Raw genomic sequence first — 129,202 nt, forward strand, 5'->3', positions numbered from 1 at the left:
ATAATGGGGGTCCTGGCCAATTCTGCATGTCAGATTTGAGCTGTCGAGTAATTAGTCTGTATAAGTGTATTAGCATTAGGTTCAGGAGCAAGTGCCAGAAAATTCAAAATAAAGGTAGCTTAAACAAGAGAGATGTTTATTTCTCTCTTGCTTAGAAGTCTGGGAAGGTGTTTGAGGACAGGGACTGTGCCACTCAGTGACAGGGATCCAGGTTCCTTCTACCTTGTTGCTCTGCTCTGCATGACCTTCACCAAGTGGTCCAAGATGGTGGCATCCACATTCTGGGCAGCCATATGGAGAAAGGGACACAGAGACAGAGGGTAATATATACCATCTATCCCTAAAGCTGCCACGAGATGTTTCCCCTTACATCTCAATGACCAAAACTTAGTCACATGACCACACCTAGCTGCAAGGGAAGCTGAAAAATGCAACTTTCATTCTGAGCACCCATATGCCCAGCCAAACATTAGAGCTCCATCACCATGCAGAAATAGCAATGAGAGTCAACCCTATCACGCACGACTGTGTGCCAAGCACTTTCCTAAGTCCTTGACACGTATCAGCTCATTTCATCCTCACAACAGATCTGTGAGGAAGGTACTACTCTTGCCCCCATTTTACAAATGCGGAAACTGAGATACAGATGTAAAACAAGTCACTAAGTGGACAAGCTGGAACATGACCCCATGTGGTGTGACTCCAGAGTCTGGGCGCTGTTCACATGGTTAACAGTTACGAAGGAAGGGAGAATAGATACTGGGGGACATGTACAGTCTCTGCCCGTATAGCAGGGTGGAAGACAAAGAAGAAAGTGCTCCAGGCAAAAGGAATAGACAAGGCAAACCCCACCCCTGTCTGCTTCCAGGAGCAAGGTCCTTTATAGCAGTGCCTCTCAAACTTAAATGTGCCAACAAATCTCTTGGCGATCATGCTAAATGCACACCTGATTCAATAGGACTGGGACCTAGAATTTGCCCCGTGATGCCGAAGCATCTGGCTTGTGGACTACCACCAGATAGACTTTGGGCCACAGTTTGAGGAGGGAGGACATGTGGTCAAAAGCCCACCACTGCATGACTCCCTTCCTGCACAGGGCCAACAAATAGTGGTTTGGGCCTGGTGGTAGGCCACACAAGGCCCTTACACCCTTCTTGCTATCCCAGACTTCCAGTTCAGGCTGATTTCCTCTGTCTCTCCAAAGTACCAGGCCACTTGTTGAATGAATGAATGAATGCATGCATGCATGAATGAATGAATGAAAGAAAAGGTATTGCTGGAGGTCAGAAGGAGGGAGAGGCAACTGGTCAGGCCATGGTGTATCTATCTCCAGGGGAAGATTTTGGTTCATTGGCCCCACCCCGCCAGACCCAGTGCTGGCTCTGTGCATTCTGAATCCTCCCAGAGGAACAGGTACCATGATTTACCTCTACTTATAGATGAGGAAACTGCCCTCTGGCCCTGCTTTTAGAACATGAGCCTCCACCTGCCTCCCCTGGGATTTTTCAAGCCCTGTGAGGGAAACCTTGGAGGTGGGGCCAGCGACAGAACCCCAGGGGAAGTTCAGAATTAGCTTCCTTTATGCCAATCTTGTGTTACCTCATCTACCATCTCCTCTAATCCACCCATCCTGGTGGGAGATACCGATTACCTGTGAATTTTGCAGGATGAAGCTGAGGCTCAAAGAGGTCTGTGCGGGGCCAAGTCATAGAGCAGGTTGCAATCTGCCTGAGACAACCAGCATGCTCTGTAGGGACCTGGCTTACAGCCAGGTCTCAATGAAAACCATTCAAATGAACCATTAAGTGGAAGATGGAAGCAGAGGCAGCTATCTGGTCCATCGCAATCACTCTGGGTGATTGAGCCCTTACGGGGTGCCAGGCACTGCACTAAGCCAGTCTCCCAACTTTCTCATCCGACCCCCAGGAAAAAGCCCTTTAATGTCATCAGCCTCTTTGTGCAGACGTGGAAAGCAGTGGGGGCTCAGAGGTGCCAAGTGTCTTTCCCAGAGAGGCACAGCAGGGAAATGGTGAGTCCACTTCATAAGTCTAGGACTGCCTGACCTCCTCCCTTCTCAGAGCTAGACGCTGTGCACGACTCAAATCTGGATCATTCATTCATTTAATCCTCACAACTCGAGGAATCTGTTTTACAAAAGCAAAAGAGCTCTGAGAGGCTGAGGTTTGCCCAAGGCCACAGAGAGAAAGTGGAGGAAAACGCAGAGGGGCGCTTCGAAAGAACGAACGCGTCTCTGGGAGCTCCCTGCCCTCCCCCGTCCAGCCTCGACCCCAAAGGCCCGCCCCCCCCATCCCGGCCCGCGGGCCCCTTTAACCGGGCGGCGGAAGAGGAGGCCGGGGGCGGGCGGGCAGCGCCCAATGGGCTGCGCGGAGCGTCACTTCCCGGCGGCGGGAGGCGAGCGGCGGGTGTCGGGGGCGGTGGGCGGCCGGCGGGGGCGGGGCGGCCGGAGGAGGCGTTGGCAGCGGGCTGGGACCCACGCGGCGCCGCAGCCCACCTGGCCTGCAGCGCTCCCACCCCCGGCGGCGGCGGCGGCGGCACGATGCCCTTTGACTTCAGGAGGTGAGTGTGGCGACCGCGGACACAGGGGGTGCCCGGGCCCGCCGCGGACTCCTCTTGCCCGGCACGCAAAAGCGGCCCCGCAGCCCTGTGCATGCCTCCTGCAGGCCCACGGGGACCTGGGGCGGGGCCCCTGCTGCACACAAAGCCGGAACCTCGGAGGGCCCCCTCGTGCAGCGGGAGGCAAAGCCACCCACCTCCTGGCCGCCCGACCCCTTCCCTCCACCGAGCCCCCTCCCCAGCCTGCCCCAACACCACGCAAACCCGCATCTCCTGCGGGGCCCCCCGCTCCCCACCCAGTCTGGGAAACAGGTAACTCACTTTCCCAGCTGGGAGCAAACGAGCCATCCCTCCTCCCCCCTGCCATCTCTGGAGCCTCATTTCGTGGACCCCACCCCTGCTGACAGGTGCATCCGACCTCCAGTGAGCCCCCAGGGATCCGCAGGGGTCTGCAGCCCCATGACTGCCTGGCAGCAGCTGGAGGGTTTTAGGTTTCCATAGGCTGAGACTGCCCCAGCCTAGGCAGAACAGGAGGCCTCTGCCAGTCCCGGTCCTGTTTTCTGGGTATGGGGGCACCATGGGAAGGGGAGGAGGCCAGGAGCCATGGACAGGGCTCCCCAGAGGGCCCAGCCTGGTCTGGCCGTGGCTGTCTGCAGTCACTACAATGGGTCCTTTGTGGGGTCCAGCTGCCTCATGGTCCACGTTGTGCTGCGCTAGGCCTTCAGAAAGCCTGCCTGAGAAGGGGTCTCCGCCAGACTTCTTTGCGGTATGGAGCCTCGGGGGATGCCCTGCCTGAGACAGCCACACTGTGGGGGTCTGGCCAGGAAAATAGCAGGGCTTCAGTGTGGGGAAGGGCTGGATTAGAATCCTGGCTCTGCTCCCTCCACTGAGCAGCTCGGTATCTTCTAGAAATTAGGGGCTAAGGCTCTAGGTTCAGACCTGCCCTCAGCTGTGTGACAGGATGACCTGGGCAAGTATCTGAACCCTCTCAGTATCTCTAAAAATCACTACCTGCAGGTTGGAGCTGAAATAAGGTCCTCACCTGTGAGGATTGGATGCAGGAGAAGCATTGTAGGGTTTAGAGCTCAGAAGTAGGACATCAGTAGATGAGGAGCTTCTCCATGAGGCCATTTCTTCATCCACAAATTGGGTTCTGATGCTTCCCTCACAGGAGGGAACTCTTCCTCCTCACCTGCCCCTTCCCTCTGCATAGGTGAGAGTGAAGTCAGGGTAAAGTTACAGCCTTCCCAAGAAGAAAAGCCTGGCAGTGACCCCCACGCACTGGCTGATGGGGCACTCCAGCCTTTCCTGGGCACCAATGCCATCTGCAAACATCTGCCAGCTTCCTGCCCCTTCCATGAAGCCCAGAGGCCGACACCAGGGTCTTAGACACATGCTTGCAGATCCAGGGCAGTTCCAAAGGAGGAAAGCTCCTTGGATGGAATCAGGGGCAGTCCTTACACTGACAGTTAACCTTGGGCCTCGAGAGCTGTGGTTGGCACGTGGGTTCCTGGTTCCACAAAGCCTCCCCTTACCCAGGCTGATACTAAAGATTCCTGAACGCCCCACCCCCATGCCCTTGTGATTTAGTAGGTTCCAGTGATTTTGACTTTATTGGGGAAAACCGCCACTTTGGGTCACTTAATCCTTTCACTCTGCAACCAACCGCTTTGGAGGAAGATGAGGCTCCAGGCTGAGGGTCTTGCCCTGGACCTCACGGGACCTAGACTGGGGGGTGGGCCAGGGTCTAGGTCATGCACAGCTTCTGACCTGGTGCCCCTTGAGTTGGAGGTTTGGAGTGCCCTGGTGCTATGGGGGCCCCAGCCTAATGAGGTATTGTTTTAATAAATTTTCTTGAGGGCTTGGGCTTACCACAGAACAGTGAGACTAGATTTCACCACTTGGCATTTGCGCTTTGGAGGATGAGCCATTTGTGCCTAGTAACCCACACTTTTTAAGATCTGTTAACTCCAGGACTCAGTTTCTAAGGAAGGTTCCCCCATCCCACACACCTTCTTCCTCTTCGGTGTTCATTCATCAAATGTTTACCGTGCTCAGCCCTCTGCCACGTGGCCCACAGTACCGAGCTGGGGCTGTGTAGCCCTGCCCTCTCAGCACTGAAGAGAAGGGAGGAGGACATGTACCCCTGTACAGGAACTGCGAGCTGCAGACTTGAAGTCTGTTCCCTTGTCACCTGCGGGAGGGAGTTTTTATCTTCATTTTAAATCAAAGGAACGGGAGGCTGCTAAGTAGAAGTTATTTGCCCAGGGTCATATACTGGTGAGCTGGTGGAGCTGGGATTTGAACTGGGGGCTGTTAGCTCCAAAGCTCTAGCTCTGGGAGAAAAGGGAGTGCTTCGAGAGTCCCAGCCCTGTCAGATCTCTTAAGAACTGTGGGGGAAGGGAGAGGGGCATACTGTGATTGGACCCCCTCTCCCAGTTGGAGGCCTGGAAGAAAACCAGGCTTCCTGCCTGTTTTGCTTGCCTTACAACGAGCCAGAATCAGGAGGAGGTGTGTGTGTGTTGGGGTAGGGGGGGGCGGTGGATAGCAATCTCTTGCCCTTTCTTATCAATACTCCTTTTTTTTCTTAGTGCCTACGGGACCTTGTGCAGCTTACCTTCTGTGTGTTCTCCTGTCTGTGAAATGGGCATGAGAACAGTACCCATTGTTGAGAGGATTAAACAAGTCAATGTGTGTAAAGCATTTAGACACAGTAAGCACCCAATAAATTTTGGCCACTATTTTCATTATTTGTGTTATTTCATGTAAGCACCTGTATTTCCTAACACTATGTAATTCACTTAATTATTATGCTTATTCTCTTTCTCCCTCCCATTAAATTGTGAGCTCCCTAGGGCAAAGATTTTTATCTGTTTTATTCTCTGCTGTAACTCCAGTGCTTAGAACAGCACCTGGGCCAAACTCGCTCTTGGAAATGCCTCTCACGGTCTGTTACGGAAGTCAAAGGCATGGTGTGATTTGATAATGCCAACTCTTCTTTACTGGGCAGATTTTCAGCTATTGGTGGAGAATTTTCCCCCTTCCTTCCTTGAATTTGCTCTCTCAGTTGTTTTGGGGGGTTGGAGGAGGCGGGATCCTGGGACTGCAAAGATTACTTGTGTTTGCTTTTCTCCTGTTGAATTGTTTCATTAATCGCTGGCAAGTTGCTGTTGTGGAACTGGCCTTGGGACCCAGATCCGTGGGTGTTGGCTCTGACCATACCCAGTTCCGGCTGGCAGGGGTCGGCAGCATCTACCTCCCACTCAGCCTGGGGTAGGGGTGGGGGACAGTTCCTGCAGCCCAGGCCCAGAGGAGCCTGAGCACAGCTTTCAGAGGGGCAGAGATGGCCCGCTTTCCCGCAGTGGAGGCCCCCGAGTTGAACCCCTAAGTCCTGGGTTTGCTGCTGCCTTGTCACTGACCAGCCAAGCCATGGGACAGTTAGTTTACGTTCTCGGGGCCTCGGGTTCTTCATTTTAAAGACAAGTGGTAACCTTCACTGCCTCACCTGGTAGGGTAGATGTAGGGGCAAGAGAGGTGTCCCTGCCGGGTAGGGCCAGCTCTGTAATTTGTGGGGCCCAGTGCAAAATGAAAATGCAGAACCCCTTGTTGGAAAAATATTGCGGATTCCAGGACCATGATAGCAGAGCATTAAAATAAACATAGACCCCCGGAGCGGGGGATCCTGACTGTAGATCAGATGCCCATGATGTCAGCCCTGCAGCAGTGCCTTGGTTCAACCTCCATTGCTTCTCACCCTGGCCTTCCTCCAGGAGACCCCAGACCTTCTTGAGAGAACCCTGAATGAGCTTTCCAAAGTTGACCTGGTTTTTTCGTTTTGTTTTGTTTTGTTTTCATTGTAAAGCTTTCCACAGTTAACCTGATTTTCTCATGTCCTGGTTTCAACCTTCAAGCAGGGTCCATTGCTCTGAGGATCAAGTATGAATTCCTCAGCTCCTCATGTGGCTTTGTCTGAGGGGGGCCCTGCAGACCCAGAGCCCCCCTCACTCCCTGTGCCCAGCTAAGCCCCAGCCCCCACAGGGGGCTCTGAGCACATAGTTAACACTCAGCAGTTAGCTAACATGAGTGTCTGTATTTCTACCCTGCCTTATTCCAGAAAGAGCTTGGGGAAGCTGACAGAAACACATACTTTACAATAATTTTTTTTAAAAAGGTTTATTTGTTTATTTGTGAGAGAGGTAGAGAGAGCGAGAGTGTATGGGGGGAGGGGCAGAGGGAGAAGGAGAGAGAGACTTTTTTTTTTTTTTTTGCAGAGCACTGTTTATTTAACCATAACTCAAGTCTTCAGTAGGAAAAGCAGCTACGTCAAAATAGCCTTTTCCCCCGGCTATATTAGAGGGCCAGTGTGTATTATGACTGCAATCCGAATTTCCAAAATTTAAATAACTTCCACTTCATCCATATCCTCCCTTCCTCCCTCTCTCTCCCCTTTCTCCCTCTTTCTAGCAGACACTTTCCAATAAGGAGAGAGAAACTTAAGCAGACTCCACTCTGAGCACAGAGCCTGATGTGGGGCTCGATCCCACAACCCTGAGATCACAATCTGAGCTAAAACCAAGAGTCGGACACTTAACTGACTGAGCCACCCAGGCACCCCTACTTTACAACAATTTTTAAAAAACATAAATGGGCTTAAAAATGAGGGCAAAAGGGAGATGAAGATTAGACCAGAGGAAAAATGATGTGAGGATGAAGCCAGTATTTTGTGTTTATTGAGCCCTTCCTGGTGCCTGACAGTGTTGTAAGGGTCTTACGTACATCAACTCATGTAATCCCACAGTATCCCTACAACACAGTGTTGTTGTCCCACTTTACAGATAAGCCAGTTGAGGTGCAGGAGCAATGTGGGTCAGCAGAAGGTGCTGGGCTTGAAATGCTGCCGCTGGCTCCAGAGCCCCACTTGTCAGCTGTAGGCTCATCTCTAAAGCTTTTCCCCTTCCATTCAGCAAGTTCAGAGAGAATGGGAATCTCCTCTGATTGGATTCATTGCCTTTCTCATCTCTAATTCTTTCCCTATAGCCGTCATTAAGAAGCTCAAAGTCATCAGCTTTTTTTTCTTTTTTTTAACCAGCCTCATTTGGCCTGACACCTGATTCAGAAATTGTCTTTAAAGACGCCCACTAACAGTCTCACACTAACTTAGAGCATCTCACTCTGGAGGATCCAGGGTTTTCCTACATTGGCCACTGGGGCTTTAAAGCCTAGAACATATGTTTACCTGCTCATCTGGACATGGAATGAGATGGAAATCTCTCCTCTCAAGGCAGTTTGGATTCCTGACTGTGATACCTCATATCTTGAGACAGGGCTTTAGCCAGCTGTGGCCTTGTCAAGTGCCGTTTCCTATCTGGCCATCTTTTCATGTTTTATTTTGGACTTGCTGCTACGAGGGTGTGAGGAGGGCATTTGGGGGGAGGCTCACCCACCACCTCTACGTCGGTGTCCTCAACACTAGCTGAGCGTTAGAATCACTGGAGGAGCTTAAAAGTCTCCCAACTCAGGCTACACGCCAGACCTAATAATCAGGCTCTCAGGGTGGAGGGCCAGGTATCAGTGTTTTTTTTAAAGGCCCTCACATGACTCCAGTGCATGACAGAGACTGAGAAGGTTGCTCAAAATCGGGAGAACCAATAGGAAGCAGGGCTGAGAGCTCTAGGGCAGCCAGGTGGTGAGTAGGTACTTGGAGGGAAGGCTGGGACTGGAGTCTGGTCCCACCTGTCACTCCTGTGTGACCTTCAGCAAGCCACTTCCCTACTCTGGGACTGTTCCTCACCGGTCAAGAGGTCGATAAGTGGTCTTACTTTCCACTGATGTCCTTGCTCTTCACAGTGTGGTCCCAGACCAGCAGCTTCAGCATCACTGGGAGCCCTTGGGAAATGCAGAATCTCAGTGCCCACCTGGGATCTGAATCTGTGGTTTAATAAGCTCTCCACGTGATTTGGATGTGGGGGAAGGTTGCCAAAGCCCTGCTCTGTATGGCTGACTTGACACAGCATCTCTCATTCTGTGCTGCATACGGCGTCCCCCCCTTTGAGATTCACAACATGTGTGTCCCTTTCTAAAGGCACTGAGAAGTACTGCATGAGAGGAAGCCGAGTCACTTGGTTCAGCCCAGCTTTTGCCAAACTGATTGTCGAAGCCACCCTGTTGTTCACAAGACGCCCAGTACCATTTCTCAGAATATAGTGTGGGAAACAGCCCTAACTGATCCTTAAAGGAGTAGTAATTAGCCTAATTGTCTGTTGTCAACTTTAACATTCAGGTCTGTTAACTTAATTGCATTGGTTATATATGCAGGAAAAGTTTGGGACAGGAAAAAAAAAAAGCCCTCTAACACTAGATGTATTTGTTTTTATAAGTCTTGGCCCTTGGGAGAGGCAGGAGAAACTCGTGGTTCCCTGTCCTGCCGAGCGAGAGCTAGGGGATACGGAGGTGCTTTACAAATCTCCTCACCCTGAGTGGGCATTATTGTTCCTGTTTTACATCCAGGGAAATCGACCTCAGAGATGATGGATCGCACAGCTCGTGCATCAAGGGGCCCTGGGGACTGGTATACACCTGCCAGTGTAATCCTCCCCCTGGAGCCCCTTCCTCCTGTAACCCACTGGGCAGCACAGCTGGACAGGAAGCGAGATCCCTTTGAAATGGGTTAAATGTTCTGTTTCTCCAAAAGGTAGAAACCCTATTGGAGATGAGAAGCCTGGCTGTTTCAAAACCAAAGTACAGTCACAGGTACCTGAAACTTTGAGTCCTGGTGCTGTGGCAGGAACCCCTCCACGGCGTTCGCTTTTCTTTCTTGCATTCCAGTCCGGGGCTGGAATCTCTTTGGAGGAGGAAAGGAGGCAATCCTCATCTTACTAGGAATGCCTGACGGTTCCTCAGCCTGACGGTTCCTCAATAGGCCCCATTTGGCAAGTGCTAGCTGGGTGGACAGCGCTGTGTTGGGCATGTCATTGGATTTAAAAGCCACCCTGACCCCACACAGTAGACAATTATTAGTAATTTATTTTCTTTAGTTTCTTTTTTAAATTAATCATACAAAAATTGACTTTTGGTGTACTCCTCTGTGAAATTCAAGACATTCTCTCGTAGAACCACCCCCACCCCCGTGTAGATACAGAACAGTTCTATCACCATAAGAAACTCTCATGCTCTCACTGTGTGGGTCACACTACTAATTCAGTTTTTTAAAAATTGTGGTAAGAACGCTTAACATGAGATCGCCCCTCTCAACAAATTTTTAAGCACGCAGTAGTGTTAACTATCAGTTGTACGGCAGATCTCTAGACATTACTCATCTTGTATGACTGGAACTTTCTACGCCTCGAAGAGCTCTCCCCAGCACCCACCATTCTACTCTCTATTTCTACAAGCTTAATTGTGTCAGATACCTCACGTAAGTGGGTATCGTACAGTATCTGTCCTTCTCTGACTGGCCTGTTACCCTTAGCATAACACCCTTAAGGTTCATCCATCTTGTTGCATGTGGCAGGATTTTCTTTTCTAAGGCTGAGTAATACTCCACGGTACGTCTACACCGCATTTTCTCGCTCCATTCATCTGTCCATGGACTTTTAGGTTGTCTCCACATCTTGGCTATCGTGATTAATGCTGTACTGAGCATGGGGGTGCAGTTATCTCTTCAAGATCCTTTCAGTTCTTTTGGGTAAATACCCAGTTGCAGGATTATTGGGTCATAGGGTGTTCCTATTTTTAACTTTCTGCAAACTGGTTGCACCAGTTTGCGTTCCCACCAGCAGTGCACGAGCGTTCCTCTTTCTCCATATCCTCGCCAACACTTTTGTTTGACAGCGGCCATCCTACCACGTGTGAGGTGCTATCTCATTGTGGTTTTGATGTGCATTTGCCTGATGACCAGTGACGCTGAACAGCTTTTCGTGGATGTGTTGGCTATTTGTATGTCTTCTTGGGATAAACGTCTATATATAGCTCTGTGGTGAGAGAGTAAGCAGTCGGTCACGTGCTGTGAAGCCCCCAGGGCCCAGGCAGGTGCCTTGGTGGGTGATTGGGTGCGGGCTGTGGCCCCTGGGAGAGCGACACTCCATCGGGAAGGGGCAGCTCCAGTGCGGCTCTGTGATTTGTTGCTCCTCAGATTTCCCAATTTCTCAGGAAATGATGAAAATCTTCTAAATTGTGTGAAAATGGTTAGGAATCATTTCCAATTTTGTTTTTGTTGAACATGATACTGGGCCAAACCAGTGCCTTCCTGGGGCTGACAGTGGCCCGTGGCTGACAGCAGGCAGCCTGTGTGTCACACGTACCAGCGTGACCACGTGCTAGCTGGGTGGACAGCCCCAGGACTGTTAGAGGTGGTCTGCGGGGCTTGGAGCCCAAGGCAGAGAAGTGAGGGATCTGTGGGCTTAGGCAGAGGCAGCCTTGGGGCATGGGGCTTCCCTCCTCTGGCTGGTGCTGGGACGGCCCGGCCAGCTCTGCCACTGGACCCAGCCTTCCTCTTCAGCAGTCCCAGGGCTGGCCAGAGCTCAACTTGAGTGACACTCCCTTGCTCCAGACCGTTTAATACCAACAACCTCCAAGGTGTATCTTGCAGCTGACCTTCAGGGCTGTGTTGGGATAATAGCAGTGCCCACGATAGGCCCCATTTGGCAAGTGCCTGGCTAAAAGCCTTCCTTGGATTCCCTCGGTTGATCTGCATATTGGGTAAGAGCTATTTATTATTCCTGTTTGTCTGGTGAGGATGCTGGGCAGAAAGAAGGGAGAGGACTTGGCCAAGGTTGCACAAACTTCGGGTAACACAGCTGAGACTTGAGGGCTCACCTGTGATGCCAGAGCTGACTTTCTTAACCATACTCACGTGCCCTAGAGGCAAGTGTTATCGCCTTGGACATGACTGATGTTACCTGCCATCCCTTTTTTTTTTTAATTCAATTAGTCAACATACGGTGTATTATTAGTTTCAGAGGTAGAGTTCAGTGAGTCATCAGTCTTATCTAACACTCAGTGCTCATTACATCACGTGCCCTCCCCAATGTCCATCATCCAGTTACTCCATCCCCTCACCCCTCTCCCCTCCAGCAACCCTCAATTTGTTTCCTATGATTAAGAGTCTCTTATGGTTTGTCTCCCTCTCTGATTTTGTCTTGTTTTATTTCTCCCTCCTTTTCCCTACGCTCCTCTGTTTTGTTTCTTAAATTCCACATATGAGTGAGATCATATGATAATTGTCTTTCTCTGATTGACTTATTTTGCTTAGCATAATACCCTCTGATTCCATCCACGTCGTTGCAAATGGCAAGGTTGCATTTTTTTGATGGCTAAGTAGTATTCCATTGTATATATATACCACATCTTCTTTATCCATTCATCTGTCGAAGGACATCTGGGTTCTTTCCACAGTTTGGCTACTGTGGACATTGCTGCTATAAACATTGGGGTGCATGTGCCCCTTTGGATCAGTACATTTATATCCTTGGGGTAAATACCCAGTAGTACAATTGCTGGGTCATAGGGTAGCTCTATTTTCGACTTTTTGAGGAACCTCCATACTGTTTTCCAGAGTGGCTGCACCAGCTTGTATTCCCACCAACAGTGTAGGAGGGTTCCCCTTTCTCCGCATCCTCACCAACATCTGTCGTTTCCTGACTTGTTAATTTTAGCCATTCTGACTGGCGTGAGGTGGTATCTCATTGTGGTTTTGATTTGTATCTCCCTGATGCCGAGTGATGCTGAGCATTTTTTCATGTGTCTGTTGGCCATTTGGATGTCTTCTTTGGAGAAATGCCCATTCATGTCTGCTGCCCATTTCTTGACTGGATTATTTGGTTTTTTTGGGTGTTGAGTTTGGTAAGTTTTTTTATAGATTTTGGATACTACTAGCCCTTTATCTGATATGTCATTTGCAAATATCTTCTCCCATATTTTTGGTTGTCTTTTGGTTTTGTTGACTGTCTCCTTTCCTGTGCAAAAGCTTTGTCTTGATGAAATCCCAATAGTTCATTTTTGCCCTTGCTTCCCTTGCCTTTGGAGACATGTCTAGCCAGAAGTTGCTGTGGCCGATGTTACCTGCCCCCTGTTAGTTGTGTTTACAGTTTGTTTCTCTGGAAGCCTTGGAGGGATTCTGGGTCACTGTAGAGGGGGCCAGGCCTGGGTGGTCATTTCCTGTCGCCATGCACATCTGTGGGCAGGGAGCCACGCAGAGGGGTGCAGCCCTTCTAGTGGGGAGCAGGTGGGGCTGGTCTCTGGAGCCCCCGTCAGCAGGCAGGAGTGGGCTGCAGTGGTGGGGCCAACTGTTCATTGAACATATTTGTTGGGGCCCTACTGTGTGCCGGGCTCAGTTCTAGAAGCTGGGGGATATATAGCACTGGGCCAAACAGAAATCCCCCCCTCCCCAGCCTCCAAACTCATGAGACTTGTTTGTGTTCTGGCATTTGCTTCTCTTTCCCTCTCTCACTCTTTTTAATTAAATACACTTTTTATTTTGGAATAATTTAGATTTACAGAAAAGTTGTAAAGATAGTACAGTTACCCCCATCTGGCTTTCTCCAGGGTTCACACCAAGCATTACCACATCTGTCACAGCTAAAAAATTGATATTGGTACATTATTGTTAACTAAAATCCAAACTTTATTTGGATTTCACCTGTTTTCCACTCATGCGCTTTTACTGCTCCAGGGTTCGATCCAAGATCCTACACTGCAAACAGTGGTCATGTCTCCCCAATCCCCTGTGGGTTGGGGACAATTCCTCAGTCCTTCTTGTTTTTCATGACCTTGGCAGCCTTGAGGAGCACTGTCCAGGTGTCCTCAAGGATGGCCTCCAGTCTGGATTTGTCTGATGTTTTCTTAAGATTAGACTGGGGTGTGGGTGGAGTGCCTTTCTCAGTGCATCCTGTCAGGGGTACCACATGATGTCCCTAGCGGCGTTCACCTTCAGCTGGCTCCGGCAGCATGGCCAGGCTGCCCCCATATTACCCCTCTTTATCAGCTGTCTTTCTCCCCACCTTCCTCACTGTGCAGTTGTTGTCCTGTAGGGAAGGGCACTGCAGTGGGAACCACCTAGCTCAGTGGAGGGTGTAGGAGGTATCATCACAGCTTGGAGTAGTCTGACACTGCCATCCACTCTCTTTCCATTATACCCCGGGCTCTTTGAAAGAAGAGCTGAGAAGGAGGCTTGTAGGAGAGTGAGGCCTGTAAGAGAAACCTTGAAAGGACTGGGAGTATTTCATCCAGTGCAGAGAGGTGTTTTAAAGGTTTGTCCCACAGTCCTTTAGGCCCCCTACAGTAGACAGGGTGGTGGGCCTATCCTGAGCCAATTCCCATGGATCCAGGAGGTGGCTGTTGACTTGGATCAGATAGCATCTCCCTATTTGTCGCCACGAGCTGAAATCTTACCCAGCATTCTCAGCCAGCCTTAAGCACCCGCTTCTCCATGAAGCCTTTCCTGTTCTTCCTGAGTGGCGATGCTCTCCCTGACTGTGCTAGCCCCTCCTCTCTCCATCCGTCTCTGTGCTCCGTCCCTCCCTTTCTCCTTTCCTGTCTGGCCGCAAGGACTCCAGGCTGTGGCTGTGTCACCCGTGTGCTCCCTCCTGCAGGACCCAGCCCAGGGCCTGGCACATAGAGCATGGCAGTCCCCGGGTGATGTGCTCAGCAGAGGCGCATGGCATTGTGGCGGGGGAAGGGCTTTGTCCATCTCCAGCAGCCCTGGCTTCAAGTTTCAGCTGCATTGCTTCCCACACGTTTGACTTTGGCCAAGATGCTTCACACCCCTGAGCCTCATTTGCCTCCTTGCAAGCCGAGCCTGTAGTGCCTGGCTCCCAGGATTGTCATGAGGGCTAATTGAGCTTGTCTCCGTAAAGCCCTTCAGGCTGCCTGGCATCTGTTCGGTACTCAGTAATTATTTCTTACAGAAAACAAGGAAATCCAGACTGTCACAGAATTCCAGGTTGGCAGGAAATTGGACTAGAGATGCCTCCTTTATATCAGCCTAAGTCAGCGAATTTCCATAGCACACCTGAAAGTCACAGTGATGCCATGCAACAGAAGTTCATTTCTCACTCATGTAATAAGTCCCAGGGTGGCTGGGGGTGCTCTGCCCCTTACAAATACCCAGAGACCCAGGTTCCTTCCATCTTGTGGCTCTGTCCTCCCTGAGGGTGTGTTGGGTCCTCTCCCAGGCCTGGCAGTGGGGAGAGAGGGGAGGATGTGGAGGGCTCGGTGGAAGGTGTGGATTCGGCGCCATCACTTCTGTCCTGACCTGGGGACCTGCTCCCACCCAGCTGCGGGAGCGGCCAGGAGGCCCAGGCAGGCCTAGTGCCAGGAGGAGAACAGGAGGGGCTTAGATGTGCCTGTTGCTGGCAGAGGTGGTAACCGCGCTCAGTACTTTTCAGCCTTCCACCATTCTGGCACCAGCTCCGTAAGCTGGGGGCATATTCCTAAACAACATGTATTATTAGTCATTTTTCTTTAAAGTATTCAGCTTTTTTAACCATATTTTTATTTATGAAAGGTCGCTTTATAACATCTTTGAAAATGGCGAAGCGGGGCGCCTGGGTGGCTCAGTTGGTTAAGCGACTGCCTTCGGCTCAGGTCATGATCCTGGAGTCCCGGGATCGAGTCCCGCATCGGGCTCCCTGCTCGGCAGGGAGTCTGCTTCTCCCTCTGACCCTCCTCCCTCTCATGCTCTCTGTATCTCATTCTCTCTGTCTCTAATAAATAAATAAAATCTTTAAAAAAAAAAAAAAGAAAATGGCGAAGCGGTATCACCTGCCAGAAATAGATACCAGTAATTGCAGGGTTGTTCCGTTCTAGCTAGCTGGGGCCTGCCAAAGTTGTTGAGTCTGTTAAAAAAAAGGTGGGGGGGATGGATATTGGCCAGTGCCAGAAAGATGAGAGGTCGAGGAGGGAGCAGCACTGCCTGAGACTTCTTTGATGTTCTCAGAATGTTCAAATGAGAATTCAGCGGGGATTAACCACCCTGTGCAACCTAAAGCCACTTAAGCACCAGGTCCGCATATTACCTGAAATCAGCCTGGGTCACACCGGTGGCCCGGGTGCCACACTTCGGGAAATGCTGGCTTCGGGGACAGCTTGCACACGATATGTACAAATCCAAAACTGGGTGCGGGGAGGGGTGGATGAGATTCACTGCTTTACCTCGTAGCACTTAGCACTTTACAGTTTGCACCTTGATCTGTGAGGGAGGAATTAAGAGTGTGACTTGGCCAAGGGAAACTGAGGTCCAGGGCAGGACATGACCCTCTCCAACCCCCCAACCCTCCCCGCCCCCACTCGGAGGGCCATACCGCAGACTTGAGTGCCCCTTCCTTCCACTGTCCCTGACTGCTGTCTTTGGCTGGGGAAGGCTTCCTCCTGTAGGTGTGACTACACGGGGCCCGGGCCTGTGTATTCATGCTGCTCTCCCATCTCTCTGTCCCTGGCACCCATCACCTGCCTGGTGCATGTGGCTGTGTTTGCAGAGGAAAGCCAGCCTCCCAGGCCTGCTTCGAGGAGGCAGAAAATCAGAAGGCGGTCCTGGGCCTGTTTGGGAACTTGTCAGCCACTCACTGGCCCAGTGGGTGACATAAATGTGTCTGGTGACAGCATTAGTTGGTACTGGTACCTGGGGGACCGTTTAGCTGCACGCTGTTCAAGGGAGGGCTCCCCCTGTGCCCTGTCGTGCCTTTTTTTTTTAATTTATTATGTTAGTCACCATAAAATATATCATTAGTTTTTGGTATGGTGATCCACGATTCATTGTTTTCGTATAACACCCAGTGCTCCATGCAGTACGTGCCCTCCTTAGTACCCATCACTGGGCTAACCAATCCCCCCCCCCCCTCTAGAACCCTGTTTGTTTCTCAGAATCCATAGTCTCTCATGGTTCATCTCCCCCTCCAATTCCCCCCCACTTCATTTTTCCCTTCCTTCTCCTAATGTCCTCCATGCTATTCCTTATGTTCCACAAATCAGTGAAACCATATGATAATTGACTTTCTCTGCTTGACTTATTTCACTTAGCATAATCTCCTCCAGTCCCATCCATGTTGATGTAAAAGTTGGGTCTTCATCCTTTCTGATGGCTGAGTAATATTCCATTGTAAATATGGACCACATCTTCTTTATCCATTCATGCGTTTTTGACATTGTTTTATCCTTTGGACTGGGGCCGAGTCCTCCAGTGATCTGTTCACGGAGTCAAGGTGTCAGCTTCCTCTCCTAATTCCCCTACCCCCACCATGTCCCACCTCCTCAGGCAGCACCAAGCCCCGCCCACTGCAAACAGGCAGTGTGCCCCGGGAGTCCCAGGCAGCTGGCCAAAAGGTATTGTTATTCCCATAGTGGAGGTGAGGAGGTGGAGGCCCAGGGAAGTGGGGTTCGTTCATTCATTCATTCATTCATTCACCATTCATTTAAAGATTTATTGGGGAGGGGGCGCCTGGGTGGCTCAGTCGGGTAAGTGACTGCCTTCGGCTCAGGTCATGGTCCCAGGGTCCTGGGATGGAGCCCCGCATCGGGCTCCCTGCTCAGCCGGAAGCCTGCTTCTCCCTCTGCCGCTCCCCCTGCTTGTGCTCTCTCTCTGTGTCAAATAAATAAATAAAAATTCTTAAAAAAAAACAAACAAAAAAAAAAAGATTTACTGGGGAGGATTCCAGGGAAAACAAGACTGACTTTGTCTTTACCTTCATGATGCTTCCAGGCTAGTGGGGGATAAATATGGGCTGACAATGGGGAGCAAACCATGGCGTAAAAGGTTATTTTTCATTGTAATACGGACTGAGAAGGCAGGAAAAGCGGATGGGGTGGTAAAGAGTTTGTGGCAGAGGAAATAACTGGATCAGCACGGCCATCTGGTACTCTTCCTCCAGAAAGATCCTCCCAGACTGCCTCTGCAGTCTGATTTGGGTCTCCCCTCACCCTTTCCCTGGCTGAATGAACCTTTTCATCAGACCTGGGCACGGCCTTCAGATCACTCAGCACAGCTGCGGTGTGGCTTTTGCCATTTAACATTCTGTGTGATGGAGTCTAAGCTCTTGAGAGCAGGGACCAAATCTCTTTGCCCATCACTGGGTCCTGGTGCTGAAGCCAGTGTCAGCACGCAGCAGGTGCTCAGAAAATACTTATCCAATGAAGGAAGGCGAGAGACAGAGAGGAAGAGGCCAGTCCAGCTGCAGTCAGATCCCCAGCCTGGGGATGTGGGACCCATGCTCTCCTCACCTCACACCTTCCACGAAGCAGCTCAGAACCCCAAACAAGGGGAGACCCCCTCCCCCCAGCACCTGGCAGAGAGCTCCAACTCTACCGAGATTAGGTGCTTTGTTGCCATATCTCTGTGTTTGGAAATGTTTCTAGTTTTCTCCCAAGGGTGTAAGTACATCTGAAAGGATTTATTTCTCGAGCAGTGAGAATGGAAAATGTTTCCTACTGACTTTGTCCTGAGGACTTGGGAAATCAGACATTACTCAGGCCCTGCCCAAAGTGGGAATGGGCGGCTGGCTGCCTGTCCAAATGGGACGCCACCAGGTACCCGCCCCCCCCTCCTCACTAACTTCACTTGCTTGAAATGGCACAATAGCCCCCAGAATCTGAGGTCGGGAAGTTGGGAAGGAGAGGACACCTGACATTCCACACTCACCCCAGCCTAAGGGTTAGGCCTAATTGTTCCCATTTTGAACAAATAGGCTCAGAGCGGTTGAGGGCTGGTCCCAAACTCATACAACTAGCAAAGTAACAGAGCCAGCCCCTAAACTCACGACTTTCTGACCTCCAGAAAGTGATGCCTTCTGTTAGATACCTGACCTTGGAAGCTCAGCTTGCCCATTTTTCAGTTTCAGTTGAGCAATTTTGTTCAATCTGGAATGGGCAGGTTTCTCTAATCACCTGGGCCCTGTGTCCCACCACATTCACCCACCGCCCCACGGCTCTGTCTGGTCCAGGATGGGCCTAGGATTCTACATTTTCAGAGTGTCCTCAGTGATTCTTAGGGTCAGGTAGGCTGGGAAAAGCCTGAGGTCTGAAGTCTTTACCGTTATGATTCAAATGTAATCCTACAGCTGAGCACAAATCTGAGTTAACTTAATTAACAATGATCATGAAAGTGTTCTGTGGGACTTAAGAGTTTAGAAAGCCCTTAGGAGATGAAGTGTGGTCTGGGGATGATTGTTTTCTCTGTAGATGAGGACACTGAGGTTCAGAGGGTTCGTGCAGCTGGCAAGGGACCTCAGGAGCACGGCTTTCCTGAACTCAAACGCCATCCTTGTTTAGTTTGTTGAGGGAGGCATTTTGCATCTTGCTTGGTGAGTGCTAGTTAGGTGCTCAGATCCTTCCCAATGACAGAGCTGTGGGTTTTGACCCCTCTGGGTCCCTGGTACAGAGAACTAGACCTGAAGCTGTTCTCTGCAGTCAGATATTTCTGGAAGGAGGGAAGTGAGAAGTTGCAGGTGCTAGACAGTTGGGGGGTGGGGGTGATAGTGGAAGTAAATGTTTATTGAGCGTCTCCTGGGCATTGGGCCCAGTGCTACATGCTGCAAATATGTCATCTTACTCACTTCTCACAACGAACCCATGCGGTGGGGGCTTTTACTTCCCCATTTTGCAGGTGGAGGCAATTGAGGTAGAGCGATGTGCCCCAGTGTTGGTGCGTGTTAAGGTTCTGGGCTTATTAGAACCCATAATTATGGGAGCTGGGAGGGTCTCAAGATGGATTGAGCCAGCCACTAGTTTTTGGAGCTGGGAAGGGGGGGACCCGAGGTTCTGAGAGCTGAGGGGTTCCACCCAAGTTCACCCCGCAAGCCAGGTGGTACGGGGCCGGTTTCGCTCTCAGACCTGCCTGACTTTCCCCAACTCCACTTTGGTTGCTCAAGCTATAAAACTGGGTCACACTCAAAGCCAAGTGGTTTGTCAGAGCTGAGCTAACCCTGAGTCAAAGGAGCTATGAGAGGGTTCACCCACGCATCTCCACCGCGCCCTGGGTCAGGCCCCTGGCAGTTGGTTGGGGCCATACTGGCCGCCGCCTGCCCTGCGCTCACTGGAGCATGACGAGTCAGCCACCCAGGACCCAGGCGTCTTCTAGAGCTGCTGTTGCGTGCTGCACCTGGGACAGCTGGGCTTTGGGTCCTGGCGCATCCACCCGTGCTGCGTCCTTGGCCAGCTCACCTCACCTCTCTGCATCGGTTTTTCTGGTCTACAAATGGGGACATGAATCCTGACACACACACACCCCGCCCCCCGGCCCGCCACCACCACCAACCCTAGGGTTGCTGAGTCGAGTTAAGGAGAGAACCTCGCACAGCTCCTGGAGCAGAGGAGGTCCCAGTTCTGCGTCATGGCCCCTCTACTTTCCTTCCCCTATTTATGAAACTTCCTGACAGGCTTGATCTGCTAATGCAGAGACTAAACCGGTAGCACTGGGGGTTGAATTCTGCTCCCATCACAGATATTATTTCATCCTCACATTCTTTTAAGCAAATTGAATTAAATGCCAGCACTTTCAAGTTAGATTTCACATAAAAATCGATTACCATTGCCTCCTGAAAAATGGGGCTCTCTGGGCTCCCTGGCCAGGTGGCAGACGTAGCTATCACTAAGGAGTGGCCACATGCTCCCCCACTCCCTGTTGCCTGGTCCCCAGCTGTCTCCCCTTCATTTATGAGACCTGCATCCTAGTTCTTAATAGGCCAGCTTCTGGGCACAGGCAGGTCTGAGAGGAAACAGGCCACAGGCTGAGCTGGGCTGGGCAGAGCCCTGGGACCATAAGCGGGTGGGGAGGTGCATGGGCCAGGCAGGGAAGTAGGTGAGTTGGGTTAGGGGCCTCAGGCATCCTGCGAACCTCTCTGAAATGTGAAGACACTCTTGTAAAGAAGCCAAGTTTGTTTGACCTAATGGAGGTTAGGAGTCCAGATTCCTGTCAAAGACTGCCTGGGCCCAAGTGTTCCACTTGCCAGCTCTGTGACTTTGGGCAAGTTACTAAACCTCTCTGTGCCTCACTTTCCTCATTTGCAAAATGAGAATAGTGGGTTGTTCATATGTGTGCCCTGACACATGGTAAGCATTCTACATGTCAGTGGCTAATAATCCCATCCCCAAATAGGAGATTTGTCTAACATCTTCTTTAAGAGATGGTCTGGAAATGTTCTTGGAGAGATCAGCCTGTGTCTGGAAATCCCAAACAGAGACTAGTATAATTGAGTCTATTCCTGCTAAAAGAAAATTGCCAAAGAATCAGGTGTATTGTCATCATTGCTGGAGGGGGGGCAGTTTTGCATGTCTCATGACTCCATTTTGAACAGAATGCTTAAAGATTCTATTAAGGACACTCCATGGGGAAGGAGTAGAGTGGAGAAGAGTGAGGCCCAGAGGTAGCTTTTAATTTTTCAAAACGCTGGTGCATTCTGCCCAGGTACCCTGTGTCCACCTTAGTGGACACCAAGGACCCAGGCAGGGAGGTCTCCCTTGGAAGGAGCCAGTGGCCTTTGGGATACAGCAGAGACCAGGGTTAAGAGCTTGGTCTCTGAGTCTCCCACCAGGCTGCCAGTGCCTTGCTCTGCCTTGGTCACTGCTGGGTCCCCTAGGCCTAGGACAGTACTGGGCACACTAAAAAAATGTGTCGAATAGTAAGTGAGCAGAGTTCGAATCCCAGCTGTGTTTGAATGACAGCTCTGCTGCTTGCAGGCTCTCTGATTTCTCAGCGCCTTACCCACATCATCCGTGGAGATAGGGGCGGGACCTTCTTCCTGGGGACAGGAGCACTTCAATGACATAATGATGGGAAGTTGTCCAGCATGGCACCCAGCCATTGGAAGGGCCCAGTACATATGGCTGGGATTATTTTTGAGTTTGCATAGGTATTTGAACCTTGATACAGGCTACCACATCGGCCTCTGGCCCTGTGGGTGGCAGCGTTGGAACTGCCATTTTGGAATCTTTACATGAGCATATTGGCAGCCCAGAGAAGAGAGGGTATGCGGGTTTGGCCGACGGAGAGGAGCTCTGGGGAGAGCCACCCCTGTTTGTCAGGAAAGCGCCTGTGTGTACTTATATGTGTGTGTGAGTGTAGCATGTGTGTGAGTGTGTACATGTGTGAAAATGTGTTCACGTCTTTGCCGAAGGCCCGGGGTAGTCATCATTGCCCCAGCTGGTGTCACAGTGTAGGGCTCCCAAGTGTGGGGACGTGGGATGTGGACTTGGTGTCTGCCCTCTCACCAGGCTTAACTGGTTTGCCATGAGCTCTTGTTGAGGGAAAGATATTGCACAGGAGCTATGATATGTAGGAATGTCTAGCAAGTGAGCTGGACCCACAGAGGTCAGTGACTTGTGAGTGACTCCTGGGTCTGCTGCTTCCTCAGGGGAACCTCCTGCCAGGGACCTCTCCGCTGGCTTTAGAACACATTCGAAGCATTTCCCTCACTTGGTCCCCCATAGCAGCCCTGTAGGGAAGGAGTTGCCCATTTCACAGATGGGCATATTGAGGCCCAGGGGGTTACAGTCTGCCCGGCTGGCTAAGGGCAATTTGCTGGTTCAAATGCAGATTCCCATGGCCCCACCTGGAGTTTGTGATGTGGGGCATCAGGGCCCTGGCCTCTGTATTTTAAACACCGTCTCTGGGGGCACTGTAATGATCAGGAGAGTGGAACCCCAAGCAGGAACTTCAGGCTCTGGCCCTGTTGTTTGCTCAGTCTGGCCAATCATGGCACCTTTCTGGGATTGATTCAATTTCCTCAGCTGTGAGGTGGGGAGAGCAATAGTGAACTTCTAGTAATGTGAAAATTCTAGAAGCAGCGTGTAGCACTCTTAGGGTCCAGTGAATACACATTTGTTGTTATTATTCCATATGAGATTTGTTATAAAAGCAGTTTAAGAAACAAAAGGGGCGCCTGGGTGGCTCAGCCGGTTGAGCGTCTGACTCTTGGTTTTGGCTCCGGTCCTGATCTCATGGGGTCATGAGATCCAGCCCCATGTTGGGCTCTGCGCTCAGCAAGAGTCTGCTTGGATACTGTCTCTCTCAAATAAATAAATAAATCTTAAAAAAAGAAAAGAAAAGAAGGAAGAAAAGAAAGAAACAAAAATGCTATCTGTGTGTATAATGCATCAAGTATTACAGGTCACCCTACTCCCCGACGCTGTCCGCTGAGTGGTGTTCTCTGAACACCACTGGGCTGGGCCGGGATGGGGTTGCTGGTTTCCAGGAGGGCAGTGGGGACAGGAGAGGAAGCACACTCACCTGCCTCTTGTACCTGATCTGGATCCAGGGAACATGTCCCTGGATAGGCCCCCACACCCCTTGGCTGGCAGCTTGGCTGGGCCAACTGTTCCGCCCAGCACTTGCGGTGAGATGGTCTCTGTCCCTGCTAGCACCTTGTTTGCTCCTTTGTTCACTCATTCATGAACTGTTGTTATCTGTTGAGCACCTGCTGTGTGCCACCCTCTGTGCTGGAGCTGGGGTTTGAAGCTAAACGCCACCGACGTGGTACCTGCTCTCATGGAGCTTCTGTTCCGATGGGGAAGATGGACAATTAAATGAGCAAGAGTTTTCTTTTTTTTTTTTTTTAAAGATTTTATTTATTTATTTGAGAGTGAGAGAATGAGAGAGAGTACATGAGAGGGGGGAGGGTCAGAGGGAGAAGCAGACTCCCTGCCGAGCAGGGAGCCCGATGCGGGACTCGATCCCGGGACTCCAGGATCATGACCTGAGCCGAAGGCAGTCGCCCAACCAACTGAGCCACCCAGGCGCCCGAGCAAGAGTTTTCTGAGCGAGAACATCCAGGGAACTCTGGGGATTCTGATCGAACTTTCTGCAGGGCTGGAGGAGGGCCTCCCCACGGTGTCACCCCCGAGACCTTAGTGATGAGCGGAGCCAGGTGGATGCCAGGACGAGGGGTCCAGTCCTGCGCAGAGGCAGGGTCAGGAGTGAAGTGTCAGCACACAGCGAACCGGAGGATGCATCTGGGGCATGATGAGCGTGCCCTTGACCCTCAGCGCAGTGAGGATGGGTTTGAGCAGGGGAGCCAAGTTCGATTCGTGGTGTGGCAGCCTGCAGGGCTCTGCTGTAGAGGTGGGGTATGGTGCGGCCCGGCAGGGCCAGGCAAGCCTCTGCTGGCTCTTGTGGTGTTTAGTCTCTCTGCCAAGAAGCTGCTTTGATTCATATTTTCCACATGGACTTGATGTTTGGAAAATGTTGACCTTCAACTAATCAAATGTCACTTATTAAATTGTAAGTCACATCCTATTCAATTAAAAAAAAAGGACAATGGACCTGTGACTTAGTTCGTGGCCTGTTGGCAGGAGGCAACTTGACGGTACTTGAGGCCAGAGAAAAGGCAGGTGCCTTATCAGTGACCTCCCCCCGCCACCATGTCCCTGGGGGTGGGCCGTGTGTCGTTTCTGTGAGAGGCTGGCTGGACTGATGGTGAAGCTGGGTTAGCAGCCAGACTGGAGAGGCTCAGACAAGACTGGAGTGCTAGCCCAGGCGGGCAGAACTTAGCGCTGCTCGTAAGAAGCGGAGTCCTGTTGGGAAGGTGGGGTCTGTTCACACACAGGCTGGAGAGGAGTGGAGGCCACGTAGATGATAATGCTTGACCAGAAAAGAAGCAGATGGCAGAACATGCACAAGTGGGGAGTGAATTTGGGGGCTTCCTGGAGGAGGGACACTTGAAAGATGAGCCAGGGTCGATCAGTGAAGGGCAAGGGATGGCATTCTAGCCGAGGGGCTCTGCAGCCTGATAACAGATTGGGAGGCAGGGAGAGTGGTGTCAGAAAGAGTGGGGGTAACAACAGTTTGTGGACCTGGCCCAGGGTCTGCACATTTTTGCATCAGGCAGTGGGGAGCCATAGCAGGTTCTTGAGGAAGGGCAGTGTTTAGGACAAAAAAAGGGATCAAGTGAATGTAAGAACTCCCTAGGGCATGGATGAAGGGGAACTGAAAGCCTATTGGCATGGGTTCATATATTTCCCAGGGATGTCGAGTGAGTGTTCTCTCTGATGGGATGACTGCTCATTATTCACACTCTCATGGAGGCCAACCTGAGACTGAATTCATGCATATGAAATGCCTAAAGCACACTGCAGGCATACAGGCAGCATTGGAATTGTGGCCAAGGGTTGGGGCCCCTGAAAACCCCACCGCAGCGAATTCACAGTCGGGGAGTTGAAAAGCTTTTTGGAAAATAGCATTGGGGCCCCAAGGCCACTCGTAGATATTAAGAACATGTTGACGTATTTGAAGTTCATTAAAATAATATAGAGAAGAGAATACTCTAGATGTTTTAGACATTTTAAAGTAGGAGTAACAGGAACTTCTTTCAGCTTCATGTCTTCATCTGCAAAATGGGCCCAATGCTAGTGCCAGCAGCTTCACGGGGCCATTCTGAGGATCGCAGGGGCTGATGCAGGTGAGACGTTTGGCATTGGACTTGGCTAGAGTAGGTTCTCTGTTGATAAGCCTGGAACAATCCAATTCATTCTCGCTTACCACGCTGACTTACTACAAGTGTAAGCATTTCTGTTCCAGCAGTTTCAGGGAGATGCTAATAAATTTGTTTCACTTTTTTGCAGAGATGCCCTGCGTAAGAGACTTTTCCCGCTTACATCTAGAACTCACTGCCTTGTGTGAACAGTCACTTCCCTGGCCCCACCCCCTCTCAGCTGTGGGACCTCAGGCGGGTCCTTCATCCCCCTGGGACTCAGTTTCCTCATCTGTAACAATGGACTAATAATAGCACCCCACCTCAGTATTGCGTGAGGCAGAATGAGATCACGGACGTGAATTATCAGCAAGTGCTCCTCCATGGCCCCCAGGTCAATGACCCCCTCCTCCTGGGGTCCTGTGTACCCCCAGCAACCAAGGCAACCCTGCCCTCTTACACATGACTCGGCTTCCTCCCCATGTTCTTGTCTTCCACCTTCCACTAGAGTTCCTAGAGTAGGAATAATCAAATCTAGGTCTCCCCATCTGCTTCCGGCTTTACTTCCCTTTTCACTTTTCATCCCCCAAGGCTGTTTGTTTGACCATTCATTTATTCATTCATTCTCTCGTTTATTTGCACATATTCATGCTGGTCATTGCACTCAGCACTAGAGGTCCAGTGGTGAACAAGAGGGATGTAGCCCCTGCCATCATGGAGTCTTTGGTTTCAACAGTGAAGTCAAACACCCAATTAAATTTGTAGTTCTCAGCTGATATGAGGGCTGCGTAGGAGAACACAGAGGGCTCTAGGACCTGAGTCTTCTAGGGATCAAGGAAACCTCACTGCAGTGACTGAGCGGCTCTTTGAAAGATGCCTAGGGTTGAAAGGGATGTAGGACCAGGTGAAAGGCGCAGCCTGGGCACAGGCTGGAGGCAGAGAGGATGCTGTGGCAGGTGGAAGTAGGGCCGAGGAGAGCTGGGCTGGAGGTATCAGCTGAGGCAGGCCATGAGGGCCTCGTAGGGCATGGTTAGGAATCTATCCTTTATCCTAAGACACCTTCGACCTATGAAGGAGTTTAAGATCTTCGTGAAAAGCTCACCCTGGACTGAAGGGGAGGAGCGGAGCCGGTTAAGGTCCTTCTGCAGCGTTCAGGTCAGGGGGGTGGTGCTCTGTACCATCACACAGCCCAGGGCCTTCTTGAATCTCCCATTGGAGGAGCCACTCAGCTGGGGTCCTCAAGGCCAGAATCCTTGTGTTGATATGCAGGAAAGTTAGAGACACCAGGGTTGTGTGTCCCAGAAGCTTGGGGGAGGACGGAGGAGCCTTTGATGAATCGCCGGCTACCATGTGTCCACGAGGATTATAAGGTTGGCCGCTCCCGTGAACCCAGGAAAAGGCTTTTTATTTAGAGCCTTTTGGCGTACCCAGCAGGTCCAAGTTCATAATCTCAGTTAACCTTCCCAGCGCTCCGCGGACAGGGGTGAGAGTGCCCTGTTGTCCAAAGAAAGAAAACAGGGTTAAGCATTTGTGAGGGACCTGCCCCACATCCCGAGGCTCCTACCTGTGTTTTGAGCCAAAGTCCGAGCTCCCCTGCCCTGTAGGTAACAGCAGGGCGGGCCCCCTGTGATCCTGAAGCTCTGTGGATGGGTCACGTCCAGTCGGAAGCTCTGTAGGTAGCCCACGAGGCCTGTGGTTGGAGGAACATGCTATGAGGGCATGACTTCTGAGGTTCACGTTGCCTTCTTCATACACTACCTGGTCCAGGCTCCCCTTCAGACACCCAGGATCCCTCTGGCCCAGGTGCACAGCAGGTGGCCTTCCTGGGGAGGGCTCTGCCCCGCTGCATCCCCCCCCCCGTGTCCCCTCCCCCAGTCCATCCTTTCAGACCTTGGGTGGAGGCAAGGCTGTTCCCTGTAAATACCAGTCCCCTTACATGTGCATTTTTCCTCTATGATTTTTCCTGTTTTGATGAAACACTGCTCTTGGCTGTTCAGGTTCCCAAGAGGGGACTGAGGCCCCTGCCCGGCCAGCCGGTCATTCAGGAACTTTGCTCCCAGGCCCAGCCCCACACCCAGCCCACATTCCGCTGGGGCCATAACCTTCGTGCTCTGTGTGAATGGGGCCCGTTCCTCCCCCACCCCCAATTCCCATGGTTCCCACGGATGCCTCCTTATCGCTTTTTCCAGCTGACTGAAAAAGGCTGCATTCTGGCCCCAAATTACCACCCCCACCCTATGCCCTTTCTGTTTTCTGTTTTCTCCTAGACTGAAGGGTGTGAGAGTTTACTACAGTTCAAGGTCCCGCCTGCCCCTGAGCCCACAGCAGGACCTGACTTACAGGCTGCCTGTCGGGGAAGGCCAGGGGAGGTGCCGGTTGACGACGCTAGCCCAGTAATTCACTGGGCAGATGCACCGAGTGCCTACCCTGTGCCAGGCATTGCTGTAAGCGCTGGGCATAAAAGGGGTGAACGTTAAGTATCGTGGTGCCAACAGCACCATCCGCCCGCCTGTAGGAGAGGCGTAGCTGCGGTCACTGGCCCCACTTTGCGGGCTAGAACTGAGGCTCAGGGAGCTGGTCTGGGCTGCTCAGAGCTTTGGGTCACTTCTCTGCCACCTCTGTGGGAGCCGCTTAGAAAACTTCCCTTCTTCGGGGTTCCGAGAGCCCTGTGCAGCCCCCACACCTCCTTCAGCTGAGTGGGGGCTCGTGTCCGGCCCTTGCTGTCTGCCCCAGTCAGGTGACCTGTGCGGGGGGCAGCCTGCCCATCTGCCCAGGGTGGCCTTGCCGAGGCCACAGCACAGCCAGTAGGTGGTGGCTCCAGGATTGGGAAGCCAGGTTTCTCTACTCCAAATTCCAAAGTCTGTTCTTTGGGGTTCTTGATTATATGTTGGCCGGGTTATCTCTGTTGCTTTTTACCCGCCCCCCCTCGTGCCTACAGGCCTTGTCTTAATCACACGACTCTGCCAGAGGCACTTCTGTTGAAAGTATTTGTCCTGAATAATTATAAGCTTTTAATCTTACCTTTGATGTATATTTACCCATCCGATACTCATACATGTTTGTTCGTTATTTATTCATTCTTTCAACAAACAGTGTTTATTCAGTGCCAGGCCCCAAGCCAGGGAGGGGAGGGACAGGTGAGCCCGTGAGCTCCCGAGTATATAAGGCTCAATCCTCCCATGGTGGGTGGGGTGGGGGGAGTGGGGGCAGAGGAGGGCAGGGGTGGGGGGGTGTGATCAGGGTGATAAGCAACGCCAGAGCAGCATTCTCAGGGCACCCACGCCACTCGGCCTTCTTGAGCCGATGAACTCATTCCATCCTCACAGCCGCCCCTGCGCGGCCCTCAGGAGCTCACTTGCCCAGGGTCATCCGGCCAGTGGCAGAGCCAGAATTTGAACCCCGGCACTCTGGCTCCCAAGTCTGTGCCCTTCACTACAGCACCATACGGTGTGACCGTGAGCTTGCTAGATGAAAAAGTGGAAGGAGCGCATGCAGATCTCAGTACTGGGAAGGGGGGCTCTGAGGTGTGTGTGGCGGAATCGAGGCCTGCAGGCGCCTCGGGGGGAGCAGGCCTTGGGCTGGTGCCGAGCATGGGTCCCAGCCTCCAGTCTTTCCGGAGCAGGAGACGCAGAGTGATCTCGTGTGAGGGAGAAGTCCAGGGCGTTAGCCACACCTGTGTTTCTTTGTGAGCACAAAAACATATTCCAAAGCCAGACCCTGAGTCCCACGGTGTTTGGAGCTCGGCCCAACGGCCTGGGCCGGTGCTGTGTGGAGGAGGAAGGGGCCTGGCTGGGGCGGACGTGGACTAGGCCAGCCTCGGCCGGAGCCTGGCTCTGTTGTCGACCGCCGGGGTCACTCTGGGTGAAACCTGGTCCGCCCTCCTGGGCACTCGGTACTGTGCTTCAGATCCACCGTGGAGAAGAGTCCAGAGTCCTCTCCCCAGCCTGCAGGGCCCTGTGTGATCCATCCCCCACCCCCACCCCTGATGACCTCGTCCTAGGCCACCTTCCCCTCCCTGGGCTTCAAGCCCTGGTGGCCACTGCGGCTCCTTAACCAAGCTGCCTTCACCCTCCGCCTCAGAGCCTTCGGTCCTTCCCTCCCCTCAGGTCTCTGCTTGGAGGGACCTGCCCTGACCACTCGGCTGAAAGTGTCCCCCGTCACATTCTATTGGATCATTGTGGATGCTGCTTCGTTGTTCTTGGCACACTTCAAAACAATCACATCCCCTTTTTGCTGATCAAAAAATGTGTCTGTCCTCTCCGTGGAAATGTAAGTTCCTCAGTGCACAGGCCTTGCCTATGGTGTTCACCCCCACGTCCCCAGCACCAGTAGTGGAGGCTGGCACTGGGAACCCTAAATAGGTGTTGGCTAAATGGATCAGCCTCGGCCCACTGATCTGTAAAATGGGAAGCATCCTACTGACGTACTAAAGTTGGTGTAAAGATGAGAGTATATTTAGTGCCTGGCACATAATAGTTTCTTAGGATTGAGACACAGAGCAAGTGTGAGGCCCAGGTGTGAATTACCAGCCTAGTTTAAACTCTGTACACAGCAGAGCTGTTTTGGCACTGCTGGGCTAGCCTGGTGCTCAGCAGCTCTTAAAATCAAGGTGATGGGGAAGGCAGGATGAGGTGAGGGAAGGAAAGAAGAAAAGAGAAAAAAATAGGAAAGGTGTTAGGGTGCAGTGGACTGTTTATCAGCAGATAAGTAGGAAGAGATGGTTTATCTCAAGGCCAGCTTGGCCACTAGAAAGTTTGTAAATTTCTGCCGAGGACTTGTATTTTTAAAACCAAAAAAAAAAAAAAAAAAAGGCACAGGTATTCCAATTAATGAATGTAGAAGAAATGACAGAATTTGAAAATCACCATTAAAACACCATGGTAATATGGGGTGCCTGGGTGGGTAAGCGTCTGATTCTTGATTTCGGCTCAGGTCACGATCTCATAGTTGTGGGATCAAACCTCTCGTTGGGCTCCACACTGAGGGTAGAGTCTGCTGAAGATTCTCTCTCTCCCTTTCCCTCTGCTTGTGTGCTCTCTCTCAAAATACATTAAAAAAAAAAAAGAAAGAAAGGAACACCATGGCAATAATTGGTACAGTTAAAATCTGCGTGCTAAAATTAGTGGGTAAAAGCTTTAGCAGAAATAAAATATTTAGATAGGCTCAGCGTATTTCCCCCACATATTTAGTCATCACAGAGGGGAACACAGTTCCTTACAGCAGGGACCCCTGGCAGATCCCGCCTTAGCCAAGTGCTCAAGCCCAACATTGCTGGCCATAAGACATGGACATCACGCGCCCTGACGCCGAACATTGGCAAGGGGCTGCATCGTGGTGGGATTCTTCCCAGAAATGCACAGCCTGGCTGAAGGCACCGGAGAACATCAGACAAACCTCATTTGAGAGAGGTTCTACAAAATCCCTGACACACTCTTCAGAAGTGTCACAGTTGTGACTGATGAGGGAGGACCTGCAGCTGCCACATAGTGGAGCAGGCCGCGAGGACACAGCAGCCAGGTGGGGCCCTGGACTGGATCTGAGGCCGGAAAAACGGGTGAAATCCTGATGGTTTGCGATGTACTCGAGCGTCTTGTTCCAAAGTTCATTTCCTGTTTTGAGAATTTTTCTGTGGTGGTCTAGGGTTCTGGAAGGTGTTCCCATTGGGGGAAGCTGGGTGAAGGGTGTAGAGGGAACTTTCTGTACTATTTGTGCCAGTCCTCCGTGAGATTGAAATGATCTGGAAATGAAAAGCTTAGAAGGATGGCATGAGCTGAAGGGGAAGGGTGAAGTGCAGGAGAGGAAAATGTAAGCGGAGGCTTCACTGTGGCGTCAGGACCACGCAAGCGAGGGTGTGTTTGCGGAAAGGCCTGTTGATGGTGACGGGAGTTTGAAAGCACGCCTGACAATGGTAAAATCCTGGTTCCATGTTTCCATGAAGAATTCTCCACGGTTGGTTGGCCGGTGGCCTTGGCAATGCCCTTCCTAAAACGGGTCCATTTCTCCCCTCTTGAGCTCTGTCACCTCTTAGCAGGGAGCATGTCCTTTGATGACACTCACTGCTGTCAGGATGTGCAGAGCTGAGGTGGGACTCCCTGGCCTCAGGTTCAGGGAGTCCTTAGCAGCGTTTGCCAAACCGCAACCACTCCTGGGCCACTTTTACGCTCTGCCATATCTACCTTTGCCTTTACTCTTATAAACTTTATAAACTTTTTTTTAAAATGGACCTACTGTAAAAAACTTGAATAGAGAGTTTTTTGAAAAATATGTTACCTCATCCCTGTGAAATGGAAAACCAATGTCACCCACTGTGAATCCAAGGTATCCATAAAATCAAAGCAGGGTCAAGAAAGTTCTTCATCACGGCCCTTGCTGATAGAAGGTTCCAAGGCCTGCTCTTCTCTTTATCAAAAAGTGAGATTATTAGGTGTTAAAAGACCTACTTAAATGAGACTTCTAAACTTGTTCAAGAGGGGCACCTGGGTGGCTCAGTCGGTTAAGTGTCTGCCTTCGGCTCAGATCGTGATCCCAGGGTCCTGGGATCGAGCCCCACATGGGGCTCCCTGCTCAGCTGGAAGCCTGCTTCTCCCTCTGCCTGCCGTTCCCCCTGCTTGTGCTCTCTCTCTTTCTCTCAAATAAATAAATAAATAAAATCTTTAAAAAATAAAAAAAATAAACTCATCCAAGAGACTTGAGAGAGAAGTGGAACAGGAGTAACTCCCTCTCCAGGGGATTCCTGCTGTTTGTCACAACCCCAGTCTGGGTTCCACCTAGAACCGTCTTATTCAGGACCGCTGTGAAGCTGCCCCAGAGCCACCTGGCTCCTTCCCGAGGGGCACAGCTGGCCACATTGTCAGGCCTTCTGGGGTCTGGCCCACCCCCTTCTTCAAGCCCAGGCGCTCAGGCCTGACTGTGTACGTCATAGGCCCGAAGCTGCTTCCTCTAGGCAGCTGTACCCGATCTCCCCTCAACTTCGGGGCACTTGGAACCTTAAAAAAAGAAACGTGGCTTCCTGGAGGTAGTGGAATTATTCTCCTAGTGCACTATTGTTCCTGCACAGTTCTAAGAACTGGGCTTTGTTGCCCCGAGCTGGTACCTGCCTTGTCACGGGGCTGTGTAGCGTTCAGTGGAACAGGGCTTTTAAATGCTTTTGGTATTCACCCTCTGTAAGAACTGCATTGTGTATTTTAGCCCAGTGTATAATGTATAGGAACTCAATAGAACAACGCTTCCTTTTATTATAGGCAATGCAAACAGGTAGTTTCTATTCTGTTGTAATCTAATTTTTTTAATGCTGGCTGCAATTCACTAAATTGATTTTTCAACACACAAATCAGCCGTAACATACAGGTGGTAAAACATTGCTCTGGATGGTTAAAGCATGAACCATACTAATGGGTCCCATTATGGGGGAGGGGTCACCTGATATGTGTGAGGCACAGTGGTGAACACTGTCGTCTTTAATCTTGACCACATTTTGCGCCTTAGGTCACCAGATCTCAAGAGAGGGCATCACCTAGCCCAGGGCACACCGCAAGTAAGGGCAGAGCCAGGATTCGCCTCTCGGTCAGCCTGACTTTTGTGCATGTCCCTGGGACATGGAACCCTTCCCCTGTGTATCTGCCATTACACCTCGCTCGAGATTGTTCCCAGAGGAGATGTCAATAGATACACAATGAGGGAATCACATGTCAAGCTGACAGAGAAAGAAATTCAAAAACAGCCTCTTGATTATCCTGAGCCAGTGCAAAAGGTTTCCAAACCTGGCCAATGGTTAGATTTTTTTTTTTTTAAGATTTTATTTATTTATTTGAGACAGAGAGAATGAGTAGAGAGATCGTGAGGGTCAGAGGGAGAAGCAGACTCCCTGCTGAGCAGGGAGCCCGATGCGGGACTCGATCCCGGGACTCCAGGATCATGACCTGAGCCGAAGGCAGTTGCTTAACCAACTGAGCCACCCAGGCGCCCCTGGTTAGATATTTTTTCTTTTAAAATTTTTAATTAATTTTTAAGTTGAGGTATAGCATAGCTCACTGTAAAATGCTCTCATCTTGAGCATATGGTTTGATGGCTCATTGCATACACACAGCCACAGGACTACCCCCAGACCAGGACCCAGAACCTTCCCAGTACCTCAGAAGGCTCCCTTGTGCCCCTTCCGAGTCAGTACTCCCCCCACCAAGAGGGGGCCCTTCTTCTGACTTCCCTTATCACTGGTTAGTTTTGCCTCTTCCTCATGGCATGTAAATGGAATTATATGTGACGTGTGGGGGTCTACTTTCATTCAGTGTGACGTCCGTAGGACTTACCCACTTGGCATGTATCTTCAATTCATTCTTTTCTGTTTTGTAGTGTCTGATTACTTTTTGGTACTTTTAAGCTTCTTAAAAATTCTTCATAGAATATTTTAGACATATAGCATAGAGATTAATCCACCCCCCCCCCACTGTAAGAAACAAACTTAGGCCGCCATATTCCTTTTCTCTTCAGATTTCCATCTTTGATGCATCCCGACAGCCATCCCAGTATAACTGCTCTCCTGAGTATGCTATTGATCCTTCCTGTGTGTGTGTTAGATTTTTATTGCCTGTGTGTGAATTCTTAATGGATCCTTAATTTGTGTGTGTTTGTGCTTTTTTTTTTTTTTTTTTTTCATTACTGAGCCCAGACTAAACTTATTCTTCTAGTGTTCCAGGTCTTTCTGGAATTGGGAACCTCAGCTCTGTGCTACTGAGGTCCAGAGAGTTGGAGCGGAGTCCAGAAGGAAAGGCCAGTTGGGGAGAAGCAGGAAGAGAGCAAAGGGGTTGGAAGTCTGGGGTGTGGGAGGTGGGTGTGCAGGGAAGACACTTCCACCTGTGTGAAGCAGCTCTCACCTGGGGGTCCCTGAGGCCCCTGTGTCTGTCTCATCTTGGACCTATGGGGAGCTTGCGTGCCCCTCTTTCGGACCTGATTTTCTGGGCCCACTGGTGCCACCCCTGCCAAGGCAGTTCTCAGAGGGACTTGTTGGGGAGAACAAGGTTCTCCTTTGAGGAGAAGAAAATGCTTGTGGTGCTCTGTATCTCACACCCTCCAGCCAGTGACGGGTAGGGTGGTGAGCACTCATTCATGGGGCCAGGCACCATGCCAAGTAAGCACTTCCCACGTTCTAACACATGGACTCTCTCAGAGCAACCCAGTGAGATGGGCACTGTTTGACAGACTGGGAAACTGAGGCACCTGGCATTGAAGTAACTTCCCCAAGGCTACAGCTAGCAAGTGGCAGAGCTGGGACTCCCAGCCAGAAAGGCCCTCTCCAGACCCACCATGACCTATATACTCGCCAGCCTCAATTCCTCAGAAGGCAGAAAGCGTGCAAGCCATTCCTTCTGGCCGCTCACCTTCTCTGACTACACATTTGTTATGGAGGTTTTCTTGACTTTAGCTCCAGGCAGGCAGGGACTACCTTTGTTTGGCACATGTTGTATCTCAGGGACCTAGCCCAGCATCCAGAACAGAATCAATGCTAGTGATACCCGTGGGACAGATGCTGAATGAGTGAGTGGGCCACAGTGCCGATGCAGAGGGGTGGAAAACCATCCACAGGGAGGCCTTTGAGTGGAGTCTCTGCCAACTCCAGGCTTGACGCCCAGCTGTGGGGAATCTGAAAGTCAAAAGTTGGAGTCCCAGCTCCAAGGCTCCCTCGCAATGCCACCTTGGACCGCCTTAACCTTCCTCATCTGGAAAGTGGGGATCCTGACAGTGCTACCCCTCCTGGGGTCACTGGCACTGAATGGCAGGGTGTGACACACCACCGTCCATTCTGGGTACAGGTGGGAGAGGGGGCCTCCCAGGTTGGCGGGTCCTGTTTGGGTGAAAGGCCAAGATGGTTTCGTGGGAGAACACCCGAGTTCCTATTCAGGCCCAGCAGTTCCGTGGAACTCGGTGGGCACATTTGAGCTGTGTGATTGGTGGTGTCCTGTAACTTTTCCCCGTGTCCCTAGTTCCACAACCGCAAGCTGCCCTTGGTCCCTGCCTCTGTGTTGCAGCCCTCTGCTGTCATCTGACGCTCAGGAGACGGCTAGCCAGGCTTTAGTCGGCTGCAGAGGAGCTCCTGGGCCGCTCTGGGCTGACATCCCCTGGGGACTGGCTAGGAAGGACAGCACTCGTTTTTGCTCACACTCATTTGGCTTTGTAGACACCCTTCCTGGCCCTGGTACTAACCAGCAAGTTTTCAACCCCATCCTCAAATGCGCCCACTGTTTACCTTGCCTGCATGGTGTGCTCAGCAGGGCCGTTCATTGGAAACGCTGAGGACCTCTCCGTCATAGCTGGGAGCTAAGCTTTTGTGGGTGCCTCTTTGGTCCCAAGGGCTCTTTCTGCATTCCACTTACTGCTCTCCTCGCCCTAGGAGGGGGTTGTAATCCCCACCCCAGCCCCACTTTACAGATGAGTAAACTGAGGCACAGAGAGGTCTAGCCAGTTGCCTGAGCACAGTCAGGATTTGAACTCCAGCCCAGGTTGTCTTTGTGAGCCCAAAGCCCAGGCTGTCTCCACTTCGTTCCGTGCTGCTCTGCAGAGAAGGCAGGAGTAAGCCCATGAATGCTAGTGACAGCCACAGTGCCCGTGATGGTGACAGTTGCAGCTAACGTCTGTCACGTGCTTGCTCCGTGCTGTGAACTGTAATCAGCGCCCAGCATGCGCTTCCACATGCAATCCTCACTCCATGAGGTTATCGGCATTTCTATCCCCAGTTTACAAATGACAAACACTGGGAGTTCAGAGAAAAGTTTGTCCAAAGGCATGCAGCTAGTGCATGAGACAGTTGTGCCCCTCGCCCTGCCGATCCACACCTCGGGGTTTGAAAAACCAGGTACACTTTGACATCCAGACACTGAGATTTGCTCGGTGCTGGAAAGAGCTGAACTACTAAGCCACGAGAAGCCACAGAGGAACCTTAAATGCATATTACTAAGTGAAAGAAGCCAATCTGAAAAGGCTGCCTACTGTATAACTCCAACCATAGAACATTCTGGAAAAGGTAAACACATTCTGGAGAGAGTAAAGAGATCATTGCCAAGGGGGGAGGAAAGAATAGGCAGAAAACAGGATTTTCAGGGCAGTGAAACTAGTCGGTATGAAACTGTAATGATGTCATTATCCACGTAAACTATAAAAATGTCATTATACATGTGTCCAATCCCATGTTCTGTACAACACCACCACACCAGGAGTGACCCCTGATGTAGGCTAGACTGTGGACTCTGGGCAATAATGATGTGTCACTGCAGGTTCATCCAGCGTAACAAGTGTCCTGCTCTGGGGGTGGGGGGAGATGCTGGTTCTGGGGGAGCCTGCGTGTGTGGGGAGCAGGGGTTGTATGGGAAATCTCTACCTTCCACTCAGCTTTGCTGTGAAGTCTAAAACTGCTGTAAATAACAGTCTATTTTTAAAAAGCAGACAGGTACACAAGGTACTCGTTATTGCTTGGGCTGCCACCAGCCTGCCCCTTGACCTGTGTTCTTCCCACATGCCCCATCAGGGATGTAAAGGGAAAGTGTGTGGCTGTGCAGGAGGTGGGGGCTGCCCTGGCTAGATTATCTGCGGGCTAGTCTTTTCCAGGTGTTCGTCCAGGCCTGCTGTCAGGTGGGTTTGACATTGAATCCAGGAGCATGCATGGCATGGAGAGCCAGAGGGAGGGAATGGTGCAATTGGGTAACCAAGGGAGGCCAGAGGGATGTCAGGCATGCTGGTGGACTCTGCCAGGGGATGGACTGATGCTCCCATCTGGGGAGAAGGAAGGAGAAGGTAAGGGGAGGTGATAACCACATTCTTTGGTCCCATTCCCTGGGACAGCATGTGCTCAGAGGAGGCTGGCCTGGCGCTTGCCAGGCATTGCAAAATTCAGGCTTAGTTGAATCAATGGCCTTTGGAAAAGTACATTTTGCTCAGGAGCCAAGTAAAACTGAAGACTCTGCCACCAGCACACTGAAGTCAAGAGCCCTGACTCACACTGAGTGGGAGGGAGCTGAAGGCAGGCTGTGGCCCTCCAGTGGGCCCAGGCTCCCTCTGGTGCCAGGCCCCTCGGCCAGCTCAAGACCCTTGACCAGAACAGTGTGCGTGCCATGCACAGCATCCTCACGTGGTTCTGTCAGGGCTCAGACCCCCTTCGTGGTTTAGAAATTTTCCGTCCCTAGGAAACCATGGGCAAAATGAATCACTGTAAAAATCTAATTTTCTTATTGATTTGCTTTGTCAGTTTAAAGATGACTTGTCTCTAAGATGAGTCTTTGGTAGATAACCATTCCAAAAGCCTAAAGATTTTGGGGGCATCTGGGTGTGGTGGGAATAGCTCTGCTGGGACGCACACATAGTTCCCACATGGGACCTCAGTTTTTCTGCCTTTAAAATGGATCTGGACTAAATTAGCCTTGCCAAATACCCAGGAAGCTTGTCACTAGTGTCCCCATTGCCTTGGCAGACACTGCTAATCCTTCTCAGCCTTCATAGCTGGGCAGCCTGGAATTGATCCCAGAGACGAACCTTCTTGGCCAAACGGGGACTCCGTGATCTCAGTTCCCTTCTAGCGCTAGAACATTTAGATCTCTTTGCCCTCTCCCATCTTCATAGTTGTACTGCCTATTCTGATTTAAAAAACTCAATATTTAAGCCCAAGCTCACAAATTTGATTGTCCCCAGGCCAAATCTGAGCCACAGAACTATTATTGTTTTATTTAAAAAACAAAACAAAACCAAAAAAACTCATTGCCATCATTTTTAAATTAGTGATTTCACGTAGGACCCAAGATTTCTGTTTTTTGGGTTGTTTTTTTTTTTCCTGATTTTTGGCCACTCCAGGGCTCCTTGTTTCAGCCAAGGGCCAAGCTGGGGGCTTTCTGCTCCCTTCATTTTTTAAATTTTATTTAATTTTTTATAGTTTCAAGTTGTTATTTAAATTCCAGTTAGTTAACATACAGTGTAATATTAGTTTCCGGTGTCTGCTCCCTTAAGCTGGGCTTTGGCCCCTTCAATTTGCCACAGGCCCCAAGCCTGCCGACTTCTCTCATTTTTAGTATCTACCTGGCCTCAGTAGGCATTTTTCTTTTTTTTTTTTTAAGATTTTATTTATTTATTTGACAGAGAGAGACACAGCAAGAGAGGGAACACAAGCAGGGGGAGTGGGAGAGGGAGAAGCAGGCTTTCCATGGAACAGGGAGCCCGATGCGGGGCTCTATCCCTGGACCCTGGGATCATGACCTGAGCCGAAGGCAGACGCTTACCAACTGAACCACCCAGGCGCCCCAGTAGGCATTTTTCTACTTGGGAGTGTACTACCTACAGAGATGCATGATGCCTGGTTGTCTCTCATTTGGTGATGTGAGCAGTAGGTGATCCGTGCCTGGGCCCACTAAGTCATTTGGGAAACTTGATGTTTCCTAGAATCTTTTTCAGAGGGAAAGGGTATTTTCTATCTATGAATAGTCACTCCCTAGTGGTTTTATATTTTTATTTTCCCATGTGGGCTTTCCTTAAAGCAAAGGCTTAGATAAGCTGTGGACTGTTGAGGAAAGCAGGGATGAGGCAGATGTTGACAGTATGGGGTGGGGAGGAGGTCTCCTTCCCCTCCTTCCCTCTGTCACTCACCCCTGCCTCCTGTAGGCCTCCCTTATGAAGTCTCATTGCTGGTGGGTGGTTAGGAAGCCCATGGCTTTCAAAGGGTATTCACCTGCACATCTCAGGTGAGCTCTTTGCCTGCGAAAGACCCAGTCTTCTGTGGCCCAGTGGGCCTCTTGTTACTTAAAGATGATGCATGCTCCCTACTGAAGAGTGCAGTGCCAGGTGCTAGGGAACCCAAGATGCGTAAGGCCAGTTCCTGCCCTGGGCGAGTTCACAACTTCTAGGGGAAAACACAAATAGTATTAATGAGATGGAGTGGGTTGCGCCGTTCATTCATGATTACAGTTCACACATGTGTAGTAACAACACATCATGGGCCTTATGATGACAGAGTGAAGCTCAGGGACTGTGGGCAGCCCAGAAGGTGGTGCCTCAGCCAGCCTGGGGATAATTAGAGATGGATTCTCAAAGAAAGGGATGTGTGAGCTGAGTTTTAAAGAATTACTGGGTTGGGACGCCTGGGTGGCTCAACTGTTAAGCTTCTGCCTTCGGCTCAGGTCATGATCTCAGGGTCCTGGGAACGAGTCCCGCATCGGGCTCCCTGCTCGGCGGGAAGCCTACTTCTCCCTCTCCCGCTCCCCCCTGCTTGTGTTCCTTCTCTCGCTGTGTCTCTCTCCGTCAAATAAAATCTTTAAAAAAAAAAAAAAGAAAGAAAGAAAGAATTACTGGGTCCTCTGACGTCTCCTCCCACTCCAGCTATGTCAGCCTCCTTACTGTTCCAGGAGCCTGCCAAATATGCTTCCTGCCTCAGGGCCTTTGCACTTGCTCTCAGTTCAGCCTGGATTGTTCTTCCCTGGATATCCACGTGGCTGCTATCTGACTTCATTCAGATCTCCATTTGCATGTCACTTTGTTAGATGGGGCTTCTCTGATAGCCATCCCCCCCACCCCATCTAAAACAGCACTTATATTATACTTTGTCTCCTAGCTTGGTTTATTTTTCTTCATAATATCGGCATTGACATATTAGTTCATTTATTATTTGTCTCTTCTACTAGGATGTAAGCTAGGCAAAGGCAGGGAGTTTTGTGTCTGACCACTGTTGTATTCCTAGCACCTGGAAGTGTTTGGTATACAATAGGTACTCAATCATGACAGAAAGAATGAGCTGGTGGAGGAGGAGAGAGAAGAGGTGATGCAAACAGAGGGCACAGTGCATGTAAATGAACGGAGCTGGGACAGAATGGGCCTCTCTGGAACAAAGAGTGTTGGTGGGGCCATGAGGTGGGTGGGAGGGAGGAAGGGAGGGCAGGTAATGTACAGATAGGGACAGTGCTCCTAAAGACCCTACCTGTCTTTATTTTTTAATTTATAACTTGTTTATTATGAAACAACTGAAAAGTACGGAGATGTGCCCAAATGAAAATGGTCAGCAAGGAGGGCACTTTGACCCCTTTCCTTATGTATTTTTCCATGGGATTGTCTGAAAAATTTCATCTTTTAATTTGTGAGCCAGGCCTCGCTTTCTAAAGCACACCGCTGCTTCCCAGCCTGGCACAGTACCTTCGTGTGGGTGCACGTCCCAGCTTCACCACATGCCAGTTGAGTGACTTTGGGCTTCTGGAGCGAGGAACCTTAGCAGGAGCTGTTGCTCTCCCTAAGACACACCCTTCTGCCCTTTTTCTCAGCCTCATTTCTGCTTGTCTTTTTAGGCTCAGGGTCTCAGCCCGAGAGTCACTGACTCTACACAGTCTTTTCTGAGCCTTAGTTTCCTTTTCTGTAAAAAAAGGGCTGAATCTCGTTTTGGTATCTTGGAGAGTCTTGGGGATTCAGTGAGCTGTCACGAGCACAGAGGCTGGCTTACTTAATATTAATTCTCTCTTTCCCCTTTCCATGACATCAGATCCACCTCCAGGTTTTTCTTTATTCTGCTTTCTTTGACCTGCCAACCTCTTAAAATCTTGATCCTATCTAAGGGCTTTTATCCCCAGGCCTCGCCAGAACTCAGCCCTCACTTCTTAAGGTAGCTGAGAATGTTGTCCAAAAGGTAAGTCTCATAGTGCAGAGTAAAACTGAATTATGGGCAGGTGCAGATGGAGGTCAAGTGACATTTGGGCTCTCCCCGAAGAGGGCACCTTCCACAGATATCTTTCTCCCAAATATTCTGCTCCAAAACTTAAAACCACTGGCCCTGGTGGTTTCTTCCTTTTAAATCTCTGTTGAAGGCCGTGCCCTGGCTGGGAGCCGCAGGGATGAGAACCCAGTCCCCGGAATAGCTCATGCCGCTCAGCATTTAAATGCCATCTGTATTTTTATCCGATGATGGGTCATTTCTGAAAAACCCCCACTCATGTTCTGCCCCTCTAAGAATACATTTCCATTTATAGCTTCCACTCTCGGGATGATGTTGTGTCCTGGTGTGGGGCTGGCGGCTGCGTCCTGTTTCCAGTGATTTGGAAACACTTTGGGGCCCTTGCTGTCCCCTGGCCTGTGTTCCTGGTGGCCTTGACAGTGGGAAGCCTGACTCCCAGCCAAGCCCCAGCTGCCTGACGTCCTGAGGCTCCGACACCAGGCCTTTCCTCTTTCTGTGAGAGCATGAGCGCATCGAGCTCTTGCAGCGTGGCGGCGGGGGGGGGGGGGGTTGCCAACAGGGGTGAGGGGGCCCCTATTCGGCGGTGCTCTGCCAGGGCCTCAGGGTGACACCACACCACAGTTCCAAAGCTCCACGGGACCCTTCCTCCTTTACTCGCTTACCAAGTGCCCATAGCCCACTGTGGGTGCCAGACTCCGTGCAGGCACAGGAGGGCAATGCTGAGCATGGACAGCCAAGGGCCTCAGGGCCTAGTGCAGAGTTTTGGGGAGACCAAAGAGGGTCAGGGTGAGGGTCAGCCTCTGGGTCAGGCTGACCAGGGTTCCAGCCTAACTCTGCCTCTTGCTGGTTGTGTGAACGTAGGCAAGTGGCTCAGCCTCTCTGAGCCTCGGTTTACACATTTGTTGATGGCATCTCATGGGTGGTAGGGAGGATTCAGTGGGATAGGGTAGGTCAAGTGTACTAAGTGGGGCTTGGCCCAAAGGGTAGGAGCCCAGGAAATGCCAGTCCCTTTTCCCATCCCTCTGTTGACCTGTGGTAACTCAGGTGGGTACATGCTGAAAGTCTTAGGAAACAAATTTGAAGTTGGAAATCAACACACAGCTGATACCTTAGCAATTCTAGCATGCACCAGCATCTCCTGAAGTGCACTTTTTTCTCAAATGCCTGCCCTCCCCACCCCTATGCTGGTTTAGTTCATTCCACAGTGGGGCCCTGGAAGTGGCAAATTTAATCAGCTACCTGGCAGATTCTGAGACAGTAGTGCAAGGACCACACTTGGAGAAAAGCTGCCTCCTTCATCTAATCCACAAGTATTTCTGTGGACCTACTGTGTGCCCGGCACTTTTCTAGGCTCTAGGGATATAGTGGAACTCAAAGGCAGACACAGTTCCTGCTCTCCTGTAACTTACATGCTAATGGCAGAATCAGGCAATCAACAAATGCACATAACACAACATAAAATCGGGCAGTGATCTGAAGTGCTACGAAGAAAAAACCCGTAGAGCAAGGAGATGGAGAGGGGTGTTTTAGTTAGTGGCCAGGACAGGCCTCTCCAAGGAGACATCTGAATATAGACTAACGTGAAGTGAGGCAGCAAGCATGTAGACATCTGAGGGAAGAACATTCCAGATACAGAGAACGGCAAGGGCAAAGGGCCTGAGATAGGAGCAAGCTTGCTTGATTTCTCAAGGAACAGATCGTGTTAGGATTTAGAGCTATTAGACTAGTTCCCCTCCCCCCCACCCCCACTGCTGTGTGTGAGCTTTGTTCTCCCCCGACTGGCTCAGGTCCAGGTAGCAGGTAAAGTGTATTGTCCGGCCCAGCGAGGCCTCTCCCGTTTTTCTGATAGACCATCTAAAACACTCTTGGAGAATATCTTAGTCATCTTCCTGATCAGCCGGTTTTACTGTGTTGCTCAGCAGCGTGCCCCCACAGCCAACACAGCATAGCGCACCTCACCACTGCTCAGGCATCTGGAAACCCCAAGAGAACAAAGACGGTGACTTGAAAAGAGTCGGGGGGCCCTGTCCCTTAACACAGAATACTGCTGCCCTTTCTGTTTTACTGTAACTATCTGAAGCTGCATGAGTTTGGATTCCATGATCCCTGAGGTTCCTTCTGGGATCCTAAGAAAAGGTTTTGTTTGAGAAGCTGTTGAGATTTGTTCTGGACATATCAAGTGTGAGGGGCAGGCGGGATGCGCCTGGGCATGAGGAAGCTCCTTGGGCATTACCATGTGAGCTCTGCGAGGACAGGGACCACATCTGTCTTGTTGGCTTTCTCCTGTCTCTCTGGAACTTGGCACAGTAAATTAAGGCATGGATGAATTGGCTGTGGGAGCTGCAAGAGAAGCGCCCTAAACACTGTCCCCTGGGCACACACCTGGATGTCAGGGATAGCAGGAGGAAAAGGAGCAGACAGAGAGGGTACCAGAGAGTGAGAATACCGTGGAACATTAGACAGGCAAGAGAAATCCAGGAAGGAACGGACGGTTAGCAGGTTCAGTGCAGAGGCATACCAAGGAGAGCCAATGGCATCTGGCCCTTAGTAACTCTTGGGTGATCTTAGCTAGAGCAGGAAGAGAGACTGGAGGGGAGGCTGCTGTCAGAGGCCAGACTGCTGTGGGATAAAGATTAAATGGAAGGTGAAATGTGAAGTTATTCTAGGCCAGGTATTAAGAAGCGTGCTGTGTACTTCCAATCGCATTGCATTGAAAGGTACCGAATAACTGGTTGTCTTCTCTTTAAGATACTAAGGTTGATTATTGGGTTCAGGTGGCTGTAGCCTGGTCCATCTATTATTAAGTTTCTGATCATTGCTAAGATCCAGTGTTTTATCAAAGGATACAGAGGGATGATTTTTCAAATTCTATTAGTCTCCCCACATTATTCTGTGGAATTCTATAAAATAGAACTTTGCCTTCATCAACTATTTGGTTACTTAAAAATGTATTTGTATGCAAAAAAAATGTCAGAATAAGTGCTTTCCCTTTATTTTCTGGTTTTGAGAATAATGAGTTGGTGGCCTAGTATCTCCAAAGGTGTCCAAAGAGGGTTTTTTTGTTTTCTGAAGTGTCGTTATGAACTCGTAGATTGCTTAAGGTGTTTGATGTGTTTTAGCTACGGCCATCATTAAAAATTTTTAACAGCTTTACTTAGGTATAATTGACATACAATAAACTTCCCATAAATAAAGGGTGCAGTTTGAGAAATTTAACATGTATACATCCATGAAACCATCGTCGCAATCACCATAGTGAACGTCTCCATCACCCCTTAAAGTTTCCGCATGTCCCTCTCTTCCTTTCTCTCTGGGCAACTAACAACCTGCGGTCACTCTAGACTAGTTTGTACTTGTCTAAAATTTTATATCTTCAAAAAGAAGCAGTAGAAGGTGTAACCAAAAGCTAACACAAATGGTTACTTTTATTTTTAGGAGATGCGTAAAAAATATTAAATATTTAGGGATAAATTTGACAAAAGAAGTTCAAGACCCATGTACTGAAAACCATAAAACACTGTTGAGAATTTTATGTAGATGGAATCATACCACATGTACCCTCGTTTGTCTTTCATTCAGCATAATTATTTTAAGAATCATCCGTGTTGTTGCTCACGTCACTACTTCATTGCTTTTTATTGCTGAGTAATAGTCCATTGTATGGATATGCCGTAATTTGTCTATCCATGTGTCCATTGATGGGCGACTGTGGCTATTACAAATTATATCTGTGGCTATTACCTCACAAATTTGAAGATGTAAGCAAGGGTGTAATTATTTTTATCACTACCCTCCCCACAAAACATAGGCATAAAATTTAACAGAAGTCAGTGTTCCACAGTTTGCTTTTTTTCTGTTACTGTATAGAAACCTTCCTCATTCCCCTTTATAGCTGTATCTTCCTCCTCTTTATGGATGGTCTATAGTATATTAACTGGTCCCCTTGGATGGACATTTAGATGGTACCCAGTTTGCTATTACAACTGGTGCTGTGATGAATAGCCTGCACATATGTCATTTTGTATTTTCATCTGGAATTTGCTGAATGCCATTAATGGGCGAAGCCCTGCACAATACACAGGAGATCGAGGAACAGATCTGACACGTCTCAGTCCAGTAGGAATGGAGGATTCTACAGCCATCTTGGGGCCGTGCCGGGAATGTATATGTCCGCAGAGCCTGGGGAGGTTGGGGAGGCTGCCTCAGAAGCTCTTCTTCCTCTTTGGCCAGACTTGGTGGCTTCTGTGGGAAGGAGGAGAGGGGAAAGACCAGGACTTTGTGGTCAGAGAAGGTATTCTGGGATGGGAAAGGTCACAGTGGAGGCAGTTGGAGCTGGGGGAACACCCTGTTGATGGAGACCTCCACACAGGCACCAAGATTTAGAGAGAGAACCCTGGGGGATGGGCTGGAGAGAGAAGACTATGCATGTGGTAATGCTGTGTGCACAGAGGGTCACCACCCAGACCTCCACTCCTCCAGCTCCTGGCCTGTGTCCCTGTTTCACGTAGGCATGTGGGACAGTGGTTAGAGCATGTGCCCTGAAGCTAGACTGCAGGCGTTTGAATCCTGCGCCTGCGTCCTGGGCAAGTGAAATAGGAGGAAGGATGATATCTACTGCACAGATTGTAAAAAGGATGTGCGCTAATGAATGCCAAGTCTGAGTCCACGGCTGGGTGCACGGTCGTCACTCATGGTGCGGGGCAGCCGTGATGTAGGTGTCATAGTCATTATTCACCCTCTGAGCTCCTCTCTCTGGGCTAGAGAGGGAGACAGACTTTTTTTCCTTTCTTTTGACAGAGGGAAGATTGGTGTAGGCTCACATTAGCGGTTTGAATGTCAAGGACAGGATTCGGGGGGCTGTGAGAGTGATTCCAGGGCTCGGTAGAACGGGTGCTTGGTTCTTTCCAGAACCAGAGAAGAACTGGTTCTTTCTGTGCCCATGCTTGTTTCCGATGTGTTCATTTACCTCTGTGCCCTCTGGCATGCACACGCATGTGCACGCACATGCGCGCACACACACACATACACACACCCCCCGGTAGTTCTCAGTAAGGTGGAAGAAATGACAAGTGAGCAAACAGGCACGCTTTTCACCTAACTCCCTGGTACTTGGCACCGAAGGCTCTGACAGGCTGGTGGGCAGGGGTGACCAGGCCAAAGCACCAACGAAAAGCCTTGCTGGCTATTTTTGGGACGAATGACCCACCACTTCCAATGACTTGCTCCTAAATGGCGTCTAATTTCATTAAGCCTTGGAAACAGTGACATCACGAGTGCCTGCCTGGTAGCCGCCCACATATGGCGAGCCACAGAGTGATCTGAGATTCATCTGCAGGAGCAGGGGAGAAGTGAGGTCCCGAGCAGCAAAAGTTAAAATAGCAAAGCTGAGGCATTCTGCTATGAAAAGAAATTACAGAAGAAATCCATTAGTCAGAGATTTCCAGCGGCAATTTCCTTGCTTGGGAGCAAAAGAAGACTTATGCGTGTTTATTTTGGGTGCGGTCATGTAGCCATTCCTCACTCAGTAGGCTAGATATGGCATGTAAAGTGAATTTCTGTTAAGTAAATCCTATAGTCTCCTCGACTTCTAGTACTAATGTCGATATATGTTTTATCTTAAGGTAAAATGAGTTAGAGGCATAGATTCAGCATGTTTGATTAAAATAGTGACGCTGGTACCTATTGGACTATGATAGTAAGCCACAAGTCCAGGTAGACATTTTTCTCTGTGGGTTCCTTTGCCCAGGTGTCTCCAAGTGAGCTCTTCCTTCTCAGGCACAGAGCAAAAGGGAGAGGGAAAAGCTGCTTAATCCAGATTCCTGGTCTCCGTGGGGGCAATTGAGGCCGTGGCCATGACTTCACCCAGCGGGAGCAGAGGCAACTGGCTGCCTTTCAGACAGAACACAGACTCAGTGGGAAAATGAGCTTCCCACATGTGAAGTTTTGCTCTGCATACAACACAGTTTCTCAACTTAAGATCTCCGGACATTTGGGGCCAGTAATCCTTTGTTGTGGGGGACTGTCCCATGCATTGTAGGATTGTCGGATGTATTAGCATTCCTGGCCTCAACCTGCTAGGTACTAGGAACACCTCCTACTCCCCAGTGTGACAACCAAATGTCTTGGGGCAGCGGGGGGGGGGGGGGGGGGAGGCGCAAAATTGCCCCTGGTTGAGAACCACTAGCATATGGCTTTTCAAGAGCATAAGAGATAACAAGGATTTAATAAGCTTTTTATTGGCTTGTTTCTGTTTTAAATATTTTGAGTTTAATGATACCTTGAACTGGGTAAGTCACTCCTCTTCTTGGGGCTTTCATTTTCTCATCTGTAAAATGAATGGGTTGGATATAGTGATCTCAGAGTACCTTCTAGACCTGACAGTAGGCAGTGCTGAAGGCAGGAGGCCCCTGTGGGGTCTCTGTGTTTGCATCCTGTCCTAGCATGTGACAAACCTCTTGCCCTCCCAGCTCCAGTCACTGGCTCCCGTTCTCCTGGCGCTTGGCATCCAGATCAGTCAGTCTTCCTTAAGTCCAGCTGATGGTTCTCTTACTTTGAGTCAAGCCCACTTTGCCGCCCCCTTTCAAAGTGAAAATTTCTCAATATCCAGTACAAGGAACCCCCGAAGCCCCAGCTTCCCCACTATCCATTTCGTCTTAATCTTGTTAAGACCAGCCAGTGGGTCTTATCTTTGTACAGATGCATTCATTGAGGTAATTCCCCAAGGGCCTGGGTTGGGCAGGGCTGGGCAGCAAGAGGGCCCAGGTCCTGTCTTTCGGAAAATTACAGTCTAGGGGGAGGGCAGGAAAAGAGTGTTTTTTGTTTGACAACAATAAAGAATCCATCTTTTCGCTTTCTCTGTTAGAGGCTAAGCAATTCCAGTTCTTTAACCTTTTTTCCTAAGATGTATTTTCCACTGAAATGGTCTTGGTTTGTCCCCACATTGTTGGGAAAAGTAGCAAGAACATGAATTAGGCCTGGATTCAGATTCCTAGCTGTGGCACTTCACAGGTGTGTGAGCTTAGCTAAACCGCCAGCCTCTCTGAGCCTCATCTATAAAATGGGCTAAAAATCCCTAACTTGAAGGTTGGCCAAGAGAATTGAGTGAGAACATGCCAGTCAAAGGCATAGCATGAGCTGAGCACACATGAGATATACAGTAAAAATCCCTTTCCCCCTCCTCCACTCTTTACCCTTTCCTCCATATTCTCTTGACACTGGGTGGCCACAGCTAATCACATCACCACATGACCACAATGAGGGACTGACTAATGTAAGTCAGAGAGGACGGCTCACTTCCCAGTCTGTCACATGCTGGGTTCTCACCAGCCTTCCTGTGGCCCGTTTTCTTAGTGACATTCACTGCTGACTCACTTGGCTTGTGGTCAGCTCTGTACCCAGGGTCTTTTTCAGCTCTCCCTTTACCCCACCACCACTCCCCAGTTGAGATTTGTGGTGTGGGAATGGGGTAGTTATTAGAGAACATTATGTTTAGGTGGCCCTTCTCAAGGAGTCAAAAGCATTACTAGACCGGCAACTTCATGAAGGTAGGACCCATGTCTACCTTGACTACTTCCATTTTCCTACGCCTAGAATATGGCCAGCAAGTGCTTAGTATGTATCTGTTGAATAAAGTAATGTATTTTGAGCTGGTCCATGTCTTCCAGGAGTTTCCCACTGCTCTAGGGCAGCATCTGTGGAAAAGTAAGCAAAACCTTGAGACTTTAACTTACCAATGGGTGAGCTCTATCCTGATTCCCACAAGTATACAGGGCAGTGGAAGGACCATGGCCTATGACTCAGATTTGGGTTTGATTCCCAGCTGTACTGGTCACGGGCTTGGTGACCTTGAACAAGTGGCTTATAGCTTAGCCTTAGTCTTCTCCTTGGAAAAGTGGGATATCCGTGTCTGCCAGGGTTATCATAAGAATTAAATGTGAATATGTGTATGTAAAAGTACCCAGCACAAGCTGGGTAGTGATCTTGGTTTCACATCAGTGATTCTCTCCAAAGCACCTCTTTCCTTTGATCACCATTGCCTCCAATAGTTTGGCCCAAGTCTACCCTCCTCTCTTAGACCATTGTTCACTCAGCCTTCCCCCTACTCTTCCCACCCCCAACAAAGACATACTCTTGACACCCAGCAAACATTTGTTAAGCCAGCCCCTCAAAATCAGATGCCTACAGGGATCCAGTATGTGTGAAGAAAGCAGCTGTGTGGGATTTTTATGTGAAATCTCCCCCTTAAATTGTTTTTCTTAAATTCCATTAAATTAAACACATTTTTTTAACTTTTTATTTTGCCATAATTTCCGGCTTACAAAAAAATTTGCAAAACTAATGCAAAGACTTCCCCTATGCCCTTTATCCACGCTTCCCCAAAAGTTACCTACCATCTTACATAACCAAAATACCACTATCAAAACCAGGAAAACAACACTATACAGAGGTATTAATTGATACATGGATCCTATTCAGATCCCAGCCATTGTCCCACTGATGTCCTTTTTCTCATCCAGGATATCCTGCATGATTTAGTTGTCATGTCTCTTTAGTCTCCTCCAATCTCTGAAAGTTCTTTAGCCTTTACTTGCCCCCATGACATTGATACTTTTGACAAGTACCGGCCACTCATGAGCCCTCAGTTTGGATTTGTGTGTTGCTTTCTCATGATTCATTTGAGGTTTTACATTCTGAGCAAGATCCCCCACAGGACTTTATGGTGTGCCTTCCCCAGTATGTCAGATCAGGAGGCACATGATATGTCTCCTTATTGGTGACACTCATTTTGGTCACTTGGTTAAGATGATGTCAAGTTTCTCAACTGTAAAGTTACTCTTTTTCCCTTTGTAATTAAAAAGGATTTTGTGGGGAGGTACTTTGAAGAAATATCCTGCTCCTCATCATACTTTTGATTTATTCATTTATATAGATTTGTGGTTTCCTATTTTATTCAATGGGTTATAATCTATTCCTATGATTATTGATTTTAATGTTCACATTGTCCTTTCTTTGGCCAGTGTCCCCATCATTCTTTGAACACTTTCTTGCTTTCTGACATAAGAAGGTGCTCCAAGTTCATCTTGTTTTTTCCCTGCCTAGTCCTGGAACCAGCCTTTTCTCCGAGTAAAGAATGATATTTAGAAGCCAACATTTGTATTGTGTGGTGACTAACATAACATAATAAAATTAAAAAAAAAAAAAGCCAACATTTGAGTATCAGATGCCCTCTTTGCTATCTGGCTGTCACAGTTCCTGGACCCTCTCATGGAATGAGCTAGGAAATGTATGTGAATATGACGTGTATTTCTGTATTCGTATCTGTTGAAAATCATGAATTCACAGTGAAACCTCCATGTCCACTCTAGCACCACAGTTTATTCTATGTTTCTCTCCATGTATACCTCCCTTCCCCAACAGTGAGGCACCTGGCCCCCATTATCCTCACTGTATTTACATATTCATTTAGTGTGTCCCCCCCACCCTCACCCGTGTATCACTCTCCCATCTCTCCCCTCTTCACCCTCATTAGGTTCTAACCTCTGCCCCCAGCTACCCCCACCTCCCCACCCTGAGCAGCCTCTGACTTCCCATGAAACTCCCAGTCTTGGAATGATGGTTTATAGCTTTTACACTATGAGGCCCAGTTTTGGCCTGTGGGCCCTGGCTGGTGACCTGATATTAACTGGACAGGGAAGCTGGATTGTAAGCCCCTCCCGCCTCTGGTGCCCGGCCCTCCCACCTGTCCTAGCACTGCGTGCCCGTCAACTCCGTGCTCCAGCACGCCAAGCTCAGTCCTCTTTCTTGGCCTCTGCTCTTGCTGTTCTCTCTACCTGAACTACTTTATGGCTCCACCCACCCTTCCTCCAAGCCTCCTGCTCTGTTCAGACATCACCTGCTGCCAGAAGCTTCATGGATTACCCCAGGTGCACTTCCTGGGTTCCTCCGGCACCGTCAGCAAACCCCGTGAGGGAGCACCACGGCATCCTCTTCCCGTTGCCTTGTCTGTCTCTGTTGCTAAACTATAGGCACGTGGGGCCAAGGGCCGATTTTTATACGTGTGTTCCTAGTGCCTAAAAGAGGACTTAGCACATATTAGGTGTTCATGAATGTTAGTCAGATGAATATTAATAATAGTAACTGCAAATATTCTTATAGTACTTCCTGGGAGCCAGGCATGGTCCTAAGTGCTTTATATGCATGAAGCCACTTGGTCCTAACGGCTATGCTGTGAGATAGTATTGTTGCCCCCATTTTACAGCCAGAGGAACTGAGGCAGAACGGTTATGTCAGTGACATGCCCAGGGTCGTACAGTGTGGAGTTATGTTTGAGCCCAGGTGGGCTAATTCCACAGTTCATACATGTTCTTACCTCTCATATGCCTCTCACAGCGAAAGGGGTCAGCGTTTCAGAATAGGGGAGATGAGTAGGTCTGGATAATTGAGTCATGTGGACCCCTCCCTCTTGACCACACTCCCAGCCCGTTACTAGTGCCCCTCAGGGGCCCAAGAACAGATGACTGGTAGCTGAGCAGGCAGGAGGGAAAGTGTTGCCTTTTAACTTGGCAGCCCCAGGAATATCTTCTCCCCTGAGGTGTTAGGAAACCCAGCACGTTTCACGTGCAATTAGAGTGAGTGCACGGTAGGCAAATACCAGATCTTTCGCAAGATTCCAAGTCATCGCAGTGAGGTTAGTGGGGTGCTGACAGCTTTTCCCCATCACCGAAGGGGAACCACGTGCCAACTGGTCACCCCTGAGAGCTGGAGCGGCTGGCGGCTTCACTATGCCAAGTCCTGCTGGAGAGCCGGGGAGCACGGTGTGGACTTAGCACTCTGGTGATAGAGCTCCGCTTGGTGAGAAGTGTCTGCTCAGGTTCAAGTGACAGGAAGGAAGCCAAGTGTGCGAGGAGCCTCCTCTGTGAATGCTGTGTAAATCCGCCACAGGCACTCATTTCCATACTCCTCTCAGTGACCTGGCAGGGCCTGGTATTAGTAGCCACGAACAAGGAAACTGAGGCTCAGAGCGGTGAAGCCATTTGCCTAAAGTCACACAGCAAGGAAGACCAGCCCAAGATTTGAACCCAGGGTGGTCTGCTCCCAAGGCCTGCACTCTTAATTAAATAGCTGGCCAGAATGACACCATGTCTGTCTGCCTCCCAAGCCCCCAAATCTTCTGCCACCCCCATGACCCTCGTTTGCTCTGGTGGGGCCCATAGGAGAGAAAGGCATCTGCTCCGTGTGTAGGGAGGAAACCCCTGTCTGACGGAGCCAGAGCCTTGGCAAGCGAACGCCGAGCCTGTGGGCCTCAGGCAGGATTTTACGTTAACTTCATGCCTTGGAGTTGAGAATCCCCACAGGCAGGCTGCAGGAGCTGGGGCAGGGGGGAGTGGAAACAGGAGGGGCAAGGGGAGGCAGGAAAGGGAAGAGGGGGAGGAGAGGTGACTCCGGGCAAGAATGCAGTGCCGTCATGGAACTCAGGAAAGACTGCGTTTCCCTATTTCCTCATTGTTAGCAAAGCCCAAGACGTGGGTTCCGTTTGTTCCACAAGTGCTTACTGAGTGTCTGCTACGCCCCAGGCCCATGCTAGGGTCTGGGGACATGGCAGAGGACAAAACCTGACAAGGTCCCTGCCCTTGTGGTGGTTCCATTGGGATGGGGGGGGGGGCGGAGACCAACCCAGAAACGTAACCAAACGAAGGTCATTTCAGGTAGTTTAAGTGTTGTGAGAAAGTACTAGCAGTACTAGCCTGAGGGCAGGGTCCCCTCAGAGGGGGGTCCGGCAGGCCTCCTGGAGGAGGTGGCCTGAAAGAGTGGGAGAAGCTGGTTCTGGGAAGAACCGTGGCTCGCGCACCAGGTGGCATCCTGGCTGACACCATCTCCCCTGCTGCCTGAGACCTGCACCCTTGTACCCACCTCACCCCTGTCCCCTTTGCTCTCTGCAGGTTTGACATCTACAGGAAGGTGCCCAAGGACCTCACGCAGCCGACATACACCGGGGCCATTAGTGAGTAGTGTCCTTCTTGCCGTTGCCCCCCGCCCCTCCCCCCATGCCATACCTGGGCCTGCTCTGCCCGAGCAGAGCTGCTGAACCAGAGAGGAAAGAAGGAGAGGAGAAAGGATGGGCATCTTGCCAGCCCTTCATATAGTTCCTCATCTGTCCACACCATGACCCTGCAAGGTATAGGCATCGTCTGTTTCTGGAAGGATACACCTGGAATCATCAATAGTAATTGCCCCTGGGAGGGGAGACGGGGGCTCAGGGGTTGGGGGAGACTTACTTTTGCCCTCATACCTTTTAGACTACTGGAATTTTTGACATAAGCATGTTTTTAATCATTAAATAATAATAGTAATTGCACCAGATTTTGGTTTCTTTTTTTTTTTTTTAAGATTTTATTTATTTATTTGAGAGAGAGAGAATGAGAGAGAGCACATGAGAGGGGGGGAGGGTCAGAGGGAGAAGCAGACTCCCTGCTGAGCAGGGAGCCCGATGTGGGACTCGATCCAGGGACTCCAGGATCATGACCTGAGCCGAAGGCAGTCGCTTAACCAACTGAGCCACCCAGGCACCCCAGATTTTGGTTTCTAAATGCCAGTCTTCAGTAAAAAGACCTAAGGCTCCTTGAAGAAATAGCTGTTTCCAGGGCTGGGGCAGGAAGAGCACAGAGTAAGTGTGGATCAAGCTTGGGCCAAAAAGCAAAGAAGCTCCAGAGGAAAGAGAAGGCTGGAGGTGCATCAGCAGGAAACAGGAGCACCATGAAGGGGGCCAAAGACCAACACTGGGGCGATCTGAGTAACAGATCACGGCACAATTGCCTCATGTGCTGAAGAATTACCAAAAAGGAACATGAGTCTGTACGGATGTAAATAAATGGGAGAGAAGGGGTGACACTTCCTTACAGAAGAATTCCAAATAATGTATCTGAATAAGTCCCCCTCCAGGAGGTCAAGCTTCATTCTCCTCTCCTGGAGAATGGGCTGGACTCAGCAAAACACTTGCAAAGAGCAGAGAACGGAAAGGAGAGAGTAACTTCCCTGTGGAGCTACCCAGAGACAGCACCTCAACCAAGTGATAAAGGTTGATGTCAACCAGTGAGAAGTCTTGTGGACGTCACACACCCCCAATGGGATGGAATGGGAAGGGCACCTCCCCTCCAAGGGATCGTCCCAAAAAGGACAGACCTGTCCAATCATGGGAAAACGTCAGCCAGTCCCAGGTTGGGGGACATTCTAGAGACATCTGCCAGTACTCTTCAAAAGTGACAAGGTCTTGAAAACCAAAGGAAGAATGAGGAACTGTCAGTGGATTCAAGACTAAGGACACAGGATGACTAAATGCAAAGTGGGATCCCAGGTCATGTCGAGGAACAGCAAATGAGCATTAGTGGGGAAACTGGTGAAATCTGAGTGAAGTCTGTAGCTTAGTTAATGGTATTGTACAGTGTTAATTTCTTCATTTTGACAACCGTACCATGGTTATATAAGATGTTAACATAAGGAGAAGCTGGATGAAGGGCATATGAGAACTCTCTGTACTATCTGTGCATCTAGTATTACTCAACAATGAGAAGTTTATTTAAAACAAACTAAAAGCACCATGCAAGCAGGAATACTTCATAACCTCATATTCTAGATGAGAAAATGGGTCCAGAGAGGTGAAGTGACTTGTCTGCAGTTTCGTACGCCTCCTGCACCCCCCGCCTGACCCCCTGCTGGCCTCTCCAGTGCTTGGTGTGGGGGAGGGATCCTCCCCGTGGACTGTCCCCTGAGCAGGGCTCTGGGGCTGGGCAGTCAGGTTGGAACCCACTGCTGCCTCCCAGGGTGGGCCATTGTCAGGTAGGGGGATGACCTTGGGGATGACCCCAACTGGGCCTGCCCGGCCCTCCCTCATTGAGGTTGTGGGTGCCTTCCACAGCCCTGGATCCCCACATTGCTGGGGAGGGGAACAGAGCAGCCAGGTAACAGGATGCATGTCCTACAGGCTTCAGGTCTTGCAGAGCTGGGTTCATTCTCCCATCTAGTGGTTGGTGACCTTGGGCAAGTCACTTCACCTCTCTCTGATTCTCAGTTTTCTGATCCGGGGAATAAATGAGTTGCCACCTGTCAAGTGTGGGATATGCGCAAAGTCCTCAGTGCTTGGACTACCCTCCTCTTGTCACTGATCTCCTGGAGCCCCCAGCCTGTGAAGGTCCGTGACAGCAGATGCTGTGATGCTTGGTGCCTGTGTCCCCCACGAAGAGGATATTCAAGGCACGTCAGAGGCAAGGGGCGTGTTCATCTATCTGTCCTACTAGTTTATGAGCCTGGTCACAAAAATTTAAGTGAGGTGTCCTGTCCCCTCCCTGCCACCAGCCATCAGTTCAGACCTCTGCTTCATGGTCTCTGTGGTCTCACCCTTACCAAGTATATGTGACAGTCAGGTCTGTATCCTCCTGGAAGTTTTAAAAAATAGATGCACGCTTGAATATACCGATATTATTGTCATAAGCAGAGAAGGGAGCATACTGTGCACACCACTCTTCCCTGCCTTTTTTCCAACTGATATATCCTGGATACCTTTCATACCGGCACATAAACGGCCCACTACATTCCACCCTCCCGCTGTGTCTGGCAACCCACAGTTGCCATCATCTGGGCAACCCACGGTTTATGTAACCAGTCTCCTGGGGTGGACATTCTTGATTCCGATTTACTGCTATTGCAAACATCCTTGTCCATATATTTTTATATCCTTGTATGGTTATTTCTGTAAGGTAGCTTTCCTAGAAGAGGAGTTACTGGGTCAAAGGACATGTGTATTGTAAAATTTAGAAGGTACTGCCAGATGGCCCTCCAGGGATGTGGTCTGATTTGCAGTCCCAGCCACCGCATGCAAGACAGCAAATTCCTTTACACAAGAGGAAAAAGGCGTGAGGCATGGGAAGCCAGCCCTTAGCTACCATTTAGTGAACAAATATTTATTAACTAGGTCCTGGGGCCAGGTCCCGTGCCAAGTCCCAGGATCGTGTTGATGAATGGGCTTCGGTCTTTGTCCTTGAGGAACGCACGGCTTAGCAGGGCAGCAGACACAAAACCATCCTGTCTCATTACATTGCGATTGTGCTCTTAATAACTGAAGGAAACAGCAAGGGCGCTGGACAATCACAGATCACAGTTTGAATTCTGCCTCCTTCACTTAAGAGGCCGTTTGGCCTTGGACAAATTCCTTGACTTCCCAGAGTCTTGGATGTTTGGTCCTGGGTCCCGTGTCCCTTTTGTGGACTGCACCGGGTTTCCCACTCGCACGTGTTCTCTAGGGGTCACAGTCCTACGGTCCCCTGCCTGAGTCTGTTTCAGAAGTCTAGTATCGGAGAGCCTTAGCTTCTTGCCCAAACATGGATGGAAAACCCTCATCAAGCCTTCAGTATCAGAAAGGCCTTTCTGGTTGAAATACCGCCTACCTGCCTTTTATGTTATTCATTCATTCATTCATTCATTCATTCATTCAACAAATATTCATTTTGTACCTTCTCTGAGCCAGACACTGTGCTAGACCCTGGGGCCACTGTGGTACTGAGACATTGTCTCTGTCCTCCTAGTATGGGGTACTTGTAGGGTGAGCAGTCACAGAGTGTCTGTGATCAGGGCTATTGGACAGTGGGTTTCAGCTGAGCAGACTCAGTGCTTACTGTGTCCACCTGCTGGGTTGACCAGGCTTCATCCAGGCCTTGGACAGAGCACACAGATTTCAGAAAGGAGCCTTCCAATCCCTGTCCCTCCATCCTCTGATCTGGACTGAGTTAGAGGTTTGGGGCGCTTTTGCAGGCTTGGGGGAAGGAAGGCAGTTAGAAGACCTGGCTTGGTCTAGGTCAACATTGACCTTCAGAAATACCTCCCTATTTTGGGCCTTCCATTACAGCATCCAGTGGGTTGCTGGGGCTTGAGCGTGGTTTGGGAGGGGTGAAAATGGTTCTGAAATGCCAGTGCTATGTGATCCTAGAAGATTCCAGGTGAAGGATGTTTTGCCTGGTGGGGGGATTCTTTCCTATGTATCCTAGCTGCAGTTTGCGGGTGAGAAAGAGAAGGACATGAGCTGGGAAGTTAGGACGGGTGGCTGCAGGAGTGCAGCGCGTTGGTCCAGCCGCTGGAGAAGACAGCTGAAATTCGTTTCTATGCCACAAAAGCAAGCAAGCAAACACGGCCCCTCCGTATAAACTCATGCGGCATGTATTTAGGCATAGGTTGCCAAGTGAGCAAAGCATGGTTGAAAAGGTTGTATATGTTATGCTGTTGTTTTCTTGGAGGAAAAAAGGATGTATACGTCTATGCTTAATGCCTGTGGAAGGATGCAAGACCATAATGCTGATACCTCTGGGCAGGGGGCTGCAGATCAGGAGTGAGAAAGAGACTCAACACCCTCTGCCTTTTTAAGCAGCTTGATTATTTTTCTTACCATGTGTATGTGTCACCTCTTATGAAAAGGAAAAAAAAACAAAGTAAAACCCTTTAATACTTACTGCCCCATATAGCTTTTTCAGTGTTTGGAGAATTGGAGAGTCATTCTAGGATCCTGTAGGTTGGTCTGGTTTTAGAGATGTGGTTGGAACTCTGGGGATGTCCCTGTCTTGCTCTTCACTTGGGAGTCCTAGATTTTGGAGTTTCTTTTCTCAGGGCATTGCCTCTAGAATTCACAGGTTCCAGGCCTGTCCCCCCACCTGCCTTCCAGTGTGTTCCCGGACCTGGTCTCTTCCTCTCTGAGCCACCATTTCTACATACTTCACAGGGGCGTGTGCCCCCGTCAGGCGAGAGTGTGAGATGTCAGGGTGACTGTTCATGCTCCCACGGCAGGGCACGTAGTAGGCGCCCAGCAAACTCTTACCCTCTTCCTTCTTCACTCGGAATTCATCTTTGTCCATTTTAAGGTAGGTGGGTGGATGGATGGATGGATGGATGATGACTGGTTTTAGCATTTATCACAGTGCTCAGCCAGTCCAGGAGCAGGCCATCAAGAAGGTAGCAGAATCAGCAAGTGGGACCAGGAACTTTTTTTTCTTTGCAGGAAACTACGGGTCACCCCATTTGTCAGTCACCTTTCCCAAACCCTCCAGGGTCTCCCTGATGAAAAGTCCTAATAATGAGTGAATGCTCGAGCCTTTATTACCTGCCAGGCACTGTTTCAAGCCCAGTCTCTATGTGGTGGAAATTCTCAGAGCAGCCCCACAGGGCATGTTGCCATTGAACAGATGAGGAAATGGAGGCAGGGAGAGGTAAGTAACTTACTCAGAGACCTACAGCAGGTGAGCCGTGGGCCATACTTTGTAAGCCCTTGCCCACGGCACGCCTCTGTGATAAGCCAGACTAGGCGTGCTCAGCCCTCATTCTGTACTCTTGGGGGTGCCTCCTTGTCGGTTACTCCCTCCTGTGTGCCCAGCTCCGGGCCAGGCACTGGAGCTGTGGGGTCTCTGCCTACAGGGATATCAGCTTAGTGAGAGAAAGCAGCCACAAATAGCCAATAAAATGTGGAAAGTACGAGAATAGATTCTGGGAACACAGAGGAAAGAGGGACCAGCTCCACCTCTTGGGGTGAGGGGAGCTTCCCACCAGAAGAGATATTTGAGCTGGGCCTTGGCCCGGGAGGACGGGAAGGAGCTCACCGGGCAGAAAGGAGGATGAAGGGGAGGGAGAGGGGAAAGAGGAGGGAGGACGAGGAGGGGCTGGAACTGTAGGAACAAAGGAACAGCAGTGAGACACATCTACAGAATGGCACGTGGCTCAGTGTGGCTGGATGTTAGATGTTGGGAGAGTGTAAGGAGATGGGGCTGGAGCTGAGGGCCAGATCCTGGGACGCTGGTTATGTCTTGCCCCCAGTTGTGGCTCCAGGGGTCACAGATTTCATCCTTGTCGGGAGCTCAGCAGACGAGATAAATACGAGTGATGTGGGCCAACTCTGGAGCTTTGTTCCATTCTCCCTGCATTTCAGACTTGTGTAAAGAAGTCCTCCCATAAAGAATTGTCTCTTCTCTTGAGGCACAAGTGCTCAGTTATCCCCATTTTCTGAACTCTGGTGAGGACAGGGGCACAGTGTTGATGGTGCAGCTGGGGGTGGCAATAAACAGTGACAGACAGTTGGCCTCAGCTTGCGAATCAGGGAGACAAGAGGGAGTGGTGGGGCCTATGGCAAACTGGCCAGCTCAGACCCCACGTGGGAACAAGGGCTTGAGTGTGGGGGAGCAGCCAGAAATCTGGACTTTTATGTGAGATCATATTGTTCAGTGTCATCTCCGGATTTTAAAATCCATACCACTTTTGCTGAACAGTATACATTTGTGGGCCACCAATTTGCAACCTCTGTTGTTGACTGACCTCTGCATTAATATGCTCGTGTGGAAGGAAGCCAGGCTGGCCGCCCTGAAGACCTGCCTACCTATGGGGGTCAGTCCCCACAGGAGGGTCAGCTCAGTACCAAAGACAGTCTAGCTTTCTGGGAACAGGGCTGCTTCGACTAAGAAGGGGCTTTGGAGTGTCAGTGGGGCCTCTCTCCCCCTCCCCCTAAGCAGCTTTCCTCAGAGGGCAGGGGGAAGGGAAGGGAGGGGAGGGGTGGGGAAGGACCAGCCCCCCTCAGCTGGCGTCCTCTACCCTTAATGGTGTGTCTCTGTGTTGTTCCTTCCAGTCTCTATCTGCTGCTGCCTCTTCATCCTCTTCCTCTTCCTCTCGGAGCTCACCGGATTCATAACGACGGAAGTGTAAGTTCCATGCCCCCTCAGGGGGCATTCTAGAGCTTTCTGTGACCCCAGATGAGAGGAGGGAGGGGCTTTAAAAAGGAGAGAGACCTCTGAACCTTCCAACTCTCTCATATCCAAGCCCGTGGCGTCCATCACTCCTCTATTTCTTAAAAGGGTTTTGAAGTTAGAGCGAAAGCAAACACTGTTTTGTTGAAGCCAAAGAGAACATTCGGGTTCTGTTCTGCGGGGGGGGGGCTCCTGGGTACTCAGATGAACAGAAATCATGGGCCCGTCTCTGCTGTCCCTTTTGTTTGGCCAGTGGGCTTTTTTCCCTCTGAATCATCGCAGGGTCATTTGATGTGAAAGCTGGGGGAGTTCAGAGAAACGGGTGCAGCTTCCTAGCCGAGGGGGGCGGGGCTGCTGACATCAGAACCCAGCCCCCACAACTAAGCCCCCTTCCCTGCTCAGAGGCCCACACTCCGTGAGGAATCAACGTGGGCTTCCTGGCAGTGCTTGACGCATTGTGAATCGATACCCGATTTCTAGAATCATCCTTTGCCCAGATAACCTAGTAAGTGCTCTGGGGTATGTGTAACAAAAATGCCATTGGGATTATTCAGTCTCGGCCTCATCGGCTGCCCTGAGGTGGCATTAGACCCCAGAGCTTCCTGCCTTGGCCACTGGCTCAAGGCTTCCAAGCCTCTTCATTCCTGTGTTTACAACTCAGAAAGTCATCATGGGGCTGGGCCCTGGCCACCCACTCCCTTCTCCAACACGGGAATTTTCTTTCTCGCTCATGGAATTTCTTGGTTTCCTTTGCCTCCCTCTCAGCCACAATACAATAGGAAACAAAAAACATAGTTGCTTAGCCCAAGACAGGCCTCGTAGCCGCGGAAGTGTTACCACCTTTAATCCTCAGACAGCCCTGGGATGTACTTACCTCCTTACAGAGGAGGAGAACTGAGGCTCAGAGAGGTGGAGGGACTTGCCCATGCTCATACACTGAGGAGGGGGCTCCCGAGGTCCGCCAGTCTCCTGAACCCACAGGTGTGTCGGTCTTATCTGTTCCCCACCACCACCCGCCAGCCAAATCATGTCATTCCTGCCCTCCGCTGGTTTGGGACAGTTTGCCTTCCCTGTCCCTCCGATCCTATTCTTAACCCTGATGGCACCAAAGCCCAGGGGGTCTCATGGAGTGGTGGAAAGAGCTCTGGACAAGGCATCGGGAGACCCAGGGCCAGGCTTCTGCTTGATTACCACTTTGCTATGTGACCCTGGGCAGGTTGCCAAACCTCTCTGGCTCTCAGTACTGCTGGCCAAACAAAGGAGGGTACACCAGAGTCAAAGCTTCCAGGTCTGGGGAGGTTTGTCTGCTTCCCAAGATATGTGACCCCCTGACCATGCAGGGGTCAGAGAAGGTTCTTTGTCCCACTCAGTTCCTAATGGGGGGTGGCTCTGTGCATATTTGGGCCACTGGTGTCTCAGGGGTCACCCCATCATGAGTCGGAGTTGGAAACAGGGACAGCAGCAAGATATTAAGACCTACTGTGTGCCGTACACCTGCTGGTCTTTCCAGGCTGCACCCCATTCCCTGGTGGGGGAGGCGGCTGCTGTACAACCCCCTCATGTTCTGAGCAAGGTGAGTGGGGTACATGTGTGACAGCAAGGAACGAGCCCCAACTGTATCCCAGGCACCAAGGAGGCTTTATATATTCCAAACAGGGCCGCTAGGAAGTGCAAAGGCCCTGAGGCAGGCATTACCTGGTGTACGTGCAGAGCAGATAAAGAGCTGGTGTGGCTTTGGAGCAAAGTGAGCAAGTGGGGAAGATAGAATATGGAGTAGGTAGGACCAGGTTGGACCAGGTCATGCACACTGTTGTGTATTAATGGGACTCATTCTTGGTCCTGAGCTCCCAGAAGTCAGAAACCTCAAAGTCTGCCTCATTCATTGCTGTGTGGTTCCATGCTCGGAGGAGCTGAAAATGCCAACAGTGGACACAAACCATGAACAAGTGAACAGAACTAGACTATATCAATTAGTGAAAAAGGCTCTGAAGAAAAGAGAAAAAAACACAGGGCAGGAGACAGAGAAGGTATGTGATATTTGGTGAGGTTTAAATAAGATTATTTACCAGAAAGGTACTTAATGTAGCACCTGATATACTTTAATATCCATGGATCCATAGCTCTTCACGCATTTATTCATTTCCTATTTATTTCCCATCTAATGCTAAAAAGGTAAGGCCACCCAGCACGTGCCATTTAATGAACATTCCATGAATGTTAATTTTCTCGTCCCCTCCCCTGAGCTGAGAACAGCCTCCTTCACCTCCTGCTGACGTTGTGAGGGCAGCTTATTTAGCTGTTTGTCAGCTCAGCCCATGGTGAGGTAGGGTGCTGAGCCAGTGGGCCCCAGACAGGTAAGTTGTGACGTCAGAGCTTGCGACTGGAGCAGGTGGGGCGCTACCAGCTGTGTTAGGGGCCACTCGGGCAAGCCTGCCAGCTTGTTCTGTTTAGCCAGGACAGGGCACGCTCGTGCCCAAGAGCAGTGTGTTCCTGCTGCTCTGCCTTCTGCCCTGCTCCAGGATGTCCCTTTCCTGACTCCCGGGGCATCCTGGACACTCTGGTCCCAGCACCTCCCTGGAGAGGAAGAAAGATGAGGGATGAGTAGAGTAATCACACTGTAGGGCTGTTCGCGGTGTGTTTACCTTTTGTCCTCTGCTAGGCTCTTCATTTGCAATGTGAGTGGCTGGAGGGAGGGAGGGAGGGAGGCAGGAATGAGAAGAGAGACCTGTGTGTCTGGAGCCCAGGGGCCAGAAGCCCCATCTGTCATGATGCAGGGACCCTAATGCCCCCTCTCCCCCCGCTGCCACGTGACCATGGTGTAGGAGTGCCCAAAAGGAGTCTGTAGGGGTGAGGACTGAGGACTCCACAGAAAAATCCAAAGGAAAAAGGATTGTTCTGGTCTTCCTGCTATCAGAAGCTTCTCTGATCCCTGGGAAGGCCTGCCACTTTGGGAAGAAATGAAGGTCACAATTATTCTTTAATGGATGGCTGGCCCTCCCTGGCAGTTTTGTGACCACAGTGGGTCAGCCCCCCCGCCCCATCAGATGGTATCCCAAGGAAATGAGGTCACTGCTGGTAGGATCAACATTGCTCCAACCCGGACCTGTGGTTATCAGTGACATAAGACACTATTCTGGCCCAGCCCGGTGGGGAAAGGAGGCCTGTTTGTTTGTGTGGTTGGATTCTAACCTGGGCTTTAGACAGGCCATTAATTACCCTTGGGAAAGTGGCCCCATAAGGTGCTCTGCAGCTTCAGGTTTCCAGGGGAGCAGCAACCCCCCCTCCTGCCCCCGCCTCCAGACAACATGGCTGCAAAACATTCCAGCCTTTGACTGCCCAGGCTTGGCTGCTCTTAATTATTAACCCAATGAGGATTTATAATAAGAAAACGTAGTAACTGGAACTCTCCACTGATAATTTATAGTATAATACATTTGTTATACTTTCTAGTTACAATTTATAATGGGCAACCGCGTGCCCGCCAGCCACCTAGGTTAGCACTTTACAGTGATCATCTCATTTAATCAGCACAGAATCCCTTGAGGGAGGTTCTCCTGTTAGCCTTAGCCCCACTGTACAGCTGGGGAAACTGAGGCACCGGGAGGCTCAGGCCACAATGGGGTTAGTAAGTGGTGGAGCCAGAGTCAAACCCAGGTCCATCTGACACCAGAGCCCAGCCTCAGCACCCCTGCCCTGTCATACCACCTTTTTCTGCCCAGAGCATTTTGGGTCCCCAGGTGCATGGGAGCTGCTGCCTTTTGGTCAGAATGTTGGACTGGAAGACTTGGATACACCCTTCCAGGGTGAGGTGGCCGAGCAGGCAGTCAGAACTCCAGGAAGCCATTGCCCACCTAGTGGGAACTTGGAGGTTACCTTGAACTGTGTACTTACATGCTCCATAGCAGGCCCCTAGTGGGGAGGCCAGGAGCTTAACCAGGAGGAAGACCTGGCTGTCTCCCTCAGAGCCCGAGTTACCCACTCTGAGGCCTGCGTTGGGAGCTAGAGCCAGGTCGAGAGACCCAGGATTGTCGTGTGAAGGAGCACTGGTGGGCCTGAAGGCTTCCAAGCTTGGAGTGATTGGACCAGATTCATGCTGCAGCACAATCACCTCTTGTGAAGGTGAACTGGGGGCAGGGTGACCCTGGAGGGCAAGGCCCTGGTGAAGAGACTGGGCGATGGCAGTGGAGAAGGGGGTGGGGGCAGGACTCGGTGGATTTTTGGCCCCCCCACCTGGTAGGGAATAGGTGGGAATACTTATTTATACTTGGAATGGTCAGGATTTAAAAGAAGGTCCTAGAGGGCTTGCTTACATAACGTACATCCCTCCCCTTCCAGCCTCTGTGGGCCTCACTGTTGTGTAAGTTTCCATTAAATCAAATTATTAAGCACAGAGGTCAGCGACTTTGGGCAGGAATTTGAACTATTCAAGTGCTCTTCTAAAAGCAAATAAAATTGTTTTCCATAGATGTCATCGGACTCACGCCTCAGCCTAGAATTTCAGGGCCCTTGGTTACATTCCACCTTCGCTCCCCCCCACCCATACACCTCCCCAGTCCCTCTCATTCTCTCCCTACATGGCCACCGCTCACTGACCCCCACGCAAGCCAGCCAAATCCCTGACGCTGTGTGGTGTCCCCCAACTGGAATGCGCCCCCCTCTCCTCCACCAGCACACGTTGCTTACATCCCCCATTCATTCTGTAGAGGTTGTGATCTCGTGCTCTGTTCTCCTGGCTCGGGGAGCCCTGGTCCCACTCGGTTGGGGAGTCAGATGTGGCAGCCCGACAGGGTGAGGCAGATGGAGGTGACCAAGGGAGGCTTGTGGGGCACAGATGGAAGGGCCCCTTTACACCTCCATGCCCTGTGGGTACTTGAGCCTTGGGTGGGGATGGGGTGGGCTTCTGAAGGTTATCAGAAAGATGATGACACTGCATCACAGGTCTGCTTGGGGACACTTGCCTCTCAGTTTTTCATTGATTCCTTGCCCCATCCAGTTTAATGCAGTGGAAGGAACATGGCTGTGGGCTCCCATGACTTTTATCTATCATCCTCTAAGCCCAGTTTCATCCTTGTGTGAAGAGAACAGTAAGCCTACTAAACATTGTCTTGCTGTAGGTATTAAGTGAGATACCACATGTGAAAGCTCCCAGCGTAGTGCGTGGCACCAGCTGGGTGCTCAGAACGGGAATATTTTCTTTGATTAATTATAAGCAAAGCCATCTTTCACACAGGCTTAGTATGTACCAGGGGCTGTAAAGCACCTTACGTCCATTAACACATTAATCCTTGTGATGAGAAAAGCAACTTTTGAGGAGAACAAACTTTGTTTTTCTGGGTTGCTGCCTAGGCATTTTACAGTATGATAACCCTACTCTCACTCAGAGTCTGGACACTAAGATAAGGACTTTTGAGTTGAGGATGCCCGCCATGAGTGCCCGCTTTTATTTTCCCGGGGCACCTTTTCAAATAACTACTTAGAGTTAAGGCGGGAGGAGAGTTGGTGACCTCTGCCCCAACCATCATATAAGTAATAAGTGCTCGCTACCCTGCTCTCTATCTCCTGCTCGCTCCTGCCCTCCCCCTGGCCCATGGCATACACACCCCCATTCCTGGGATCTGTAAGTAATAAATCTTGGGACTCTTTCTTCCTTTGTGTGGGTGTATTGAAACTGTGCCTTCAGTCAAAATGACCCTGTGGGTTTCACTTCCCCAAAGTGGGAGCTCAGATGCTGGCAAGACTGTGTGGGTGGCTTGTGCCCCCTTGTTCAGCAGGTCATAATTGGCATGTTCTCGATTTAATACACTAGCTGTGGGCCCCTCAGCACAGTCCTTACCACAGTGCTGTGAGGTGGATACCTGTTATTACCAACTCTGAAAACCCTGATATTGTGAGAACAATAAAAGTAGGGGACACTTTCTTATCGAGCACTTACAGTTAACTAAGATTATGCCTGTCCATGATTGTCCCTGTTTTACATCTGGGAAAACTGAGCTTGGTAGAGGCAAAGCCCCTTGCGTAAGGTCAATCAGCTAGAAGGTGGCAGAGCCAGGACTTGAACCCTGCGAGTCTGGACTTCACCAAGAAAGGCCTGCGCAAGGCCCTCAGAGAAGTGAGTAACATACACCCCCCTGTCCTGGGGCAACCTGCAGCTTTATTGCTCACAGCCCTGGGAAGCAGCCCGAATCCTGACCCCTTTCTTGTTCTTTCTCCTTCTTTCTTCCTCTTTGCCCTTCCCTCCCTCCTGGTTTTCTTCCCTTCTTTTTGAGAGGTGTATGTAACTTAGAGACAGCAAAGTGCACAGATCTTAAAGGTGAGACTTGATGACTGCTTGCCTGTGCTTACACCCATGTCACCATCAGCCCATCAAGACAACACCTATCCACCACCTGGAAGCTTCCCTTGTGCCCCCTCTCAGTCAGCATCTCCCACCACCACCACACTATTGTGACTTTTATTACCATAGATTAATTTTGCCTGTCTTCAGACTTCATAGAAAGCTTTCCCAGTTTTACAGTTAAGGAAACCGAGGCTCAGAGGGGTGAAGCAACTTGTCCCAGTTTCCCCAGCTTCTTAGAGGCAGAGCCCGGAGGTGAGCCCATATCTGTCTGCCTCTGCCCCATGGGTCTTCTCATCACCCTTGTTAGTGACAGGAGGAATCAGGCCCATGGGTCCCGAGACAGCAGTAGATCGACAAAAAACTTTTATTGCCCCTCCAGGTAGGTTGATTTCTGGCTGTCCGTTCACCTTTTAAAATCAGTTCAGCCCCAGGGGTGCCTGGGTGGCTCAGTTGGCTAAGCATCCAGCTGTTGATTTCGGCTCAGGTCATGATCTCAGGGTCCTCAGTGGAGTCTGCTTGAGATTCTCTCTCTCCCTCTGCCCCTCCCCCCTTAAATAAATAAATAAATCTTAAAAAACAAAAAATCCTTTCAGCCCAGCCATTAAAGTTAGCTAGCCTTGGCAGGCATCTGCAGGTGGGCTGTGGGCCGGCTTGCAGCGCCGGCCTGGGGTAGCAGGAAGCCAACAGGATTGGAACATCTGCCTTGCATTCACAAGGTGGCAGTCGGGGCCTCGTTGGGTAGGCGGCACAGGTGGTGGAACTGCATTTATCTGGCCGCCCAGAGCCCTTTAGGAAGGCACCTGGGAGCAGTGTGTTCTAGCCTTACGTAACCAGACCGGCCGAGCTCTGCAGGCTTTCTGTCTCTCCTGAGCACCTCAGCCCCTTTGTTCTACGTGGCACTAGGTAGCCTGGGCTCTGTGAGCTGAGAGAGGCCCCCTGGGGGCTTGAGGGTGAGCTCACCTTGGTGCCATACCTGGGATTCACCTCTTTTCTGCACTGAGGTCACCTCCAGAGGATTGCCAGGGGATGACATCATCCCACAATCCCTCAGTGATGTGCTGAGGCCCCGCCTCCCAGGTGGGAAAGGTGAGTAGCTTCAAGGAAGAGTCTCCCTTGTTTGGGAAGGGAAGGCAGGGTCTCCTCTCCATGAGGGTCTGTTAATCATCCAGGGATCTCATCCCTCAACAACCCTTTGGAGTTGCTAATCAAGGCTGGCTGGCATAGAAATGGGGCTCTGAAGGCTGAGGAGGAGAATTTGGCTGTGGAGATACTCATCTTCCGGCATACCTCCTGTGGTCCTGCTTGCTCCTCTCCCACTGGCTCATTTGTTCTTTTTGTTCCCTGATAGGGGCCAATGCTATGAGCCTGCCAAGCACAGGCTCCTATCTTCCCACCCCACAGCCTGTGTGTGACCTCAAGAGAGCCAGCCTGCCCCTCCCTCCCTTTTACGCCCTTGACCCTAGATGTTGAGAGCGAGAGCTGGGGAGATGGCATGAGCCCTGGAAAGCCTGGGTCTCAGGCAGAGAGCAGACAAGCCCCAGGTGACTTTTTGAGCCCACTGTTTCTTAATTGAGCATCAGCTACATCACGTTAGGGGCTAGGAGCATAAAGACAGGGTCTGAGTAAAAATGCCCTTGCTGTGGCCACTCTTTCCCAAAGATGAGGCTATTTACAGGGCTTCCTGGGAGTTGAATTGCTTAGAGCTGCAAGCCTTTATTCTATAGCCTGTGGATAGGACCCTGGTTAATGCTTACAATAGCCACAGCCCAGCCACTTCAAGCTGCCCCCATAGCTGTTCCCTAGGCCAAGCCTCTAGATTCCGTTCCTTCTCCCCACGGGGAGTGCTCTGGGATTTAGGAGTGGGCTTCAGACGCGGCCATCCAGTGTCTACTCAGCAGCTCCTCGGGGATATCTCCAAGACACTTCGAGCTCAGCACAGCCACGTGGAACTCGGCACCTTTCCCTCCCCACTGCTCTTCTTCCAGGGGCTCCCAGTCCAACAGAGGGTTCCAGAAGGAACGTGGCAGTCTGCCTGCATGCCTCCGTCGCCCCACCCCCACGCCCCATCCCGCAGCGAGTCCTGCCCGCTCTAACATGCCATATCTTCCGTCCCTCCCTCCTGTCCAACCCCCCCCACACACCCGTCCAGGCCGTCATCTGTCCCCTGCACCACTGCCTCAGCCTCCCGTGTGGTCTCCCCAGAGACAGTGGCCCCTGTAGTCTGTTAAAGTGTAAGCCTGACCGTGCCACTGCGCTCAGGAGGTGAAGGCCTTCCCGGGGCCTCCGAGCCCGCCTGACACAGCCCCTCTCCATTCTCCAGCTACAACACGAACCCACTTCCCTCTGCTCTACACTGCGACCACGGTGACCTTCGCTCAGTTCCCCAAATCCGCCACTTCCAGGCCTCTGCGCACACTGTCCCGGGGATTCCCCTCCCTCTTTGCTGGGACAGCCTCCTCATCCCTGAAGCCTCAACTCCCATCTCCTCAGAGAAGTCCCTCTGGCCCACCCTCCCCAGAGGTCGGTGGCCCTGTTCATCCCTCCCGTGGCACCCCACAGCTTTCGGACAGTGTGACAATCATAGCTGGTGGAAGGTATCTCTTTAGGGGGTGAGCAGTGTCTGTAAGGTTGAGGAAGGCAGAGATCACGTCTGACTGGTTACCCACTGTCTTTAAAGCCTGACAGGTAGTGGGCACTCCAGAAGTATTTGTTGAATAAATTCATGTTGCTCACAGATCCCAGTGTGGTGCCCTTGTCCTGGAGAGCAAGGTGGCATGGCTGTCCCTGGAGCACCCTGCCCCCACACTGGGCCTCTATTCACAAAGATGCCCACGTCCCTATCCCTGAGACCTGTGAGTGTGTCACCTTACGTGGCCAAAGGAATTTTATAAATGGGATTCCATTGAGCATCTTGAACTAGGGAGATGACCCTGGGTTTTCCGATGGGCAAAGTGAACTGACAAAGTTGCTCTAAGAGGGAGTTAGGAGGTCAGAGAGGAGTGAAGATGCCATGTGGCTCTACTGTGTTTAAAGGTGGAGGAGGTGCTGTGAGCCTAGGCAGCCTCTAGAAGCTGAGAAAGGCAAGACAATGGATTCTGCCCTGGAGCCTCCAGAAGGAGCACAGCCCTGCAGACCCGTGTTACGCCCCTGTTCCAGGAGTGCAAGATAACAAATGTGTGTTGTTTTAAGCCACCAGCTTTGTGACAATTTGGGGCAGCCACAGAACACTAATAGATCAGTCTAGTCATGTCTCCAGCCTGGTGCTCGCCCCAGGGCTTTATGAGCGCTGGACACTGAGGATGACCACCCAGGGAATCCCCCTTTCCCGGTTGAGTGGGAGGGGGCTCAAGAGAGTAGGTAGTAAAAAAAAAAAAAAAAAAAAGAGAGTAGGGAATAAGGCACCATGTGCCTGGTGCTGCCAGGCCCTGATGCCTAGTAAGACTCCCATTTCTCAAGTGTTCAGACACCCCATTAATAGTGAGTGGTATTATCCCATTTAACAGGCAGTTCACAGAGGTGAAGTTACCTGCCGAGTTCACATAGAAAGTGGCAGAGCCAGGATTGGAACTTGAATGTGTCTGACTCTGAAAGTATCCCTCTTCTTCTAAGTGGTAAAGCCAGCATTTGGAGAGGGCCCTCCAGATGGGAGCCCTGATCCCCTATGCCTGAGCAGGCACGCGCTTCCCAAGATGGGAGTTCTAGTTATTTGAGCAGTGGTCACCAAGGGAAATGGCCCCTGGCTGGCCCCTGCAGCTAGGATGGTGCCCCATCTCAACAAAGGCTTCTGTACTTGTCTCCCTTAGCGTGAATGAGCTCTACGTTGATGACCCGGACAAGGACAGTGGGGGCAAAATTGACGTCAGCCTGAACATCAGTTTACCCAATTTGCACTGTGAACGTGAGTATTCCCGACAGCCCTCTGCTCCAGTAAGACCCCTCCGTTAGGCAGAGCTGGGTGTGCAGAAATGACGAGATGACCAGGACAAGTCAGCAAACCGGGCAAGCTGCAAATAGCAGGTAGCATAAGATTCTCCTTACTCTTTTTTGGGGGGGAGAATGTAATCAACTGTGCATGCATTTGCAGAGTTTCTGGATTACAAAACCCATGAGATTGCTAACAGGGATTCCCTCTGGAGAGTAGCCACATTGGTGTGTTGGGGGCTGTCTCTCAGGTCAGGTTCCCAAGAAGCAGAGCCTACGATTTTCTGCAAGTGAGTTATTGAGAGAGGGCTCTCAGAGGAACTGGAAGGGTGTGGGGGATGTGAAAGGACAAGCAGAGATGTATGTTCAGGGGAGGTCTAATCACATCCTGATTTCATGGAGCTCTGTGGCATATGCCAGAGTTTGTCCTACCCAGTAACAGGGGGTCCGGGCTATTATTACTCATATCCCTGGCTGAAGGCTGCAGGGTGATGTGCGGGGGAGGGGCAGGAAAGGGGGTCACATAACCCCTCAAGCATCTCGAGGCAAGGAGACCTCCCACCAGCCAAGAGCAGTCACCTGGAGAAGGATGCAGCTCTGAGCTGTTAGCAGCTATCGGGAAACTTAGTTTTTTATTCCATACTCTTGTTTGTGTCATTTGTTTTAACTGAGAGAACGAATTACTAGTATAAAACAAAACTCATTGGAAGTCTGGCTCTTTTGCCCACTAAGACTGTGTGACCCTGGCAAAGGTATGACCTCTCTGAGCCTGTTTCCTCATCTGTAAAAATGGGTTTAGTGCTGTCTATTGCCTGAAGTTTCTGGGAGGGCCTGATGAACTGGTTACTAAACTTATCAAGTGGACTGTGTGTCCCCTCCTGGACTGCGGTTTTAGTGTCCCTTTGCCCCAGCCTGGCATGTAACCCGATGCGGACCCTTCTCCTGCCACCCACTCCCTTCCTCCTGAAGGACAGAACATCGAGTGTGTCTGCGGACAGAGATAGGGAGCGATTCAGTTCTGTTATTGCTTCTGGTGAGAATTACATCACAATTTTGAATCCACAGTGGGCCCTGAGCCAGGGAACCTGTTGAAATAGGTCAGTTTTATTTTTATTTTTTCTCTTTCTCTTAGAAAAATAATTCATCTGGCAGCTATTCATTCAGGAGTTGGTTGTGTCTCTGGAACAAGGAAATTCTTAGGCCAGAGGACTGGGATGATCGGGACGGGGGAGGGAAGGGATGTGGTTCCAGGCTCGGTCCCAGTGATGGGCCGTGGCGGGGCAACCTCAAGCTTCAGGCTGCATCAGCGCACTGTGCCCCATACCTGCAGGGCCATAATCTGAACCCAGGCGGCTCCCGCTTGAGCCCCGCACCCTGGCTTCCCTTTAAAGGAACTTCACATTTTTTTTTTTAAAGATTTTTATTTATTTATTTGACAGAGAGATAGAGAGAGAGAACAAGTAGGCAGAGAGGCAGGCAGAGGGAGAGGGAGAAGCAGGCTCCCCGCCGAGCAGGGAGCCCGATGCGGGGCTCAATCCCAGGACCCTGGGATCATGACCTGAGCCGAAGGCAGCTGCTTAACCAACTGAGCCACCCAGGCGCCCCAACTTCACATTTTTATTAGAGAAAAAAATGCACGCTCATCATTGTACCTTTGGAAAATCCGGAGCAACAGAGAGAAGAAATCCATAATTCCACCCAGTGTCCTTTGACATTTGACACCATTCCATCCCGTTGGCCTTCCTTTCTGTGTGTTTCTAAACACAGCTGAGATCACGCTGTATGTGCAATTTCATAGCATGCTTTAAAAAGTAACATTTTATTGTGAACTAATACAGGAATATATTTTTTACTTCAAAAAAAATCATATTCAAAATACAAAAGAAAATGTATAAAGAAAAAAGTAAAGGAAATACATGTTCCCTGGGGTGCCATCCACCCCAGAGGAAACTTCTACTAATAGTTGGGACTCCTTCCCTACCCCTCTGTGTGTGTCTGTCTGTCTGTCTCTGTCTGTGAACACATACCATGTTTAGGTGGGGATTTTTTTTTTTTTTTTTTTTTTTGGCTTTTTCCTTTTTACATAATTGGGACTCAACTACCTGGGACCTTTCTGGGGTTTCTTGTTTTTTTTCTACTAATATCTTGGAGCTGTTCTTATATTACTCATAATATTAGTAAGATGATAACCACAACTGCCATTTATTCTACTCCTACTGCAATCTAGGCTCTGTCCTGAATTCTTTGGCTGTGTTAGTGCGTTAAGATGAGAGATGCTCTAGCAGAGTGACCAAAGGGTATGTCCTCTGGATTAAAACTCTGTGGGTTCCAATCCAAGCTCCATTGTTTCTTAGCTATGAGATCTCAGGCAAGTTACTTAACCTCTCTGTGCCTTTGTGTCCCCCCATATAGAATGGGTCTGATAATATCTTCCCCACAGGGATGCTCAGATGGTACATTCTTACATTAAAAGCACTTAGAAGGGTGCCTAGCACATAGTAAGTCCTGTTTTAATTTTTTTAATCCTCGAAAGCTTCAGATAGAGGAGGAAACTGAGGCACAGGAAGGTTAAGTAACTTGCTCAAGGTCCCACAGCTGGGAAGGGGCAGAGCCAGGAACCACAGAAGGTGGCAGGCCCAGAGCCCAAGCTCTTAGTCACTGGCCTGCTGTGAGCCGCCTCGCCTCGCATGTAGATTTTGCTCTCTCCGTGTACCTGCTGCACAGCATTCCAGAGGGGGCTGTTCCATTGACCAGTCCCTGTTGACAGGCAGCTGGGCTGCCTCCAGTGGTCACAGTTTCAAATAAAGTTGCCCAGAGCAGCCTTGCACACACGTCTGGACATGTGTGCGTCTGGAGAACAGGCTCCTAAGGGTGGAGCTGCTGAGTCAAACAGGGATCTGTTTGCATTTCTTTTAAATCAAACATTACGGCATCAGCATTTCCCACATACTACAGACCCATGAGCATCATTTTTAATGACTACATCACATTTCCTCCTATGGATGGGGCCTCACTTGCTTCCCCATCTCCACCGAGGAATACAATTGTTCCCATTTTTCCCTTTTGGGGTTGGCTCACATAAAATTGCTTCCAGCTATTCTTTCTCAGTGTTACAACCTCCTTTCCAGGGCTTCTTTCAGGGAATCTTATGCGTTTTCATAGTTTACAAACCCATGCCCCTTAGACCTTCTCAGGGAATGCATTCATTTGGTGTGGGCCTGCCCATTTTACAGATTGGGAAGCTGAGTCACAGGTGGAGAGTCACATTGGAGGCAAAGACCAGGATTCCCGGGCCCCAGGTTTCCCATTCGGTGCACTAAGGAACCCAGAAAAGTGCCCGAGTTCCAGGAGGGCAGGGTCTGCCAGAATAGGCATTGGGTAAAAGAAGGTGTGAATGAATGAATGAATGATGAGTAAAGCGAATGAATGACTGCCTGGACCTGTTCACCCAACAAATCCAGAGACTGAGACACATTAAATGCCACCATTCTTTAGGCACTTGCCATGTACTATGCGTCAGACCCCGTTCTAAGCACTTTCTACACACATTCATTATTTAATCTGCATAATTCTCCAAAGAGGGTCTAATTATTATCACCCCCATTTTCCAGAAAAAGAAACAGGCATCAAGGGGTTATGTGCCTTGGCCAGGGTTGAAGAGCTGGTAAAAGGCAGGGCCAGGATTTAGACAACCTTTGAACCCCAACCCTCTGCTTCTCCCTGTAGCCTGGCTAAATTTAGCAGGTGCAGTCATCACCTCTGCAGCCCCACTAGCTGCTACCTCCCCCAGCTCTTTCCCCTCTTCCTTTGCAGCCCCAGGCAGTGGCAGGGACGGGACCTTGTGGGCTTGCTCCCTTTTAGTCCAGCCATCACCTTCTCCTCCTCCTCTATTGGCTCTGGGCCCCAGACAGTGAGCTCCTAGATGGCCTGGGGCCCACCTGTCCATGGAGTGGATGAGGGGGCAGGGGTCCAGGGAGGAGAGGGCTGGCCCCACCCCCACTGCTCTGGGCATTTGTGACTCTCTCCTCTCCTTGCCCCCTGCAGTGGTCGGGCTTGACATACAGGATGAGATGGGCAGGCATGAGGTGGGGCACATCGACAACTCAATGAAGATCCCACTGAACAACGGGGCCGGCTGCCGCTTTGAGGGGCAGTTCAGCATCAACAAGGTATGGAGACCTGCATGGGCCCTTTGACCCGCTCCCTGTCCCTTTGGTCCCCTTCCTCCGAGAAACCGATGGTAGAGCTGTGCACTCCTTTGGCCTCCCCCACCCACCCACCTTCACACCCCCCACCCCCCCTACCCCCCCGCAGCCAGAGCCTAATAAGCATCAGGATGCCTGGTGTTTCCTGCTGAGAATCTGGGTGGGGGTTCCAGGTTCCCCGAGGCATGGAGCCCCTGCTGGCTGGTTCAGGAAGGGGCTACTCTTCTTCCCAAGAGGAAAGGCAGTGGGTGGTGAGAAGACCATGGAATATACAGCCCTGAGTGTGTGTCCCAGCTCTACTTCTCTTGGCCAAGCAGCACTCTCCAAGTCACTGCGCCCATCTTAGCCATCTTTAGAGGGAGGGTGTGATGATGGTAAGAATAGAATGATACCACCTGGTTCACAAAGTTTGTATGAGGATGAAATGAGCTATTACACATTCATCCAAAAAACGTTTATGAGACACTTTCTGTGTTCTAGGGCGGGCTCTCGGCTCTGGGGCCGCCCAGAATAGGTGGAATGGACTGGAATCGGTGGAATAAGGGGGCAGAGTTCCCGTGCTCATGGAGCTTCTGTGCTGGTTGGGGGGAGACAGACAGTATAAAAACTAAGAAACATTGCAGCGGGTGGGTCGTAGGCGCTGTGATGAGGAAGAAAGCGGGAGAGCGGGGTGGTTTGAAAGTACCTGGTAGGCTCCAAAGGACCACTCAGGCATTACTGCTGTTTTGTTGCTAGAACCAGGAACTTGAGATCCTGAGCCAAGGATGTGAGCAAGTGCATTTGGGAGCGCCGGGGAATCCCGGCGGGAACCGGCAGAGGTTGCCCCACACGCGCCGCACCCTTTTCAGCTCTTCTTACGAATTTTCACAGGGGAGCCTCTCAAGAACCCCGTGAGGTGGCACCATGTTACAGATGAGGAAACTGAGACCCAGAGAGGTTGAGTGTCTTGCCCAAGATCACACAGCTATCTCCCGTGTTCCATAGCTCCCCTTCCCAGTCCCACCAGACTGGGCCATTGGCCACTCCTGGCTTCTGCTTGCCCCCTTGTAGCCTCTGTCAAAACAGCCTGCCTCTGGTCCCTGGCATCTGAATCAGGCATTGTGAACTCACTGGCCTCACCCAGCCCAAAGACAAGTTACGTTTGTCCCCTCCAGCTTTCAAACATGTCAGAGCCAATATCTAAAGATTGGGAATCCAGGGCGCCTGGGTGGCTCAGTTGGTTAAGCGACTGCCTTCGGCTCAGGTCATGATCCTGGAGTCCCGGGATCGAGTCCCGCATCGGGCTCCCTGCTCGGCGGGGGGTCTGCTTCTCCCTCTGACCCTCCCCCCTCTCATGCTCTCTCTATCTCATTCTCTCTCTCAAATAAATAAATAAAATCTTTAAAAAAAAAAAAAAAAAAAGATTGGGAATCCAGATTTCTGGCTCTTCAAAGTCAGAGGTTCTAGCCACCCTGGGCCCACATCCCATTGGCGACTGCCATCTGGATCCAAGGGTCTGCCTGTTTAGACAGGGCATGTGCCCTCCTTCCCACAGTTCCTGCTGGGTGTCTGCAAGGTGTGACACTGGTGTGACTGGGCCTGTCTCTGCCCATTGTAGTCTTAGAGCCTCTCCTCTTCACATGGCCACCGTGTGTGTTCTTTCTGGCAGAGTGGCCTTCTTCCATGAGAGCTCAGGGCTCCCTGAAGTGTGAAAGTAGAGAATGTTCCTTGTGCCACATTTTTGGGGTTAAACTAAGTCACAGGGTCAGTGCTGTGCTCCATGATTCAGGTTTTATGGTGGTGATGGGAAACCATGTGAGAGTTGTAAGCGGGGAAGCAATGCAATCGGATTTATGGTTTAGAACTATACTATCCAATATGGTAGCCATTAGCAGTGTGGGCTATTTAAATTTAAATTCCTTAAAATTAAGTAAAATGAAAAATTCAGGCTTTCAGTCTCACTAGTCACATTTCAAGGACTTTATTAATAGTGGCTATCATATTAGTGCTCTATACCATTTTTTTTTAAAGATTTTATTTATTTATTTGAGACAGAGAGAATGAGATACAGAGAGCATGAGAGGGAAGAGGGTCAGAGGGAGAAGCAGACTCCCTGCCGAGCAGGGAGCCCGATGCGGGACTCGATCCCGGGACTCCAGGATCATGACCTGAGCCGAAGGCAGTCGCTTAACCAACTGAGCCACCCAGGCGCCCAACTCTATACCATTTTTATCATCAGAGAAAGTTCTGTTGGACAGCAAAACTTCAGAAAGCTCACCGTGACAGCTGCGGGGGGAGCACAGTGGAGGGGGCCAAGAGCAGAGGTCATGGTCCATGGTTGTGCAGCGGAGTTGGATAGAAGTGGTACGATTAGGGATGTGGAGTCAACAAGACTTACTGATCAGTTGGATGCGGGTGGTGAGGGCAAGAGTGGAATCAAAGCAACCTCTTAGTTTTTGTCTGAACAACCAGGGGGTCCCATTTTCTAGATAGGGAGGCTTGGGTAAGCATGGATTCTATGGGCGATGGGGCTGGGAAGCAGTCCTTCAATTCTGGATGTGTTTCATTTGGGATTGGAGGTGTGTTTCTGGGGTTCAGGAGAGTGTTCTGAGCTGGAATGTGAATGCGGGAGTCCTCAGTGAATAGATGATGTTGGCAAAGGGTCCATGGCACCAAAATGTAAGAACCCAAGGTCTTTTTTTTTTCCTTTAAGATTTTATTTATTTATTTTGAGAGAGAGAGGCAGAGCAAGAGAGCACGAGCAGGGGGAGCTGCAGAGGGAGAGGGAGCTGAGCAGAGAGCTCCCACATGGAGCTTGATCCCAGGACCCTGAGATCATGCATAACCTGAGGTGAAGGCAGACGCTTAATGACCGAGCCACCCAGGTGTCCCAGAAACCCAGCGTCTTGATGCAAATGTGGTTTGAGGACTGATTTCTGGTACACTCCAGCTTTGAGGAGTAGGGAGATGAGGGGGTGATGAAAGGTGGGAGAAGGGGCAGCCAGGCAGGTAGGAGGGAACCCGGCCTCGGTGGGCCCTACAATCTAGAAGAGAATATCAATCAAGGAGGAAGGCTGGTGCTGCATGGGCGGGGTGGACTGCTGACCCGGGAGCTGCAGGGAAAGCGAATGACTTTCGCTGTGCAGGGCTGCCGCACAAGCAGGGCCTTGGGAAGCACAGAGGGCCTGGGGTCCGGGCTGCCGTGGAGGGGGGGCCTTGGAGAGGAGAGGGTGGGGTCTGGGCTTGCAGGGAGCTGGGTGAATTGGCGGTGGGCCCAGGCTCTTGCTCTGCCCGCACCTATGCCCCTGGAGAACTGCTGCTCGTCCACAGACCTCCTTGACGTGGGTCCCTCCGGAGTCCCTCCTTCCCCTTCCTCTGACTGCCTCCTCCGTTATGCCCCGTGTGCTACCGTCCACTTCACTGCTTGACTTCTTTTGACCATTGTCCCCCGCCCCTTGCTGATGAACTCACGCATCTTGCTATTGAGTGTCGCTGTGTGCGGGGCTCCACACTTGGCACAGGGACGCAGTGCTGAAAGAAACAGCTATGGTCCCTGACCTTGGCAGCACTGTGGTCGACTGTGGGGTGATAGCCAACCCACAGCTAAACACTCAAGCAAATGTGTAATCTCGATGAAGCAGCCGTGAAGAGAATGAAGAGGGTGTTATGGTGGGGAATAAGGGAGGAACCCCACTGAGATAGGGGCATAAGGGAAGGCCTGTCCGAGGGGTGACAGTTGAAGATGAGGAGACACGCACAGCTCCCAATTGTGGGGATCTCCCCTCGGGGGTATGATCAGCTGGCTTAAACAAATATTTATGCCCCAGACAATGAGCAAAGAAGGGCCCCTGTTGGCTCCCAGCGTGGGGTGGACACAAGAGAAGCAGGACCACCACCCAGGAGATAGCCCAGCACCACACCCTCCTCCCCTTGGCCAACATGCCCAAGGCGGCAGTCAGCTCCCCTCAGATAGGCTGTGGTCGAGAACCCTGGCTACAGTGCTCACTGAGCGAAAGACTCTGGGCATTTGAGCCTCTCTGAGCCACAGTGTCCTCATCTGTAAAATGGGGATATTAGTACTGCCCTCTCAGGTTGTAAGACATGAGCAAATTAAGATACAAAGCACTTAACGCCGTGGGAACGGGGACACGCGTCGGTGCCCCTTCCCTGGCCTGCCTCATCTCCCATCAGTGGCAGCATCCATGATTTCACCAGCTGGCACCCACTGTCACCTGGGTACAAGTGTACTCATAAAATGTGCATGGATGTTGTTCAAGAAACGGGTCTTCTCTGGTCGGGGAGGGCCGGGGATTCTAGGAGAGTGTCACGCCAGCCACCTATTGGGTTCCTCCTGGCCCTCTCCCAGATTAACCTATTTAGTCCTCGTAACAGCTCTGAGGAGACGGAGGCGTAAGAAATGAAGTAGGATTTGAACCCAGGCAGCCTGGCACCAGGCCCTTGTACCGCCCCTCCCCATCCCCTGTCCCCTCGTTCCTTCTCCTTGCCAGCATCTTGATCACGTGAGCTATGACCACTTGTGTCCGTTCACTCCAGGTCACAGCTCAGGCCACCCTCCACCCTTGTCCCCTTGCAGGGAGTGGAGACCCCCACTCTCCCTTGTTCCGGGTGCATGCCTCCTAGGAGCTCTCAGACAGAGGGTGCTCGCTCGACAAGAAAGCCAGCAGCCACAGTGTGCCCTGATGATGGGCGAGGTTAGCCCCTGGCCCCCACCCCCTTCTGTCCCAGCATCAGGCTTACACTTGCCCCATGGCCTCCTTATCTGTCCATCAGGAAGTCAGCCAGCAGTCAGACGTCCAAGGGCGCATGTTCCAAGCTGCACTGGCAACCCCGAGCAGCCCAGACTGCTCGCTGAATCACCCAGCCCCCAGGAGGAGGGCAGGATGGGCCCAGGTTTGGGGCCTGGCTCCATCTATATGTTTCTAAAATCTATCAGAGACACTGACGTAGGTGCCTAAGTCACAGGCTCTAAAAGCGTCATCTTTTCTTTCTGCAGCCCAGCATGTGCTGGTATGAGTCAGCCACCTGTGATGGATTCCTTGTGTCGGGGTGGGGGGTCACTGAGTCACAGCCTCGCGGGGAGACAGCGGGTGGCAGATGCGCGGGAGCCAGCCTCCTTGACTCACTTAACTCTGGGAGCGTGAGGCCCAGGCTCCAAACCCTATTCTGAACTCTGCCCACCGGCGGCCCCATGTCACTGCATGGAAAAACTCCAAAGCACCCATGCCTGACGCTATTGGTTTCTTACTTCTGGAGGTGATAGACACGGGGCCTGTAGTCCTCACTTTATCGTGTGAATTTTTTTTTTTTAAGATTTTATTTGTCAGAGAGAGAGAGAACTCACAAGCAGGGTGAGTGGGAGAGGGAGAAGCAGGCTTCCCGCTGAGCAAGGAGCCCGATGTGGGACTCAATCCCAGGACCTTGGGATCGTGACCTGAGCCGAAGGCAGATGCTTAACTGGCTGAGCCACCCCAGCGTCCCTCTGAATTTTTTATAATACAAGGGTGTATAGTTAATTATTTATATAAGTAAAAATGAAGTTAAGAAATCGTTTTGAGATACAAGTGGGCTTTTCCCCATGCCCTGCCTGTGTACATGCTGTTCTGAATTCTGGGAGAGTCCTTCTGTTCTTGGGTCCTTGTTCTGATGATGAACATGTTCATCCTAGGAACCCAACCCAATAACAGCTACCATCGGCTTTGCCCTCCTCACCTCCTTTAATCCTCCTAATAACCCTTTGTGGTTATCATCTCCATTTTGCCGGTGGGGAAATTGAGGCACAGAGAGGTTACTGACCTTGCCCAAGGCACCCCACCTGGAGGGCGGGGCCCGACTGGAGTGTAGAACTCAGCTGCTCCTCTACCATGTGGCTCCTGAAGCCCACATCCCAGACTCCATTCTAGCCTGACCTGTGAGCTGAGGCCGGGCCATGCCTGTCAGCCTGGTACCTTACACATCAGTCCACAAAGCTCAGGCCCTCGTGAAGACGGGAAGATTCCTAGAAGCCCACAACTTTGTGTTTGAAATAGGCATGCTTACAAAATAAGCAGACTTTGATGAACTGCTGCTAAGCCAGAAGCTATAAGCCATATTCCTTCCTTTGATGTAGCTTACCAAACCTTCATTGAACTGGAATAAAATAAACTCTGTTTTTCAGCATGGCATGTGGGGCCTTTACTGAACAGCCCCATCTCTCTCTAATGCCTCTTTGTTTCCGGATGCTACCACCCCCTGGAGGCCGTTCTTTTATTCTGGGTTCAGTAGTACCAAATTCTTCTAATTCCTTACACATGCCCACCAACTGGACTGGGCAGTTTCTGACCTCCATACTTGTTCATGCTGTTCCATCTGCCTACATGCCTTTCCCCCCTGTTCCCTAGTAATGCAGACTCATTAGCACAAGAGAGTCCTTTCTGCTGAGAAGCCCCCTCTGAACCCTCCCAACTGAATTGGGGGCTCTCCCCATGGCCCCCACAGTCTATATATCCCTCTGGTCCAGTGTGGGTCATGCAGTCTCATTTTCTGTTCCAGGCTCTTGTCTGGGCCATCTTCCCAAACCTAGCACGTCCCAAGGGATGGCTACATGTGGCCATCAATCCAGGGCTGCTGAGGTACATGGTGAGAGGGAGGATCATGTCCCGCTTCAGTGTGCCGAGTCTAGAGTCCCAGCAGCCATGAGTTCAAATCACAGCTCTTGACATGTTCCTTAGCAAATGTCTTCACTACTCTGAGCCTCAGTTTTCTTTTCTGTAAAATGGGAATTACCAGATGTCAAAGTCAAAATCGTTATTTTAAGAATTAGTGCCATTCATCCTTTGTTCATTCATCCAGTACCTATTTTGCGGGCATCTGCCAGGGTCTGGGGAGTGCAGATCAAATCGGACACAACTCCCCACCAGCGTGGAGCCAACGTTCTCTGGTGAGGAAGCAGAATAGAACAAGATAAAGATCAGGTGGCCTGTGCTGGTTTGGGGAAGGGGGGTTGGGAGGCTCCCTGAGCAGAGGCCTGAGGGAGACCAGGGAGAGCCACGTCAAAGAGGGTTCCAGGAAGGGGTCGCAGGCACACAGGACCACACTGACACCGTTCCCGGTGTCACAGGGAGGCTGGCATGGCCAGGGGGAGTACACAGAGGAGGATGTGAGCAGAGGAATGACATAATCAGATTTAGGTTCTAAAGGACCTCCCTGGCTGCTGTTGGGGAAAGGCCTGGGTGTGCCAAGGCAGAAGCTGGGAGCCCAGTGGGGAGGCTGCCCCCACTGTCCAGTCCAGGGGAGCAGTGGGGGCTTGAGAAGGTCAGGTGCTAGGCATCATGAGGGTGGAGCGGAAGGCCTTTCCTGGTGGGCAGGAGGTCAGGTGTGAGGGAAAGACGGGGCCAAGATGATACCAAGGGTTTGGCCTGAGTAGCTTGGTAGAGGAGGGGCCTTTTGTTGCCACAGAGATGCCTCAGCAGAATCCAGGGAGACCCAGGGAGGAAAGGAGGCCACCATAGCCCTGCCTTCAAGGATCCCCTAGTCTGGGGTGGTGGGGCAAATGTGGGTGAGTAGTAGTGTTGATTTGGATTTTGAGGAGGTTCAGTTGGTCCGTGGGCCTAAAGGTTCAACCCACCATGGGGCCAGCAGCCGGGAAGTAGCTGGTGGGTAGCTGCCATTTCGAGCCCTGGCCTGGGCCAGGTGCCCAGCTGTGTTCTCTCACCCCATAATCCCAGCAGCCCCCTCGGGTAGCTTCTGTTCCTGCCCCCGTTCTACAGACAAGTGGCCTGAGGCTCAGAGAAGGGCAGTAGCTCCTCCAAAGTCCCATGGCTCGGACCACGCTGGGATCCCGATCCAGATCTGTCTGACTCCAGGGTGAAGACCTGCCCCCCACCTCTGGGGCAACCAGCTAGACTCCTGAAACTCGCATCTCTCCCCCAGGTCCCTGGCAACTTCCACGTGTCTACACACAGTGCCACGGCCCAGCCACAGAACCCGGACATGACCCATGTCATCCACAAGCTCTCCTTTGGGGACACACTACAGGTGAGCAGGGTACACACAGGTCGCGTGGCTGGGGGTGGGTGCACCAGGACTGTGTCACCTGGAGCCTTCTGTCCTCTCTGGGCACAAAGATAACATCTAGAGGGCTCACCCCCTCTGAGTCTCTGTCCAACAGCGCCTCTGTATTATTCCTTCGGAGCATGGGCCTGCAGTTTTGATAGTACCATGCCCTTGGACCCTTGGGTTGAGACCTGGAGGCTGGGGAAAGGGACGCTCTTTTCATGAGCCAGTACTAAGTGCTAGCACTTTCTCCATGCCAGTGAGGCCTTATGACGTATGAGGGGGCACCACGCCTTAGAGCTGTGGAGCTGGGCCCAGAGAAGCCACTTGTCTGGGGGTCCCCCAGCAGATCTGTCTGATGGCGGAGTCCAGCCTGGGTGCCTCTACAGCTCCTTCTGCCTTCCAGCCCAGTGCCCACGCCCACCAAGTAGGGGTGCCATGGTGAAGGAAGCCTCCTGACAGTCCTCGGTGAGGATGGAGAGAGCCACCTCCAGCAGGCCCAGCCCAGCAGCTTCCTACCCATGGCAGCCATGTATGGGAACCCAACACAAACCACCTGCTCTCCACCAGCTGCAGGCAGGGGAGCTTGGATGTTCTCTTTTCTCCACTACTCCCCGTAGTCCTGAAGGTAGATTCTGGAACTGAGGCCCAGAGTAGGGAGGTAACTGGTCCTGCCACAGTGCTGGGATCAGAACCCTGGGTCCGGCCACCAAGCCTTGCTCGATGAGAATCCTGGTTCCTGCTTAAGGATATTGGAGGGTGGGGTCCCCCCAGGGATGGTGGTGTGCACCTGGGGCTCACACAGGCCCACAAGCACAGCACACACACCATTACGCCATTTATGTGCATAGCCATCTGCTCAGACTCACGCACACACTCATGAGACACACGCTCAGACGTACACCCTGACACACGCGTGCTCGTACGTATACCGTAAGATCCATCCCTAAACACACACACCAAATGTACACACACCCAGACTCTTGCACAGACCCGGTGCGCACACACCACCCAGGGACGCGCACAGACTCACCCACGTTGAAACAGCTCACATACACACTCCTGCCCGCACTGCCCCACTCACATGGGCCTGCCAAGCACCATTCTTTATAAGCATGACCTTCTTTCACTCTCTTAGCAGCCCAAGAGGTGGGTACTTTATTGTCTCCATTTTACGGGTGAGGAAGTTGAGGCACGGGGAGGGTACAGTCCATTGCAGAGTCCGAGTTTGCATCAAGAGTCTGGCTTCGGGCCGCACCTCGGGCACCACCTCCCCCGTGAGCCCTCCGGAGGGCACACTGCGCCTCAGGCGCATGCACACTCTCACACCTCGTCTCTCCACTCCACATCGCCTCTGCTGCTCTCCCTGTGGGCACCTTGGGCCCAGCCTGAGGGGCCAGTCATCACCTGTCCAGTCCCTTGGGAGGCCACAGAGCTCTTCCTCTTGGAGACAGGGCTTGGGAACAGAGAAGGCCTGGCCACCCCGTGGGTGCCGTGAGCCAGACTCCCTGCCTACACACTCAGTGAAGCACAGCCTGCCCTGCGACTGTGGGCTCCCTTCACACAGGGTTCACCACCCACGGGGCCCCAGCTCTGCACTCAGGGTCGTTGTGTGTTGGCTCCCCAGCCTGCCTTTCCAGATCCAAGTCCTGGCTCCACCACGTACTAGTTGTGTGACCTTGAACAAATGATTTAGTCCTGCTGAGCCTCAGTTATCTCGTCTGTAAAATGGGGACAGTAAATAGTACCTGCCTCAGAGGCTTGTAGTGAAGATAAAATGAATTCCTGCACATAAAGCCCTTAGATCAGTGCCGGGCAGAGGGTAAGCAGTCAAGGAAATGAGCTCTTACCGCTGTTGTTGCTCTCTGTAACCTAACTCTGCACCAGGCCCTGCAAGACAAAGCAGCCATGCTCACGCAGCCATGGAGAAGACAGAATGTGGGGTGGTCCCCACCCCCAGTGGGACGGGAGCTGACAAATCACAGGCAGGTGGTGGGCAGCAGGCCCTCCGTTATACTAAGCGCGGGGCAGTGCCCGAGCTGCCTTTAGACCCACCAGCTCGGCAAATCCTCACTGCGGCCCTGGGAAAAAAGTCACTGTGAACTCCGGTGTGCCCAGGGGAAGACTGTCCAGGGTCACTCGGCTCTGCACAGCCAGAATTCAAACCCAGTCTTTGTACCAGGCCACACTCCTTCCACTTGGGAACTCTGGACGCCGGAAGCCTGCTCTTTCTTACCTAGAGAACAATGTTACAGGTGACCCCGTGTTTAATCCTTACAAAGACTCCCTTAAGGGTGCTGGATGGCATTTGTTGTTCCTGATGAGGAAACTGGGTCAGAGGGATTCAGTAACTTGCCCAAGGTCACACAGCTTATAAGAAACCAGGTATGTCTGGCCCCAGGTTTCCATTACTGTGCCTCATACAGTCATGGATTCATCAGACCTTGAAATTTCTGCTCCGTGCCAGGCCCTGGGGTTACATGATGGGTAAATGATACAGGACTCTTGCTCTCAGGAGAAGAGATCAAATAAATAAGCATGATCATATAGGACAAGGAGGGTTAAGGACAAGAGAGGCATGGGATTCTGGGCAGTGATATGGGAGCAGGGGCAGGGTTCCTCCTAGCCTGGGAAGTCAGAGAGGGCTTCCCAGAGGAGGGTGACCTCGCAGGTGACATATAAGCCAGCCCCTGAAAGGTGAGAAGGATTTGGCCAACCTCACAGGGAAGTCTCATGGGCAAGGGGCATCTCACACATCTTCAACTCTATGATACATGCAGATGGTCATTTTCATATAAAAGGCCCTCAAGGTTCCTCTTAGAAAAAATGGGTCAGCAGATGTCCACATGACCAGAATGGTGTTCTATAGCAAGGCCTGGGAAGTGAGTGCTCCTCAGAGTTGGAGAGGGTGCAGAAGAGTCCCTGAAGGGGAGCAGGGAGCTGAGTTTTACGGGGGGCGAGGGATTCGGGCAGGTGGGGCAGGTGGGGCTGACTGGGGCTGGTTGCTGTGTTGGAGCACCCACCTGCCGTGTGGAAGATGGGCCGTGAGGCCAGACCGGAGGTGAGGGAAGGGCTGCGGCCAGGGCCAGGGGAGATAGGGCAGCAGGGGGAAAGGAAGGGGACAGACAGGGGGAGGAGAGGGGACAGTCTTGTGTTGCTATGTGCCGCTGGCTGAACAGGACAGAAACAGCCTTCTGCCTGGTCATGATTATGGGCAAAATAGGATTTTCTTTAAATGAAAAAAAGAACTTAGCTGAGGTTCCATCTACCCATCCGTTATCCATCATCCATGTACCAATATTTATTGAGCTCCTGCTATGAACATTATGTGCCTTGTGCACATTGCTGAGGACGAGCATGGTCCCTGCCCATGTGGAACGTACAATCTAGAGGGGAAAACAAAAGTTAATCACATGATCATACAAATGAATGTGAGATAAAACCATGACACACTGACTATGGGAGGGAACATTCTAGCTCTCCTCTCCATAACCACCATCCTCTTGGGTTCAGATTGTCCTTCCCTAAGGCAGCAGTGGACAAATTTCCCTTTTCTTTGGGCTTGTTAAGAGTGTGCAGCTCTGTTAAGTGCTCAATAAACATCAGCCACCTGAGACAGGGATCAAGGACCAGGTCACCCAGCTGCTTCCCACTGTTCCTGAAGTGGCCCTCTCTGCAGGAGCCTGTCCCCACCTACCTCACCCCCTCCCCCTGGGGACACACGGGCTTCTGTTTATTCCTTGGTCTCCGGGGTCATGCTTCACAAATGCTGCTTGCCTGATTAACTTTCCACTTTCCTATAGATCTTAGTGTGTCTCTTCTTCCAGGAAGCCCTCCAGGGTGACTAGCTTGGCAATTCCTGTTAACCATACCCATGGTGGCATGCCCCATGTACCAGGCATGCCTTGCCCTGCTTTAGATTTTCCTGTAGCTGACATGGTTTCCCCTCATCCTCAGAGAAGAGGGAGGATGTGGCCCTCGGCCCCACTCTACATCAGGCCCTTTCAGGGGCCAGTTGCCGTGAGGAGAGGGCTCTTCACAGCTGCTGTATGTTCTCTGCAGCAGATACAGAAGGAGGCCAGCAGCCCTGGAGCCTCAGAAGGCTGTAGGGGATCTAAGGAGGCGTGTGCTGGAACCCAGATCCACCTTTACTTGTATTTCCAAAGTGTCTTAATGGAAAGAGCTCAGGCTTGAGGTCAGATACCTGAATTTGGAGCTTGGCTCAGCCATTCATCAGCTGTGTGACACTGGACAAGCTTCAGCACTTCTCCAAGCCTTGGTTCGCTCTTCTGTAAAATGGGCTCAACAGTACATCATTAGGGGCACTAAATGAGATGACTAGGAGTACGGCAGGATAGAGTGGTATATTACAGGGGCCCAAGATGGGAAGCAGGCTAGCGCCTACCACATGCCAGGCCTGGGCTATGTCGGTCTCTTGCTCCCTACAGCTTCTCTGTGGGATAGACCACGCTGGGTAAGGTCCCTACACCAGGTTGCACCTGGCCATCTCCTCGCGCGGCCAGGCCCAGGCCCAGAGGAAGTGGCATCCTGGGGTCAGTCCCCTTGCTGTGCTTCTCCACAGGTCCAGAATGTCCACGGAGCTTTCAACGCTCTCGGGGGAGCAGACAGACTCACCTCCAACCGTATGTATCCCATATCTCAACTGGGAACAGGGAAAGGGGGAGAAGAAGGGAACGCGTATCAAGCACTCACTGTAAGCCCAGCTGTGAATGCTCCTTTCCCACAGCGGGCCTCTGAGGAAGGTGGAATTAGCCCTATCTGACAGACAAGGGGAGGTAAGTGGCTTGTCCCCACCCTCCCCAGGGAAAGGATCTGACAGCCCCAGGCACATCATAAGAGCTCAGTGAGTACCAGCCATTATCATCATTATTGTTATCATTACTGCCGCCGAATTGTTCTTAGTTGAGATAATCACCTAAGATCCTGCAGGGAGCCATGGCGGAGCCCGAATTCGTCCTAGTTCCAGTGGCAGGCACCGTGAGAACAGGGCTGAGGGTGGCCCAGTCAGGTCTGACCACCTGGGGCGCCCACCCAACCCCACACTCTCCTCGGGCTGGAGCCCTTCCCACCCATGAACGCCCCCTCCCTGAGCCCTCCACCCGCTCAGCTCTCTGGCACCTCAGTCCCAACTAAGGAGGGCTCCGTGTCTTTACACACTGACACACCTATGCACGCCTGTCTGTGGCCTGATCTAAAGAATTTTTGCACACCTACACACGCACGTGTGCACACATACGGGGCCTTGGATGCATGCACAGAATAGGTTCAGGAGACTTGTCTGCTTAAATGGATCCACCCCCTGGATCTTGCGGCACAGGTGACCTTAACTTTCCTTATTTCCTCACCTGAGCTCACCTTTTTTATCCACAAGGGTTTTCTCACTGTTTCTTAAAATACATTCTGCTCTCGAGGCGCCTGGGTGGCTCGGTCGTTAAGCGTCTGCCTTCGGCTCAGGTCATGATCCCAGGGTCCTGGGATCAAACCCCGCATCAGGCTCCTGCTCAACGGGAAGCCTGCTTCTCCCTCTCCCACTCCCCCTGCTTGTGTTCCCTCTCTCACTGTCTCTCTCTGTCAAATAAATAAAATCTTTAAAAAAAAAAAATACATTCTGCTCTCTGATGGTCAGAAATTCAAGCAAAAGAAAACATCTCTCCATGAGCGATCCCCCACCCTCAACAAATCACACTTTTCATTTCTCCATGTCCCTGTGAACCCTCAGCCATCAGCAGAAGTCATCGTCTCAAAGCCAGTGGATGACACTTGACCTTCTGGTTTTTGTCCTTGGCATTTTTACGTGACCACGGTTTGTGGACAGTGTTTCCAGTGGTGACGGAGGCGCGCCTGCCCATCTCGCACTCTGACATGCTTTATTAAGGCCTTGTCGTCTCGTGGAAAATGTCTGTTCCTAGTCTTTTACCATCACGGCAATGCTTGCGATATTTATGGTATTTGCTTTCCCTTGTCCCGTTGCTTTCCCTTGGGTGCGGGCCCGTTCGCGCCACCTCCAGCAGCGTAGGAACACGCGGCGGGGCCTCCTTGTCTTCATGCGGATGTCTGATTCTGACAGAGGGAGATGATCCTTCCCATGTTGATGTTGGCGTCATTGTTGGTATAGTTCTGTGGAAGGGCCCACGTTGCCCCAAGGCGGTGGTCCACACCCGCTCGCGGTTGGCTCGGATACTGACACAGAACTGAGCTCGGAAGGACCCAGACAGTGTCAACCAGTAGAGCATCTGGGCAGAAAACCCTGCCTGCTCTAGGGCTCATGAGGAGAGCCATCTCAGGCTGGCTTCCGTGGAAAGAAAATGCATTAGATCAGACAACAAGCAGCCAAGGGTAGGGCTGGCTTTCATTCCCTCAGCCCTCCAGCTTGGCCTCCCTGCTGGGCCTTTTTGCCTTTGCTGCCCCTCTGCTCCCAGACCTTCCCAGTGAGGGCTGCTGCTTGTCATGTAGGTCTCAGTGCAAATGCCACCACCTCCAAGAGGCCCTCCCTGACCACCTTATCTAAAGGAACTCTCACTTCTAGTAACCGATTTTTCTTCCAGCACAGACCACTTTCTTTGCAGATACTGAGGAGTAACTGTGGATGTTTTAGCCGTGGTGATGATGACATTGTGGTTGTTGTGTTTTGATTTTTTTTAAGAGTCTTTATCTTTTATAGAAACATAACTAAAATATTTTTGGATGAATTGATGTGATGTCTGGGATTTGCTTCCAGATAAAACAGAGTAGGGTGAACGATGGGGTAGGGAGGAAGCAAAATCGACCATGTGTTGTTAATTGCTGAAACTGGGGAATGGGAGACCGGCGTGGGGAGGGGGGTTCATTATGGGAGTCCCCATTTTTTTTATGTGTTTGAATTTTTCCATAACAAGATGTTAGGAGGGAGGGAGGCTGCGAGCATAAAGTGTATGTAGGCCTGCCTGGATCAGGTCGGAGCCAGCAGCCCCTAGGAGGGATCCACTGACAAGGAGTCCACGTGGGTGGAATTAGGCACAATGTCTCTAGTGGGCATTTGGCAAATTGTATCAAAGGCCTTAAAAATGGTCATTGCCTTTGAGTCATCGTTTCTACTCATAGAAGAGTAAGCTAAGGAAATAATTAAGAGAGTGTGCAAAGATTTAGGAAAATAATGTCCATTAGGTCATTGTTTATAACAGTGAAAATGAGGAACAGTGTCAGTGTCTAGCCACGGGGGGTGGGTTGAGTGCATTTATGTGGCTGTGCTGTGGGATACGTGCAGATGGGTCAGAACTTCGCTGGCATTCGGGCAGCAGACATCTACTGAGCACCTACTATGTGCCAGGCACTGTGCTAGGGGATACTGCAGCAAATAAAACAAACAGAGTGGAACTTACTACTTTCTGTGTCTTGGACCTAAAATGGTGCCTGTGGTGTTTAGTTCTTAGAAAAGGGTACAGTATGATGCCATTTTAAGAAAACATAAATATATGTATAAATATAAGTCTAGCAGTTTACACACAAGAATGTGAATCCATGGTTTTCTGTGGGTGGTGGATTTGTGGGTGGTTTTTATTTTTTTCTCTTTATGATCATCTGTAGTTTGTACAAATTTTAACAGAACTATTACAGGTGTGATTTTCCTAAGGCTTTCACTCTTTCATTCCCCCAAGTGTTTAAGCTAGGGCGATGGGCATTTGCAGCACTGGATCTCAAGGATGGTCTTCGGGCTCCTGGTTTAAAATGCAGATTCTGGGGCGCCTGGGTGGCTCAGTCGTTAATCGTCTGCCTTCGGCTCAGGTCATGATCCCCGGGTCCTGGGATCGAGTCCCACATCGGGCTCCCTGCTCCGCAGGAAGCCTGCTTCTCCCTCTCCCGCTCCCCCTGCTTGTGTTCCTGCTCTGGCTATCTCTCTCTCTGTCAAATAAATAAATAAAATCTTTAAAAATAAAATAAAATAAAATAAAATAAAATGCAGATTCTGAGCCCCACTCTGGAACCATTGAGTGGGGGTGAGGCCCAGGTGTCTGCCTTTTAAATCCTGGGTGACTCTCCTGCTCCTGACACCCGAAGACCACTGCGGGCTTGAGCAGAGGGGTGTTGGCGTCTTCATGGGCTTCTCCCTGAGGCTGCAGGGCTTTTCTGAGGTTTTCAGAGGAGTCAGGTCTCAAGACCGTTCAGGAAACACTGCCCTTTCCTTACAAAGATGTAGTATTAGCAGGAAGAGTCCATGAATGCCATCTGCATCCCCTAACCTCTTATAGCAAGCAAGTCCAAGGACTCAGAACTGATTCAGCCAGTAGACCAGGATTAGAACACAAAAGACTAAATTTCTGTGTTGTTTTCACTCCATGATCCCTGACCCAACATTTTAGAAGGCAAGTATAACTGAGCTTCTCTTAGCATCCCAGAAGCATGATCCAAGGGAATTCATACCTTTCCTGGGTGCTATTTGGCAGCTTTGGGCCAGCATTCTGTCAGCCTAGTATCTGATTCCGGTTACCTCATGCTTATCAGAAGCTGATTCATCTATTCTTCCATTCATGCCTCTGACCAGCCATCCTTCCATCCGTTCATTCATTCAGTAAGCACTTGCTACTTTCCACTCTGTGCCAGGCCCTACGCAAGGTTCTGGGACAAGAGATGAGTAAGGCTCGGTCCCTGCTCTCTGCAGCCTCCCCCCGTCCAGCGATGGTGGGTAAGAGTTACAGTGCAATATGACAGGGCAAGGTGGAGAGAAAACTGATCTCCCATTAATTGAAAATGAGGAAAGAAATTAAACAGTTCTTCATAAATGCAGTTTCTCTGGTTCATTGGCTCTTTTTTTTTCAATAAAAAAAAATTTTTTTTTTTTTTTAAGTAAGTTCTACACCCAGTGTGGGGCTCAAACTTACAACCCGGAGATCAAGAGTTGCATGTTCTAACGACTGAGCCAGTCAGGCACCCCATCATGGGCTCTTTCTTTTTAAAACTTAAAACCCAGCTTGTTTCAAAAGCAACAGTATTCATTCAGGACCGGGAGTGCACCATGAAATGTGATCTTTATCAAATCCTGCCTTCTTCCCCAGAGGCTAAAACTGCTAATAGTTTCTTGGGTATTTTTCCAGAAAATTCTATATATTCATGCATATAGAGAGAGTGAGTCTTCCCTGCCCCCAGTACATGGAAACGTGTTGTTAACGCCGTTCTGTAACTTGGTTCTTTTCACTTAACAATACCTCTTGGACAGTGGCTTCTCCCAGTACCCACTCTTCAATGTTTGCCCTATTGGTGGACATTTGGGTCATTTCCAGAATTTTATTATCCTATACAGTGCAGGAATAAAGATCCTGATGGATGGAGTCACTCAATTCCTGGTGTCCAAAGAGAGAAAATGAAGAGGGGTTGTTTGGTGATGAAAATTTGGAAACAGCCTCCCAGCAATGCCGAGCAGGTTTAGGGTTGAAATGACATAGAGCTGCCAGCTGGGCAGTGCCTGTCCCCCTGCTTCATCCTGCTGTGTCCTTCCTGCAGCTCTCGCCTCCCACGACTACATCTTGAAGATCGTGCCCACGGTTTATGAGGACAAGAGCGGCAAGCAGCGGTACTCTTACCAGTACACGGTGGCCAACAAGGTACGCGGTCCGTGGGCCCAGTTGTGTGCAATTGCGCCCTCTCCTGGCTCTAAGGAGAAGTGACAAGCATCTGAGCGCCATTCCTGCTGGTTCTCTTTGGGGAGCCTTTCCTGGGGCGCTGCTCTGGCCAGGCTCTGTCCCTGGGTAGAGATGAGAGGCTAGTCTCAGCATCAAGGGGAGGAAGTCTAACCAGGAGATGGGTTGTGATCTGTTGAGAAAAAGCCTTGCATCTGGCCCCAGTCCTTCAGACTCAGGACCCTGATTCGTCAACACACGACAGATGTTCTCGCTCCTGGTGTACAAGCACTGTATCCAAAATCACCAGATGGCCATTGGTTAATAGGAATGTCCTAGGACCCCAATACGCAAAGTCCTGGAGAAGCAGGTAGGCCTTGATGGGAAGCAGAGCATGGTCAGAGCCCGCGGAATGGGATGACTAACGGTCGTTTCAAGCGGAGACAGCCTCTGGCTTCCCGGGAGATGACCCTGCCAATGGACACGGATGCTTGTTGAGGCTAGTTGAGTCACACCCCAGTGGATCCCTTTATCACCAGGACTGTCCTTCCCTCCTGTTCTAGAGCTGCCCGAACCCCTGATAGGTGATACGTTGTTTAGCCCAGTTGATAATAATAATAGAGTAGATACCATTTATTGAGCACTTACTATGGGTTGGATATTATACTAAGCTCTCTACCTCTACCATCTTTTCAGTCATGACAGCTCTGACTGGGAATGTCATTGTCCCCATTTTACAGATTTGGGGACAGTGACACTGTCTTGGCACTGAGGGGTGGTCATAGAGCTACAAAGTGGCCAAGTGGGGGTTAGAACCGAGTTCTTCTCTGGTTCCAGAGCCTGGCCTCTTGCTCACATCACCCACTCAGCCTGAACTGGGGCCGTTGAGTCTGTCGGGCTGGGAGCTGCTCTCTCTCAGGTGACTTGAGGTCCCTCTGCCTCGATCTCCCTGTGCTGATGGATGCTCTGGTGTAACTTTCCGAAGGGAGTCCTGTGTCTTTTACTCACTGTCTCTTGAAGGGCATCTCATTGTAACTGTCAGGTGCTGACTGCATCTGAGGGCTGGGATATGGATGCAATCTGAGCAGAAAAGGTGGGGCTGGAGCAGACTGCTGGTGCAGACCCGGCTCAGTCACTTGCTAGCTGTGCGGCCTGGGACAAGTCATATAACCACTTTGTGCCTCTGTTTACTCATTTGTAAAAAGGATGGTTCCCACCTCATAAGATTACTATCAAATGAGGCAATGTTTTAAAAACTGCTTTGTTCACAAAGGAGGCTTTGGGTAAATACCTACCGCTGCTATTTTTCATTATTTTCCTCTATCCCTCCGCTCTGGGCTTTGACCCAGACAGTCACTCTGCCCCATCAGCTCTCCCTGGAGAAAGCTAATCTTGTTTTGCCCAAGGCTCCTTCCCCTGAGGCTTTGGCAAAGACCCAGCAGTCAGAACAGCTTGCTCAGCTCTCTCTGTGGCCTTGGCCCCAGCCTGCCCTGGGAAAAAGTGGGCCGTGCCTGTCAGAGCCGGCTGCAGTCCATCAGGGCGGGTAGGTCTTGGGTCATCCCTGGAGAAGCATCGGAGCGTGGGCCCTAGCATTTGGGACTGGGGGCACCCCCTGTGGTTTAGTCTGGTCTACAGTTATTGTGGATGAGTGAGAATAGCCCAGACAGCAAATGCCCTGACCAGAGAGGACACATGTTAATTCAGCTCATTAGCATCCTTTTAATCCCAGCCAGCCAACTGCTGTCTCAGGAAGCCTTGTCTAGGGTCCCTTGGTCTTTCCAGTTCTGTGTGTTCCTTCTTTGAAGATGCCCACTCCCCACATGGCCTTTATACTCCTCTCTCTTACACACACACACACACACACCCACACACACCCCTCAGGATGTCACATGTGGCCTAGAATGCCCCCTCCTCACTAAGCCTTCCAGCCAGCCTGGGGAGAGTTGGGCATTCGTCGCCGGCCCCCACAGCACTCCAGGCTTCTGTGGCACGGCATGGACAATGTGACGGTACTGTGGATAGTCTTCTACATCTGCTTCCTTCTGCAGACTGTGACCCCCCTCTGGGGATGGGGCAGAGATTCCTCCCCTCAGGGTCCCCAGCAGCCAGCACCCACAAGAGGTGCTCAGCAAACAATGAGTAAATGAATGGATTTTGCATGGCCAGGAATTAGAGGGGGAAATAGACCTTTACTCCGGTGTAGCCCAGATCACACCAGTCCTTTTACATCTCTGCTCTCCAATTCTGGTGCTGCTTCCAGGTCACATGGTCAATGTTCAAGCAGCCAAAAGAGTTGAAAATGTCCCCGGCAATGCTGCCCATCCAGCTGCTGACAGCAGAGCCTTCAGGGGAAGGGGTGAGAGGAACTGGGGGAGTCCGGCTCCAGGCAAGAGAGAGAAGAAGGCCCCTTGTTGTGGGTCGCCAGAGGACCCTCTGCAATCCACCCCCACCCACCATGAGCCATGGTTTGTGTGTCTGGTGCTCACGTCCCCCTTCTCCCCTCCTCCACCCCAGGAGTACGTAGCCTACAGCCACACAGGCCGCATCATCCCTGCCATCTGGTTCCGCTATGACCTTAGCCCCATCACGGTCAAGTACACAGAGAGACAGCAGCCGCTGTACAGGTTCATCACCACGGTGAGTCGGGGGGCACCTGCCATGCGCCCCTTCTCCTGGCACCCTGCTGGCTCTTGAAGGAGTGGGAGGCAGCCCGCAGGGCTAGGATCTCGGGCTGCACACAGGAGGTGGTGACCCCTAGGGTGCTGAGAAATGTTATCAGAATCATGTCAATATCGACGGCGTGTCATCAAGAAAATATTTTCCAAAGGGGAATGTCACTAAATGAATGTAATTTGTTAAGCAGATGTTTGTATGGCTTAATGAGATGTTTGTGATTCTCTCCAGTGTCTTATTTTTATGGGTTTAGCAGGGTTTGTCCTTTTCTGTGGAAATGTTACAGTGAAGATTTAACTCATTTTTTTCCCATGTCTCTTTTCCAACTACAGCTCCTTGTACTGTCGGGTTTCTTCTTTCTTTCCTGCCTGCTTGTTCTCTTTTCTTTTTTTCTTTGATTTTTTATTTTTCCTTTTTATTTTTTTTTTTTGCCAGCGTCTCCATCAAGTCTGATTTCCTTTGGGGCACAGCTTCAAGCTGATGTCATTTTTCTTTGATGCTGAGTATTTCTGTCAAGGATGCTATTTCCTGGCCTCCCGTTCAAAGTGTCCTTGGGGGCAGAACAGCAGGCTTACAGCACCCTGCTTCAGCCAGGAGGCCCAGAGATGTTTCATAAGCCAGAGTCAGCTGAGGTGGAGGAGATGGGGTGATCATCCCTACCGCAAAGATTTGGAAACTGAGGCCTTAAAGGTCCTTATGCTTCTGTACCTCTTCATACTCTTAAAAATGATCCAAGATCGGGGGTCTAGTCCCGGATCTCTCATTTCTGGCTCTCACTAGATTTGTATTAGTCACAACTCTGTTACAGAAAAGACAGAACCCCACATCCAGCTGGCTTGATATAGGTAAGCCTCAGGCATGGCTAGATCCAGGCACAAATGTTGTCCAGAATAGATGTTTTTTTAGTCCTGTTTTCCTCTATACTGGCTTCATTTTCAAAAAGAATTTACTAATAGAAAGTGCCTCCTTCTCAGTAATTTGACCTGAGTCCTGGATAGGATAGTACTGTCACTGGCCTCACTAAGCTCCCATTCCAACCTCGCGGCCTAGAGAATGAAAGGGGTATCCCAGTTGACCAGCCCCAGCCGGATCACAAGGACAAAGATTGTGAGGGGTGGGGTTCCCCAAGAGAAAAATCAGGGGTCAGTTACTAGAAAACAGAGGGGTGGATATTAAGAGGCAAAAAGTTCAGATGTCCGCAACAGTGTCTCCATCTTATGATCCACTACATAGCAATAACAGGCCCTACTCCGCCTGCCTCACAGGCCTCATGGGACCCAAAGGACATCATCAAAGGGAAGCTCTTTGCCTGATAGAAAGCCATGTGGGTGCAAAGGGTGTCAGAACCCTAGTGCTTATATGAGCCTCACAACAGACTTATGCTACTCTCTGACTCCATACAAATTTGAAACTTTTGGTCAACAGAGGGCACCTACCATAAAGCTAAGACACCGGACACAGATTGGGAAAAGGTATTTGTCACATGTACAAGAAAGGAATAATCTTCAGAATTTATATTGAGAGAATTCCTACAAACCAGTAAGAAAAAGTTAAGTGACCAGAAAGAAAAATGGGTGAGGACTTGACCATTGGAGAGACGATACTGGCCGTGAAAAGATGCCCGAGTTCCCTAGAAATTGGAGGAATTTGATTCAAAATACAAGACCCAGTTTGCTCCTGTCAGACTGGCAGAAATCACAGACCTGCCACGATAGAGATCGGGAGGACGCACAGCAAGGGGACCTCTATCCACTATCTGGTACACAGGTAGATTGGGTCAGCCGCTGGGGGGGTGACGCACAAACCCTTTGACCCAAAAGCCAGGGGACTTGTGAGCAAGTAATTTTACCCAAGGCCGTACAGGGTAGCACCCCAAATGGTTTGGGCTTTTTGTTGTTTGTTTGTTTGTTTGTTTGTTTTACCCCAGCACTCCTACCGCATACCCGGAGTAAGACAGAGACTAAGACACAAGTCAGTGTGTTTGTGCCGTGTGTTCGCTTCTCAGAGGCCCTGGGGTCTGTGGCATTGGCAGTGAGAGAGAAACCCCCTTTGTCTGTGTCTCATTGTAGGGTTGAGAAGGCTCTTCATGTCCCCTTCTTCTTTGCTCCCATATGCCACATAGCTGAGGCTCTGAGTGTGAAAACCCCTTGGCAAGTGGCTGAGAAATGAAGCAACTTCATTTATTCGCTAAACTTTTGCGAGAATCTACCACGTGCTGGGCAACAGAGGTAGCTGAATTTGGTCCCAGCTGGTGGGGAAGAGGTGTGAGCACGCAGAGACCTGAGTCCCATCCAGCAGGGCTTCCACTGGGTCTGTGCACCGGGCACTGTGAGCAACAGCTGCCTTTGGTTTGGCACATTTGGAGAAGGAAACCCAGAGATGGGTCTTGAAGGATGCAGAGACATTTTCTAGACTGGTGAGTGAAGCAGAGAGGGTCTTAGCACAGGGAATAGTATGTGCAGAGGTGCCCGACAATGGCATGTTTTGTGAAGGCCATGTGGCCTCTTTTGATGGGGGTGGACTTCTGAGAGCCGGAGGTCCCAAGAAGTCACAGGGGAAGAGCCTGTCCTTCGTAACCCAGAGGCCAGATACCTCCATGACTCCATTTACTTCCCCTCCTGCCTTTGGCCATCAACCTCGCCTCCATCTCGGCCCCGTCCACCTCTGCCCGAGCATGGGCCATGCTGAGGGAACCTCCTGACAGCATGAGCCTGGTGGTGTTTCTGAAGGCCCCGGGCCACCATCATGGTTGCCACGGCAACCGTGGGGGTCAGCCCCAAGTGAGCCAACCGGCTGTCCCTGGCAGATGGCGTCATTGTGGAGCTTCAAAGGCCCTTGTCACGAGACGAGACAGCAGATGTGGGGATGACGCTCGCATGCAGACACACACAGCACAAAGAGCCCCAGGAGCCCTAGCAGCGCGGGGTGGGGCCAGGATGGAAGTGGAGGCACCTGCTGTGACTTCTCTTTCTCTCTTTTTAAAATCAAACACTTGTGTGCAAAGCCCTCAAACCCCAAATGGGGACCTCTGCAAATAGCTCCTCACGGGGGCTGTTTAAGAGAGGGCTTAGGCCAGAGGCCAGGATGTCGTCATGTGGCGGCTGCAGGGCTTCGGAGGCAGCTGTGGGTGGGCTGGAATGAGGTGGGGTGCCGTTCAAGGGGGTGTGGGTGTGGAGGGGAGAGGCGGGTGGGGCCTCCCTGACGCATTTGTACCTATCAAGTACCTGGCTTATTTGAGGTTGCCCCTCTAGGGTCTCATGGTCTGCAAAGGACTTGGACATCCCGAGTCTGAACAGAGGAGGATCCCTCCTTCGGAAGTCTCCACCAGGCTGCACGGGGCTTCTCTCTCTAGGCACCCGGGGCATGTTGCTCAGACTTCCGCTCTGTGCTATTCCAGAAAATTCCACCACTAAAGGAATAAACAGATGGTATTTAACAACATGCAAGTGATCCCTTTCAAAGTGCCCCCTCCCACACACGCACATTTGTCCCCTGCCCCTGCCACTTGCCAGAGCCCCTTTTTTGGGATTGCCTTCAAGTGGGTTGTGGTGACAGATTGGATGACTTCAGCGGTGTCACATCACTCTCCTTGTGTGTTTTATTCCGTAAGGGAGGAACAGCCAGAAGTCAGAAAGTACCACATTGGGCCAGTTTGGCAGTGACACTTTTTGCCCACCAAAAAGTACCAGCTGGTAATGGCATGCTTCCATTGGGCAGCAGGGATAGCTGAACTAGACATAATCCCTGCCCTCCAGGTGCTCCTTGCCGTGAAATAATCCCCCAAACTTTAGATTGCACTTTATAATTGCCAGGCCTGATTATGATGAGCTCCAGGTCTGATGCCCCTGTGTGTCCCCAGCATCCAGCACAAGGCCTAGCCTGGATGTAGGTACTGGATGTAGGTACACAGAAATATACAAGAGACAGCTGCTTGAAGAAGTGATCGTATAGCTACGCTTATTAAGCATTAATCTTACAATTATCTCCTTTAACTGTCCCAGGAACCCTCCAAGGTAGATGATATCAGTCCTGTTTTATATATGAATTAACTGAGGTCCAGAGAGGTAAAGAAACTCATCCAAGGTCACACAGCCACTAAATGGCGAGGCTGGGACTTGATCCCAGAGCCTGCTTCTGTCACATCCCCCACCCCACTCCCAGTCCCACCACTTAGCTTGGGAGCCTCCATCCTCCAAAATAAAGGCTCTCGAAGATGTCCCAGCAACAGAGTCCCCAGAAACCATGGAGCCCTTGGTGGGACGCCAGGATGATTTGATACAGTGACTCCCTGCTGGGAATCGGGAGGAAATGTTATAGCAGGAAACAAGGTGACATTGTGAGCATGAGTGACAAAACTGGGGAGGTTTTGCCCCATAAGGCTGTATGAGTAGGGAGGAGACCAGCTTTGTAGCTGGACCCGAATCTCCCCTACTCAGACTTCCCTTGGTGTGTCTCTCTTTCCTGGACCATGAGCTCCAGGAAAACAGGGCAGGGCCTTAGTCATCTCTGGTCTCCAGACCTGGGGCAGCACAGGTAGGTGATAAGTAGGCATCAAACACTGAGCAGATGGATGGAGGGGTATACGCCTCCGTCCACCCCCATACCACAACAGTTTCTATTATGTGAGTTGTAACACAGAGCCCACATTAGCAGTAGCAGCTCAGTTATTCAGGGCTGGACATGTGTAAAAAACTTTGGTTCCAATCTTTCCAGACGTTTGAGCAGAGCTAGATCTTCTAGAAGGTTGTGTACCAGGGACAGATTGCTCCAATTGGGTCTGCACACAGATCTCTCAGTTGCATTGGAAACTCCCGGTGCTTGCTTTTTGAAGACAGATTCTGAGACATATAAGGAATACTGGAATGAATGGAGAGAGCTCCCTTTACAAACTACACTTATTTTTACAACCACACAACTTTGTTGATGGGGTCCTCTTACTTCAGGACATTTGATATGTAAAACCTAACAGAATTGAGAAAGTAAATAGAAAGAAGCCATCTGTGTATGAAGACAGGGACTGAGGGGAGCCTTCAGGTTGGGGGTGAAGCAGGGGCTCTAACAGAAAAAAGCAGGCCCTTTGTAGCCTTCCAGACCTGGATTCTCCTCACCCTCGCCTTAGGTTAGCTGTGTGACCTTGAATAAGTCTGTCCCTCTCTGAGCCTCTGCTTCCCCATCTGTGAAATGGGGGTCGCCCCATTTCCCTAGTACTTGCACAGATGGAGTGAGAAGGCCGAAGAAAGTGCCCGCTCAGGCCTGACACATAGTAGGTGCTCAACCTGGGTGGGCTTTGGGGGAGGGGAGCGGGTGTTTTGCAGCTGCAGCCATTGTAAGAGTGGTGGGGAGAGGACTCAGTTCTCCCACCAGGCTCCTGTCTGGAGGGTGGGAGTGGGGGGTCTGGCAGGCGTGACGCCACTGGATGGAGACCACCACGCCCTGTCCTCCCCCACTTTTCCAGGGCCCAGTCATCATCAGCTTCCCTCCCACAACAGCCCCCACCCCTGCGAAGCCACAGCTTCGGTGTTCTCATCCGCGGCTCCAGTCTGTCTGCCGCCTCCGGCATCTGATGGGACTCCGATTCATTATTTATTTCCTCATACTGTGCCTTTTCCATAAGCTTTTCAAGCAGTGCTGCCTGGCTGAGGACAGTGAATGAACAGTTCCCAGGCATTTGTGGTACAGCGGTCAGCCAGACAGAGGTCATCGTGGACCTCACAGGGGGGGCCCCATTTTACAGATGAGAGAAACTGAGGCTCGGAGGGGTGACCTGGCTTTCCTGGCCACAGTGGCAGGGCTGGGATCTGACCACAGAAATATTTACTCCAGAGTCCACAGGCTTCACCCCCACCCCCGTGTTGGTGTGTATGTGTCTTGCTTCTCCACTGCCCACTGCGGAAAAGTAAACGAGGGGGGGGGCGATGGATTGGGAAAGCATTCGTGTTGGTGGAACAACAGAGGGATTCAGCTCTCCAGCCTGTGCGGCTGGAACACACCCTTTCCATATTATAAGGAATTAAGAGTCGCAATTAAACTGTAAGGGAAACACACACACATACATACACATCTTCTTTTCAAGGTAGGTAGAGAAGCTGACTTCATTCTAGCCATAGTAGGAGGTTGGGAAGCTGGTAGAACCACAGGAAGTCTCTGCTAAACAACAAAGGGGCATTATTGATGATTCTGATGAAAGCAAAGTAATGCGCTCCTCTCAGGCCCACCGGGGCCCGGATATCGAATTGTCCTTGTTTCCATTTCCAGAGCCAGGGCTGCTGACCAGAGTAGGGTTGCATGTGCTGGCTGTGCCGCCCTTTCTGACTCAGTGGCCCTGCTCCTTCACCACCCTCCCCTGAGCTTGTCCCCCTGCTTCAGGGCCTGGTCAGGATACAAGACCATGGCAGGGGTGAGGGAGCAAGGGGACAGGCATTCACGGCACTGTGTGTGACACACTCATTTCAATGTGACAGCAGTCCTGAGGGCTGAGGATTAGCCTTCCCATTTTTTAAAGTAAAGAAACAGGTATGGGAAGTAAGGAGGACACAAGGGCACACGACAGGAGGGGTCCCAGCCAGAAGTACCTTTGTATCAGGAACTTCTGATATCTTCTTGGTGTTCAGGGTTGAGGTAGAGTCCTGGGGAGACTGAAGAGTTCCCTGACTGGCCAAAGAATGGAAAGAACCTCTGGCCTAGGTACTCTGCCCCCGAGGGATATGCTTCATCACAAACACTTCTTGGCACTTAGCTGAGGAAATAACCTGTTGAGGTCTCAGCTATCCCGAATGCGCCCTTGCAGTGCTTGGGACCTGGGCCGCTGCAAAGCATCTGCATGTGGTGTCTAGGACAACTTTGCTGTCCTGTCTTTCTATGAATTGGCTTGTTCTCAGCTAAAAGAGCCAGGTAGAAAAAGGAAAATTGAGACCCAGAGGCTGGCTCTGGGAAATAAGTGGTATTTTACCCATTGTTCTTCTTAGAGTGGGTCTCAGATCTTAGAAACATCTCAGATCTTAGCAACAAGGTCAGAGCCTTCTGGTCAACTGCAAGATTAGATTAGGTATCATTTACTGAACACCTACTCAGTGCTGGGAGCTCCGGAGGCATTTCCTGCAGTAGGACAATTGGCAGGGGTAGGGGTGGTTTCCCCATGTCATAGATGAAAAAAACTGAGACCCAGAAAGTCTCTCCCTGGCTAGAGTAAGTGAGTGAGTGACAACCACGACTCGGCTTCCAAGGCTGAGCCCTTTCTGCCGGGCAGACCTCCCAGCACTCACCTCCACTCACTCACCACTCTGCTCAGGGCCCCCTGCGCCACGTCCAGTGAGGAGGTGTATGATTGGCTTTATCTTCACTTTTATTCATTTGTATTCATGTTGGCGCATCCCCATGGGTCAGCGAGGTGCCAGGCCACCATCCTCCCTTTCAGCAGCCCTTGCCTTAGTCTGTTCTTGAGATCTGCTCTACAGATGTGGTGAAGCCTGTTACCTTGCCATCACCAGTATACAGCCTACGTCCAAAGACAGACACCCCACCTGGTGCAGTCTCGTAGCTCCATGTATTTCCCTGTGTCTCAGATGTAGGAACTGTGGCCTTCTCAGGACCCAAGGCGGCCATGACAGGCACTGCCTTAGAGAGTCCAGATGTGGTCACCTCCTGGTGTTGGAGGTTTCTGTGGCCCCCCACATGTCAGAATCCAGGGAGCACTACAGCCTGAGAGCACCCCAGGACCCCTCTCCTCATCACCCCTGCTTCACCTCACACCAGTCACCACCTATGATTATGAGTGTGTCAGGAAGGCCCGAGCAGGCTAACGGCAAAATAATGAAAGCAGGGGGCCATAGCAGCAACAAGCAGGCTGCTAGGTTTCTTTCAGCTTTTGAGGTGCCTCGCCCCACCTCAGAATGTGCCAGGAATCCCCCTCATTTGACCAGTGACCAGCACCTTCGACAGATGTCGGATAATGGGAGATGTGCTGATGAGCTGGGTAGTATCTGGAGATGCACATGGGAGCTCACTACAGGGCCTCCTTGGGCTTGGGCTGACAGCAGCTCACTCGGATGGGGTCAGTGGCTTAGTGGCTTGCGTGCCCCAGGGCCCCTGCTTCCCCGCAGCTGTGTTTCTTGTGTACCTCAATGCATGTGTTGTCTCCTCCGGCTCCTGGCCGGCCCAGGAAACGGAGGCTTCAGACTAGGCGCCAGGTGTTTGTGAATCATAGGCACGCTCGGATTCCAAAGTGTGTGTGTGTGTGTGTGTGTGTGTATAGATACAGGAGGTGGGGTGTGCGTGTCTGTATGTGGGTTGTTTTTTTTCTTTTGCTCCATTGCACTTAAGTCACAATTTCCTCTTCTCTGATCCAAGCTCTAAAAGCATTTTGTGGTGTAAAATCTCCCATCATCTGATCCACTTTGCCGAAATAAACCAGCTCCCCTGCCGTCATCGTCCTTGAGAAGTGCCCCTGCGTCATGCTCTGAGGCTGCCAGGGAGAGGCCTTGCCTGCTGAGAACACTTCAGGATAATCCCCCCAGCGCCCCCCATCCTCTTCACTCCCTGGGGGGCTGTTATTACTGGAATGTCAGCTGCCTCACTTACAGCCCGTCCGTATAGCCCTGCTCTGTCTGTCGCGGGCCTCACAGGCCTCTGCTTAGCTCATCTCATAGAAATATCATTTTAAAAATAAACCCTGGTTTGATTTGCACTTCCTCTCACCTCTGCTATGTCTCCTGGCCTCCTCCGCTGGGCACCAGAGGGTCCATTAAGGCACCGCCGTCTCTCAGAGTCCTCCAGTGGTCGAGTGTCAGCGGCTGGCCGGCCACCCAGTGGTGCCTCCGGGGCGGTCTCGGGAGCCCTCTGGGACTGCTCAACTGGGCTTCCTCTGCATCCTGTGGTCATCTAAGTGCTCCTTCACTGTAGCATGGGGGGGAAGAAGTGAGAGCCCTGGAGGCAGACAGACGTCGCTCTGCCACGCACTTGCTGTGTGACCTTGGAAAAGTGATTTCCTTGTCTGGGCCTCACGCGGGTGCATGACTGAGGCATGGCACACGGGTGACAGGTCGTAGGGGTTCTTGTGGACGGCATAACGTATGTGCTCGAGAGGCAGAATACATTTAAAGTTGCCTTCAAACCTTCTGTGAACTTCTTTGATCTGCCATCATCTATACTTTGATTCTTTTATGGAACCAGAAAGCAACCGATAGGTAGGCCAGAAAATTTTGAGTAAAACATAGCATGACTTCGGTATGTCACAAGTGGAGTCCCGACAACTTCAAAGCGAAGTTAGTCGTTCAGTTTGGTGGCGAAGCTTCATGCTTGAGAAGCAGCAGAGTGTCGTGTTAAGAGTACAGACTCCAGAGTTTTGAACTCTCGGTTCGACCACCAAGGACTGTGGCATCATTCAAGTGGTTCAGTGTCTCTGTGCCTCAGTTTCCTTGGCTGTCACATATGTATAAGAGTAGGACTTCCTAAGGTTGGCCTGGGGATTCGGGAGGGAGGAGGATCCTCAAGCCCTGCCTGGCACAGAGAAAGTGCTATGTGAGCTCTGTTTCGTCATGTAGGAAGTCATGAGCTACAGACATGCAGCAGGTGACATTCCTTATCATCCCCCCTACTCCAGCAGTTCTTCACTAGGGGGCAGTTTTCACCTCCAGGGGACATGTGACAGCATTTGGAGACATTTTGGTTGTCACGGCAGGAGGGAAAGGGTACTCCTGGCACCTCCTGGGTGGAGGCCCAAGAGGCTGCTAATCAACATGCCCCGGCACACAGGACGGCCCTCCCATGACAACGAATTTTCTGGTCCCCAAAGTAGATACTGCCATAAGAAACTCTGCCCTAACATAAGCTTTCTGGTAGCACCATAGGCCCCCTGTGCTCTGTAGCGCTTGCCTTGCTTGTAATTTTGCATTTGTTGGTATGATTATGTGATTACTACCCATCCCCCTGCTACAGTGCAAGCTTCTGAGAGTGAGAGATTTCTCACTCCAGTCCATCCAGGCCAGTGCTGCCTATTCAGCCCCTCCCAGATCCCCGTCACGGGCAGCACTAGGCCTGGACCTGTCTGATCTGGGTTCAAGTCCCAGGATTGCCACTTCCTGGCTGTGTGACCTTGGGCCAGTGCCACTGCCTTTCTGAACCTCCATTTGTTCATCTGTAAACAGGATTGTAAAAATCTGGTAAGTTTAGAGTGGAAGTTAAAACCACAGCCTCGAGGGTGAAGACATAGCTGAGTTTAAGTCACAGCTCTGCTATTTGCTGTGTGAACTTACTTACCTAACTAAACCTTGGCTTCCTCACCTATGAAATGGGTCTAATAATCCCTTTCCTCATTCAGAAGGTGATTAAGGGATTTAAAGGAGCTGATAATGATTACTTTTATTATTATTAAATTCATCATCCAATAAGTGGGGGTTTTTTTGAGCTGCGTATGTTCCAGACCCTGCTAGAGTGTCCGTACTTGCCCAGCTCATCGTCTCGTGATCTGGGAGGGGTCTGACCTGGCGCTCCATTTAGCACTGACCTCTGACCACCGTCCCTTTCAGATCTGTGCCATCATCGGTGGGACCTTCACTGTGGCCGGCATTCTGGACTCCTGTATCTTCACAGCCTCGGAGGCCTGGAAGAAGATCCAGCTGGGCAAGATGCATTGACAACCCCCCCGGCCCAATGGCCGAGGACCCAGGGAGACCGCCAGCCCTGCTTCCAGCACCCTGTCTCCTCCTGCCCTCTTATCTGGTCCAGGATCTGGCTGCGTCCCAAAGTGGGGGTTCGGGGTGGTAGGGGGTGGCTCACGGTTTTGCAGCTACCTCTTTTCCCCATCTTTAATTTTAGGTGAATTACACTGCCTGAAGTTGTGGTGCCCCTTTTCCTGGGGAGCCCCAAGACCAGAGTCAGGCAGGGTGCGTTCGGGGATATCGGGGACCACGCCCGGAAGGGCTGCAGTTCCTTCCTTCTTAGGGGAACAGCCCAGGATCCACGTCGACCAGCTCTCAGCCAGGCTTTGACAATCCTGAAGCTCCCGCCATTTAGAGGCACCAATCACTTGGTTTCTCCCCTGGGCAACCAGCCCACAGACCAGGGCTCTCCGCTATGGGTCACACTGCCCAAAGGTGCCTCCACTCGGCGCCTTCAACAAAGGATGGTACTTCCCAGGCGAGCCCCTGAGATGTGGCGCCGTAGATCGAACCCTCGCTTTTGCTCTATCCCTCCTCGCGCATCCCGGAGACCGGGCTCAAGTCCCTCACCCCCACCCGTTTCTTTTTCTCCTGAGAAGCAGATGCCCGGTTGTTGGGTAGCAGCAGTGGACTCAGGTCTGCCCCTTGGAAACTGGGCGGGTGGCGAGTTCCCCTTCCTCTCTTCCCCCTTGTTTCTCTGAACCCCCCACCAACGTGCCTCAGCCCCTGTGCTGCGTGGCAACAGTATCTCTTGGTGGAGGCTCTGGTTTTAACTGGGGAGTCATCCTTTGAACACCAGACGCGGTTTGTGCACTTAGGTCCAGACAGAAAGCATCCTTCTCCACAGCACTAAAATAATCACGTCTCACCGCCTCCCACACAGTTGCCATCAGTCCCAAGGCCTTCGGTGGGGGAAGCAAAGCAGAGCAGTCCTTCTCCTGTCTTTGGACAGCTATCTTCCAGGCTCCCGAGGGGTGCACAGCATTCAGACTTCTCTGCAGCTCACTAGTGGCCCACTCGCCACTGAGTTCCCCCATCAGGGGCCACACACCAACACAACATGTTTCTGGTCCCTAGGGCAGCTCCATGGTCTCCCCACTTGCTCCTAAGCTGGGTCCCTCCCCTGCTGCTCACCCTCTTCCTTCCCCTTTAGTCCCGAAAGGGAGCAGCAATGGTCCAGGCCTGGATTCCATCCAGGGAATTTTAGGTATGCCCTCGTGTCCCAGGGAGAAAGCTGCCTGCCTGTTTTCCATTTATATCAAGATTGTTTGCATACTTTTGTAATTAAGGGGAGTGTCCAGTGGATGTTTTTAAATTATCTATATGGATAGCTCAAGTCTCTGCCATTTGTAATTTTTGGCTCTGGATTCCAATTAGAAAAGTGTCCCCTTCTGCATATGAGTTGACTGATGTTGTGAGTGTAAACTGCATTTGGTTATCTCTGGTATCTGTGGCCACTTGGATGGATTTTTTTTTTTTTTTTCCATATTCTGTTCCCCAGTTACCGAAAGGAGTCTCTTTGGTGTGTGAATACCTGCACCTGTAGAGGGTGGGCAGGGTGGGGTGGGGAAATGTGTGGCATGCACATGAGTTGAAATTCCACTTTTATGCTTTTAAAAAAAAACAAAAACAAACTCTTGAGGACATGGGGATGTCAGTTTCCTATGGAAGAGACACCTCTGACCCATTATTCTTATAAACAATCTCAAGGGGGGAAAATGATTTAGTTCTTTCCCCACTCGTTGGGCTCAAATAGATTAAAAGGCTGATTTTCAGAAGTATTGATGTGTGTTTCTTTCTACTTGATTGAGGCTGACTAGCCTGGAGGCTGGGATCACAGTCAGAATGGAATTTAATTCTAGAGGAGAAAAATTGAGAAATGTGGAAAGGATCTGTGAGGATGATCAGAAAGTCAAGACCCCTTGGAGCCAGCCCTTTATTGAATCCCTACAGAATATACCTGAATCTGCCAGTTTCTAGCTGGGTAGACCCAGGCCAGGTCCCTACCACTCAGTGCCTCTTTATTTCTCAGGTGAAAATGGGGAGCGTAATAAAACAGTCTCATGGGGCTGTTGTCAAAATTAAATCTATAATATGTGCAAGTAAGTCATACTGGATCAGAACGAGTTCATGCATGCAGAAAAGGGGTGCGTGGTAAATCTTCAAAAATGGAAGTTTCATATAGGTATTCTGAATAGGATATAATATCTTTGAGGACAGGGCTGACATGTTTTCCCATAGCTTTGAGCCAAGGCTGCATAAATGAAGTGTTTATCATAAACTCTTCTCGATTTCCAAGGATCTGGCATTCCTTGTTCAGCCTTCAGCTCAGCAAAGGGAGACCATCATCAGCTATGAGAAGGAGATTTACACAGCTATTTACCATCCTGTTGTCCAGTCCTTCGAGGCCCTCACCTGGAACAGCACAAATGTGGATCATTCCATCAGGAATGAATGTGGGAGTGAACCAGTCTGCAAGAAACTCTTCACTGATTCTCCCCATTCTCTCGTTAACATCCTGATACTAGAGTTACCGTGACCCTCAGAGCCAGAGGTCAAGAGTAATCTGCCTACTGGTAGTCAGACATGTGTTCCCAAACCTGTTTATGTCAGCTGTGCTTTATGCTGTAATGCTGAGACTTAGCTAACCAGTGAAATAGGATTGAAAAATGAGAAACTCTAGTCCAACTAAGTTGTATACTTTGCAGAGACCTGATAACAGCAGGTTGCCACCCCTTCCTCAAAATGCTCCCGAATTAGATAAGAGCAAGACTCCTTACTGAAAAGCCTTGGGGCAGGGGCGGGGGGTGGGGAGGGTGGTGCAGGGGGACGTCCTTGAGGATTCCACATTCACGTGGAAAGGGTCTCAGTTCTCACTCCACGTTAAAGCCACCCAAAACTGGAACTCTCAGGTTGATTTATGTAAGGACACGGTTTATGCAAGGAAAGTGAAGGAGAACGCCAACAGAGTTTCTCAATGATAAAACCCTGCTTCAGGGTCAAAAGATTGGTGAATGTTTTTTAAGTGGACATAAAACGTTTAAGATACGTGTCATTTCTCTCTTAAACCAATTCTTTCCATTGTCTAACCAAGAGCAGATTACAACGTTCTCGTGTAAGAGGATTTCTCAATCGGGAATTAGAGCACAGACTCCTAGAGGGGGTCAGAGGTTAGGGGCTGTGGTGGCTCAGGCAGGGGGGACGGTTTGCAGTTGCACGGGAGATGAAGTTACAGAGGTGTATCAGAGAAGAGAGCTGCTCAAGTCCTGCAGCCCATGCTGCCTGAGGGGGCTGGTAGCACAGAGCAGGTGTGAAGCTTGGGAAGAAGCGGGATGTGGCAGTGGTGCTTATAAGTGGCAGCTGTCGTTCGTTTTTATTACTGTATGTCACAGATTCGTTTTTGATTCTTGCCAGAAACAAAGAGACACATTTTCTCGATGTGGCAGGCCACCGGTGGTCCTAATCCCTTCTTAAGAAATTGCCTCATTAGCTGCTCCAGCAGATAGCTGCCCTGGTCCAGGAATGCGAGAGGGGCACTGTGTGAAGGAGAACACTCCCCCAAGACCTTTTTCTCTCCCCAGCAGTTGTCTTTGGTCAGTCATGTAGTGATGAGGTCATGCACTTTATTCTGACCAAAATAAGTTATTATTATCTTCTCTCTTGTAGAAATAGCTACCAAAGGTTGGGCATTCTCCATGCTCCAGGCAAGGAGTGATGATTGTTCACAGCCATCCTACCCAGTGGGTGTTCCCTCCTTTTTACAAAGGACAAAACAGATTTAGTAAATTTTCTCCATCACACAGCCAGCAGGTGGTGAAGCTGGAATTCAAACTCATGTCTGCCTGACTCCAGGGTTATGAAGAATTGTATGGTTCTGCCTCAGTTCCCAAGAGCATCTTACCCGCCTCCAAAGAGGGAACTGACCCCACCCCCCAAAAAGGGGGAAATTGAAAGTGGTCAGGGTACGTTTGTTTTTGTTTTCTTCCTTTTTAAACAGCCTACAAGGGAAGCTAAATTGAACATTTGGGGATCCTCTTAAAAATATAAGGCCCTTCGGGACGCCTGGGTGGCTCAGTCGTTAAGGTCTGCCTTCGGCTCAGGTCATGATCCCAGGGTCCTGGGATCGAGCCCCGCATCGGGCTCCCTGCTCCATGCGGGAAGCCTGCTTCTCCCTCTCCCACTCCTCCTGCTTGTGTTCCCTCTCTCCCTCTCTCTATCAAATAAATAAATAAAATCTTTAAAAAAAAATGTAAGGCCCTTAAAACATTTTAATTACACAAATAATACATGCTCGTGGCCCCACTGGAGGAAAATCAAAAAAGAACAGAAAGGAAAAATTAAAGTGGGCCCTGATTCCACTAATCAGAGGCAATCATTGTTAACATTGTAGTGATATCCTTCCATAAACAGAATGGGATCACGCTGTTCATATTATTTTGTAGTTTACTCTTTTCCACAATAGACCTCTTCCTATGTTAATGACTGTGGATCTCATCGTTATCGTTATTGGCTTCAAGATAACAATAAGCATATTGAATATCTAATGGTGGATCACGTTCATCCTCTGCTCCTGTCTCATTCAGAACCTATTTGGGGCACCTGGCTGGCTCAGTCGGTAGAGCATGGGGCTCTTGATCTCAGGGTCATGAGTTCAAGCCCCACACTGGGTGTGGAGCCTACTTAAAAAAAAAAAAGTTAAAAACAAAATCATTCAGAACCTGGTTTTTTTCCTTAAAAGATTCATTTGAGAGCACGCACGTGTGCGTGGGAGTGCGGGCGTGAGGGTGGGTAGGGACAGAGGGAGAGAGAGAATCCTGGATCATACTCCCCACTGAGCAGGGAGCTGGACAGGACTTGATCTCGTGACCCTGAGATCATGACCTGAGCCAAAATCAAAAGTGGGACACTTAACTGACTGAGCCACCCAGGCGTCCCACAGAACCTGTTTTTTCACCTGTAAAAGGAACAATTCAGAGGATTGTTTACCAGATTAAATAAGGTGACATCTGTAAAACTTAGCACAATACCTGACATTAAATGCTCAGCCAGGTAAGATTAGCCATTACTATTCGTTTAATAATTTCTACCCTTTATTAAGTGCTTACTTTGTGCCAGGTATTGTGCTAAGGGTTCATTTCATCCTGGCACCAAACCAATGAGGTAAATACTATTATTATTCCCATTTCTCTGATGAGGAAAGTGAGTAACCAAGAGGCTAAATACCTTACCCAAAGCTACACAGGCAGGAAGTGATGGAGATCCAAACCCAGGCAATCAGAATCAGGGCTCATATATTTCCCCACTATACCACCCTCTGCCTCAGAGACATAAAAATATTCCCTGGGCATTTCCTCTGTGCTAGCACTGTCCTAGGTCCCGGGGTTCTGTATCAGCTCCTGTGCATGTTTCCAAGAGTGGACACGAGGCAAGATAGTAGCCAATTCCACTAAGTCCTCATTAGAGTGACAGAGCCTCAGGCTCTCAAGATCTTATCTGGTGATGTCATTGCACCTGTCTTAATTTTACTGAGTGTGGGGTGAGGAGTATAAAGAAGTGCCTCCCTGCCCTGGTTGATCATGAACATACCTTGATTATCCTGGGTTGTAATGATCTGTCCTCATGGTGACCTATACTACTGTGAGTTTAAGGTGTACAGAGGTTGAGTTGATACACTCAGGTATTGCAAAATGATTACCATAGTAGCTTAGTTTACATTTCCATCACCTCACATAATTGCCATTTCTTTTTTGTGGTGAAGACATTTAAGATCCTCCTTTCTTATGCTTCTCCCCCCCCCTCCCCCGGTCCCGCGCCGCCCCCCCCACCCAGCCTCTTTACTCTGGGAGCCTGATGGCCTTTCAATTGCTATTGCCTCAACAAATTTCACACTGCTTACCCTGCTTCCATGGCTTCTCCAAACAGCACAAGTATTGGTCATCCTCTCTGAGTCTGAGAGCCAGAAGTCTCCAACACTGCGGGGGTTCCGGAGTGAGACCTAAAATAGGACCCGGCAGGTTCAGGGATCACGGTAGATGCCCTGGTTGGTCATGAGTATGAGTAAATGCTGGTGTTTAACAATTGTATCATCATATTCCTGAAGACACTAATAAACGGAGAGCAGGGGACCTGCCTAAGTCTGGCAAGACAAACTCCTCTCTCAATTTCAGGGTGTCCATTTGTTAACTGAGCAACACAAAGTGTTCTATCTGACATGTGGCACAAAGTAGGTGCTTAATACATATGAACTGAATGAATGAATCAATTCTTTCAATGAATGAGTCGGTCCTTCACTGCGAGTCTCCCGCACAGCGAGACCTTTCATTCCCAGTAGCCTCACTAGCCGGGGGGGTGGCGCCCGCGCCTCCTGGCGGTCTTTCCGGGAGGGGAGGCGGAGCTCGGACACGACTGGGTGGGGCGGGGCGGGGCGGGGCGGGGACGCGGAGGGACCTTGGGTGGGCGGGGCTGGGGCGAGCGGGGCGGGGCAGTGGCCACTAACCTGCCGGTCAGATCCGGCAGGGGCCCAGAGGGTTTTTACCGCAAGGTGCGTGGAACGTGTTTACATCAAACATAGAAAGCTTACAGTTTGCGTCATCGGGGGTTAATAGCGAAAGTCTGAAAGTGAGGACTCGTGGATGTGAGGCCTGGGTTTAGGGCTGGCCTGGAGCAAGCCCCTCTGCTTTCATAAGGAATAACAGCTTACTGTAATTGAGTTCTAAACACTCCCAACGGATTAACTCATTTAATCCTCATAACAACTCTATGAGTCACCTGCTAAGATCATCCCCGTTTCACAGATGAGAAAACTGAGGCTCAGAAACATGGAGGCATCTCCCCAAGGTCCAGCCACATGAAGAGGCACCTGGGTCCAGGTCTGATTCTACAACCCCAGCTCTCCCCAGTGATGTTGGAAACAAAGGCAGAAGAAAAATTTTCTAATTTCCTTACTACCCAAAGCCCATTGACAAGTCCTTGAAACAGGCAGAGAGATATTTCTGTAGGGATTCAACTGCCCGGGTGTTAATACCTGCAAAAGGCAACCTTAACCCGACCTCCAGGATCCTGTAAGTCTACTTTAACATATAAAAATTCCTTTGGAAACTTCCTTTATCTCTAAACCCCCCAAGATATGTGTTGGTAATCAACCCGCAAGCATATGGCCCAGTGTATACATAGGAAGGGTCTCATGACTAAGGTTTTATTAGACAGTAATAAATGACCTGTTCCCAACAATAACCAGCCCGCTCAAGGTCCTAGAAACCTTGCTTCCAAAATTCCTTAGAGGGGCGCCTGGGTGGTTCATTGAGCGTCTGCCTTCGGCTGAGGTCATGATCCCAGGGTCCTGGGGTCCAGCCCCACATCGGGCTCCCTGCTCCGCGGGAAGCCTGCTTCTCCCTCTCCCACTCCCCCTATTTGTGTTCCCTCTCTCGCTGTGTCTCTCTCTGTCAAATAAATAAATAAAATCTTTAAAAAAAATTCCTTAGAGACTTACGCTATCCCTAACCCACTCCCAACTTGAAAGTATATAATGTGCCACTCCTCATGACCCCAGCGCAGCTCTTTCTGCCTACGGGTCCTGTCCCCGTGCTTTAATAAAATCACCTTTTTGCGCCAAAGACATCTCAAGAATTCTTTATTGGCCGTCGGCTTGGAACCTAAGGTCTTTCCTACATCACCCAGCAGGGCTAAAAAACTGGGGGGAAGTTTTGCAAGACCAGGTGGTTGGTTCTCACGATCTCCAAACGTTGCACCTTAAAATCTTTGGTTGGACGGGAGGAGGGGAGTGCTTGCTTTAAAACCTGGGCCTACCATTGCCTGGTTTCGTAGGCCTGCGATGGATCACAAAAATTTGCATTTTGAGCAAGCTTCTCAGTGATTTCGAAGGAGTAAGTCAGCGGATTGCGTTTGGATCATGAATGCCCAAAGCATCGAACAACTAATATTTAACATCTAAATCACCTCAGCAGAGGGTAACAAGAGGCAAAGAAAAAGTTTGGGATAAGAAAGAGACTCTGGTGTGCCTATTTTTAAAACACCAGTAGGCCTCTATTGCAGGCCCCACAGAAGTATGCCCGTTCTCCCCGGCGGTGCCAACTCTTTGTGGGTCCTGGCGGGACCCCCAAAGCCGCCCAGCCCTGAAATGGGCCCCTTGGAAAGAGGCACTGCGATCCCACCCCACGTCGCAGGGGGCGCCACGCAGTCTCGCTCCGACAGGAATGGGGCTCCGCTTCCTTCGTACGCTGGCGCGGCCAGGAAGCCCTCACTTCCGGCCTTGCGCGCTCAGGGTCTGAACGCAACGGGCGCCAAGGTAAGTAGAGGCTGGTGTTTTGTCCGAGTGAGAAGCTCTCCGCCCCGTTGGGTCCTTCCCCCACGTCCGCGGGGCCGCCCACCTCCCCAAAGATCTCTTTGCGGGACCTCCGACCGGGCGTTCTCCTGTTCCAATCTGCCTCCCAGTCAGCCTGGAGGTCCCAGTGCCGCCCTCTTCCCACGGCCCCTCTGGTCAGGCAGGCGCTGCCCGCGCTCGCCTTACTCTGTGTAACGCCCAGACCCTTCGCTTCCGCCGTTGTCCTCCCGCAGGCACCTTCCCCCGAGGCCACCTCCTCCCGTAGAGCCCTTGGGCGGCGGTGGGGAGGCGTGTCCTGGATGGCGAGCAGGCCCTGGTACCCAGCCGAGCACCCTTTCCTCCTTCCCACGCCTCTCTTCGCAGACGGTCAGCCTGAGGTTTAACCCCTTCGTTACCTCGGACTGCAGCAAAGACCGCAAACGGCACTTCAGTGCGCCCTCGCACGTGCGCAGGAAGATCATGTCTTCCCCACTCTCCATGCTTCCCTCTTCTCTCTGCCAAATCCAGTACCACCAAATGCCCAACCTCTGCTAAACCCAATACTACTGAGACATTACTCTTACCCCAGCACTTTCTCCTGGAGAATTTGGTTCAAAGAGTCACCCTGAGCAAAGCCTGGAAAACTTGCATCGAAAACTTAAATCGAAAAGCAAAGTTTTGCTTGGCTGGTATATATACCGCTCTCCAAGGAGCTGCGACAGAAGTACAGCGTCCGCTGCGTGCCCATCCGCAAGGACGACGAGGTCCAGGTTGGTGTCCCTCAGGCTCTCGTTACCCCCCTGCATGTCGCTCTGGCGCTGCCTAAGAGTGTCATGTGTGCTGGGACGTGGGGAAGTCGTAGACTCACATGCCTTCACGACCCTGGCAAATAATGTCACCCTGCAGATGTGTCGAACCGGAGATGGGGCCCACAACCACCAGTGTGCCTACCCCATCTTAATTGAGATGTGCCTACCCAGCTTAATAGAGAGCATGCCCATGCAATCCTTTAATAATGATTGTTTTTTAAAAAAATAGTATACCATACCAGCCAAGCAAAACTTTGCTTTTCGATTTAGTCCCTTGGCTGCAAGTTTTCCAGGCTTTGCTCAGGGTGACTCTTTGAACCAAATTCTCCAGGAGAAAGTGCTGTGGTAAGAGTAATGTCTCAGTAATACTGGGTTTAGCAGAGGTTGGGCATTTGGTGGTACTGGATTTGGCAGAGAGAAGAGGGAAGCAGCAAGTCAGAAGCATGAAATTATGAAAGAGAATGATCCTTGTGAGAAAGTATAAGCTGTCTGTTCTTCCTAGAGCTTTGGATGTGTGGTAAGAAAGAGAGTGGGGGATGACTGAAATAGCCGGGGTAGATTAACTCCTTGAGAGTTTACGGAGTTGGCACTGTTCTAGACACTAGCAGTAAGCAGGACTGACAAGGCACCTGTCACCATGGAGCTCAACATTTTAGAGCAGGGATTCCCAGCGTCAGCACTGTTGACATCTTGGACTGGATGCTTCTCCCCACTAGATGCCCGTAGTACCTCCTCACATTTGTGACAAGCGAAAATATTTCCAGATATTGTCAAATGTCCCTAGGGAGCAAAATCCACCCCCCCCCTTCCCCTAATTGAGAACCATTGTTTTAGATAATGAAATGGGATAAGGTTAAGGGATTTGGTGTATCTTCTAAGGCACAGGGACACTTTGAAGCTTTGAGGAACACTTTGAGAGGCTTGAAACCAGGGGATAATTTGGCCGGAGGGAATGAGAGGAATAGAGTGGGAAGTATAGTTTAGAGGTATGATCAACAGTTGCAACTTCTCTTCTAGGTCCTTCCCATCAGACATGTTCTAGAATGGGGGAATTGCAAATGTGTATAAGGGCTAGGTAGGCAAATTAAAAAAGGGAGGTTGGCTGATGGCAAGAAAATAGCAACTGGAAAGCTCATGCCTCATTTAAAGGAGATTGTGGTATACCTCCAACCCATTGCTACTATAGGGAAATGCAGGCTCCTTGTCAGATTCTTGATTTTGCAAGAAAACTAGAAAGTTTAAATTCTCTTCCCAGTCCCCCATTTCCTTCTAGCTACTACTCCTCTGTTCTGCATGTATGGCCAGTGTCCTCAAAAGAGTTGTCTACACTTCCTCACCTTCCCATTTATGCCTAGACCCTCTCCAATCTGATTTGTATCTCACTACTTTATAGAAACTGCTTTTGGCTGAGGTCACAAATAACCTGTTTGTGACTAAATCCGGTGGACACATCTTGGTCTCATCATGCTTGACTTTCTCAGTAGCATTTGGCATTGGTAGCACTGCCTTACTTCTTGAAATAGTTTGGCTTTTTGGCTTCTGTGACCGTTCAGGCTCCGTTTACTTTTGACTTCTCAGATTCCTTTGCTGGTCTCCTCTGATCTCTAAATGTTGGAGTTTGTCAGGTTCTACACCTGGTCTAACATCTCATCTTGCCTACATTGCCTCCCTGGGTGATATTATCTATTCCGAGATCCAAACGTCTGCCCTATGCTAACAACTCCCTCTTTTATATCCCAGCCCAAACCATTTTCCAGAGCACAGACCTGTAGATCTAACTATGCGTGGAACGTCTTTATTTAAAAACCTCATAGTCGTCTCAAGCTTCCAATCGGGAGTACTCTTGACCGGAACACTGCTTCTGTCTATAATCTGCTTTTCCTCCCATCTTTCACACTTCAATAAGCATCACTTTTTCACTTGCCTGTGCCATAAACCTTTAAATTCTCCCTAATGTCTCTCTCTTCCTAACCCACATCTAATCCATTACTTAACCTTAATTGATTCTCTCTCTAAGATAAGTCTTTCTTTACATTTCCAGTTTAGTTCAAGACACTAACTTTCACTCTTATCCTGGTCAAACATTCTTCACAGAGGGACATTTTTGGCAAATTAGATTCTGCTTAGAACCTATCATTGGTGGTTGACTGCTTACTATAAATCTAAAATCATTGGGACGCCTGGGTGGCTCAGTCGGTTAAGCGTCTGCCTTCGGCTCAGGTCATGATCCCAGGGTCCTGGGATCGAGTCCCGCATCGGGCTCCCTGCTCCGCGGGGAGCCTGCTTCTCCCTCTGCCTCTGTCTCTCTCTCTGTCTCTCATGAATAAATAAATAAAAAATCTTTAAAAAAAAATAAAATCATTGACAACAAGGCCCCATGTGCACCAATCCTGGTCTGCTTGTCCAGCTTCATCTCATCCTATTATGTCCCCACATGTTCTGTACTTCAAACACACTGGCCTTTTCAGGTCCTTAAGTATGCCTTGATCTTTCCTCCCTCGGGGTCTTTGCCCAGAAGGCTCCCTCTGCCTGGAGTGCTCTTCCTTCTCCCCTTTACCTGAATGACTCCTCATTTTTCAAATGTTATCTTAAATGTCAGTTCCCCAGAAAAGCCTTCCCAGATACATTAATCAGCATGGTATCATAGCACCCTGTATTTATATTTGCTTGCTAGCAGTGAACACAGTTTGATTTTATTTCTTTTTAAACTGAGGCATACTGGGCCCACCTGCAGCTGCTGGAGCTCATCTTCCTCCAGACCGTGTACCCCGACATCTGCCTGTGCCAGTGCCTGTCTGCGCTCACCCTGCTCCCTGAGTCCAGGATCCAGGTGTGGTTCCAGAACAGGTGTGCCAAGTCACGGCATCACAGCTGGAAGTCCCTTTCAACCTTCAGTCAGACCGGAGCTTTGACTCCACCACTCTGCTCATGGAACTGAAGCAAAATGAATTGAAGTCCCAGCTGCCTCTTGAGATAATGTGAACTGGTCGCCACATCCCAGCAGGGTTGGAGAGGGCATCTCTACCCTGGCTCTCAAGGTCAGAATTTTGAAACCTATTCTCTGAAGACACTGATTGAAAGCTGGACTCTTGAGAGGAACACATCTTTTCTGCCTTTGGTAACTCTTGAGGATTCTAGGCGAGTTCAGGATAAGCTCAGAGGAGCCATGACTGACAGCCAAGGAGGTACACATCAGAATTCTTTCCTTTCTGGCTTCCATGTTAAGGCCACATCAAGGTTCTCCTTGATAAGGGTTTGCCAGTTCTCTGGCCTGTGAAGCTCCTTCACCTTTTGCCTGTGACCTTTTACCCTTGCCTAGTTCTTCTTTCTCTGTAGCACACTGCTCCCTCCACCCCCTGAAATTGTGGCACTCGTTTTGACCTGTACACCTGCAAATCTGCACATTCAGTTCGGTTTGCATTCCTGCTCCTTCTTGCCCGTTCTCTTATGTTTTGGATTGGTTTTTTAGAACTCATTATCTCCTTTGCAAGAACACTTCAGCTTGGCCCAATTTCCCCTTGTGCCTGGCAGCTGCCTCCTCATGCTTCCTCCAAGGCTGATACGCTTAAACTTTCTCTAACCCATCTCCTTCATCCTCATCCTGTGCCCAGGATTTACTGCTTTTTAATGTGGCCTGTCATCTTTACATTGATTTGTAGCTTCAGTGATTTTGTATCCAGATTATTTCAAGAGTCCCCTGCCTCTAGCTTCTCAACTTTTTACACATTACTCTCTTTAGAAATCTGTAGTAGCCTCCAATTGCTATCAAATGGTGAAAACCTTTTGGTTCCTCTCCCAGACAACTAACTGATATCTCTAGCCAACAGGGCAGTTTTTCAGATCTTCATATGGTCACTCATGCACAATGTATGTCGTCTCAGAGCCACTCCTTCCCGTTTCGGAACCAGATGAATACCTTTCTCTTTCAAAACACTTGCGATCTCTGCCCCGCCCCCTTCTGAAGTCTGAAACTTTCTGTAATCATGATTTTGTACCTGTTAACTTCAGTCACTCCAACACTCCCCTTCGCCCTTGTTATTGTATTTCTGTGCAACGTTAGTGAATTATTAAATGTTTCCACAAATGAAAAATAAATAAAACTGAGGCATAATTTACATACAGTAAAATGCACGGGTGAGTTTTGGCAGATGAAAAGCCACGTAGCCATCACCATAGTTACGATCCAGTAAGTTCCCATGTGCCCTATTCCAGTTGCATGTTTATTAGTTAACTGATTATTACCCATTACATTAAGATGAGGCCAGAGAATTTCTCTTTTTTGTTGCCTGACCTCCGTGACCTTCTCATCTCTGGTGAATTCATTGTCTTACTGTAAATGGCTTCATCCCTCTGTTCCACTGAAGCACACTAGCCATGATCACCAGTGACCAGCTTGTTGTCACATTTGTTCCTTTATCCTTCCTGTGGATGACCACTCCTTGGCATTTGATATTCTTTCCTTGGCTGCAGTACCCCACATTCCCCCAGCTTCCCATTCTCTGTGGCCATTTCAGTCTCCCTTACAAGCTTTTCCAAAATGTTGGCTTTTCTCGGCTTTCTGCATTCTGCCCTCATACCACAAGCTCCCTGAGCAAAATCAGGCTCCAAATTACCATCTTTGGAGGACTCCCGGGTCTTTGTTGCCGACCCAGTTGGTCTTCCAGCTGTGTATGGAATTCTCCACTAGAATGTCCCAAGATGCCTCAAATTCAGCATGTTCCCAACTACACTGTTTTCTCCTAAAATGTTTCTTCCCCCATGTTCCATGCCTCTGGGAAAGGCCTATCCATCCGTCCAGTTGCTCAGCCAGACTCTGGATATCATCTTTGCGTCTTCTCCCTCCCCTTTCCAGGCCAGCTGGGTTAGTCTTGTCCTATCCCTCTCCTCGCTGGATCTAGTGTTTGTCCAGTTCTCTTTAACCAGGGTGTTCCTTTGGACTCATTTTATTAAACTCTTTCTTCAGTCTTGATGATGGTTAAGAGGGGCTTTTTCACAGACTTTTCCACATTTCACGTAAGAGTCTCTGGTCATATAGAGTGTGGTGGATTTTCAGTGAGGCGTGGCTGTTCTCTTTTCAACCTGAAAATCACCTTGGTAAGTAAGCTGAACAATCTAAATAGACATTTTAGGAGTATTGAAATTGTCTAGTTTTTTATATGTGCTTATTTCCTTTATGTTTCTTATAATCAGCATCAGCTATATTGTGGCTCCTGTTTAATAGGCTTGTGCCTTCAGGGAAACCGTAATCTAGTTGGTTTTGAATAGTGTTGGAGTGTGAGTAAGATTTTTAGTATATGAAAACAACCCAAGAGATTTTAATTTAACATTTTAATTTTTTTCTGACTATAAAATATTTGTGTTAATTATAGAAATCTTGAAATTTAGGGGCACCTGGGTAGCTCAGTCAGTTGAGCGTCTGACTCTTGATCTCAGCTCAGGTCTTAAGTGCAAGGTTGTGAGTTCAAGCCCCACGTTGGACTCCACGCCGAGTGTGGAGCCTCCTTTAAAAAAAAAAATCTTGGGCGCCTGGGTGGCTAAGATGGTTAAGCATCTGCCTTCGGCTCAGGTCATGATCCCAGAGTCCTGGAATTGAGTCCTGCATCGGGCTCCCTGCTTAGCAGAGAGCCTGCTTCTCCCTCTGTCTCTCTCTTTCTCTCTCTCTGTCTCTCATGAATAAATAAATAAAATCTTTAAAAAATAAATAAAAATTTTTTAAAAATCTTGAAATATGGAAGAATAATACGTTTTGTAAAAAGTCATCCGTAATCCTACTTCGTGGCAACCATTATTGACATTTAGATATATTTCCATCCCATCGTGTTATATGCCATATATCTGAAACATACATAGACAAGATTCAGACTATATTTCATATAAAGCTTTGTTTTCTTTTCTTTTTTCTCTAAAGGTCTTATCTTGAGCATTTTCCTTGGTCATAAATTGTTTTTTGAAAACATTTTAAATGGTTGAAGGAGAGTCTCAGTATAGTATCTTTAATCATCCTTCTCCATTTAATCACTTGAGAATGATTATATTTTTTCTGTCTTAAATTTTACTTTTATTTAACCGAGATATAATTGATATATAAGATTGTGTTAGTTTTGGGTGTATAGTGATTATACTTTTTTACTCTCAGGACTAGGTCTGTGGTGGCCATCCTAGTTCAAGCAATTTTTTGTTTCAGATAAGAAAAAAATTCAGGTGAAGAATTTTCACCTGACTTAAAACAACACAGAGCAGATTTATAGCCAAAAAATAGCTGACTTTTGACTGCAAGGGGTTAATATGCTTTTGTGCAAAAAGTTATATGTTAGTCTGTGTATTCCTGATAATTAGTTTCCTCACTGTGATGTTCACATATTAGAATGGGGGGAAATTTTTCTTTTGTGTTTTCTCTTCGGTGGTTTGAGGACACACTACAAAGGTCAGCAAATTGGCAAGGTGGTCCAGGTGTACAGAAAGAAATATGTCATCTACATCGAGCGCGTACAGCGTAAGAAGGCTAATGGGACAACTGTCCATGTGGGCATTCACCCGAGCAAGGTATGGCCTGGGACCAAACGGTGGTAGCAGCTGTGTAGCTTAGTGCTGTTGTCAGAGTTATCAGTGTGTTGGGACTGTCTACTCAGGTGGCCCTACTCAGGGAAAGACTTCTAGAGGGAGGTCAGGCAGGCTTGATCGATTCCTTGACCTAGGATCCAGATTCTTCTCTGTTTTGTCATCCTTGGTGAAGGCTCTGTCTTCGAGCAGGTTGCAAGAGGGTTCCAGGTACTGTAGGCGTCACTTTCCTACTGGATGATGTCCAGAGGGAGAATTGAGAACATCTCTTCCTATGACCCTCACCACCCATCTGGTGTAATAGGCTGTTTTTCATTTGTACTCCTGTTTCACATACTGTATTGTAGGGTCTTTCTCCTCCAGAGTTTCAGATAAGGGCAGAGTGGTGAGGGTCTTACTTATCCTTGTGACCTGTGGTCCAGTAGCTGGTGGGAATGCACATGTTTAAAGAACAATGCATTTTGCCGGCCAAAGGGTGATAGACGAACCAGAAACATGCTGGCAGTATAATTTTTCCCAGCCCAGTATTTGATATCACTAAACTATCTAACTGGTCTCTTAGATCCTCAGGAGTTAGGGGGTATTGCTATTGTTGGGAAAAGCTCTTCTGTACAAAATAATTGTAGTTATAAATCCTTTCCTTAAAAAAAAATAATAATAATAAAGATGTTTTCTTACCCTTAACAGGTGGTTATCACCAGGCTAAAGCTGGACAAAGATCGGAAAAAAATTCTCGAACACAAAGCCAAATCTCGACAGGTTGGAAAAGAGAAAGGCAAATATAAGGAAGAACTTATTGAGAAAATGCAGGAGTGAATGTAACCTGTTGTGCAAGCACAGTTTAACTGTAGACCTTTAGCCGGTGTGTGTTCCTTTGAAACTCTTCAAGACATCTGCCAAACATTTCATCTCCTTCCTGTTTTGCTATTGATAATGTAGCTTTGTAAATCCACTTTTACTGTTTTGATTACTAATTTTATGAATAACAATTGAAAATGTTTCCTAATTCCACGGGGAGTTTGCATTGTTTTATAGATAAAATCCATCTTACTATCAATTCCTCTTTGCCATTCTTTCCCATGTTTTAACGTACTGAGCAGCAGAATGGAAGTGGTAGCATGGCTTTGTTCCTGCCTGAACCCTCATGGCTGATGGGGTGGGCAGGACAGGGCTCTGGTCCCTAATTTAGGAGTTTGCCCCACTTAGTGGTGGTCATCATGTGAACTGGCACATAGAAGATCTCACTGAGTGTCGGGTGCTGCTCTGGTCTCAAGTCTGACGGATTGCTCCCTGGCTCGTTTCCTCTCCCTTGTGCTCCAACCAAACCAAATGGCGTGCAGCTCTCTGACCAGGTTGCCCTTCCCAAGGTCTTGACTTTGCAAATGCATTTCCAAATGACTGAAATGTCCTTCCTCTCACCTGGAGCTAACTCAGGAAACTGACGACAGCCTGGAGGCAATATTTGGCTCACAGACAGATTATGTTTCTCCTTCTGTTTTCATAATTTTAATAGGTCAATTTCCAACATTTAAAAGTTGAAGGATTTCATGGAGAAATCCAGATCTTGCTTCATCTGGTTACATGGGGCCCCAGTCCAACCCAGCATCAGTTGTGTGGAGCTCACAGGCTGACTGTCCCTATCCAGTCTGCGCCACTCGTGTACCCAACTTGCCAGGCCCCCACTGGCATCTTGAGTTTTGGACTCCAGGTCTAACTGCAACCAACCTAATGTGAGTTCACTCCTTTGGGAGTTAGAGACTACACCAGGTGTTGTTATACAAAAGAAAGTGTATTTGCAGCAAATCAGATCACAGGGAATAGCTTCCAAAACCATGACTCCCCACATAGGGGTGAGTAGGTTTCTTTTATTTAGGGTTATGATGAATATTCAGAAAGGGGAGTTTCTTCATTGTAGGTAGAGGTGGGCATGCAGTTGTGCACATGTCTTAAGGAAACATGCCTATACGAGCATTGTATGTTATATTAATGAGGTTTGTTCTCCTCCTCGGGTGGGAATTTTAACATTATAATGAAGCAGAGGTAACTGTTGGACAAGGGGAAAGGAATAGGGGCAAGCTCTGAGAGCCAATATAAACGGGATTGAGTCTTGGGCTCCTTATCTTGGAAGGAATGCAGCGCCTTGCTTACTTTTGAAACAGCCCTGGGAGTTTTGCCACTGATTTATTATCTCTGATATGGTTAGGCCATTTCCTGGCCTACTAGAATCTGTTAGTTTTTGCATTCTCTTTGTTCCCTTAAAGTCCTGAACTATTGACATTTTTGTTTTTCTTTATAATTCTGACACCTCGTAGGCAGTACTGCAAGAAGTGTGCTAGGGCAAGAGCCAGGTAGGCATAGATCATGGAAAATAGCTGGGCCTAAAATGACTTCTCTTTGTTTTTCTGGGGACCCCTAACTCTGCTTATGTAACTTCTAGTTACCCTTCAAGATTTAGCTCCAGATCCACACCCAAAATCCCTTGGGGCGCCTGGGTGGCTCAGTCAGTTAAGCGTCTTGACTCCTGATCTCAGCTCAGGTCTCAATCTTCAAGATTGTGAGTTCAGCCCCACATTGGGCTCCGCACTGGGCATGGAGCCTACTTAAAAAAAAAATTAAAAGTAAATAAAATCCTTTCTTGCTGCGGTGGTAAATTATTGATTAAAATTCATAAATGATGAAAATGCATACAATTATAAAATGCCTTTTATGACTCTAGTGATACGTGGCCTGACACATTGGAGTTTCTTAGTGAATGTTGATTGAGTCTCTTACTTCCCAATTTGCCTGGTGAAGAAAAATGAGCTTAGATTAATTGTCCAGTTCCCAGAGAACACAAGAGATAGAGTTAAGATTTGAACCCGGCCTGACTGCATCAAAGACTACCCACATCCCACTTTAGCCATCCCTCTCTGGTGTTCTTCTTTCACCCTGTCAGCCCTGTACCGCAGTCTGACAAGAGACTGGACATTTGTGTGCAGGGAGAAGAACCTATATATTTGTAGCAGCAGTGCTACTTAGTGTGAAAAACATTGTCACCATCTCTGCCACAGGACAGTCGTAAGCCTTTGCGCAAGTTACTTACCTCTGAGCTTCCATTCTCTTGGTAGTAAAGCGTATAGTTAATACCTGCACTGCCCTCCTGTCTCATGGAAAATGGCAGGATCAAATAGGCTCTTTCTGAGGACTCTGAAAAATGTGAGTGTTCAAATGCTAATATTGCTATTGTTTATTTATATTTCCAATTCTGACATGCATTTTGCACTGAAAGAGATAAAGATTTTTCACAAAAAAAAATCAATGGAACCACAAACCACAAAATTCAGTATGCATTCTCTGATTTGGGGGCATTGATTTTTTTTTTTTTTTAAAGATTTTATTTATTTATTGGGGCGCCTGGGTGGCTCAGTCGTTAAGCGTCTGCCTTCGGCTCAGGTCATGATCTCAGGGTCCTGGGATCGAGCCCTGCGTCGGGCTCCCTGCTCGGCGGGAAGCCTGCTTCTCCCTCTCCCACTCCCCCTGCTTGTGTTCCCTCTCTTGCTGTGTCTCTCTCTGTCAAATAAATAAATAACATCTTTAACAAAAAAAAAAAGATTTTATTTATTTATTTGAGAGAGAGAATGAGATAGAGCATGAGAGGGGGTAGGGTCAGAGGGAGAAGCAGACTCACTGCTGAGCAGGGAGCCCGATGCGGGACTCGATCCCCGGGACTCCAGGATCATGACCTGAGATGAAGGCAGTCACCCAACCAACTGAGCCACCCAGGCGCCCTTTGGGGCATTGATTTTTTTTTTAAAGTAGGCAGAATGATATTTTCTTGGCTCCAAAGCCACAGGGATCTGGATTCAAATTCTGCTTTGGTTTTCGGGCATTTTTAATGAGCTTGTTTCCCTATCTAGGTAAGAAGCTAAAAATGTTTCTCTTTGTGAAAATGCTTATCAAATGTAAAAGCTAAAGTAGTGGTCCACCAGACTCTCCTGACTTTAGGAGTCACTCGGATGCTTGCTAATATTAGTCTCCGCCCCCTTGCTTGGTGGTGATTCCTCCGTGCAGTAATTCTGAGGAGAGACCTCTTCAAGTCTTGAGTGCATGTATATTTCTGACATGGCTCTTGTGTGATGCTTACAACCAGTTAACTTTGGGAAATTGTGGATTATGATATATGTAAAGTAGGGGCGGCTGGGTGGTTCAGTTGATTAAGCATCTTACTCTTAATTTTGGCTCCAGTCATGATCTCAGGGTCTTGAGGTGGAGCCCTGCGTTGGGCTCGCTCTGGATGCAGAGCCTGTTTGGAATTCTCTCTCTCCCTATCCCTCTGCCCCTCTTTCCCCTCGCTCTCTCCCTCTCTCTCTGTATCAAAAAAAAAAAGTAAAGTATGTATACATGCAGCATATAAAGTAGGTGCGTGTTATCATTAGTGAGTAGGTAAACAGTAAGGTCTGTAGTTTGTTTTTTCTAATTTTGAGTTTTGTCTTGATTCTCAACACATAATTTAGTATCCCAAAAGTTGCATAAAAGTTGGATTTCATACTACGTTAAATTTATAGTAAGGATGATATATTCTGATAGCCTGGTCTGGGCCCTAGGCTCCAGCCATTATTCTCATCAATAAACTTAAATTATGATGTTTCCTAGGAGTTGGACTTGGCTTGTTTTTAGCAATTTGTTCAATACAAATGATAGATAAGAGGTTTGAAAGCTGTAATCCCCACCACCAGCCTTCACAGGCAACCAGATCCTACCCGACTACTTAAACTGAGCAGGGTGAGTCATAGTGCATGGTCAAGAGCAGGAGTTCAGCATCACACATGAGTTCTAATGCCAGCTCTGTCAGTTCCTAGCTGTGTGACCTCAGGCAAATTGCTTAACCTCTGGCCCTCAGTTTTGTCATTTAGAAGATGGAAATAATAAGAGTGCCTATTTCAAAGAGTTGTCAGACTTAATACTTGAGATACTGCATGTGAAGCACAGAGAGCTCAGCAAATTTTAACTATTGTCTTTTAGAGGAGATTGGCAGGGAGTTTGCAAGAGCAGAGGGAAAATTTTTCTCAGGAGTTCAGATAAACACTGGTTCTTGGCTTTTTTGGGGGGGGGGTGTTTAAGATTTTATTTTATTTTTTTTTTTTAGAGATTTTATTTATTTGACAGAGAGACACAGTGAGAGAGGAAACACAAGCAGGGGGAGTGGGAGAGGGAGAAGCAGGCTTCCTGCTGAGCAGGGAGCCCGATGCGGGGCTCAATCCCAGGACCCTAGGATCATGACCTGAGCTGAAGGCAGACGCTTAACGACTGAGCCACCCAGGTGCCCCAAGATTTTATTTTTAAGTAATCTCTACACCCAACGTGGGGCTCAAACTCACAACCCCAAGAACAAGAGTCACATGCTCTACCAACCAAACCAGCCAGGCTCCTCAAATACTAGTTCTTGAATGAAGGGGAGGATTTAAGGGCAGTAGTATTGTGTTTGGCTGCTGTAGGAAATGGGCACTGGAGAAGGCCAGATGGGTGGGTTGGCCTATCAGGATTCAGGCCCAAGGATTTTAGCATGTTTCCTGGAATGACTTTGAATTAAGCAGTTTCCTACTAACCTTTTCATTGAATTTGCAGATGTCCACTCACTTGAGTGAGTCCCCTATGCTATTTTGGGAAGCCTCCAAACTTTTAAATTTCAGATAACTGCTTCTGAATGTCTGCTTTCATATTGCGCTCAGGCATGAGATACTCAGCTACAGAGCTCTCAGTGTAGTTGGGCAGGCAAGTAATTGAATATACTGGGAACTGGGCAGAACTCTACCAACCAAGAGTGTACTATACTCTGCTGATACTATGGACTTTGAGCACTTCCCATCTGGTGGCTTGTTTTGTTCATTGTTCTGTTAAATTAGTTTTTTTTAAAGAAGTAATACATATGGTAAGGTACAAAAGTTACATAGTGAAAAGTAAGTTTCCTTGTCCCTGTGATTCTTGGTTACTCAGCTCTGCCCAGAAGCAGTCAGTGTTTCCAGTTCCTTTTGTATCCTTCCAGAAATATTCTATGCATGTATGACTGGGTGCTTGCTAAAAGTCTGATCCATGAAGAAGTCTTCATGAGAAAGGCAGGTCATCCAAATGTAAACAGCTCTATAATATAAAGTTGATTTACTGCTTGAACACCATAATTACAATATAAATATGCAGATATATTAGGTAAGATATTCTTTGGCCTTCAGAATTAACTAAGTCAACCATCGTAGCCTACCCCAAGCAGGAGAGCAGCTAGTTCCAGAATAGGTTTTCACAGGTCTCATCTTAGGAATTAGATGTCTCTGTCTTGTTAAGCTGTGTATAATTTAGGGTTTTTTGGCTGACTTGATGTCTGAAATAGGCAGTATGGCTTAGTAGAAAGAACAGGAGCCATGAAGACCTACATTTATTATTTTTTAAAGATTTTATTTATTTGAGAGCGCAAGAGCAGGAGGTAGGGGGAGAGGGAGAAGCAGACCTGAGCAGGGAGCCTGATGCGGAACTTGATCCCAGGACCCTGAGATCATGACCTGAGTCAAAGGCAGACACTTAACCAATTGAGCCACCATGGCGTCCAAAGACCAATATTTAGATCCCAGTTCTGTTACTTAAAACAGACTTTAGGCAAGTTACAAACCTGAGCCTCTCTTTCCTAATATGTAAAATGGATTTAATAAGATCATAATAGGTTTTGTGAATATTGAATGAGAGGTAATTCAAAACACATGGTTCAATGGCATATGGCTGCCACACAAGAAATGAATGGTGGTCACCCACAGGGCATGTTCCATACATATGTGCTGAGCAAATGAGTTGTAAAGACTGCTGGAGCTTTCAGCTTCTCCAGTAACTTCCAGGCTTCCAGATCTGCTTGAAAGGAGCTCTATGACTCCATGGCTTTGTGACTTTGCATGCCTGTTTTTATTTACAGGGCTGGGCTTGGGAAAGGGGATTGGTGTGGTTGCATGGTAGCATTTCAGTCAGTTCTTTACTTTATCCTTTTGGGGTTGCTTGGAGGTTTTTCCTCTGGAAGTTGATCTCAGACTTTTTGGTCTCACCTCTTTACACATTTAAAAATTATTGTGGACCCCAAATCTTACTTTTATGTGGGTTACATCGATCATATAATTTACCATATTATAAATTAGAACAAAAATTTAACATTTATTTTAGATTCATTTTAAAATAATAATAAACCTATAATATGTTAACAGAAAGAACATTTTTTAATGGAAAATAACTCTTTTCCAAGTCAAAATTTAGAAATGTAGTGGGAAGAATGACATTCTGTTACATTTTTGCAAAATTCCTTAATGTCTGGCTTAATAGAAGACAAATGGATTCTTAGTAATGCTTCTGCATTCACTCTGTTGCAACATGTTTCCGGTAAAGCATAGGAAGAAAATTCAGCTTTACACAGATTGGTAGTTAGAACAGAGAGGCCCTTACAGACTTGCTGGGAGAGTCCTGGAGACTCCCCTGGGGTCCTTGAGCCATACTGACATTTCCTGAAGTAGACTTTAAGTGCCTTGAAGGCAGAGAATATTTCATTTGGTGGGTCACTGAATCTTAGTTCCTGGCCTTGGACACCAGTTTTTATTCACAATGTGTGATAAAATGTTTTTGACAGATTGACTGATAGAGGGAGCTATTGGCCAATACTAGCCCACAATTGTAATACCAAGATAAGGGAATTTTCTCATTTCACAGAGGATGAAACAGATTTACACAAAACTAATGTCTGAATGGCCACTTCCCTATGCTCCCCAACACCTGGTTCTTAAAGAAGTTGCCAAGAAGATGAGGCAAAGGTTAGACTTAATGGAATCAACTTAAAAGAAAATATTTGCCTTCATTTAAGAGACAGGAAGGGGCGTCTGGGTGGCTCAGTTGGTTAAGCAGCTGCCTTTGGCTCAGGTCATGATCCCAGGGTCCTGGGATCAAGCCCCGCATCGGGCTCCCTGCTCAGCAGAGAGCCTCCTTCTCCCTTTCCCTCTGCCTGCCTCTCTGCCTACTTGTGCTCTCTATCTGTGTCAAATAAATAAATAAAAAATATCTTAAAAAAAAAGAGACAGGAAAAAATCCATAACAGCTAAAAAAAATGGAAGCAACTCAAATATCCATCTTCAGATGAATGGAGAAACAAAATATGGCATCTACATACAGTAGAATGTTACTCAGCTTTGAAAAGGAAGGAAATTCTGACACGCTACAACATGGATCAAGCTTGAGGATATTATGCTAAGTGAATCCAGGCAGTCACAAAAAGAAAAATATTGTATGATTCCACTTGTATCAGGTATCTAGAGTAGTCAAACTTAACAGAAGGTAGGATGGGTGTTGCCAGGGGCTGGGGGAAGGGAGAATGGGGAGTTGTTTTATGGTTATGAAAAAGTTCTGGAGATTGGGCACACAACAAGTGAATATACTTAATGCTACTGGACTTTACACTTGATGGCTAAGATGGTGGATTTTATGTATATTTTACCACAATTAAAAACAAATTAAGAAAAAAATAGAAAGGAGTAGACTTTTTTCTCTTAGTTCTGCCTGACCTCATTCTTTCTTAATTACTCAGATCAGTTACAGGTGTCTATTGAGCACATTCTATGTATAATACTCTTCAGGAGCAATGATCTGTTAAACAGTGCCTGTCCTCAAGGAGTTTGCC

The 129,202-nt window shown here is 49.8% G+C and overlaps 1 protein-coding gene and 1 long non-coding RNA gene across 11 annotated transcripts; both read left to right on the forward strand.

Annotated features, from left to right (window-relative positions):
- The first annotated feature begins 2,441 nt into the window (after positions 1–2,441).
- On the forward strand, positions 2,442–106,625 carry ERGIC1 (endoplasmic reticulum-golgi intermediate compartment 1). 4 transcript variants are annotated; one of them, XM_035014378.1, is made up of 10 exons: positions 2,442–2,577; positions 52,587–52,648; positions 59,294–59,366; positions 69,552–69,646; positions 73,714–73,838; positions 81,783–81,887; positions 86,488–86,548; positions 91,401–91,501; positions 94,031–94,153; positions 104,713–106,625. In XM_035014378.1, exons 1-10 carry the CDS (start codon positions 2,558–2,560, stop codon positions 104,818–104,820), a joined length of 873 nt encoding a protein of 290 aa, XP_034870269.1. In that variant the 5' UTR covers positions 2,442–2,557; the 3' UTR covers positions 104,821–106,625. The 4 variants fall into 4 exon arrangements, with proteins under 4 accessions (XP_034870269.1, XP_034870286.1, XP_034870279.1 ...); XM_035014395.1 differs by lacking the exon at positions 2,442–2,577 and adding an exon at positions 29,216–29,234; XM_035014388.1 differs by lacking the exon at positions 2,442–2,577 and adding an exon at positions 40,574–40,602.
- Positions 106,626–113,103: 6,478 nt separating this feature from the next.
- LOC118016784 lies at positions 113,104–121,542 on the forward strand. Of its 7 annotated transcripts, none has more exons than XR_004680910.1 (5): positions 113,110–113,149; positions 113,754–113,934; positions 116,687–117,011; positions 120,384–120,516; positions 121,219–121,542. It is a non-coding gene; the product is annotated as an uncharacterized LOC118016784 (long non-coding RNA). The 7 variants fall into 7 exon arrangements; XR_004680909.1 differs by having other exon boundaries at positions 113,113–113,149; positions 113,549–113,934; positions 116,687–119,067; XR_004680911.1 differs by having other exon boundaries at positions 113,113–113,149; positions 113,549–113,934; positions 116,687–117,158.
- The last annotated feature ends 7,660 nt before the right edge of the window (positions 121,543–129,202 follow it).

The sequence above is a fragment of the Mirounga leonina genome, unplaced genomic scaffold (genome assembly GCF_011800145.1).
Source record: "Mirounga leonina isolate KUSES-001 unplaced genomic scaffold, KU_Mleo_1.0 Mir_104, whole genome shotgun sequence".
Classification (NCBI taxonomy): Eukaryota; Metazoa; Chordata; class Mammalia; order Carnivora; family Phocidae; genus Mirounga; species Mirounga leonina.

Bases quoted from the DNA above. Each gene is read 5' to 3' on its own strand.
- ERGIC1 (XM_035014378.1), top strand. From the start codon at position 2,558: ATGCCCTTTGACTTCAGGAG. The intron at 73,839-81,782 runs GTATGGAGACCT...TCTCTCCCCCAG, and splicing joins GGCAGTTCAGCATCAACAAG to GTCCCTGGCAACTTCCACGT. The intron at 86,549-91,400 runs GTATGTATCCCA...TCCTTCCTGCAG, and splicing joins AGACAGACTCACCTCCAACC to CTCTCGCCTCCCACGACTAC.